The sequence below is a fragment of the Lissotriton vulgaris genome, unplaced genomic scaffold (genome assembly GCF_964263255.1).
Source record: "Lissotriton vulgaris unplaced genomic scaffold, aLisVul1.2 SCAFFOLD_959, whole genome shotgun sequence".
NCBI classification, from domain to species: domain Eukaryota; kingdom Metazoa; phylum Chordata; class Amphibia; order Caudata; family Salamandridae; genus Lissotriton; species Lissotriton vulgaris.
In genome coordinates, this window is record NW_028250762.1 from 386349 (window position 1) to 508832 (window position 122484).

Sequence of the window (122484 nt, forward strand, 5' to 3'; positions counted from 1 at the left end):
AAAGTGAGAGAGGAGTACAAGGAGCCTCAAAATCAACAGAGATGCTTTGACACTCAATATTCGGCCCATGTAGTGGTATTGTGGGTAATATGGGGTTAAAAATACCTGCTGGTATAAACCAGGCGCTTTTCTGGTAATGTTACACAAAAGGATAACCTTACAATGTACCACTCTACTCAAAGCACGCAAACGGAAAAACAAAAATGTTAATTCTTTTTATTTCTTGGGTTTACTATAGTACAATGAATTATTTTTTTTTATAATATTAAGTACACTGTAAAAAACAATCATTAGAAACGATTTTGCTGGGGTCCAAAATGTCCAGCTATCTTCACTTTTTGTGATACAGGATTCCACATGGAGGGCAAATTTCCCTAGTAAAAATTCAAGAAGAAACTCATAATTCCTCAGAGGTTATTCTGAATCAGTCGCCTCCTCCACCAGCTCAACCAATGGAGCATGCCTGTTTGCTTGAAAGCCTTCTTTGTAGTGCACTTTCTTTATGATGCCTGCCTTCGGAGCCCGTATGGTGTGCTGTGAAGAAAGCATACCTGTGGTTAATATTTGATTGAGAAATTATTAAGGCATTTCATCAAAGTATATATACACACACAGAAAACAAAACACTCAAATTAAGTAAATTATGAATTGTTGAAAAAAGGTAAAGAGTATATTTTGTATTATTCTCGAGATCTCAGATTACAAAGTGCATAGATCCAAGCAAATCGACATTTTAATCATATACATTAACTCCTTCACGAGTACCAAGAGATGCGATACATTCCAAGAACATGTTCTATTATACACAAGTGCATTTTCACCTCATACACACTTTTTCAGAATTTCAAACAATATATTTTCATACACACTAGTGCTCACGATTAATGAATTTATGTGCACCTATTGATCATTTAAACAGAATACCTCTAAAAAAATAACAAGATTGTGTTACACCCTTACTAGCAACATTGCACTGAAAAATAGTTTTTATTATAACTGACTCAAATAAGATGCACATTTGGATTCTTGTGGACTTATTTTTACAAGGGGTAAAATGAATGAATGCTAGTCTTCTTTTCATGAACATCATGCGAGAGATGATTAGACAGTTTATCATGTTTTGAGTTGTTGTACATGCATGCACCGGAATGATAAAACAACTTCATTTTCAAAATATAAGGCACATCGTGTACAGAGCCTACATCTGTAATTTTATAAGGCAACAATGTACTATCAAAGCATACACACAAACTTTCTTTAACTTCAGGGATGCCAGTAAGTAATTTTAAGGTACGCTGACTGCCTACAATCAAACTAGTTTTTTTTTGTTTGCTAGCTTAATTGCCACATTTTTTTGTAATTAAAATGTAAAATTGTGAATGCAATTAAAGGACAATTATCCTGTACTCAAACACTTGGCACTATCTACAATGACGTGCAGTTTCAAGGCAGTTCTTGTCAAAGTAATTTTTTATGCACCTTCAAGGCATTCAGATATCAAGGGCCAACAGGATATGTCAAATATTAATGGTTTGAAGATCCTTCCAACCTCAATGGTAACACACTGTGCAAGCCATCGAATCCGTGGCAATAAAAAAATGTCAACTGTTCCAATATGGTTTTCAGATTGAATCTTTGACCCAAAGTGTCAATACACCCAGAAAGCATAGTAATGTCATATGTTCCGAATAATTTATGTCCTGTGAATTCAGTATAATAATAATAATAACCTTGAATTTGTAAGCGCACAGCTACCTCCGAAGTGGTTTCCCGGCACTGGGAGCCCTTGGGAAGACTAAGCGAGCTATTGCCCAGAGACACATGGTGCTAGGCTGACCTGCTGCGAGCGATCGAACCATGAACCTCGTGGTCAAGAGTCAGGCACCCTGGCCGCTGCGCTACACTTCTTCCACCAGGATAGATTGAGCTTTAATACTCACCAAACCGCTATCTGCAAAGACATTTTCCATACCCTGTTGACCAGAGCACATTTAATACTTTTCCTATATTGCTGATGTATGGAAATGTACTGAGATTTAGTGCTAGTGACCTAGGGAATTCCTTCACGATATTCTCCCAGTATTGAAAAGAGGGGAAACTTGTTAAATGTGGTTTTCAGATAAAGCTTAAGTCAAAATTCCATAAGCGTGACACTCAAAGGAGTGATTGACCTATAACCAGAATACCAATTTCTGTAAAATTACAATATTCGGATATCAGGGTACGATTCATTCACATACTTTTAGTTGAAATCGCCTTACAATCATTTCAGAGTGTCTGATTGCATTGTATATGAACACAACACATAAAAAGAAGTAAATAAAATGTAGATACTCAAAAATGTTTTAGGCAATGTCTATTTTGTTTATTCGAGGAGGATTAAGCCAATGGATGTAATTGGTATGAATCTTGTGACCAACTGGTAGCATTAGTTAATGAAGGATGCCGTACAGTTCAACTCGCTCATGATGCTCCCAGATAAGCTGGTACGACAAACATAGGATCTTACGGTTCAGGAGTCAAAAGTAAATGCAGGCAGCATGTTCCACAGTTTTTGTGTAAATATTTTGAACCCAAACCCAAAGAACTTTAAATCTAACAGAAAATAACATCTATCGGGTCTGTGATCACAAACCACTTTTAATAACTGTTAACCTGTTAAAGTATTTCAAAGTCCACTCCGTTACTGGATTTATCTGCGGTGGGAGCACCATTTAAGCTACAAAACGTTTACCTTTGTCATTACATCTTTAAGCTTCTCACTGGAAAATTTATAGAAGCCTCAAGACATATCATGGGGGTAGTCTTTTTGTGCATCTTTTTAAACTCCTGTGCATGTAATAAGGTGGCCAGCACCTGGGATGTGTTTTGTACGTGTACTGTACAAAGGTTACTGAGCGAAGGACATGATGACCAGACTACTCAGTTACCCACGTTTTGGCTTTCATTTTCAAAGTGTCGTTTTGGCTCAGTTGAAGTGCATCATTTGGACAAACTCACTGATAACCTGAATTAAAAAAAAAAAAGAAATCCCAAGACTGGACAAGTAGTGTTCAAGTGGCAAGGAGAGAGCTGACCTGCCTAGTAATGAACAATTTTGGTATTAAATCCCCTGCCTAAGAGTCTCTGAAGCAAATAATCTTTGAGGAATTAATGGAAGTTACCATTCATAATTAAAGAGGACTTGAATGTTTATGAGTGAGAAGAAATCCAAGTTACTCAATTCGCAAGCATGTGACTGGCTACAAGACAGAATTCGATTTCTCGTTCAAACAGCAGCTCATAATTTGAAAGGATACTGCTTGTACATATGCATACTTGGAATCGTTTTTGCAACTATCAGGTAAGGACACAAGAAAGCTGCACCCCACAAAGACCAATCCAAGCGGATTACCCCTCATCACTCCTCCGCCACCACTCAAATCACCCCACCAGCATTACAACTCTCTCAGATAGGATAACATCACAACTTAACCATCTCCCCGGTGATCTGTCTCCCACTTCCCCCAGAACACCCACAGAGGCTCAACAATTCCAACTCCTTTACCTCACCTTAATGTCTCCACAGCCTACTTCACCTGTCCCTCCCATTCACAGTCTGTCCAACACATCCTGCTGCAGAACCTTACCCTTCTATATGAGCTAAACAAGGCTCGCCTTACAAGACCCCCAACTCACCCACTCTATAATGCTAGCTATATACATTCCTTCCTAACCTCTGCAATTATAAAAAGCACTTAAAATCCTATTATCTCAGTGCATATATACACTGACTTGGAGACCTTGTACTCAAAACTAGACATGATACTACAAGAGATAAGCTGCCTCTCTATCGAACTAAGCAGTATCAAATTATCACTATCATCTCTCATAAGTAACATCTACCGCCTTAGAATGTTCTTTAAATTTACCATTATGATCACATCTCCACTCCAAGGTTCAACAAAAACCCACAAACCCATGGAACCCAAGCTCAATGAAAGTCAGAAATCAAGGATTTCCTTGACCACTGTTAACGTAAACCCACAAACTGTCTCCCCACAACTGATATCTGAAATCCCCATTATTTTGCGAAAGAGGACGTGTTAACAGAATGGAAACAATGAGATGCAACCCAAACATTATCATTGAAATCCAGTCACGACACCTACAAACAACCCAGTTAAGTCCTCTTTGAAGTGTCTCCTTCATAATTGCAGATCCAAAGCAAAACACAAATTAGAGCTCTCTAATATGATCACCAACAATGATGCAGATGTTCTATTTCTAATGAAGAGCTGCTTCCATGACACCCTGCAGCCAGTTTCAGACTGACTTCTTCCTTTTAAAAATTAAATTATACATAAAACCTCCAATGAATGCAAAGAAATGAAAACAAGAGCTTATTGTCCTTCTCTTGGGATAAACTGAAACCAGATGACCCAATCCCCTCTATGTTCTACCCTATATATCACCAACCTAATCTGTTTAACGGATCATTGACTTTTATTATGAAAAAACCAACCATCTACATCCAATCACATCTTTAAAAATGACTTCAATTTACACTGGAAGGCCAAAAGTTACTTCTACACCTCAGAATCATCTGCCTTCTTACTCTGTGGTAACCAAACACACTGCCAGACTTACCCACAAAAGGGGTGTAATAGTCGCCCGAATAATTGCCAGTGAATTTAGCCATTAACCCTATTCCAGTCAAGGAGTCCGATAACTTCCCAATACCATTCTCCCTCACCATGTAGTGAAGAAAAATCAAGGATCAACAGAAGAAACCGAAACAATGGGTAAAAGAATATAAAGACATCAAGCTTGACTCATGCTCTGGTAGAATAACTGCATACCTGCAAAGCATCCCAACAAGCTCAGGATTCGCTAAAATAACTAATCTATACACAAACAACCCATCAATACAATCACTGATGGCCTACTCCTAAAACTCAAAAGGTAGAAATCCAAACGTTTATCACACTGATTCACAAAGCAACTAAACTTGGGTAGCAAAGCCCGCAGAATGGTAGAACGATTACGGTGTTCCAATCCCTTTTTAGAGAATCTTGAAAAACTTTACACCGAGAAAGAAATGCGAAACAAAAGCCTTGTGAGTTTTTTACTGGTGTAGGAAATAGCCACTGATGTGCAGATAGGAGGTGGATGGATGTGCTTAAAAGGTGAATTGTTTGTTTTGATTCATCTGTTGGTACTCCACACACACTACAATTTGTATAACAACTTGATTGCATATAATTTTAAACAGTAAATATAATGAGAAAAATAATCAAGGAAACATTGGTTTAAGACATGGATGCCTGCACATTTCTTGTCCTAAAGATGCGGTTACTTATACAGTCTAGTTTGCATAGAATTTAAAATCAACTTTTGATCAATTCTACAGTTTAAAAAGACATACATCTTTATCCTTTTAATCATGTGGTGAAGCCTGTCCATGGAATGTTTTCCAGAAAGATTTTCTCAAATGTTGAAACTTAAAAGTAACAGCTATGTATAGGCTTAAACAGTGGTCTAAAAGGTAACATAGCAGAATGGTTTCCTCTCACTGAACTGGAGTATAAAGAACTGAAGAGCACCAAAATTACAAAAAGTGACAAAAGAGTTATACACACACCAACAGCCAAACCACCAAACACGCAAGCAACAACTGCCAGGGGACAGAGCCTCTTTTTTTTTTAATAGGTATTTTTATTTTGCATCATAAACAAGGAAAAAAACTGCACAGTCAACAGGTGTATGTCCACAATATAATCAAAATATTAACACTGAACATCCACCTGTACCCGCCCCACTTACCTGCCCCTTACCAGACCTCACTCAGCCGATACATTCTTAACACCTTGCGTGCTGCCGTCAGCTGTTGGCCGACGGGAGCACTACCTCGCTAGTGCTGCCGTCGGCCAACAGCGGACGCAGCCCCGCCCACCTAATAGAACGCCCGCACCACGGCAGAAAAACCGCCGCGGTTAAGGCGTTAAAAAGGAAAGAAAACAGTCAACAGCAGCCGTTCATAGGCAAGTATCACATAAATACATAGTACGACACCCGTGGTTGGGTGGTCGCGGTTTCCTGGGTCTGTCCCACACCGTCTCCTATTATGTCCAGTGAATAGTATCAATCAATCAAAGACATTTATAGAGCGCACTACATACCCGTAGGGTCTCAAGGCGCTGGGGGAGGGGGGGGGGGCCGCTACTGCTCGAACAGTAGCGGCACCCCTTGTGGTACTTTCAGGGGCAACCCCTACTGGCATATGTGACAGTTTCTGCCGCCATTTACATATCAATGCCACGTCTCCACTCCTGCATCGTCGGCCTTTCAAACGACACACGGAAACGGGCTATGTCCCCATACGCTACCACACAGCCTAGCCCACAAAGTAGTACCTTGGCTTATGGCAGGTCGATGTCGTTGGGGACCCCCAAAAGGGTGAATTTTTATTCTAATGGGATACATTTTTCAAGGACTTTACTGAGTTCCCCAGTGATGGCCACCCAGTATTCTTGGATTAATTGGCATCCCCAGTAAGGATCCGTCCCCCCAATGCATTGCAAGCAGTTCGGGTCTTGTGCCCTCTAAAAAATATGTAGTCTCCGTCTATCGTAATAGACTCTGTGGAAATGTTAAATTGGATCAATTGTGACCTTGATTTTATTGCCACCACTCGGGTGCTTCAGGGCAGCCTCCCAATCGATTTCTTACATGTCTCCTACATCACACACCCATTTCTTTCGCAGCCCGTTTAGGCTGTTGGGCAAGTTGTTATTCAATGTTTTGCAGTTTCGGGCGACCGCTCCCTTTCCCAGGTCCTCGGTCAACAACCGCTCTTCCAATGGAGCTTACTCTGCGATGCCCTGTCCAGGTAGCCGCTCGGCCTGCCAAGAATGCCTTATTTGTGCATACTTCAGGAATTGGTTGGCGTTCATCCCATACTCATGTTGCAGCGAGGAGAACAGCAAAATAACCCAATTCTCAAGCAAACCCCTATCTTAGAGATCCCAGGCTTCAAATCCCTGTAATATCTGCATCTCCATGAGCCAGTTCCCCTCCCATAAGGGCGTTTCCAGTGTGGGTCTACAGTAAGAGCCCAGACATGTTGTGGCTTTTCCCTATGCTTCTATGGCTACCTGGGTGGCTGGGAGAAGATGTTGCGCCCCTTTACCCCATATAAGTAGTGTATACATGACTATTTTCTCCTTTTCGCCCGTAGACTAAAAGTGGAGTGATCTATTCGGGCAAATAGCCAGTCATTAATATTAATTAGCTGGCTGCCCAGTAGTAAGCTGAAAGGTCGGGTAAAGCTATTACCCGTTGTATGGGTTATGTTGTAGTGTCTTTAGGGCAATTCTGGGGTGTCCCCTCTTCTGCAGCGGGGTTTGCATGTCACCCTCCAACTTGACAAAGACATCCCTAGGAATCCAGTAAAATGTGTTCTGCAGAAGATATAGCAGCTTATGGAGAAAAATCTTTTTAGGTCGAGCCTTTACCATTCCGCAGGAATGGGAAATGGGGAGAATTCAAGTCGGCTATTTTCTCTTCAAACCAAAGGGCTTTTAGCCGCGGTTTTCTTGCAGTGCCCGTGAACCACGTGATAACATGCACGCGCATTCAGGGCCAGCCAGCCCAGCACATCAAAGGGCTTCTCCTCCCCTAATTATTCATGGCCGGCCGCAGGCCGGCCGTACTTTCAGTTTCCCCAGAACGGCTAATTAGGGGAGGAGAAGCCCTTTGATGTGCTTCACACCAATGCGCCTCAGTCATTCCTCTTCTTTGTATTTGCTTCCAGACTCCGATCTGCTCATGTGCACAAGACGCTTTACACATTACACTCATCTGCCTGAAGTGGGAGTTTTAAACAAGCAAAGCTGGTCCTTCTGTACTTGCAGTTTCACTTCTAATGTGTGTTGTTATTTATCATGATTTTTAGCTGAGGTGTATCACGCTTGTTCATGAGTTTGATCTCTTCATACTGTCAAATGTTTTCTAAGTTGTTTTTGATTGTCTTACCACTGGAGGTCTCCCTGTGCTACATTTAGCCTCTGACACATGCAACGCCACTCAACCACGCAACGCCACTCAACCACGCAACACCACTCAACCACGCAACACCACTCAACCACGCAACACCACTCAACCACGCAACGCCACTCAACCACGCAACGCCACGCAACTACGCAACGCCACGCAACTACGCAACGCCACGCAACTACGCAACGCCACGCAACTACGCAACGCCACTCAACTACGCAACGCCACTCAACTACGCAACGCCACTCAACTACGCAACGCCGCTCAACTACGCAACACCGCGCAACTACGCAACGCCGCAATGCCACGCAACTACGCAACGCCACTCACACATGCAACGCCACGCAACTACGCAACGCCACGCAACTACGCAACGCCACGCAACTACGCAACGCCACGCAACTACGCAACGCCACGCAACTACGCAACGCCACGCAACTACGCAACGCCACGCAACTACGCAACGCCACTCACACATGCAACGCCACGCAACTACGCAACGCCACGCAACTACGCAACGCCACGCAACTACGCAACGCCACGCAACTACGCCACGCAACAACGCAACGCCACGCAACAACGCAACGCCACTCAACTACGCAACGCCACTCAACTACGCAACGCCACTCAACTACGCAACGCCACTCAACTACGCAACGCCACTCAACTACGCCACGCAACTACGCCACGCCACGCAACTACGCAACGCCGCAATGCCACGCAACTACGCAACGCCACGCAACAACGCAACACCACTCAACAACGCAACGCCACTCAACTACGCAACGCCACTCAACTACGCAACGCCACTCAACTACGCAACGCCACTCAACTACGCAACGCCACTCAACTACGCAACGCCACTCAACTACGCACACATGCAACGCCACTCACACATGCAACGCCACTCACACATGCAACGCCACACTACGCAACGCCACTCAACTACGCAACGCCACTCAACTACGCAACGCTGCGCAACTACGCAACGCCGCAACGCCACGCAACTACGCAACGCCACGCAACTACGCAACGCCACGCCACGCAACTACGCAACGCCACTCACACATGCAACGCCACGCAACTACGCAACGCCACGCAACTACGCAACGCCACGCAACTACGCAACGTCACGCAACTACGCAACGCCACGCAACAACGCAACGCCACGCAACAACGCAACGCCACTCAACTACGCAACGCCACTCAACTACGCAACGCCACTCAACTACGCAACGCCAATCAACTACGCCACGCCGCGCAACTACGCAACGCCGCGCAACTACGCAACGCCACGCAACTACGCAACGCCACGCAACAACGCAACGCCACTCACACATGCAACACCACTCAACTACGCAACGCCACTCAACTACGCAACGCCGCTCAACTACGCAACGCCGCTCAACTACGCAACGCCGCTCAACTACGCAACGCCGCTCAACTACGCAACGCCGCTCAACTACGCAACGCCGCTCAACTACGCAACGCCGCTCAACTACGCAACGCCGCTCAACTACGCAACGCCGCGCAACTACGCAACGCCGCTCAACTACGCAACGCCGCGCAACTACGCAACGCCGCAATGCCACGCAACTACGCAACGCCACGCAACAACGCAACGCCACTCACACATGCAACGCCACTCACACATGCAACGCCACTCACACATGCAACGCCACTCACACATGCAACGCCACTCACACATGCAACGCCACTCACACATGCAACGCCACTCAACTACGCAACGCCGCTCAACTACGCAACGCCGCTCAACTACGCAACGCCGCTCAACTACGCAACGCCGCTCAACTACGCAACGCCGCTCAACTACGCAACGCCGCTCAACTACGCAACGCCGCTCAACTACGCAACGCCGCGCAACTACGCAACGCCGCGCAACTACGCAACGCCGCAATGCCACGCAACTACGCAACGCCACGCAACAACGCAACGCCACTCACACATGCAACGCCACTCACACATGCAACGCCACTCACACATGCAACGCCACTCACACATGCAACGCCACTCAACTACGCAACGCCACTCAACTACGCAACGCCACTCAACTACGCACACATGCAACGCCACGCACACATGCAACGCCACTCACACACGCAACGCCACTCACACACGCAACGCCACTCACACACGCAACGCCACTCACACACGCAGCGCCACTCACACACGCAGCGCCACTCACACACGCAGCGCCACTCACACACGCAGCGCCACTCACACACGCAACGCCACTCACACACGCAACGCCACTCACACACACAACGCCACTCACACACACAACGCCACTCACACACGAAAAACCACTCACGTTGCCAATAGGTCTCGCAGTACGACAGTTGGAGCCATTACAATTGCAAATAACAATGCCTTTCACTTTGGTTATCATTTTAAATACATAAAGGGCTTTGTCATTTACAAAACCAATAGCTCCAACTTTCCTACTGCGAGACCTATTGGCAACGCCAGTGCTTGTTTGACATAGCTGCTCACCCCGGCAACCTAAGGGGCAACCCTCTCCACGAGGACAGAACCTCTTAAGCATAACATTGCTCATTGACAACTCAGATGGGAGTACCAGCATGCAGGCTGGTAATTTAAAAAACACAAATCTTGCAAGATCTTCAATGAAATACAATGCAATCCAAAACCAAAAGAATAAGATGGCGCTCTAAATGTATGACGCACTGTACATTTCAAGGACTATGGCTGGATGGGAACTGTAGAAAATGGATTAAAGCAAACAGAAAAACAACATAAATTCGAATTTTCTCTTCTATAAGCTTGTGGGTTTTCTTGTTGTTTTTTAAAATTTAGAAAACAGTTAAAAAACTAAACACGTCTTAGGCTTATGCTTGCATGTTTTTCCAGCCCGTTCAAGAATCATGCAGGTTTTTATAAAATCATGATCCCCCAACAATGACAAGATATGCTTTCTATGAATTAAAATAGCTCCCAAAACCAAGTAGGCTTGCCTGAATCAAAGAAAATGTAGGTTTAGTCTATTGTGTAGCAGTACATGGCTAATTGAAGCATCACAGAGAAAGCCCAAGCATAAAATGTGAGATCATACCTTTGCTCCGACCTCTTAGGCATAGGGTTTGCAGCACATTCAAAACACCATCATTCAGGTTAGGCAAACAGTTCTGTGCTTGCAATGAATATCCAATGTTAATATACAATTCACCCTTAGTGTGTGATCTGCCCATCTTAAAATACATCAGCAAAAGTGCATTCTGAGTAAATAATCTGCATACCTTCTCTCAAAGCTAAATGTACGAGGAAGAGGACATTTGTAGAAAAAGAATGCCATTATGTCCATATCTTGCTAGTTCAAAGTCTGCATTAAATGAATTGCACATTTACCATTGTTGTCAAACTATTTCACTTAAAATAGGGGTATGCGTAAACTTACTAAAACATTTTCTAGGAGAAATCAAAACATTGTGTGCATACAGTTTAATGTATATCATAGGTAACCTACAGCAAGAATAATAAATTATTCCTCGACTAAGAATGTGTGTATTAAAAATTGCTTCTTTTTATTACAACCTTTAAATATTTCCACTCTTTTCAGCAAAACAGTTAAATTAAACTTCAACAACTCAGCCAACGATGTTTGTTCCACATACAGAACTTCTTCAGGGCTATTGGCTCATTGTTTTCGTAAAGTTCATAAGCTTGAGATGGGATTAATGTTACCAATATTAGTGAAAGATTTAACTGGTTTGGGGAAAATAGTAATAGACAGCGTACACAACAAGGCTCTGGTAAGACCATGTAACGAAAAAGCTTGTATGTTTTACATCTATTCCTATAAAAAATAAGGGGACAACAGAAATATTGAAGAACTGTTAGCAAATTTGTTCTAGAACTGTTCCATAATACTGAATCGTGAATGGGTACTATAATTTTAACGGCTTATTAGATTTATTTTTGAAAACAGACTTTATTGAGCTTTTATCAAACAGTTGTGTAAGTTTCACCAAGGAACAGCAATGCTTTGAGCTATATCAGAATCAGTCCATTGAGTTCTCTACTTTTAACCCTCAACATTGGTAATAGTCAGTGCTCAACACTGAAAACAGCCCCCAACTGGTGGATCCTCTCCTACTTCATTCTCCGGGTTCAACAATTCAACTAACGCTGTCCATGCCCTAGCTGTCTCTAGTGTCTTCTGGCTCCTGTTTTTTTTGGCTATTTGCAACCTGACTGCCCCCTCACAGTCTGCCCATTTTATGAATTATGTTTGTATGGTAGGGCCCCCTCTTAATTTCCAGTCGCTGGTGAGGTCTCTTTTTGCTAGCACCATGCCAAGTTCCCGGAAACTACTCATCACTTTATTTTTAGCCATATGGGGGAACCAGTGTAGCAGGCAATACCCAGGCATTGCTGCTATTTCTCTTCCGGTCACGTCTGCTAAGGTTGTGGCTACCTCTTCTCAATGGTTCTCTGCACTCGCAGAGTCAAAAGGGACAGGCAGCGCAGGCGGTACTCTGACTGGGTCTACGGCCTCTCCGTGTCTCACTAGGCTGCTTCCTGTGCTGTCCTTTGGCGTGCGGCTAAGTGCAGATCCGCGGCCCACTACAGCAGGTCAGGTCAGTCTTATTGCGCAAAGGGTTTCTGGCCTATGCGATCAGTTGCTCTTCAATGGCTGCCTCACTTGTGCACTTCTGCTGACTTCCTTTGAACTGAGCTATCTGCGCTGTCTTCTCTTGACTGCAACCACCCCAGCATCTCTCACCTCAGGCATTGTAGGATCCTAGGGGTGCTCCCTCCAGTCCTCTCTCGTGCCGCCACCAAACCTCTGGTGGTCGTGCCCGCTGCAATGTCATTGGCCCGGCCAAGTTTGCGCCGGGCCAATGCCTCGCTTCCCCCAGCTCGACACTAGGCCCAGGGTTACTATGCCCCATCGGAGACCTCAATCTGTGTGGCCGCATCCTCCACTCATGCCTCTCCACCTGTGATAGCAGCTGGTATGGGGTTGCTAGGGGTGCAGCACCGATGTTCCCAGGGAGCCCGCTTAGTCGAGAGTGACCCCGCTGATGTGACGACCCTAGGGCAGGCTTCTCCACTTCGCAGCATCATTCACGGGTCTTCCCCATGCCCTGTAGGGAATCGCCCGGCATTGTGCTTCGTCTCATTGGCATTTGGGGCGCTTCCCTGCAGTCTTGCAGGATCACGCTTCTTGCCGCTCGTTCCGGGCCTGTTGCACTTTGCCGGAGGCCCCACCAATGCAGTCACTACCCCCACTCGCTCAGTCCCACCGTCAGTAGCAGCACAAGGGTTACCAGGCTCCCAGCATCAATGCCCACAGGGTGCCCGCCTATGTGAAAGCAACCTCCGCTGGTGCACCGTCGCTGTAACAGGATTCTACGCCTCACGGCGGCACTCACAGGCTTTATCGGAGCTCCACAGCGAGTCGCCCGATGACGCACTGTGGTCTGCCGGAAGTCACTTCTTGAGGCTTGCCTCTGCTGCCTCCGAGGCACAACCTCGTCCTTCCGACACAGATGCCAGCCGCCTCAGCTCCTCTCCCCGATCTTCAGAGCTTTCCGCCCCCCTGCATTGCAGCCGCCATCTTGATTCTCTCGGCGTGTATCCCGCCGGCCAAAAATCTGGCAATTTTACCACTTTGCAGGACCACTGTTCTGGGTTATGCTGAAGCAGCTTGCCCCTGGGGGCTTTCAGCCTCGACTCAGGATAGTTCTAATCGGGGGATATGCCGTCCAGAGCTCCGCAGACCGCTCCCGAATACATTGGCACCAGGCCACGCCCCTTCTTTAACAGCTAATTAGATAAACTTTTTTTTCTCTTTTTTTAAACTGCATGCACCACAAATGCTAAAACCATATTGCAGTTAAAGAGAGGGGGCATTAGCGCCCACAATACAGTTCAACATTAAAGCAAGACTTACCTCCATTTTCATAGCGATCATAACCATAAGAGGATCTCCAATCTGCACTCTATCACCTTCTTTCACAAATACCTGGTGTTTAGGACAGATGAACGACTTAGTGAAAACATGGACATTAACTTGTGGTTCAAAGTCACATTTACAGATTTGTGGCTCTCTAGTAGCTCATCTTTGTGGTGCCGCAATTTGAATGCCTCCTGACAATACCAGGCTACTTAAAGCATGTGACTTCTTTGTATAGAAATGAATTCCAAACAATGGTGGCTGGGTAATTTGGTGCATACATACTCAGTGTAAAATATCAGACAAAACAATACAGCCGATTAATCACAATATATCACAGATGCTCGAAGATGAAGAAAAGCCACCAAGTCTTCTTCAATAGGAACAATGTCCATAGCATAAAAAAAGATCTCAAGCACTCCAAAATGATCGATAACAAGTTCCTTCAAGTTCAGTCTTCTGATGTCCTTTATTTGCATACAATAGTTAGTAGTTCTTTGAAGTTTTCTCCACTCACTAGCCAACACGTGTTTTGTCTTAGGTTAATACACCAACAGACTTCTTCAGGGCTAGAACAAGTAATAAATGGTTCCATATGAGAAACATTTAGTATACATTGAACCGTGATCCAGGTCAGTCTGACCAGAATCACCACAAAAGTGCAAAAAACAAAATGAAAATAAAGGGATAATATTATGCCACATATTCCCGGACGTCATAGTACTGAAACTGCAAACCAAGCGTAGGACACATAAATATGTAAAAAATAAATAGTAAAAGTGTAAACCGTGTTTATAATACCGTAGTTCGATAATTGAGTGATACACCGCTAACGATTGGCACCCGTCAAAAGGATCAGGAATGGAAAAATCAGAAAACAAAAGAAACCTTCCAACTAACAAATGTGTTCAAAAGGAAATTAATATATTGCAGGCTCACCTAACATCATATAAGCACCTCAAATCAAAAATCAAAGTTCAATTATGTGTACTTATATATATAGAATTCTGAAAGAGAATAACTAGGAATCTATTGTAAAATAATTCGCTCATCCACAGAGCAGCAGGATGACAATTTAAAAAAACCCAAAACAGGGTTCTTAGTTATAGCACGGTATCGAACTCTGAATATATAAAATAACCATCATGTCACATAATCTACTCATAGCCCACATAACACTCATATAATTTGGACTGATAGGCACTCATTAGTGATGACGCAAATTAGTCAGCCCCCACAGAACCCGCAAACAAATACAATAAACCACCAGGTAATCTTTACATTAGCTGGGCATGCAGCTTGTGGGATTTCAACTCTTAACCAATCACTGGTGTAAGCGTACATTAGTCAATCCACACAGGACTCCACAAATAACCATTCAAGGATACAAGCACCCTTTGATCAGCCTACACTGGACTAAGGATCTTAGCCATTTGGAGAGTATTCCCGTCTCAAGTCACGAGGACTTCATCGGTGTTCTGTTGCTGCTCCATCTTGAAGTAGTATTTATACTTATTAGAGAAAGGGCTACTCACAAGTTAAATGGGCATGGTAAAGTCACACTATATTTAAGGGAGAAATACTACAATCAAAACAAACTCAGTAAACCACAAATCATATCAAGGTAAAGCTAACAGGCGCATATCGAATGTATTAAACAGGTTATAAAATTTATAAAGTCTGGTCCACTACTTAATTTTTTTTTTTAGACAATGTAGTAGAAAACGAGCCGTTAGTCAAAGTTTAAAATACAAATACTAACAAGAATATGGGGACATGTATTGACTATAACTACCTACTTCTGACAACATATATAAACACACACACACACACAATTGAACTTCGATTCTTGATTTGGGATGCTTATATGATAGGTGAGCCCACAATATGTTAATTACCTTTTGAGCATGTATGGTAGTTGAATCGTTTCTTCTTTTGCTGATTATCCATTCCTTATTCTTTTGATAGGAGTCAATTGTTAGCTGTGTATCACTCAATTATCTAACTATGATATTATAAACATGGTTTACACTTTTGCTTTTTATTATGACTTATTTATGAGTCATACACTTGGTTTACAGTTTCAGTACTATGACGCCTGGGAATATGTGGAGTATTAATATCCTCTTATTTTCATTTTCTACTTTGTGGTGATTCTGGTCAGACTGACCTGGGTGACTGTTCAAGGTATACAAAGTGTTTCCCTTATTGAACATTTATTAATTGTTATTCTAGTCCTGATGAAGTCAGTTAGTGCATTAACCTAAGACAAAACACGTGTTGGCTAGTGTGTGCAGAAAACGTCAAAGGACTACCGACTATTGTATGCATATAAAGGACATCAGAAGACTGAACTGAAGGAAAGTTATCAATTATTTTACAGAACTTGAGATTTTTCGCTTTCTATGTATAGTCACAGCGGAGAAACACAGTCAAAGAAAATGTATTAACTCTAGATATTCAATAGTGTTATGTTTTTTATTAACAACTATTGTAGATGGGGCAGTTCTAAGCAAGTGTGTTGCAAAGAGACTTACCTGAAGTAATACCTGAAGTAATACATTTCACACACTATTGGTAAAGCAGACTAAATATTTGTTCTCTTCCTCTACCATGAAGAGCAATATTAAAAAAATAAAAAATAAAAATTCTCTTTTTACATATCGCAACAATCTTTTTTTTCCTACTAAAATGATGTACTGCGCTTTCAACTGTGAAACTAAGTTGGCAATGGTAACTAACAGGTGCACACTAGGGAGAGCAGGTGTAGACAGATACAGTTGTGCTGCTGGACTGTTACCTTCAGAGAATGATACAACACATACAGTACCAAAGCTTTATCCATAATCAATGGTAAGGCTAGGGTAGAATGATGTCAAGCAAAGCAGAGAACCACGTTCAGGGCTTTGATAAAGGGTGTGCTGCATCCCAAATATGCTGTATCCAAAGTTGCCCCAGAGAAAAGACTACAATAGGCTCTTTGAACAAACAGTCAGAACAAAAATAATTACAAGATCAGTTTGATAGCTGGAAGCACAAGACAGTGGCAGTTCAAGTAGAGAGAAGACAATTAAACTGGTCCGGCTCCGAGGGGATGACACGTTTTTATAAAATATGGCACTGAAAACAATATTTCTAATCTACAAATATAGCAAAAACACATTCTGGGGAAGACATTTACACATTAATCATGAGGCAAATGCTTTGTTGTTGAGCCTAAAATCTTTTTGACGGCTTATAGCCATTACTTGGTTTTCTTTCTAATAGTGACTGGTCACATATGCGTTAGCCAATGCGGACTGCTGCAGAATATCTTTGACATGAAGGTTGAAAATGTACTATTTGCCATGTTAAAGTTATCCTTTGAAAAGTAATTGTTTTTTAAATCCCTCCAATTTACCTTTTCAATGGTCCCAGTCATCGGTGCAACTGCCCCAGCTTGTGTTGTTGTGGTAGTAACTTCAGATAGGTACTTGGGTACGGGGATACTAATCTGAGCGCTGCCTTCCTTTACGAATTGAAGAATAAACATAAGAATTAAAAAGGGATGAACACAAACTCTTTCTCCTACAGACCATGAAGGTGTGTATAAAATATTAAACAAAAGTTAAAATTCAATTGCTCCCACAACCAAAAATTAGCAAACAAACCCCATAGTAAATAAAGCAAGACGTGCTGTAAGACATTAAACAGCATTTAAGGTCACAGTTGAAAACGTATACTGCATTGAAACACTTCCAGTATTATGTGCATTATGTTTTAACATAGTAATAATAAAGACTTGAATACTATTAGTCTCCCTTGGATGAGTCAGACCTTCATATCACCTGAAGAACTTAGCTGCATGTACACCAACGCTGAGGGGCAACACAAGTGCTTACAGAATTGAAAGCTGAAAACAGCATAATTTATACTTTTTCACACCTTCACTTATTCCATAACAACCACCATCAGGACAGCTGAACCTCTACCTACACAATTATCCCAAGGTTGACAACCACTCATCAGAAGAAAACCCTCAACTTTGTGCCACCAGTAATACCCATTTTACTAGGCTTCCGCAGCCTCGTCCTTGTGTATTCACTAACCCAATTACTGCACATGTGCACTAGAAAGAGGTTTGTAGTAGATTAAGTCTACATGTAAGAAGACATAAAAAGTCCAAAACAAATAAAAGCATAGCACCAAAGACTGATCCGCAAGCCACATTGTCCTAGAATATTGGTGAATATGAAGCTTACTTGTAATAGTCATTAGGTCAGGATTTAATTTTATGCTTACCCAAATTAGTACAGTACATTTTTAGATTTATGTTCTCCTGTCACTCTTAACTCAAATTATTTAGTATAAAGTGATTTGCAGGCTGTATTCCAACCATTTTCTAAACTCTAACCAGCTGCGATTGTGTGCCGATGAAGTTTCAAAAAGTGTTGCAGCAACCCTTTGGTGGTGGGGGGTCAGAGGAGGTAGGCAACTTAAAAAACAACAACAATTTATCATATTTAAATAAATTAAAGATTAAAACCTCATACCTGTTACTCTATTTGCTAAAAACAAGCACCATCTCTAAACCTATGGGGCAATCTGCCAACTGGTTGCAACCAAACTGAAACCTCTTTGCTTGTTGATCTCCTTGATAGCAAGAATTACTTTGCCAAGACACCTTTTAAAGACTAAGAAAATATTAATGACAAGGGATGGGCTCGCTCCAGACACTAGTTAACGAGCGCTTTCCATCAAAACCTACAACTTGACTGAATCCGCAGGTTGAGTCTCTCTTGAAATTCAGAAACTAGTTTTTGAAAATGGTGCCTGTTTATTTTTTTAAAGGTTTTTATTGAACCAAACATTCACATTGGCAGTTATGACATGAATCACACATTGATGTTACGATCATTGAAATAAATAGGATCAAATATGCATTTCTTATAGAGGCAGTAATACATCCCTTTCACCGTCAGTTTACAATTCCACTAAAGTACCCTATCTTAATCCCCTTCTCCCTCACTAGCTGAACTATTTATGTCCTCCTCCGGCAGCGGTTCGCATATTTCCCCTCGGAAACCATTCCAGGGAGTCCAGATTTTATTCCACTTGCGTGGGCTCCCCCTGTTTGCGTATACTGTGCGTTCTGTAATCATTACCAGGTCAATGTTTTTACACCACGTTGCCAACGTGGGCAGATCTGCTGCGCCCCATTTCTGCGCAATATCTCTCTTTGCAATCATAATGCCTATCGTTCCCCAAGTCGGTCAGTGTCGAGTGAGGTCATTAGGGTCCCATATATTCAGAATACATTTTCGTGGTTCAGGTAGAAGGGATATTTCTAGTGTTTGTGATATGGTGCGCATCACCTGTCGACTGTTGTCTTTTTGGAACCTTAGTCGCTTTAAGAGAGGGTGTGAAAATGTGCCAGCTCATGTGTTGGGCTAGGATATAGGTGTTTCTGTCCTACTTTTCAAAGTCTGGCCATCAGCTGCTTCTAGCGCTCACTAGGTGCTGAGAGGAATCAGTTAGAAACATCCACTGTTGTCGCTAACACAACTTCAGTTTCTAAATGTGTTACGGGTGGAAATTTTCTTTCAATGATTGGGTGGCCGTGCTCATGGCATACAGCCATGTGTATCATGAGGCCATGAGGCACAAAAAAGCAGAGATCTTGTCCAGTGCCTTTTGAAAGACAAGTGATGCGATATAATGAGATAATGAGATAAAATGTGACTTCCGCCGATTTACAGATCTTTCGCATGCTGAAAAAATGTAGAACAACATTTCTATGCAAAAATATAGGTTCCACAAACCATCTGTTCTCTGAAACCATGCTTTCATTTTCAAAAACTACTGCCTGAAGCATTTTCACCACTCTCAACTAAGAGCAATCACCGATTGGAAGATGTCAAAGTAACTTTAAGTAGAACCACATGCCAGCAAAATAACCACCAAGGTTAGCTCAGTCCCAAAATTTTGTCCCACTAGACTCCCATCCAGGAAGTAAAACTCTGGCGTCGAAAGAAAAGAGAAAGCCACCATCACCACAACATGCTTCCTTGGCTTTTCCCTGTTCTTTATGGGTTACCATCCTTTCAATGAAACTTACACTGCATTTGCACAATGTTAGGATTCCACTAGCTTCACGCGGATTGTTCTCAATATTGCATTCTTTTTCAAAGGAGCCGGGCTCAAATTGGGTTCAAGGAAGGCTTTCCTTTAGGGAAGGCACGCATGGGTGAGGTGCGAAGCATTACTCAGAACAAGAGGAAGTAGAAAGAAAGTACAACTCTATTTTGCTCACCTTTAGGTTTATTTGTCAGATAGCCACTAAGTAGGTGGTTATAGGAAATGTATACTGGACAATGCTGTGGTTTTGACAATTCATTCTCTCAACACTCATGTAACCACTGTGCACCCACTATAGCAACCTCATATTTTGATGTCCTTTACTTTCTCACCTCCGCTGCCTAATCTTTTTGTCCTTGCACTCTCCAAAGCCATGCCTTTCTTTCTATCCTACGCACCATTCTAATCATCTGCCATGCCAAGCAAACACTGACATGCAAGCAGGGCAGTTCAAATAATTTAATTTATATTCAGTGCAAAGGGAAGCACAGTAGCAGTTCCTAGGTCATGAAGAACACCACATGCCACATAATTCAAGATGAGATAATTCCCATCAAGCTGACATTGCTGGGCTCGACTCAACACCAATGGGATCAAATGTGCATTACTTAATTGTGGCTGAATGAAGATTACAAAATAAACAAATAAGTATAAAAAGAAGGTACCTTCTGTCTATGCGTGACTTGAGGGCAGCCGGACCATCATAGTGGGCAGAAAATTGTCACATGACGAATATGCCAAAAACACTAGATCACGTAAAATATATTGCCTCTTTGGAAAGGTGAGGCTTAGAGGACCTCTTTCCGCAACGTGAACCGGAGAGCATCAAGAATAAAGTGTCAAGTGCTAAAATCAAACATGCACACTTACAACAAGCACACACTAAGAGGTTGATTCAGTCATTACATTAATTTTCTTACCATATGTACTTCTAGTTAATACATTCTTGTTATTTTTTAAAGTTACTTTGCCTGGAAATTATGTTAAATATCTCTTGAACTGTTTTGTTATTTTTTAAGCAGTGTGTGAGGTGAAAGAGATCTGCCTTGGCATTAAAGAACAACAAATAAGCCAGTAAGTAATCTCATTATCTTGCTTAGCTCTCCTCAAAGACAAAGAAAATACAACAACATACTCCAGAATTGAATGCAGAAGATGAAAAACTAGTAAAGAGTCTCTCTAGAAGAGACAGATGGCATTTAGGATTAGTTCAGGGACTAGTTGAGCAGGAAAATGCTGCTATAAACTTTAAACTCCTTTCATTGAACATAGCAGGAATCCGTTCCAAACTAGGGAACGAGGATTGGTTAGGTTTCATCAAAGGCTTTGATCTCTTATACTTACAAGAAACCTGGTCTTTAGATGACATATTTATTGACGGTTACATCTCTTTCTGTTCCTTCAACTCCATCCCCAACAGGGAGAGCTAAGGGTGATGTGGTGGTACTTACTGCGGTAAAATATGGACCTATAGTAGCCAAATGTAAATGTAGTGTTGCTTGTATAGCACACGTATCACCCCAGACGTGGCATCAAGGCGCTGTAAGCATACCGCTGAGGAACCCTTCCTGGCCTCTACCTGTGAATTGCCCACTCCTGGGCACCCCCAGGGTGAAGCCAGGCATCCCAGCGCTGTTGGGGCCGTTATGGAGATTAAGCAAGCTATTGCCCAGAGTTCCAGCGTGGGGCTCATGATTAAATTAGGCACCAAGGCGAGAATTATCAGGTCCGAGGAAATTGAGCCCAAGACCCGCAGAGGCGGGAATTGAACCCTGGTCCCGGGCCAGACCTCTGCATCAGGGTCTGCCACTCTAACCATTGAGTAACACTTCTCCACTGTATAAAATGTATAAGTGTGTCCCCTTGGTTCCAATTGATAAGGACCCCGTGTCTGGCTAAACTGTCAAGGAATAGAGTCTCTGCAAATGGAAATTACCCAAGCCACTATGAAATGGCAACTACTATGTATTTCATGGGTTGGGAATTTTAATTGTACAATTTGTGAGTTCAGCTCTCATCGGGTGTGCGGGCTGGAGGACAACAAGGGTCAGCTCCTGGCTCATTTCATTCACTCTCCTCAGGGTGAAGCTTTAAACTCCATTCTTGTAGCAAATGATTTAAGTTTCTTAAACAATTAGGATTGTAACTCTCTCACGCAGTACCCAACGTTTACTGGGGGTGGGAGGGCTAGGTCCAGTTTACCGCTCTTGTTCAGGATTTCAAGGTCAAACCAAATTGTGCAAGTGAACATCATCCTCTTATTGCCACTTTTAACTTCAAACCAAAAATGAGGCATAGCGATGAACGCCCTATCCATTTTAACCCTAACAAAGGAATTAGACTTAATTGGGGACAGGTAAACCTGTTGAAATTTGAGAAAATTATTATAAGCAACTATAACTTAATAAATGTATGCTTGCCATCTGATTCCTCCTCCGTAGAGCTGGTTCGGGCCTTCAAGCTACTGTGCTGTGATGTAACCCAAAGATTGACCAGGAAGGCCACTCAAAAGCAACCGCCAGAGGCGTGATGGTTCAATTCTGAATGCTCCAAGGCCCATAAGGTATTAAAAGAAGCTTTACCCTCTACCCCCGTGATGGAAAGCTAATTAAAATCACGAGGAACAAATATAAAAAGGTGATTGAAGATAGAAGGATCTGAGGAGGAGGGCGTGGGTGGACCTGGAAAAAGCAGGCTCTTTAAAAGATTCCAAAACATTCTGGGAAATCATAAATCGCCCATTGTTTACTGAAAAAGTGAGTCAGATGGGCTCTTTGATCCTAGGTGAGACATGGGAAGCCCATTTTTTACGTATTTTTTAATCCCTTACACAAGGTGCTAGTGGAAGAAACAGGGGTAATACCCATTGACCTAACCTTAGCCACACAACTTAGTTTATCAATCACAGTTGAGGAGGTGGAGGTGCCTTGAATACAGGGCATATGCCTGAAAACCCCTGGAACAGATCGGGTGCTCCTCAACCTTTTTAAAAGTAATCCTAAATTGTGGGCAAAGTTGCCAACAAATGTTTTTATAAAGCAGCCATTATTGGCCCATTGCCAGCGTCGTGGAAGGAGGCAATCGTGGTCCTAGTCTTCAAAAAAGGCGATAGAAGTGACCCGGCATGCGATAGGTCCATCTCATTGATGGACGCAAAAGTAAAAGTTTTGGGCAGGGTCCTTCTTGCACGCCCAGAAGACTGGGCAACAACTAAGGGGATTATGTCCAATATACAGTAGGATTTTAGGAGGGAATGCAGAACTGAGCAGTGCCTTAATCCTTAATAGGCACGTTGGGTCCATGAAGAGCTCTATTCATATGGCCTTCATGGACTTATCTGGCACCTTCAATACTATCAACCAAGATAAACTATGGGCCATGATGGGAGGCATGGGTGCTGAAAAAGCCTTAGCAACCCTTCTCTGTGGGCTTCTTCCAACACAACAGTCACTGTAAGATATGGTAGTTAAGGGGCGAAAACTCAACCAATCATTTCAACTGAGGGAGTTAGGCAAGGATGTAGTTTAGCCACTTTTTTATTTTAAATTTACAAAAATGGTCTGGAGGGTTTCTTATTAAATAGGGAACTTAATTTCCCCAAAATAGGCAACACTTCTGCTCTTCTCTTATATTATGCAGAAGATACAGTTTTATTAGCAAAGACAGCCATGAGCTTGCAGAGAACTCAATGCTTTAACTGACTTTATGACCTTTCTCAAGTTACTAGTTAATTTTGATCAAATCATACATAATGGTATGTGGTCGTAAAACCACTAAATCTAAAACGTTTAGTGTCCAGGGTAAGGAGATATTGTTAACTTGGTCTATCTCATACCTGGCCAATCTGTTTAAAATTGGTTCCAATTTCAGGAAATTAGTAATCACCTGAGCGTAGCAGACAAGTAGGGCTGTAGATGCATTATTTTGTTTTGCCAGCAAACCAGGGCACAAGCCTGTGAAGGAAATAATGACCCTTCACAGAGCTAAATGGCTGCCTATTGCCACGTATGGGGCGGGGGGTTGGGGCCATCATAAAAACCATCAGCTCCTAGTAATTGAAAATAAATTTATTAAAAGATTATTGATGCTACCGAAAAGTGCTCCTACCCTATTTTGCCATACAGAATTTGAATTAGAGTTCATTGAAGACCGTATAGGCAGTACCCCTTTGCTTTTATGGGTTAAGATTTGGCTCTCAGATGATTTAATGTTTTCAAGAGATAGCAGCAGAGACTGCTTAAAACCAGAAATTTTTTTAAATGTTTCCTGGTTCGATTATCTGAGGAGAAAACATCAGGAGATCGGTTTTGAACACCTTTTTGAAAACCCTGAAAGTATTCCTCCAAATGCCAAGATAATTATTAAAGAGGTATCACACTAGGGGTAACATGCGTGATTGTCAGCATCATGGCAATATGGGAGAGCCTCGCCTGTTACCCGCCCCTCTACAATTTTCTTTAACTTTTTCCATCAACTTTCAGTTACGATTTTATTTAGCAAAGGTTTTGTTTATGCACAGCACTTTCTGCTGGCATTTCCACACCATGGAGGGTGGTCAGACAGGCTTACGTCTTGTCCTTGTGATAATTCCTCAAGTCAAAGCACTATGCACTTTGTATTATTTTGCACATTGTATAAATCGGTGAGAATTAGATTAGTATTGCCATTATTAAGGAACATTCGCCCTTGTTCGTATATTGATGGTTTTAATTTTTTACAGTCATTAGTAGCTGCTGAAATATGCTCTGCAGTAGTTATTTATATAAGGGGGTTCTATTGAGATTAGGAAACACTATGAGTACAATTGTATGAAGACCATTAAGATAACAGTTTGCACCTCAACTGACTTTTTATGAAAAGAATGACCTGATATAGCTGGAATTTTATGATTAGTTTTAGATTTCAATGTGGTTTTTTGATGTATTTTTTCTTGTGATGCTGTTAATCTTTTTATGGTTTTCACAACCGAAATAAAGTTATTTTGACTTGACATGAAGTCCTACACCATTTTCCTCTGATGATGCCTAACATGTAAACCACACTTAACCATCTTGTGTATTTGTTTGCTTGTATATGTCATTTTCACGTGCAGTGTTTTCCTTCCAATTGTTCCATTAGTATGGATAAATAAAGCAATACAGAATTTGCAAATCAGAGACAAAAAGCGTCGCTGAGCGAGTGCCGCCTTGGAAACTCCAACACGCAGAACTGCTGCCACTGGGCATTCTCTTCGGTGGCAAATAGATCTAACCAAGGCTCTCCCCACTGCTGAAATAGGCCTTGCACCACCTCCGAGTGAAGACGCCATTCATGATCCATCATGCACAGGCGGCTGAGTTCGTCCTCCCTGGCGTTCAGGGAACCTGCCAGGTGTTGATACACCAGAGATATACCCTTGACATAGGTTTCACAACCCCACCTCGCCCTGTTTGTTGCAGTACCACATGGCGGTGGTGTTGTCCGCTGGCTGGCGCGGAAAATAAATAACTGACGTCAGCGCGCAGGGGCGGCGTCTAAGTAAACACCGTGACGTCATTCCGGCGACCACAAGGACGGACACAGAGTCTACTGACGCCACCTACCGATGCGCAGGGGTATTGCCAAGAAAGAATTTCTCCGGATCCAGTCTGACTCCGGGGGGCAATTCTAAGGTAAGCAATCTATTACTACAGTCTCTTTCAGATATGAATATCCTTTAAGTGTAAAATGTTTTTAAGTTTTGATTTTCCCTAACTGAGAATATTTGGGGGGAAATCTACAACCTTTGTGGGAACTTAAATACACTCTCTAGACTCTTCAGAAAATTTGCTATTTCAAAATATTCGCTGTTTTATATAGGTTGGCTAGTTCAAAGCTCAAATCCTAAATAACAATTGGCTTATTTTCCATTTTATCATCCATCTCTTAGAGCTTCGCTGAGTACCACACTTGGTTATCCTAAACAAATGTATGGAGAGCCACTAAGGTATACATCTAAACAAACCAGTTGTTGAAAGTCCTTTATTTTCCTACATTAAAACATCATCTGCTTTTTCCTCTGCTTGAAAACATCCAGGAACAAACTGTGTAACACATTGTAAATTAGTCATGCATGAGGTAGAAAGGTTTCTAGAAAACGAATCATTGAACAAGACAAATATGATAGGGGCATTGTGCAGAAGGGACCTCTGGTGCAATCGTAATCGTCCAATCACTTAATTATCCTTTGGTCCACATGTTCATGAAGCCCACATAGGCCTGATAATAATTTCAGAACAGATATTGATTTTAGGTGAGAAGCCATAGGACGTTTTTCAAACTACACATTTTCTAAATTCTCACCCTGCTGAGAATTAACACAGGATGTTTCCAGGTGTTGCAAACTTAGGGCGATAACTTCAAACAAAATAAAAGCAGATTTACCTGTGGCACAAGATCGGTTGGTTGGTTATCTTTTTAATATAAATACATTATTCAGAGAATATCACATTTTAGAACTTTAGAATGTTGGGCGCTCCAATTAAAAACGATGGATTTGGGCCCAGATCTTTGGACTGGGGTGAATGTGCGACATTGATCCACATTCGGTCCATCACCTGTTTTGTTTGCAAATTCCGCCCTAAGTGCGCTGGGGATGCTCAGACGTGGGTCCCAGGCATTCCACACCACAGGATTCAAGCTAGCCGGGCTGATGAGAGGTGTTCCCTCGAAACCGGTCCGGTCCTCGGATGCTTGATTCGGTTCTGGGAAGGACATGGTTTTTGTAGTTCGGACTGGACTGTTCCCATGGGGCACAGGGTCAGAGCTGATTTGCATATCGCCATTGTCTAACCCAGGGTGGTGTGGAGTGCAAAAAAACGATGGATTTGGGCCCAGATCTTTGGACTGGGGTGAATGTGTGACATTGATCCACATTCGGTCCATCACCTGTTTTGTTTGCCAATTAACCCGTTCAGCGCGGCGCAAATTCCTGCGCGGTGGTGAACGTTCCATTGGGCCTATGGGACCATGACGGAACGGTTCCGTCAAGAGCACAGGCCAACCGACGCTCATGACGGAACCGTTCCGCCATGAGCATGGACGGGGTTAAAACAATGGAGTGCTCCGGGCTTCTAATGGCCGGTAGCAGCCCGGAGCACCAACATTCTAATATTCGACTTCACAGCTGTGGCTCCCTGAAGCCTTTGTTTTATTTGTTAAAACATTCTGCCCTCTAGCGGCAGAATGTTCTAATAGCCGTTATAACCCAACTATGAAGGGCTATAAGGCTATTACAGTTCCGCTCCCTTGTTTAAGGCCCTCGCCTTTGGCTCGGGCCTTTAACGCTGGAGGGGGCCTTTGATAGCCGGTATAGCCCGCTACGGCAGGCTATAAGGCTATAGTACTTCTGTTTTAAAACTCATTGGCAAAGAGCTGGTAAGTAACAAATTTCAAGTAAGCAGGACTGGTGAAATTTCATGTATTTTTCAGTGTTGCTAACTTCACCAGAAAGCTTTCAATGAAAGTTTAAAAAAAGGTATGTGTGACGTCTCCATACAAAAAAAACCATAAATAAACCTATACATGCCACATAATGGTAGACAAGAAGACTTGTGGTTAACGCATGACTCAATGCTCAGTGAAATTGTCCCTGGTTATGCAATTGAATTTCGCCCCACAAAATATGAAACACAGAAAATAAATTCAACTTTACCATTGAGAAAAGGTGAACGGTGTCATCCAGAATAACAAGCTTAGATTTAGATAGGGTTCCATTTACTGCACATTTCAGGTATGTTAAATCACCCTCCTTTTCAAGGTCTCCAAAAATGTGTATAATTTCATCGCCGACCTGCAACCAAGATGCAGCACAAACACAATAGTGTCACATTTATGGGAATTCAGATACTATCCACCAGTACCTCTGACGCAGTAGGATTAAAGCATTATATGCAAGAAGAGACATTTACTCAAATGATAATATCTCACTTACCCAGAAACATCACCCTATGAGTAGCTCCCACTTACCAGTCTGAAGCCCCAAGACATCTTTACAAGCATATACTACACAAAAACCACCATAGATCATTAAGCAATCTTTTGCCACACTGCACTTATTAGCCACGGCCTTTTATAAAGGGCAACAAGGCAATCACAATCCTAGAACCGAGATTGATGATTGGTCTCGGTCCATTACTACCATCATGGTCCCACTAATCTGGTGATAAACCTGTAAAGCATCAAACTGAAAAGGATATTAAAAATTAATGCTACTGTTTTGTTCTATTGTAATAACCTACAAGTCTCGTGAACACAATCCTACCTCATTGACACCATTTACCCAGAGAGATCCTTCTCAAGTGAACTAGTTAACCACATATTACAGAATTCAATGTCTTTGTATTTCGTTCATTGTTACCAACACTGTGTGTCACCAACTATCTGTGAGAAGTACTATGGAATGATTACTGTCTCAAATAGGCGATGCTGCACTTATTTGTGGCCTGATATATATTGCAGAGTTCTTGATTATTTTCTTTGTATTGAAACTCTGATGCTTACTAAGAACTTGGCTAATTATTTTCCTACCCTTTATTCTACTCAACTGATCCATTCGGTAAAAGCAGAAGAGGTGAAATGGCTCCAATATATTTGCAGCTCTTTCAAGATTTCTCATTTATTGACCTTTATTTCTTTTATTTTTCACCTTTTGTGACAAAAAATTTACAATTACACCGCAAAGATTAAAATCTTCAATGTGTTTTGCTCACACCAAGTAGGATAACGTAATTAATATGATGTACTTACTTTATGTACCTAGTTGACTTTCCCAATTTTAAATTAACATGAGGTTGTCTAATGTGGGCAAACAGGGAGTTATACCATGTCCTAAAGTGACGCAAGTTTTACACGCTGGAGAAATAGAAAGACACATCAACATTTTCATATATTTTTGCACTGAAAGGATATTATACAACAAAGTAAAATGTGCTCCAGTTCTATAACTATTGCACTGAGAGGCCTGAACTAAGCAATACTGTATAGTACAGTGTGTTACAATAGAGATTGATAAACAAAATGTACAGTTCATGAACTTTTATAAACTTCATCAGTTCAAAGACAGTCAGATAAGATGAAAGTAAGTCCTAATTTACCTGCATAGTGTAAGACCCATCTTGATTGTAAGCAATCCCAATTTCCACTTCTATTTAACAGAAAATAGATCAGTAAGAATACATTGAAGAAGATGGTTCTAAATCACACTCACCAATGGTAATCTAAGATCCGCTTTCGGAAGCAGCCAAATTACTATTTTTCTTTATGAATAGGTGTGCTAAAGCAATATTTTGTAGGCTTACGTTAAACAGGTTCACAATTAACTAAAAGATTTCTACAAAAGTGATGCGAGGAGATTTAATTTTAGGCCTACTCTGAAGGTACAACAGAATTTGTCAAGACCATGTTTGTTGTGAATAGAACATAGTTTTGATGCCACTTTTTCAATGCAGAAATTAATATGTATATATTTTAAGCAAAATCCTCAACCAGGAAGGAGGGTTTCCATGAGTATAGTTTAATTCCTCCGGCCCATAAGAGGCAAAGTTGAACTATAATCTCATTTAATTGGAAAGGCTATTGTATGTAATACCATAAGGTGCTCTACTGATTACGTTTTTTTTACTATAGCATCCCCTAAGCAGCCTAATTATTTGACTTATGAGTGTAAAATGAATTACCATCAGCAAAGTTTGGATTGACTGTGGTTTCATTTAAGTTTGAAGTGGGTGGTTGTCCACCACACCACAAATCATCTCTACATGACAGTTGCCACGACCTATCAGAATGTATTCCCGCACTTCTTAGAGGAGAACCTGGTGTCCAGGCGGCAAAAGCTTCACCTCCTCTACAGGGCTTGATTTGAATGGGTCTTGAACCACAATATTTCATCACCTTTAACGTCAATGAGGAGTTAGCCATTGACAGTATGTGATAGCAACACATTACCAACAGTTACGTATTTAAGAGATTTTATACTACAGCACCACATACCAACAGTGGCAGCTTTGTAGCAACCACAAGGGATCATTCAAAATGGCACCCAAAAGATGAAGAACATTTTGAAGTTTGAAAGGAAAGAAGCTCAAGTCTCTGGGCCCCAGCAGAATTTCCGAAGAAATTCATTCATTACTGCAAATGGAAATTGGACAATGTGCTGAAAAGTGCATGTCACTAGACTGAAGACTTCTGCCCTTGCTTCTGTTTTTACAAAGAAAGGGACTGACTACAGCATACGAGTTGCAGTTCAACACTTACTATTTTCACCATCTAGAAGAGTCATATTTCTAGTGTAGCAGACATTCAGTCTTCTCCCACTACTGGATGCAAATGGTGAAAACTGATCTGTAAAATATAAAACAGAACACTATATTAGCCAACGGCTGGGTTACACCCACAGCGATGTAGCTATAATCATGAAATCCGAGTTGAATGGCAAGCTCTTCTGCTTTGCTTGGAGTGCAGGTGTAAGAGGAAAGCAACCAATAGGCATTACCTAGTTTGTTACCAGGCCTCCACCCCGCCAAAACCAACAATCAGTTATCCTTCTAAGCTTCTAGGTGTCAGGAAGAACTCTTTGCGCTCATGGAGGTATTGTGTCAGGAGTACAGAAGCAAATATCTCCCATCTTTCATTCCTTTCTGAAAGTTTTCTGTGTTGAGACAATTTCTGTCAACCACTGCTCAAACTGCAGCTCCCTTATTCTCAATGAAGTCTGCTCGGGGACCCAATTATTCTCTTGCCACCCTTATTCAACTATGCGGTTGCAATTACAACCTTTCAATTTGATTACGGCCACTACAAATCCATGTAATATGAGAATGTCTAACAACAATACAGTCAGCAGTTCCAAAACAAAGACCAGCACAGCTCTGCCACTACCGGAGAGCAGCAGTCTACCTTTTCCAAGTCTGAAAACCATGGACAGCCCTATAAATGCACCCAATTCTCTCAAGATGCACCCTGGCCTTTTCTAGTACTAAGACATATCTAATGGTCCGTGCATGTAAGTTGTAAAGAGCACCCAATTACCTTTCGTTCTAGAATTTGCACACAAATTTCCTAACATAATTTAACTAATGCATGCTCTCAACTGTCTCTCCCATCTTTAGCTCTAACAAGAAATAAAAAGTGCTTTGGTGTGCAATGTGTTAGATTAAGGACACCCTCCTGGCAGGCAGTCTCGGTGCATTGAGCGCCAAATGATTGTGACTTGAAAGTTTATGATGAAGGGCAGTGAAACCTATAGAATCTCTGACTTGGAAAACCACATGTAGGGCCTCAAGAGATGGAAGTAAGCATTGATTGTTGCTAATTTAGATAGGTCTAAACTTCATGGTGAGAGGGAGGTTAGAAAGCATTAACTCCAAACTACGTCCCAGTCATTCACGCGCACTAAACAAGGAAGAACAGTTCAAGGGAAAGAAGTGCACAAAGTAAGGTCACCTGCCTCATTTGAGAATAATAAAGATATTCTTCCATCCAACAATTTTTGTTCTGTGGGTAAGGTTTTATTTCTTTACCATGTAGAAGGTGGGAATGTGCTTTTACTAATCTTACCCAACTGGGTTCAGTCACAATTAATATTTGTTATAAATTCATCAGAAGACCATATAATGGCTTTAGGAAGTTCAAATAAATTACTCTAAACCTCTACAATGTCTGGCCCTTTGGAAGCCATGTTAAAATTAAATGGGCATGCTTCAGCTAAAAAGCTCTCATTTAGAAGCAACTAGTTTATCTGGAATCATTAGTAGTTTGTGCATAATTCAGAGTATGAAGCTTTAGCGCCTTAAGATTCCCTGAAACAGCAAAGCCTATTCTAATAATTGGGCTTTGCCAGTATGCACCCCTTGTTTTCTAAACTTCCATGTCTGAAGTCTCTGCCATGCCCTCACCTTAATATTGTTTCAGGAAAGAATTCAAAACTTGCCTTATTAGATCTGTGAGAGTTTGTATAATAATCAATTACGTCTACTTCATTGGCAAGGAACAATGTAGTGAATGATTATTGTACTTTGTAGAAAATTGTAGGAGTGGAGTTCACTAATCTTGTTATTTTGTAAAGATTTTTACAATATCTTTTTATTGTGTTCTATCACCAAGAACAGATTTTTAAATTCCACTTTCAAACAAATGAAAAAAAACACAACTGCTTTGCTAACAAGTTATCAAATAGACATATTGGGGGGCAGTTCCCTAAACGGACAAAACAGTGAGTTTCTGTTACTAGTTTAGTGTTACTTAATTAACTCCATCATTGTGTATCACTATCTGGAATATTCCTCAAGAACAGTTCTAATAAGAATAATTAACATTCTCTGGGTTTGGACATTTTTAAACAAAGTTAAATGGAGATGCACTTAAAGACTGAATCAACATCTGCTGTGATATCAAAATACAAACAATATCTTTGTGGAGGTGTGAAGAGAAGCCAATGTGGCAGGATTGCAAGTCTCTAGGAATTATTCTGATTGACTAAAAGGAGACTCGGTCTACTAGGAAAAACTCTCAGCAATCACACAGTAGAGGACAATGTAGTGTACTAGGTACCTGGAAAGTGGTATTCTTGTAACCTCGTTGGCAATAATGTTGTAACAAAGCACAGTTGATGTGATGCTATCAAAATCTGGGTAGTTTTTAGTTCAAAGTGCAAATTGTGTAAATGCAGGTAATCACTGTTCTTGAATATATAAATGAGGCCTGGGAAAATGAAAACGGGGATTCACAGATATTTGTAAACTGCAAATACATCAATATCATAATCACAAAATAATAAAATGAGAAAAATCCCATTGTAACATTTTTCTGAAGATAAACAGGACTGACAGAAACACCAATGTATGATATAATAATATTTCGGTCTCCTGACGAAATATTGTGCAAAAACTGTTTTGAAAGTAGGAAACAGTACATGTCTGTCAATGGGCTTAACTAGAGGTCATGTTAATAAGAGGAAACAAATGTTTCATACTTTTCATATATTCTTCACAAATTCACAAGCTATGCAGATACCAAATCATAAGCAACTAACACATTCTTTTAACTTTTCAAACAGGAAGCACAAACTTAATTTGGATGCATTTCAAAATAATGAACATTAATAATTACAATTGTTAGGGTGAAGGAAGAAACTATGAACCTAAACTAACATGTTAGAAAAAAATGATCTGACGCTCTGGGCTTCATCAACAACTAATAAAAAAAAGTCCTTACCACTGGTCTTTGTTTTAAAGTCTTGTGTCCTCAATCTCTCTTGAAGTATGATCCCAAGAGCAGCTCGGCAGACAATCTCAGCGGAATTTGGCTTTTTGGGTGGAAAGAGCTCATCGTAGTGTTGAGGGATGAAATTTGTATGGACATTCCCAGATTCGAACTCTGGATGACTAGCCAAACTCAGCAAAAAATCTATATTGGTGTTCAGACCGACGATCTATGCAGAAAAAACAGAATTCAAACTTTGAATGTAAGCGTTAAGTTTAATTTACGCTTCATTATGCAATTAAATGTGTCCTTGGTGTTCGCTTCCATCACCTACATTGTACTGACGTAAGCAGTACTTCAACTTCATTAGTGCAGCTTGACGATCTTCTGCCCACACAACCAACTTAGCAATCATGGGATCATAATGCACAGACACCTCGTCACCTGCAAGTTCAACAGAAAGGGAATTATTTTGCTTAGGTCAAAGAAAGTCAATAAAACAGAAGAGAAAGGGTGTTATTAACATCTTCCCTTATACGTGGGATTAGTAGAATGCCAGCTAGGAAAGACGACACTGGATAGAAACAACACTTCTATACCCTAATCAGACACATTTGACATGTAAAATACTACAAAACACAGCTATGGCACCTCTTTGGTATAAACCTTTGGCTTATTAGTAGATTGACTATCAGGCCTTGAGCTGGCCAAGGGACAAAAACTGTTGCTTGACCTGATGTTTAAATTGCTAGGTATCAATATCAATTGAGGCACTGGCATCCATGACCTACTTCACTTGTCCTCAGCTACCGCAATAACTAGGCAGATCACAAGTTACAAATTATTGAATGTTGCTGTTGCTCAAGGACCCAAACGTAATGCCGGAGTCATTTCATGGTTAAGGTGGGTGAGGAATACACTTAGTGAGATGGGTAGGAGTAGGTTATGGACCAACCCAGGGGACATTGCTTTTCCATCAAAGGCAGAGTTTAAGGCTGCATATTGTATAATATGGTTATAACCAGGGGCTATGCGGCCCTTACTGCGCCTTCTCTGTCTAGAGCTTTTCTTGACCTAAAACATGATGCCAAGTATGAAGGCTATTGGGATTTAATTACCACCCCCAGAGAAAGAAAATTATACTACCAGTTTAGGGTGGGTTCTCTCCCGGGAACCCACAAAGGTATTTACATCAAAATGGAACACTATGAATACTAGTGTCGGTCCCCATTGTCTAGATGTGGCAGAGACAGTGATCCACATTCTAATTGCTTGTCCAGCCTACTTTAAACCTAGGCATAGATGGTTGAAATCTATGTGTCAGAACATGGGAACTAGGTCGAGCAATGAGGCTGTTAGGATTTTATCTACATCACTGGAACAGCCGGTAGTTGTTGCTGTCGCTTCTTGGCATGGGTGTGGGTTATTCGCTCAAAATCTATTAGCCCATGACAGATGCTAAGATTGTTTTGTACCGGTTCCTTGCACTATGCACTTTATATTATTTGCACTGTGCTCTTTAAATGTAGTACTGGTAGTATTTCTGGATCATCGCATGCTGAAGCTAAACATCTTAAACGGTTTATATTTCGAGGTTCTTGCTCGCTTTTATATGGTTGTAATGTGTTATTTGTATATTTATACCCATTTTGATTAATTGTTTAATTTGTAGAAATTGATGAATAATTGTATGAATTGAATTTTTAGAATTTTTTTTAATCTCACCGCTCATGTGTTAGCCATCAACTTTTGTGATTTTTAATCAAAATACAGTTTTTGAACTGAACTGAATTAAGGAACCTCTGCTCAAGCATTTTCACATCACCTTAATTTTGCCTGTTAAGTCTCCCCAAGTAGAAGAGAGTAGTCCAAATATGGATCCATTGCTTGATGCGGCTTGAAACACAAGCTGCACTTCACTAACTTAGGCATTAACTTGGTTGGGCATGCTTGTTATCGTGTCATAGTTAGTTTAGCCTATGTAGTTCAGACTGTACAGTTCCACTGAGGGTCAGGTCTAGTCTGATCTGGTTTAGGTTGGTACTTTCGTGTAATAGCACACACAAGTCAAAACAAATTATGGACTACTGTGCCAGATTGTTAGGTGTGCCTGAAAACAATCTAGGAAAGACATTACTCAATGCAGGTGATGGAGCAAGGATTCGCACGTAAAGCGACTTGCTCGTACTCATGAGCCTCAAATAAAACTAACTCTGTAATCAACATGTTTGTCTTACTAATTTCTCCCTTATTCTTTCCCCATTTGGGTGTCCGAGTGACGCTTGCTTATGTGTTTTCTAATCCTAATACGCTTGCATATAAAATGGCTGCTGCTACGCGGGAATTTCTACTGCGCATGCGTCTGTCATACCCACGTGACATGACATACTCGTAGTTCTGGAGGGAACCTTTTCACATCTGCGCACTAGTGCTAAAATGGCTGTTATATGTCCTCATATGCGAGAAGCTTGCATTGCTGCTTTCGCTAAACTGTTCGTTTTGCTTAATCCTAATGCTGTAGTTTCTATTGAAGTAATGGGTATAGTATAGAGATTCATGGCATACAGTGTAATCATTTATCACTGTATTCTAAATTGTTTCCTTTTACTTTTTATGTATCATACTCTTTGGGCCTGGGAGGTGCTTACTACTCCATTTTGGAAGTCCCTACTACGCATGACAGAAAAGGACGGAAAATGAACTTTGCAGCATTGGAACCCAGCCAGATGGCAGCAACAGACAAGATGTGCCTGGGAACCCGAACTGTGACCCAGCTAGAAGAAGCTGAACTGTACTAAAATTGCTACAATTGTATTCAATGTTATATTCACCATTGTTAACCAAAGGCATATGTCATGAGAACCTGGAATTTAAGGGGCTTGAACGGAATCTGAATAAACAGCCTGAGAAAGTCTAGAAAATAGGTGGAATGATGACCTGTCCTCCTCCTTTGTCCAATCAAAATTGGGGATCCTTACATTTGCAACATTGGGGGGTGGAACACTAACCTGAAAAATAGTATAATTAGCTTAGGTTTAGCTAGAGAAATTGTCCGACTTGTCCGATTAGCTGACCTGTCATTGACCCAACGCACTCAATAGGTGACTGAAAGCAGAGAGCTGCGGAGCACTCTGTTGGGAGGTTCGAGAACCCAATCGGGGTTTTTTGGGAAGTGAAAGTGCTGGAGAAGCACTTTGCTGATAACATTTATAACCCAGTCGGGGTTTTGGCAGATTCCTTGCAGAGAGGGAGTAGCGCAGGCGTTGCCACCGAAGCTGCGGGTGTTGGTCTTAACCTTTGATGAACCAGTCCTGATACAAATCCTGGGGTTATCCTGTCCTGATTGTCCATGAGATGCACCTTCTCGCCTACTGGCACTGAAGTCCTTGGGGTTCCTCCTATCTTTTCTATCTGACCCGTGGTCAGGGTTGGTCTTCACTCTATCTTAGGTAAATATAAGTCTGTGTGGGTGTTTGTAGATACATTTGCATTCCCTTTTTCCCATCCTGAATTTGCAAAGTTTGATTGCATATGTTCCTTTTCTTTCCCGTCCCTTGGTAAATGAGATATTCGTGTATTACTAACTATTAGTATGTCCAACTTTTTAACCCACCTTTAGTCAATACTAAATCATTTCTATATAGTATATGTTCCTTTTTCTTACCCTCCCTTTAGGAAATAAGTTGAATCTATAGAATGTTCCAACTCTTCCCTTCCCTATAGTTTAATTGTGCTGAAACCAAATTCATTTCTCCTTTTTTCAAACTGTTAAGTGTATTGCGAAAGTCTTTGGGTCTAGTATGTTCCTTTCTTTAATCAAGATATGAAAGATTGTTTTTCTAAAATTAGCATGTTCCTTGTTTTACCTTCTCTTTACTTTAAGTTCTAAATGTTTAGCATACTCTATCTTATTCATAGCTATACGCTATTCCTGATTTTAGTTATTGATAGTCTTATCGCCTTCAACTTTTTGCTCATGACATATGATGATGATGATGAGATAAAGAGTTTGAACCTACCCGACTCTGTGGTTATTATCATTGCAAATGTTATGATATTTGATTGCCTTACTTTGACTCAACTCCCTGATCCATTGTGCAAAAGTATCTAGTGTCAAAAGATTTGTAAGATACTGGTATAGGAATCAGTAATAGAAATCATAATATACTGGTAGTAGATCGTGAGTTACCCAAACAAAGGTTATATGATTTTGAAAATTATGGGCCCAGGTGAATATTCGTATAAATTCTAGTTGGGTGACCTGCGCGCTCTATCACAGGCAACAGTGCAAGCTACAAGGCCATTAGTGCCCAAAGTAACATTAAAAAAAGCCTTTGCATAATCTTGCAACAGATGAAAGTATTGACTCAGCAAAGTAGGTAATGGTCTATTGATTAGTAAACATAAAAAGATGACCCTGCTGACAAAAACACGAAAGGTGGTCTCCAACCATACATAGAACAATATGTGGTTCACGGATAAACATTTCATAGAACACAAAAAATATAGACTTAAGCACTAAGATATCACACACCTCACTCAACTATAATAAAAAATTAGTCTTTTAAATTTTTTTCGGCCTCACCCTTTCCTGCTTACCACACTGCACCCCCTTATTGTGCTACATCTTTTTCAATCCTTGCAGCTCTGCAACTAAGTGCCTAGACCCCTCTTCGTATTCCAAACTCTCCATTTGGCGGGCCTGACAGCCTTGGAGAATTTTGACTTCATTTCAATTGATTATGAGAATGTGCTTTCTCCCTTACTTAAAAACCCTGGCACTCCCTGCTTTACTTACAAAGTCTGGGAGTTTAATAGATATCCATTAACTCATATTGACACTCACATCCTTCACCTCTCATGTTAACTCTGACTGTTAAACCGTTCTAAAACGGTGACATTCCCAAAAATAGGTGTGAATATAAATGGATCACACAGAGACTTCATAACTCCATTGTAGAGTGGCGTAATGGAACCATGGTACAGTTTATACTGTTTGCGATTCCTTAATATTCCTTGATTGCGAATCGCAAATTGAGATTCGCAATCAAGGAATACCATACCATTCATTCCTATGGGCCAAGAGGTCCATAGGAATTAATAGGATTTGCACCCACAATTTGCGAGTAACCAAGAGGCATTCGCAAATTCCGGGCGGAATTTCAAGGGTTCCAAAAGGACATCCTGTTGCACCCCTGAAATGTGCATGTGTGCACATGTGGAGCACATACATGCCCTAAGGGCATGAATGTGCCACATGGCACTTTTAAAAAAGCAAAAGAGTGCTTTTTTAAAGGAAATCGCTAATTACCACCAACTTGAAGTTGGTGGTAATTAGCGATTCCTTAAGGCTAAAGTGCACTTTATTTTGTGCTACTTACAGTGCATTTAAGGAATCTCAATTTGCGATTCCTTTAATGCCATCGCAAAATAAGAAATCTCAATTTTTGTGATTCCTTATTTTGCTAGTAGGTTCAATCTTACCTACACTGCTCAAAGCCAAATTGAGATCGCAAAGGCTGAAATTATGCAAATTTCGGCGTTTGCGGTCGCTTTCTGGCCTCCTACATCTGGCCCTATGGCGACTAAGCCAAGCTATGCTCAGGCGTGACAAGAGCACTATTATTTATAATAGGAGATGATAGGCCTTGTAAAAAGCTGTACCATGACAACTAAAATCTAGAGGGGGTAGGGCTGACAAAGTAATGTAGCCAATTACCTAAATCATTAGTAACACATATGCTTCCCATATGAAAAGTAGCCTTCAGCCAAATAGATCTGCTTCTACATGAGGTGTTACTAGCCCAACTGTTGTTTAAGCTCATGCAGGATAAATACAGATTTACTTTGTTTCATTTAAACAAATAACTTTTCGGGATATGCCAGATACACTTTAAGAGAGAGGAATACCCCATATACTTTCTAGGGTTGCATATGATATAGGGCCACTAATTCCCCAATGGGCATCTATAAATTGCTTTTAGGAAGGCTGGGGTTTCGGCTGTCGCCCTTCAGGTTATCACTGAAAAGGGCCAAATAAGAAATTCTCTTATAGCGCTTAAGAAAATATCACTTCAAATATCTCTTAACCACTGAATTAACAAAAGTTTAAAAAAACTATAGGCAACAACATCTTTACAGTGGCTGTCCTCACATTCGAGGAAACAACATTTTGTTGTGCTGATTTCAAGCCACACTTCTGACAGATGCCTTATGTCAGGATAACTGGCCCATACAGTCTCCAAGCCTCTGGCCAAAACAACGCTGTACAGCTCGCCTATCGACACTTAAGTTCTCACAATTTTCTCTCTCACACAGCATTAGGGTCTCGCTCTTTTTGTCGATCACAACACGATAATAAATTAGGGATCATGGCAAGCTTAAGAAAAACAGGAAACCCACATCAGAGAATTCAGTTACAGCAGAAAATGTCCATAGCAGAAACTGATGAAATACTTCGATTTTCTTCAATATTTGACTTCACCTTGCCGGACTCCTGTTTCAATTCGAGTGAAGACGTCTGGGGGTGGTGTAGAAAGGTGCAGCAATGGGCCAGCCCCAGGCATAAAATTGTTATCAGGATCTTCTGCATATATTCTGGCTTCAAAAGCATGACCCCGGAGGGAGATTTCTTCTTGAGTCATTGGGAGCTTCTCTCCTGCAGCAACCTACAGAGCAGAAGCAAAGTCACTTCTACTTTGAAACATTCTGCAGACAACACAATCAATCAATTCCTCTTTCTAATTTCCCCACTGACCTTGTGCAGCCGTTCAATCACGTTTGAGCTATATAACATTTTTCAAATAAATACTATTAACAAGAGTCCTTCACCTTCCTTACAGCATCCTGACAATGGCAACTAATGATTACAATAAAATCCTGCAGAGCACAGAACAGTCAATTATGTTACTACATCATAAGGTACAGCAAAGAAGGACAGCGGAAATGTGTTACCTTCTTGTTGCAGTAGCCTTTGTACTTCTTTAGTTCAAGGCTACTTCCTTTCACTACATGTGAGGCCAGCACCACCTGCACCAGGCGGGCAACTAGAGGCAAATTTTGGGGGGGCTGATTCTTCCAGCCATAGGCAGAGTGGCTCTAAGTAGGGGTGAACACACAACAAAAGCCTCATTAACAAGTAAATGGTCTTTTAAAGACCTGTGAAGTACTTGGGTACAGCTGCAATTAGACGGACACCAGCCCGCTAAGCTGTCTCAGCCTGGGGTGACACACACGACGGGGAAGGTGGGGGGGGGAGGGGGATGAAGCCCGGTGAGCCCAATGGGTGTTGCTCGCCTGACCTGCACTAACTCAATGATAACTGTGCTAAATGTATATAAAGAATGAACACAAATAAGTATGTCTCCTACTTGGCACCGGTAGATTTATTACCTATTCCTTGTGCTGTCCACCCTAATCCTGAAATCATGAACAAAATAGTCCTGAAATATGGCAACTCTGGGTAGACAGGAGGGTTATTGAGAATAGAGACAATGAACAGGGCATGCAAAAACTCATCTATAAAAAAAGTACTGTAACCTAACAAGAAGGGGTCTTGAGACTTAGGGTATAGAAGGTTTTATAAGAGTTGAGTAAACAAATATTTCTCTTAAGACCACTCCCACCATGGTCCTAGCAGTATAGTATTACAACAGAGTAGTATGTGACCGGCTGATTCCTAGTAGAGGCAGCCAGTGAGCATCATGAAAATACCTGCAGAGTTCTGCGACCAAACTGTGCATCTACAATGGGCCTGATGCCAAAACATAATAATTACAAGGAATATATGGGGTTGGCGATTGTTCAGCAATTTACGTCAAAAAGAAATGCTGGATATTCCAGACAACATGCTTTGCTCTGGGTTCCCAATGTATGGACCTCAGATGTTTCCTCGGAGTCTACAATGCCCTCATTCTGATTCATTTCTCCGTAAGTAGCTTTTATGATATGATCTCTTCTGTTACTGTGAATTTGTATCGATATTATTGTAGACTAATAGGTATATTCATACTGTCTTTGGTGAAACTTTGCGGTTATCAAAAATATAAAAAATTTAAACTGAAGTTTGGGCATAAAAAGGACATTTTCATACTGCACTAGTGCTCAAAATGCACAGAAGCATGGTTTTAAAAAAAGGTCTTCCGCTTCAGAAGAGGAAGTAAGTGCAGAACATTGTGTTCAGTTATTAATAAATTCCTAAGGGTGGATCCATATAAAATAAAGACAGTTCACAATTGAAAGGCTAGGTGGTAAAAGATGAAACAATTTCATCATTCATTTTACACAGTGTGTAAAACACATTTAAAAATTGGGCAAAATGGCGACACCTGCGTAAAGTTGAAATATTAGACACTTAGGGGTGATTATGATGGCGGGCGGATCGCCACCGTCGGGCCGGCGGTGGCGAGCCACCCGCCATCTCCACCGGATTTACTCCCCACCATATTATGGCGGGGGTATCACGGCGGACGGAAATTCTGTCCGCTGCTTTTCCGCCGGTTGGCAAACGTTATGATTGCCAGCCAGGCTGGGGCATAATATGGTGGTGGTGCCTGGAAGGCGCAGCCATCCATATTATGATGCCTGTTTGTAAAGGCCTTTCCAAGGGGGCATCGCCGCCATGGAAAGGCTGACAAGTATGTGCTTTGGGGGCCTGTTGTTGGCCCCCAGGAGGGTTGGGGGGTGCACTTTGGGGTACCCATGGTACCCCCCTGCATTCCCATGCATAAGGTGCATAATGCACAACGTGCCTTTTCACCATTGCGGGGGGTACTGCGGTTAGCAGCAGCAGCCGCAATGTTGAAAATGCGACCGCCAGTGTGGCATTCGCATTCTAATCAGTGGGGCGGGACCGCCACATGTCTGGCGGCTGGTCCCAGCACCGCTAGGGTGGCAGGCGGATGAAAGTCCGCCCGTCATCCTAATCAGCCCCTTAGACATTATTAAAGCCATCCTACCAGTGCAAAAGGGCTTATGAATTTAGAATGAAAAGAGGCATAAGATTCACAGGATCTGTGAGGAACGTGGACCTCCCTACTCACTCACCACCAGGCACTCACCCACCACAATGCATCAATCATGCCCGTCTAGGTGTCCGTGCCTTTCACACAGTGAGGCATGTACTTACCTTTAATTGCCACTCTACCAAGTCGGTGCCTGTGACCATCTCAGTCACGGGGTGCTCCACTTGCAGCCTGGTGTTCATCTCCATGAAGTAGAAATTGTGCTGAGAATCCATAATAAATTCAACAGTTCCTAAAACATCCAAAGTCCACAGCGAAAAGGGATTACTTTGCGGTTACAAAGGCTCACTTCATCATTTCATTCAGAGTCACCTTAAGAACCTCACTTATTGGATTTCCAAAGAAAACGCACTATTAGCACAAAAATACTATTATTGTCAATTATTCAATTATTGGATTTATAATTTTTGGGCAGAGCGACCTTGCCTCAAAAGGTACAAAATGCCTCAATGTGTGGAAAAACTGAAAATCAGAGGCTGCCGTGAGATTGTTTCCTAGTGCACTCTGATAGGAAGAGCAAGGAAGTGCTTCTAAATCATTTAATTCACACCATAGCTTGGGGGACCCATATGAAACAGGAGGTCCAACAAGGCTGCAATAGAGTCATTTCCTGACCAGTCATTCTAGCACTATAGGTATCAAGTGCTTTCAATGTCTCGACCAGCCAGAATCACAACTGCCATCTGCTGCCGCGTGCATAAGCAGTATCCATCGCTAAAGAAAGTCTCATGCTGCATGACTAATCGCTTCAATGGAAACCTGAAGCTCACTGGCAGAATACGATAATACTAGCACAACCCCAACCCATGATATGTACGCTTAGCGGATGCTGTCCAAACAACAAGTCACAAGTAGTAACTCCCAACAGTGAAGCTGGACATACCTGCTCCAACGTAATTCACAGCCTTTGCAGCCTTGACAGCAGCTTCTCCAAGTCTTTTCCTCACATCCGGACTGATACCTGGCTAGTATATTAATTACAATATTAAAGCCACGGTGAACATTACCAACATATGCTAGACAGCTTAATTTCATGCCTTGAAAGCTACCAAAACGTCTTATGAAGTCTCCTTCACCACATGAGGTGTCAAAACACACAGGGTAAACAGGAAAGCGCCAAAATCTGCAGTAGGCAATCTGCTATAAAATCTTGATATAGCCACGCCTAGGAAAACAATTAAAATCATACAAATACTGTGCGACTAATCTAAAATTGTAGGCAGTCCAGTCAAACTAATATATTTGCCTTTAGAGACTAAGGGCCGGATGTACTGACATTAGGAATACTGATTTCCTAATTGCGGTTCTCCACGAATCGCAGTTAGGAAACTGGTATTCCTAATGTATGAAACAGACCTACCTCATGCATAATAATGAGGTAGGTCGCGATTTGCGACCCATTAGGAATCTCAGTCACAGGGATGGTGGGCTGCTGAGGTCATGTATGTGACTGCTTTTTCATTAAGCAATTTGTTTTGTGGGTGTAAAGGCAGCCTGTTTTGCTCAGAAAAAACGGGATGAATTTAAAAAGAAAAAATGAAACGTTGCGGATTCAGTTTTTTAAGAGTAGGCAGTAGACCATTGCCTGTTCTTAAAATATTTGTTTTCCATTCTCGAAGGGGTGTTATGGGGACCCTTCCCATTTGCGAATGAGTTAACACCTCTTTCAAGAGTCTGTAAAATATGAATGTTTAGCAACCATAATTCAGTTGCACAACATTCATACATCCCATTCAGATTCGGTATTTGGAAGGATAGCCCTAACAGGTATTCCAAATACTGAATCACAAACACAAATTGCAGTTTGCGTTTCGTACACATGTAAAAGCATTTTTGCTTCGTACTTGTGACACTAAATTCCTTAAAGACTGGTAAAATAACATTTTCCTTGTAAAACCAATTCTCGGAGTGAAAGCCTCTCTTCCATTTTCTATCATCCTTTAGTACAAAGCCCTTCAATTTTGCCAAGAGAATCCTAGTTTTTCAAACTTGATCCCTAAAATGCTGAACCATCCGTGGAATATTGCACGTTGCAACAGTAACGAGTCCCCAAGGCTTTTAAAAACCAGTCGTCCTCCAAGAGCGAGGTTTGCGGCTCCCTACAAAATATAATTTCATTCTCTATGATGAAAATGGATGGTAGGTTATGGTGAATTAAACATCAATAAGACCTCCATGCCTTCCTATATGGATAAGCTCCCACTGCAAGCTCTACCCTAGCATCTTCCATTACCACTTGCGACTGACACTTACCCCTGGAGCTTCTTCAATGATTTTCTGATGTCTTCTCTGAACGCTGCAGTCCCGTTCAAACAAATACACCGCGTTGCCATGCTGGTCCCCAAACACCTGGACTTCCACATGCCTAATGTGCAGAGAAAGGCAGAGAGTCTGACAGCAGCCTGACACCTCCTTTGAAGTGACACTGAATAACTAGGTATGGGGTTCTTCCAAAGCAAGTTACCTCAAAACAAGATTTGATTTACCACATGCCTCGAATCACACTCTATAAAAGGTTTGAGCTTCATCCAAAACCAGGCAATTTACCAATAAGGGGAAAGCATTACAATGAAGCCAACTAGCACAAGGTCAAATCAAAATCCTCCCACCTTGTGTGCTAAAATATTCTTCAGTGTTTAACCTCTTGGATGCTGATGACGGAACGGTTCCGTCATCAGCGTCGGTTGAGCTGTGCTGATGACGGAACCGTTCCGTCATGACTCCGCCCGCGCAAGGCAGAGTCAGCATGGGCGGGGAATTCGCGCCGCACGGAAGCGGTTAAATACAACTATGGACACAGGGGAATGTCAACAGTGCAAGGAAAAGCAGAAACTTCTCTATAAGACAGGCAGGCCAGGAGGGGGAACCGTAGCCCCACTTTCAAATATTTATTCTTTTTGGATTAAAAGTGCAACAAAATAGTCTCTTACCGAGGATTGTCCACAAACTTCTCTATCAGCATGGCATCATCGTTAAAGGACTTCTTGGCCTCCCGCCTGGCAGACTCTAGCTGCTCCAAAAACTCCATCTCGCTCTGTGCAATGCGCATGCCCTAAGGTGAAACACATGCAGAATGAGCACGAGGGCACCCGTAACCAAAAGGAAATCTAGCACTATGGCGGGTGTTTATTCATCTTATTTCGCTAGTATTATTTGACACCGTGTAAGCTTCATCTTATTCATTGACATTTTAGTTCATACATGTCCTATAGAAACAACATCTTTAAAGCATAAAATGGGAGTAGGGAAAAGTGGTTGAAAATTTGGACTGGCAAAAAGGGAAGCAGACAGAGACTATGTCCTAAAAACATCGAGGAACATTATAAAATATCTGTACTTATTTCCTCCCCCCATCCAAAAGATAAATATATGGCACTCAGGTTTGCAAAACCTGATGAAATCTGTTGCAGCAGCACTGAGAGAGATGGGACTGGAGCAATATGGAGATCAGAGAAGATCTGGTCATCATGTATGCATCAGTGGTCTGACACACAGAGCCAACAATTCCTTGTGCTGCTGGCCACCATTCCTCTGATTTCTCAGATGCCAAATGGGCATCTGTAGGAGGGTCCTTTACAAGCCAAGTCTACAACTGTGCTGCTGTTTCGGTAGCACTTGTACTAAAGTTCTCTGCAGTCCTGAAAGCATGTGTGGTGTGCACTGGAATGAACTATTCAAAATAAAACAGCTTTATCCGGGCGCAGCCCATCGCCTGGATACCCTCACGGATGATAAGCCACGAAATACAACTACCTGATTGTTACTCAGACCACAAGCATGCATAGGGGGCGGGATCTCCAAACCTTCCCCTCTCAGTGCCCTCTATAGCTTGTTACCAGCAACAGACACCATGACACTCGGAAATGACCCATGAATGTAGAGCCTTGGACATTACCCATGAATGGAGAAAGACTGGCAGATTGGATTTGGTTTATGGTAGTAGTACAATTAAAGAATGGCACGTAAGTTGGCATTCCAACACCCCAACACAAAATGGTGATTTTAATCTCTTGCACATTGCACAGGGTTTTACTAAAGTACTGTTATTTTACTAGGACTCCTACGCATTGTAATGATTTTAATTATAGCTAACAATAAAGACTATTATTATTAATAAAACAGAGTACAAACAATTGTAAACCAAAAATCGAGAAGATTTTTGTTCCCGTCAGCTCACGATTCTCAGGTCTACCCCTACAACATGCTGCCTTGAACAGCCCCCTTGCCAGGGCTGGGTATTCAAGTAAAACTGCATCAGGCAGCCCCCAGGGGGTTCCAAGGAAGGGCTACTGGGTCAACAAATCCAGGTAACCCAAGTATGGCTGATAATTATGGAACAAGTTAATGTAGAATTTAATCACCCATAGTGCCAAGCATATGCAGCGTCCAGTCACTAGGGAGCAGTTAACACAAGAGGATTATTGGCACGCTAAAAGGTGGTTAAAATTTAAAAATAATTTTAATTGGCATTTAGTATTTTCAGATTTCTGAACAGTAAACTTTTCACTGCCAGCAGAGAACATCGTTTAACCTCCCCTTCAACGAAATACTTTGTGAACACCCAATGTTAATGATGTGTCTATTCATATAGTACAAATTTTTATTCAATTTAATGTACTTCGAAACTCATCCTTGCTCTGATGTACAGTTAGGACATGACTACTAAAGACAAATGAAGAAATATGTAGAAAATTAAATGAGAGTGCAAGACAATCTGATGAAAATCTATGCATTGAATGAGGCGATCTGAAGAGGAATCTAATTTCGAAACACTGCCCTAAATTCTTAAAAACAGAAGTCAAATCAAATTTGCATAAAATAAACAAAAAAATAAGGACTTACTTTTCCCCCGCCGCCGCGAACGGCTTTGATCATTACTGGATAACCTATTCTAGCAGCTTGCTCCTTCAGATACTGGTCAGACTGTTCTTCCCCATGATAGCCTTCCACAACAGGGACTCCAGCAGCAGACATGATGTACTTGGAGGTGCTTGAAAGGCGATAATGATGAACATTAGGCCAACTTCCTATCCAAGATCACGTTAACTATACAGTATCTTGGGTGTAATAACGGTACACGATACCCTCCTATCAAAAATGTAGATTCACTTCTATGTAAGCTAAAATGCTGATATAAGAGGAATACCAACACTTTTTTTGCCACTGAAACAGACTTTGCCACCATGGGCTGATGCCTTCCTCTGCCCTGTGGCACCCTTGCCATGGTATGTTTCAGAGGGCCTTGCTTGGCTTGTGTTGGGGCAGAGTTTCTGCACATAGTCTGTGCCCTTGTTTTACTTGGGACTTGCGTTGGTTGGGAGGGGGTGTTGTTGGTTGTGGTGGGTGAGATGGGGGTCAGGTTCCTGTCTTCGCCAGTCTGTGGGAAGGGTTTAGAGGTGGGTGGTCCTTCGAGCTGGGTGACCCTTCTAGCTGGATGTGGCAGGCCGTGGTCAAGGGGTTCCACTGGAATTAAGATTCTGGTGTATCCAGCTACCATTAGCAGGCAGTTGTTTTGTCTCCACCATGAAGCTGGTGGCAGAAATCACATGGATAGGGACTTTATTTACTCTGCAGCTATGGCGGGGGGAGCCCCCAGGGGCGCATTGTTCTTAGCTGGGTCCTAGCACTTTTTTGAGAGTTGGGTGTCTGAACTGGAACCGTGAGAGGTCAGACTATTGAGGTGTTCTGATTCTTGGGGAACATAACTTACTTGTTTAAAAACTCACCCGTGGCAGGTCTGAACAGGCTGGCCAGTTACTAGTCAGATTTTAAACTTACATCTTCCTGGCAGGATCACTGAAGAAGTGCCCATACACCAAGTCCAGTCTTTTGTGCCCAAACACCAAGTCCAGTCTTTTGTGGGCGACCCTCCCCTAAACCTTTAGCAACGTCAATTAGAATTGAAAAAACCTTCTCATTTATCTATACGAATCCTGTAGAAGATGGCTCTCTATATAGTGGATCAAAATGAGGTACACTGTGTAGAAAGTCCATCGAATCCAAGTTCCTGGTGTTGGGGATGCCACTTACATACTCAATTAAGGGGTGTTAAGGGGAATGACCGGTAGTAGCCAATGACTTCACCCTCTATAGGACCGCATCCTGTGGGAAATGGGCATAACACTGTCCCAGAGAACCTAATTCCACCGAAACAGGATGATGGAATTAGCCTGGTAGTGGACACACCTCCTGACGCAAAATGGGCCCAGGGCAAAGGAGTTGGCATCGGTACTATAAGGAGAAAACGGGGTCACATAAAGGCAGCAAAGCCTTTTGAAGCCTCCTGCTTTTCTATGCAAATCCTGCTTGGAGGAGGTGTGAAGCACCTCCTCCCAGAGCAAGCATTGCTTCTGACCTCTAGGAGTCAGAAACTCTTCTGTGGTGCCAGGCTGGTCATGACCAGTCAGTCAACACGCTAGTACTCTGGGTGCATTTTATTAATATATCCATCACTAGAATCAGTGCAGGCTTATTAATATGAGATGTTTGGTACCAACGTTAGTTTCAGTGAAGCCATCATTTAGCTGAGGAACTCGTAATTACCAGTGTTCAGCACATGTACTTAAAATGGCTTACCTGATCACTTGTAATATCTAAAATAGGACTTGGATATCACAGGGGCACATCTGCTCATGCAGATATATCCACACATGGAGTATAGTGCACCCTGCCTTAGGGCTGTAAGGCATGTTCTGGGGTAACTTACCTATACTGCATGCAGTGTCTGCAGGGATGGCACACACTGGTGCCATGTCGACTCTTCACTTGGTCTGCAACAAGACACACATCAGCAATTGGCAGTTTGCATGAGATTGTTGGCACAATACATGCTGCAGCCCTTGGGGACCTTTCTTAGTACCCATGCCCTAGGTACCTGGGGTGCCATTTACTATGGACTTCTAGGGGTGCTAAAGGTATTGCCAATTGGTAACAACTGTACAGTTTAAGTGAACAAACACTGACACTGGGCACCTGGTTAGCAGGAACACAGTGCACGTCAGTCAAAGTTGCATCAGATACCAGGAAAAAAGTGGGGGTGACCATGTCAAAAAGGGGACATTTCCTATAAATCCTCCTCTCCATGCTGTTCAAACCATATATAAAGGAACTTGCACATCTTATCACCTGCCATAATCTACAAATGTCCCACCTGACACACAAATCCCTAGTTGGTCAGAGAACACCCCAGAACAATGACACAATTTTAGGATGCCTCAATTATCTTTTCCTGTGATTCAATGAGCCACAAACAGATCACAGCCACTTTACAAATCCAATGGCAGATTTCATTTCATTTGATTTCAAGCACTGGGGTAGTATCAAGGAAAATCCATCACCTTGGCAGGCAGTTTAATGGCAGGCTGTACTTGTCCAGCTCCTCACTACAGTTGTGGAAAGCACAAAATTGAATGTGATGCTGTTAGGGAAGGTGTTGCTATTTTTGCATAAGGTGTCCCAACTGGACCACACCAGAGAATGAACTCTATGCTGGAAAAACTACAGTAACAAACAATATTGGTGGTTCGAAGACAGCTTAAAAATTGCAGAGAACCCAGAATCAGGCCACGTGACATTATTCCAGGTGAATAGCTCTATTGTCATCAGTCAGGCTCTTACAAATGTCCACAGTCTCCCAGGGAAGCAAAAAAAACAAATTCACAACCCAATGAACCCTAGAAAACTTATATGAATTATATTAATAACGATGGGATGCAGTTTGACAAGCTAAGAAGCCTACCTCAATGAAATCTATCATGCAAATCGAGCTATTTATTTAAGTGGCCCTCACTTAAAACAGTCTCCGAAACTGCATTTCTGTGAACTGTACTACCATTAAATGTAATAGATTAATTTAATTACTTAAAACGTATGTACTTCTACCTTTTTAAAAGTAAAACAATTAAAGTTAGTGCAAGTACAAGCGAATTGCCTGTTCTGGGTTGATACACCCCTGCACGCATTTTGTCACTCTTCTATTCCACGAGGATTGGTAAGTGATATGCAATCAAACAAAGGGTGAGGAGGGGCATCTGGAGAGTAGAGGATAAATCATGGTGATAAGTGCAGAAGCTAAACTAGGGACTGAAGGAGGCAAGTACCAGGTGTTTTTTGTGAATCCTGCACAGGGCAGATGATGATATTTTTTGGCCCCTTCAGAAATATTTACACGCCACCTGAGCCCCTAATTTTTGGAACTTTGATGTTTGGTGGCTGGATGCACCGCTTATGGACCTGGATTCTTGTCATGTATTTTCTTCCTAACGCTCATCAGACTGCCAGGTCTGTTGGGGGTCACCTGGTCAGTTGTGATTGTCCAATAACATGACCAGTCTGAAATGTCTCCAGAGTAAGGGGGGTATGTGGGCTCTGGTTCAACTGGCCCAGTGGTGCTCTTATGGACACAATGCAGCCCTCAAAGTGAAATGATTTGCCAACTCTCCATACCAGATCTGCTCAACCTTACAATCATTTTCACAACAACCCAGTATCATTAAATTGAGCATAATAAGCCACTGCCTCACATTGAAAACAAGCCCTTACATGAGATTGCCCTTCGAAACAACTTCCCTACTGCCCAATTCCTTTAGTTAATGAAGGAGACAAATACCTTTTAATGCCCATGTCTCTAATTGCGGAGGAAGGTGGGCCTATGAAGATAATTCCTTCCTGTTTGCACATTTCAGCAAACTCTGTATTTTCGGAGAGGAATCCATAGCCTGGATGAATTGCCTAAAAGGAGAAGAAGCTCTGTACTGAAATAAGCATGAAACTTAAGAGAACATTTATGAAATCAGAAAACAAGGACAGCCTAGTGTGACATCCACACAAAGACATAACACCATTGTGACCTGAAACATTTATATAATTTCTGCAGTAATATTATGAAGGGAATTATTTGTGATGAGCAGTTGGGGCTAGTAGAGAAATTTCCCCAAAAACATATGATCTGCAAACAACTGTAAGTGGATAAGTGAACCTGTAATTTTACACTAGACTCTAAACCCATTTTTTGATAAAAAAAAATGTGCTGGTTCTGATTCTGGAAATAACAGATATTTTCCAAAGAAGCAGGAAAGCAAATAGTAATCTGCACACCCGTACCCTTAATTTTGTGGTGGATCAGGACTCCATACACTAACCAAGAAAGAGACCAAGATTACTAGGAAAGATATCCGAGGCCACGTTATAACCACTGCATGCATAAATAATGCTACAAGCACATAAATTACAAATTTCAATCTGACAAGGCATAATGAAAACATTTACAACTAAAATGCAGGAAGGAACATTTTTGTTGGTAAAGAGAATACATGACTCATAACTGGATGCTAAAAAGGTCTGCTCAAAGACGAAGACAATTTGAATAAGTGTATACAGTAATGTGATAAACAGAGATGAGAATGAGCATGAAGAAATCTGAAATCTAATGGACCACTTATAGCTGTGCCCTGGAGAAGTTCTTGGTGAACAAATCGTATTGGCGAAAGGCTACAATTTGTATAGCTAGATTAATGAAGAAATAAAGAGAGTATACTTGTACCTGGGCAGCAGACATCTTTGCTACTTGCATTATTTTATCCATGTTCAGATAGCTTTGCTGTGAGGCTGCTGGACCAATTAAATATGCTTCATCTGCCTGAAATTCAAGGAAGAGAATAGATTTAGGAAAGAAACTTCAAAAGTAGGGCAAAGAATAAAACATTAAATACTAAGCCCTATATGATTAAATAAACCATTTGGACCAAGTTTCTCTTTTTTCCGGAAGATACCTTCTCTTGAATAAGCCCATTTATAGACAAGGCACCCCCCAACAGAAGACGAAAGTAAATGGCAAAATTATGCTGCACAATTGTCACTACATGTTGCCCAAAGGGAAACAAAAAAAGCACAGAAAGCCAGTGAGTGTACATACATAAAATGGACCCTTTTTGGTTTAGTTTTGACTTCCTGGATTCTAAACGGCCTACAATGCTTTAGTAGATCAGGTTGCATTAAAATATGTGCTTTTGACATCAATTAAGCTTATATCAATAGTCACAATAGTCGGATGTACTGGATTTTAGACACAAGCTACTGAAATAAATTTAGATCTGGCTTAATGTGCTGTCTCTAGACCTTATGTGATCAAAAAGGTATTTTCAGGAGGTACTGTGGCTCTGCCCAGATGTTGATACATCTGGGCATAGCTTTTGACTTATCAAAAACTCTGTGCTTCCAAAGAACGAGCGCTCACCCTCCAACCAGCTGTGATCATTTGTGTATCCAGCTGCTTCAGCCAGGCTCTTTATTGAGCAAAGCTATGGTGTTTGATAATTCGGTCACACATATGCCACTGCCATGAATGAACTTGGCCTTCAAGGTCAGACAGAAGCCACTGTGATTCTATTAAACAACTTTACCTAGAAAATTAGATAAGTATAGTATTTGCTCTTGGCTGGTCCCCATGGGTAAACGCTTCGGCTTTCTACAGCAATGCGTTGTTGGCGATAATGGCAAGCTAATGGCTGAAGCTATAATATGAGCTAGATCTGTTTATTAAAAAAAGTTCTGATTAATACAGTGGGACTAACTTATTTAATTGGAAAAGAGCATATTAAAGTCAATAGGCATTTATGGGTGAATGGTGATTGTTATTACTCTATTAAAATTTGATGAGAGGTATTTTGAGACTCAGAATCTCACAGTTTATCGTAGTAGGCAAGGGGTTTAGTGTTGTGTTGTGAGACCCTCGTTGAGACCACTTTGGAGAGACAGCATTTTGCTTGGACAACTGTAAATCAGTTTATGTTTCCAATTATGTGACTGCATGCTCAGGGTTCCCTTATTGAAAAGCCTGCATTCAATACAGAACCACACCAATGATAAAGGGTACAGGCCTGATAGGTTCACTGGAAAAGGCATGAAAACATATGAAGCCATATGTCTGACATTTCTATTATAAAACGTTATGACAAAGGCAGTTTCCTTGGCTTATTCATTGTCAAAAGCATTTGTCAAAACCAGTATGCCCTTAATGGTGGATTGTTATCACGCTGTGCTAAAGCCTGTAGGCAGGTATTTTGTTACAAGTAATGTCACATATTACCATGGTAGGCAAAGGTTTTGGTTTTCACCAACCCTTGTGATAAACCTTGGAGGAAGATTTTCATTGTGTGAATCCTTGTTAGGACCTTTGGAGGGTGGTATTGCCAACTATAATTTTCTATATATTTTTTGTGGAGTTTTATATAGCGCAAACTAGACCTTAAGGTATTCAAGCTCTTTACATGAGCACCAGTTACGTTACAGACGGACACATACATTTTTTTGTTAGGCAAGGGGAGATTAAAAGATTTGCCCAGAATCACGGAATGTTGAGCGTCCCTGCAGAGACACAAACCTGGTTACCAAGCTCCCTGGTCGACCGCCCTACCTGTTAGTCCACATTCTCGCCCCAATAAAAAACATATTACTATTTGTAATTTTAAAACTGTACGAGTCATAGTTGCACACTTCAGTAGGCACGTGTTGCTTATGATGCCATGCCAAAGGTAAAGGCTACAGGCCATATTGGTTCATTGGGAAAAAGTTGTGTCAGATTTCATAGGTTTGATCTGTTCACTGTGAAAAGTTATGAGAAAGCCAATAGGCCTGGCTTACTTATTGTGACAAGCAAGCGTTAAAGTCAATATACTTTTAACAGGTTTTTTTTTATCACACTGTACTCCAAGCCGGTAGGAGGAACTTTATTAAATGGAATCTCCCAGATTACCTAAGAAAGAAAGGGTTTGGTGTTGGTGGCTTACTCGAACAAACAAGGAAGATAGATCTGCATTGTGATCATCCTTATTTGTCCCTCTAATGAGGGATTTTAAATGGTTTTGGCATGTGTAATGCCGTACATATTTGTAATTTTTCATAACTGTGTACCATGATAGTTGGCTTGTGGGAAAGCATATGCTCAACGCAGGTGAGCATATGCCCAATTTGGTCAATTTGCTCCAATGAGGGAGACACTCCCGTAGAGGTAAGCACTCTGATTGGCTGCTTGCAACATGAAGAAAAAAAATTATCGGCACCGATTAAAGGACTCTGGAATTTAGTCCTCTGACCTGCGTCCGATTTAAATAAAAAAAACAACAACAAAAAAAAACTTGAGAGCATGGTAGAGATATCCTGCACCCCCTAGGTACCGTGGTCCCAGAGGGACCACCGGGGCCAAAATAATTATCATTGCGACCAAAAACCACACCTATCTGCGTTTATATTCAAGTAAATATGATCCCGGGTGGGCCACGGCCCTGGATTTTTACTGATATATTTTGGGGGACGGAGCGTTCATAGGGATTTAAATTTGAATTTTGAATTTGAATTTTTAGCTATTTGTAGAGCGCACATTCACTAGGCAGTTTCTTGGCGCTATAGGATTTCAAACTGAAGGGGAAAGACGGGGGCTATGGACTAAAAGCTTGCTGGAACAGAAAGGTCTTAAGAGCTCTCGGAAACTCCATGTAGGAGGGGGAGGATCTGAGAGGGGGGGGGGGGGGGGGAAGGGAATTCCAGAAAGTAGGTGCGAGTACCGAAAATTTCTGGCCACCGGATCGTTTTTTCTTGAACCGGGGGATGACTAAAGAAGGACTTGAAGAAAAAGTAAAAGTCTCTGGCAGGGCTGTAATTGATAATGGCGGAATTGATAAACGCGGGGGCAGTGCCCGCCCGGGCTTGGAAGGTGAGGCAGCCAAGTTTGAAGAGGGCTCTTTGTTTAATTGGAAGCCAATGGAGGGCCGTGAGAAGAGGGGAGGAGTGATGGTATTTCGATAGGCCATGCACCAGGCGAGCTGCCTGGTTCTGCACCATCTGGAGGCGTTGAAGTGCGTAGGCGGGAGCACCATTGTAAATGATGTTCCCGTAATCGATCTTAGATAAGACCATGGCCATGACAATCAATTTAAGTGCGGAAGGAGAGAAGAACCGGGATATTTTCTAATGATACGTAAAGTAAAAAAACTGGAAGAGACATCAGAACTTATATGGGTGTGAAGTGTCAGGTGGTGATTGAGCGTAATACCAAGGGTCTTGACAGAGTAAGAAGGAGAGGGAGGGGGGCCAAAAGAGGAGGGCCAAAAGGAAGGCGACCAGGGGTTGCCGCTGCCTCCAGTCAGGATCAACTCTGTTTTATCCGGGTTGAGTTTAAGATGGTTTGCATTCATCCAAGCCCGGATAAACAGTAAGACGGACTGGAAGCTGGAGGCGCCTGATGAAGGGGAAGAAAAATTAAAAATAAGTTGGAGGTCATCAGCATAGTTGTAGACTGTGACCTCCATTTGATGGAGTGCAAAAATAAGAGGAAAGATGTAAAGGTTAAATAAAAGGGGGGGAAAGAGAAAAGCCCTGGGGAACCCCGCATTTCACCCTGCTAGGTGGGGCCGAAAATTCGGCAAGATGGACCGCCTGTGTGCGCCCTTCCAGGAAGGATCCTATCCAGGCGAGAGCCTGTTCCCCTATACCCGCCGCCTTGACACGGGACAGAAGGATGGAATGGTCTACCGTGTCAAAAGCGGCGGACAGGTCGAGGAGGACCAAAGCCTGAGGGGTGTTGGTATCGAGTCCTTCCCTGAGTTGGTCCATAACTGAAATGACCAACTTCTCAGTGGAATGCCGGGGGCGGAAGCCCGCCTGGCAGGGTGCAAGGTAGTTGCTGCTCTCTATGAAGGTACTAGGAGGAGGGGGTCCCAGTGAGGAAAAGGAACAATTTACACACTTCAATGAATTAATCAAAGAACAATTATTAGATCCACAGAGTTTTATTCACTGAGGGATCAAGTATAATGAATACATGTAGCAAACAATCAACTGTATTGAAGGTCATACAGTGCCCCGGGAAGGAGGAGGGAAGTGATAGTGGTGGGGATAAGGGAGTGGTAGGATTATGTGACAGTAAAATCAAACATTTGAGAAAAACTTTATAGCTATAATTTAAATAGCAGCACTGCCATAAAAAATGGCGACCATAGTTTTAAGAAGGCATACATCACAAAGTACAATACAGCTACATAATATTGGCATGAGGTTGCCACAAATGGAATAACAGTCGACGTTTCGACCCTCTGAACAGTGCAGGAAATATTATCCTTGCTGCGGGGTCTTCATCAGGACCAAAGGATTGGGGCAGGTAACCTAATGAAAATGAGTGTAATAAACTAAGGTTAGAGGGGTACTATTCCAGCCTCTTGTATTTATCACAGCGGTAGTTTAAGCATTAATCAACATCCTAGTTAGAGGTAATAACTAAGTAATTTATAAAATTGGGAGTATATGACAGTGCCTAGATAATTTATAAAATTGGGAGTATAAATCAGTGCAATTCATAAGTGAAAAGTACCGTGGTGCAGACATGTCCATAGCATAAGAAGCGGTGGTACATGGTATGCAAATAGGTGGAAGGGAGGGCCCGAGCGTCCGGGTCAGAGAATTGGCGCGTGGGTAGGCAACAGAGCGACTCACAAACAAGGCAAAATATAATTGAGTTACCTGAAATAGATTGGGCATAGACTAGAGTTCAGTCCAAGACTTTCGTAGGAGAGCCTGAAATATTGAATGAGACTATCACAGGCTTATTCTAATGCATGAAAATTGTTGGGGTGGATAGTTGTAATCCGAATATTGGTATTGATAGCTTGGACCAGCTGAGTCTTGTTCTCCCTCGGAGCTATAGGATGAATCGGAAAAAGTTTGAAAATTCCGTCTGCCCCGGTAGGTTCCACGACCTCTGTTGGTGAAACGACCCTGGGTGTCTTGCCGATAATAATCCTCTTGTAAGTATGGGTATGTCTTTTTCTTGTCGTATAAACGAATATCACGGGCTAACTTTTCAAGTTTACGGGTTTGGGTGGTTAGGTCAAAATCTTTGAGTGTGGCTTCCAAATTGGTTAGAGTATCCTTAGCACAGGCGAAGTTGGTGTCAGCAGCAATCTCGGCTTTCAATGCCTTAATTTCAGCGGTAATTTGTTGTACTTGTTCCGCAGCCGTTTCAATGCCCAGCACCATCCAATTTTTATCAAACAACATTGGTCCCCAACATTGGAAAATTTCAGCACAAAATGAAATATAGACAGAGTCAATCTATATTTTAGAGAGACATGTCCAGCCGGACAGTGGTCTTTCAGAGATTTTACTCAAAATTCATGTATTCAAATCACACGAAGTACCTTCCAACAATCAACCAATGTGGACCACAAGCCTGTGTCCAGCACTAACAGAGCAGGTACATAGGGTTGATGTAGACAGCAAAGAAGGGCTTTATAAGGCAAAGCAAGTTACTCTACCAACAATACAATTGTACAGAGTATTACAACTAAGCACTTAACATCTAATAGTAATCACAGTTTGGTTTCAGTGCTTATAAGGTCGACGGCGTTTCGGACCCTTAGTAAATCACAGGGTCCATCATCAGGACAGTTACAATGAAAAGCCTTAAAGTTATTTAGCCTCTAAATGCCGGAATGCCTCGGAGGGTAGGGGCAGGTTACGCGGGTAACGGATGCAAACACGTCCACCCACAATCGGGCGGCGGGAGCCGCGGTAGTCTGTGGTGTTCGTCGGCTGCCAGGGGACCGGATTAGTCTGTAAAGAATCTCGCTTCCTGGCGTGCTCCCATCCAATGGCGCGAGCAGTTGTTCGAGATGTGGCTAAATCCTTCTCTGAATTTGGGGACTTCGATGAAGATATCCGGTTCAATCTATGAAGTAGCTGAGCACCTGGGTGACGTGGGACTCTGCTACTTTTCCCAAATAAGGGAGAAGGGATATAGGGCGGTAGTTTGCAGGGGAAGAAGGGTCGGCTCCTGGTTTTTTTAATATAGGAAAAATTATGGCAGTCTTCAAGGAGGCCGGAACAAAGCCAGAGGTAAAACAGTTGTTCAGGAGGGCAAGGGCGGGAGATGGACACGCCGAGAAAAACTGGCTGAGAATGCGTGCCGGGCCAATGTCAGCTGGAAAGCCCGACTTGACACGGCTAAGCAGAGAGGACAAGGATTCTCTAGTGAGTGGAGGAATAATGGTGAAGGAGCGGTTATTGTCAGGGGGTTGAGGGGGAGTGAAAGTGAGGGGAGGGGGGGGATGTTGGCTTTGATGAGGGCTATCTGGTCAATAAAAAACTCATTAAGCGAGTCGCATAAGGCCTGAGAGGGGGGGATCTTGGGTAGAGTTCTATCCGAGGATGCCAGCTCATGGACGGTGGAAAATATCTCACGAGATTGGCATTCTGCCGCTAACATGCGCCCAGAGAAGTACTCGGTCTTGGCTGTCAAAATGACTACTTTGTATTTGTTAAGCACGGTAACAAAATGTTGTCTGCGGGTGGGGCAGTATGCTCGTCTCCGGGCTCGTTCAGCCTGCCTTAGCTCTAATTTCTTAGCTTTGAGAGCAGGGCTGAACCATTTGTTGGCATTATGAGAGCGGTTGATGGTAGTCTGCTTCAAGCGGGCCACAGGATCGCAGGCACTAGTGAGCCACCGATCAAGTGTGGCAGCCTGGGAATGAGGGTCCGAGCCCGAAAGATCTGGACAGGTAGCAGCTAACGAATAGCAAAGAGAAAGGATCCCTTCCGAAGCCAGTGAGGATCCCGGAAACCCTATACTCTGGGGCCAAATACACAATTTTGAGGAGTGTGGGCATGTAGTTCCCCTCCCAATGCCTTATCAAGGACCCGGGATCCCATACTCTAGTGGCAAATGAAGTAGAAAAATGTGGGAGTGAGTGGCCCCTCCTCCCAGAGTCTGAATAGGACCTGGGGACCTATCCCCTAGGACTGAAAAATGAATTGGGGAGGCGTGCGTGCAGCCCACCTTCCCAAGCCACATATGGGCCCCGTGGCCATCTCATATACTATGTCCCAGGAAGCCCACGCCAGGACACAGTAGTGCCCTTTGGTAACTATAACTTGCTCCCTTGCCATGCGCAGCTACTTACCCTATATATTACATCATTCATAACATGTTCTATAATATAATTAATAACATCTCTGCAACATCTGGAAGGACATCATTGATGACAAGACTGTGCATAGAGAGGGCGCAAGTAGTAGTTACCCAAGGGCATGAGTTATGGTTATTACAGATAACTATAGCCTGTAAAATTCAGTGGATTTTTTAGTTTAAAACTGAAAATTTCACTCAACTATAACGTCACCATGATGGCTTCAACACATCTCCAATGATGCCAGTGTTAGATTTATAACCAGTGTTAGATTTATAACACCATGTACTCACAGGGTAACTCAGAGGTGCCCCCTGAAAAACTACCAGCCCTGGTGTGGTCACTGACTGGCTGGCCACACACAGACATGTTTCTGGACCCCTGGGTAGAGCGCCCCCGCTCTCTGGTACCAGGAACAATACACATCCTGGGCAGAAGTGTCACACCTCCTCCCCCAGGATGGGCCAGTGCTGGAATGGGAAGATTCAAAGCCCTGCTGCTTTTGTAATGCGACCCCCAGACTCTGCTGCTAGCAGCAGATGGCAGCCCCCGGTCTACATCCACACATTGGGTGGAAAAACCGGCAGGAAAACCTAGAAGAATAGGAGGTGTGCCCACCTTTGCCAACTCAACCCCCTAAGGGGGGGGAGACAACTTTCAGTCCTGCCATCTTGGGGATGGGGTGAACCCTCCTTCGGGGATAGCTCTATGCCCCCCCACCATTCCCCTCCTAAAGGAGGTTAGCATGATTGAGGGTGTAGAGACCCCAGGTAAGGTGCCCATTGGCCCTACCAGCTACTCCCCTAAATTTAGTATTTAGGTGGCTCCCCCAGACATGAAAACTAGATCTGCGACGACCCAAGAAGAAAGAAGACATCGCTGAAGCTGACCCTGCAGAGAAGCCAGAAGACAACGACTGCCTTGGCACCATCTCTATCTGCAACATAAAGGCGACCTGTTTTGCAGCCGGTGATCTCTGACAACCCTGGGAGGTCTGCTGCCTTTGAAAAAGTCTCCAATCTCCCAGCTGACCGGTCCAGAAGAAATCAAGTTCAAGGACTCCTGTGCCATCTGGAACCAAGAGTAATGACCACTCTGCACCCGACGCCCACAGCCCGTGTTCAGCTAGCCCACTAGGCGAGAGAAGGGCCACCAGCGATCCTGACCGCTAATCCAGGGGAGGTTGACCTTCCCAACCTCCATGCCGATGCCTGCAGTGTGAATCTGAAGGGTCCCCCCCAACCACGACCGGCCCAGTAAGAAGAAACCTGACGTCCAAAGGCACCCCTTCACCTACAGCGCCTGGGCTTTGGGGGGCTTGACCAGCAGAGCTCCTATGACCCCCAACATCCCAACTTACGAGTGCTGTCACTGGTTTTCTGCCTGAACCCTCCGGTTCTGCTGTCGGCTGTTTCCAAAAAGAAGAATCTCCATTTAAACGCACTGGGTGCCAGATGGTGAAATTGCACCCTGCACCCAGCCGCCCCTGTGCTGCTGCTCGTGCTGGTGTATGCTTGGTGTTGCTTCTGTTTCCATCATTTGTCTCACCCAACTCTTCTATTTCTATTGCTTGTGTTTTCAGACTTTTCTATTTCTTTCATAGAAAGTATGAATAGATAAGACATGCACAGATGGTTACATCTCGTCCACTTACTGTCTAGGATGCCATGTTTTTATTATGAATAGTCCTGTAGATATTTAATCCATATGATGATCGAGCAGGGACATTTGAAGCTGTGATTCTTTTGTCTTATTGGTGCATTGGTGTCGGCGCCCTATATGTGTCGTCATGCTCCTAGCCCTAGAATAGTTTTCAAAATATACGATAACATTGAAAATAAGGTCCTATAAAAGCCGGACCTATTGGGCTATAATTAGGAGAGGACTTCATGTGGACAATCGAGATCAGGATGGGCACAGCTCCAGCTTCCACCTTAACTGAAGAAGGATCCAGAAATGATCAGGCTAAACTCTTAGCCTTCACTAACTGGTGCCAGGGCGGTGTTTGATCTCGAATAGACACTATTGTCCTTGCCCTTGAGCCGTGAATGGCAGGCATGCAGAACCAATCTTGTCCCAAATCAGGTATGCACACCACCTCAAACTCTAGGAATCAGATTATTAGTTACTGATTCGGGTAGAACGAGCATAGTGCCTAGCTCCAGCACAGTGAGGGTGTTTGGACTATAAAATTCATTAAGTGTGTTACATTTTTACCTAGTATTTTAACTACACATGAATTCGCTAATCTCATTTTTTATGTTCTGTGATGTTACCTTTCATATTGTGTGGACTTGATTAGGAATTTAAAATAAGTATTTTAAAATGCATATGGTTTCTGGTGATCCTTATGACTCTGGTATGTTTAGGGTATTTATAGGCCTTAGACAGGTTATGGGCTCCTGAAAGGAGGTGCCACATGCACCGCACGGGCTGTAGAGGCCGCCATTATGCCGCTGTGTATCTCAGGTTTTGGCTGTTTAGTGTATCATTCCGCTATCTATGGAGTGTTTGCATTGCAATGCACGAGGGACAATTTTACATCTAAAAAGTATTCTGAATCACACATTGCATTTTATTAATGTGCATTTCTACAAAAAGTTTTAAACAGTTCTCCTTTGCTTAAGAATATGGAAACTAACACTTCTTCTTCCTTTCAAGATGGATCTGTGCAAGGTCATCTGCCCTTGTAGCTGGATTTATAATGTATACACCATTTCTGAAAAGATGGAGTTTCTAAACTGAAAACATAGTGATTGGCCACACAGTTGTTAGCAGTGCCATTCAGCAAGTCTTCTTTTTTAAGCCTGTACCTATAACAAGCACCCTCTGTTATTAAATGCACTCAGGGTCGCAAGAAGTCAGACCGCCAGGGTCTCAAGTTCCACTGTTGTCTCTGAACAGATCTTAAAGGGGCTGATCATTACTAGTAAAAACTTCCTATGCAAGACTGCTCATTATGTTGTGTCTGGGTTGCAGTCCAACTGGATTCATAATTCGTATTGGCACATGGACTAAGTCCTTGTAAGAGGGGTAGGAATCAGACCAGTGTGACCCTGTAGGGGTATCCTCAGAGTACGCATCACTATCACTGACTGAGGATGCACTTTAATTTAAAAGCCAGGCCTACTGGCATTTATTTATTTGAAAGTTTTATATAGTGCAAACAAGACCCTTGCGGGTATCAGAGCGCTTTGCAAGGTAAGTGTCTTAGATACATAGGTACATGGTAAATAACAAAGTTCCATGGTAGTCAATGATAGTGTAAACACCCTATTGTAGATACATAGGTATATGGTGCATAACAAAACGTTCCATTTAGATCAAGCATAATATAGATACAATATCTAGGATACATGGATGGACAGTAAACACTATATAGTTCCATGTAGAACATCTGTTGGATCGCATAATAACAGTAGTCCATGCTCAAGTGAATTTAGCCATGCGAAGCGATTTCACTTCTTTTTTGAAAGATGCAGTAGAGGGATTAAGTCTAGTGTCTGGGGGCAGAGCATTCCAAATTCTGGGGGCAGAGCATTCCAAATTCTGGGCGCCATCCCTGAAGAATTGCCAGGGCTTGCTTGAGGTATGCCTTTTGTAAGAGAAGGGTTCTTGATGGAGCGATAATCTCACAGACTATAACTATGGTCTAAACGTTTGCCTGAATACTTCAATCCTCAGTCCATTTGTGACAGCTGAAAAGTTATTTTGACGTTTTAATGGCTCTAGGGCATTCGCACTTTACCGACTTTGTCTTAATGCCAGTTCATTTGGTACTTGTGGTGTACAATCAATACGTGAATCTCAGATTTTGCGATAATGTGCAATGAAGATCCAGCGTTTATGAGGACATACTGGAAGTGTGACCTGGTCAATTTCTTTAAATTCCAAGACACTCTTCGTGCTTCGCTCTAGGCACACTGTAATTTTGACAAATGATCTTGGAAACAGAGTTTTGCAACTATCTTGACATTGAAATGCAACTAGGTTTGGTCTAATGTGACTCTGAAATAAAGTAAAATTAATGTTTATTGATTGAGCCCCATCAGGAAATGGCACATGCCCAACTGTGCTGCAGAGTGGGGCAGTTTTTGTGCTTTCGTCTCCAAAGGTTTACAAACAGGAACTACGATATCAGAAAAGAAGGATGTTAATCTATTCTTTGGAACTTTGTGGCTCTCTTTTAACATGCAAACAGGGAGTCTTTTTTTACTTTATTTTGTATGATTGCTTTCTATTTAGATAGTGTCCTGGTGGTTTACTGACTATCCTGCATGCTTTGGTAAAATGGAATATCTGCCTTTGCTACTGTATGTGCAATGGAATTTACATGAAATATTTTTAATTGATGTTTGATTATGGGTTTCCAAAATGAATTAATTTGTTATTAATTGATTGTGAGGGTTTTGGTAGTCACGTAGACACATGTGGTGGCTGAAAAACATTAAGACGGCACTAGGAGCAGTGGTTTCTTCTCCGTACGTTACATCATTCAAAGGTAGATATGGAAGTTTAAGGAGAACACAGTGCATATTCAATATGTTTTTTCCATGTGACTATATAGTGTTATGCCTGCAGTTAATATATCTACATGCAAACATTGACAGCCAAAAATGTGTTAATTTTGAGGCGTAAAAACTATTAATAAGATTTTTTGTGCAGCATTTCTCTGAGTTTTGTGGCTACTGGCAAAGAAGCCATATCGCTAACCAAAGGCAGGAAGGATACAACACTTTACTTCCTGAATGGAGAGAAAGATGGGAGAGCTGAGCACCCATACTTCTTTAAGAGAGACAGGAATCCCATTTTCTCAAGTGTTTATCCCACATTACCAAGCAATAGTCCATCTTTGTGGTACATGAACTTAAAGCTCTTCATGGTCAGTGAAGATAACTACTTTAAACCCGGCTCCACATACAAAGATCTTGGACAATTATATTCTGAGCCCTACTGATGGCTGACATGCGTACCCTCAACAGAGCTTCCCAATGGTGCAAGAGAGATCTACCAAACATGCTCACTACGCTTCACTCACAGTACATGACCTACCATTGCTGCGTGCATGGAGTGTTTGTCTGCATCACTGTAAACCGCTACCGACTGTACGCCCATCTTCTTGGCTGTCCTCATCACTCGGCAGGCAATTTCCCCTCTGTTTGCAATGAGGACCTTTTCGATTTTGCTTCTTCCTATTTTAAGAGTAAGTCATAAAAACATCAGTTTGAATAAAATGTGATTTTAAATTTGTCCAGCTTCAGGTCAATACCTCACTTACATATAATCAGTTTTCAGTTTCAGTTTTTAACGTCTTAATTTCGAAGTTTTCTTCATAAAAGACAAGCAAATAAAATATATACAGAAGTACAACACATAAGTACAGATCTTTAAAAATACAATATAGATATTCACATATCCATTTAAAAAATCGATTAAATAACATAGAAAGACGTTTTTCCCTGTTAATGGAAATATAAAAAGATCATTCAGTTAGTTCTAAGTTTTAGTATTTCTCGTTTATCATTTGTCACCTTGTAAACACCTGGCTCTGATGGTCCAAGCCCATCCAAGATATTTTGCCATACCTATGGCCAACCATTCTGCTGTATTAAATCTAAGGATTGTCAAAGCTTCTTCACACAGTCGTGTGTTGACCCTTCTGCATATGGGTTTTAGCCATTTACGGCGCGGTGCGCAATATGCTGGGCAAGCAAAAAGAAAATGGCCTAGAGATTCCCTCTGCTCTCTACACCAGGGACAGTACAAAGACGGTAAGTTGTGCCACTTATTTGTAAATTCCCTTAATGGCAATGTCCCAACTCGAAATTGATGGTACAATTTCCTATCAGTACTTTTTGTAATGGTGTCCCAATAGGTCTCAATGTGTGAAACCACTTTGTAAATCAGGAAAGTACCTGTCAAATTAGGTTTCTGTGAGAGTGAGACCAAATCTTCTTTTACTGTGGCCCAGAATAAAAGTTTAAATTCTTTTTTGGACGGGAAAATATAATTTCCCGGCTCTGTCCACTGCATGTGGAGACCCATTCTAAAAAGTGTAGTTTTATAGATTTGAACCAGGATATATTTCCTGCCCCTTGTATTGATCTTACATCTAGAATCTCGTTGGCAAACATAGATAGTTCCGGAGTGGACCACATACGTCTCCATAAAGCAACCATCCTATATTGGGCATGATGTTTAATAGATTGACAGTCCATATCTAGCGCAAGGGGAAGTGATGGTGTCGATAGCGGGAGATTAACCAAACTACGAAGAAACTTATTCTGGATTTTATCCAGAACATCTAGATCTACGTTACCCCATATGTCTGAACCATAGAGTATGGCAGAGCTAATTTTTGCATTATAGATTTTTAGCGCCGGCAAAACTCTTTTTGTCTGGGAGCAACGCTGTTCTTTCACAAGACACCCCGATAAACTTGCAAATTTCAGACAGAGTGCTTCGATCTGTTCCTTCCAACGTAGCCTATAGTCAATTACTACCCCTAAGTACGTCATTACCTCTACTTGTTCCAAAGTAGCCCCATTCATGGTTACATGACCCCTCAATGGTTTGTTCTTGGTCAGAACCATAAATTTTGTTTTAGAAACGTTAATTTCGAGGTCATTTAGACTACAAAAGTCCACAAACTTATTTATTGCTGTCTGGAGACCCACCTGCGTTTTTGCCAAGATTAAGGTGTCATCAGCAAAAATTAAAAGGGGAAATCTAGTCCCACCCAAGACTGGCGCATCTGTCGGTGTAGCTGAGAGAAACTGGACTACTTGATTAATGAAGAGTAAGAATAGGGTTAGTGCCAGGACACACCCCTGCCTCACTCCTCTGGTCACTGGGAAGGATTCTGTCACCTGACCATGGCTGCCCCATCTTACTCTGGCAAAGTTTTGTTCATGTAGCCTGATGGTAAACTCGAGTAGGTCAGATGGTATTCCCATTCTCCTTAGCGCTGCCCACATTTTTACTCTCGGGACCATGTCGAACGCAGATTTGAGATCCACGAACGCTGCGTATATTGTGCCTCCGCCTAAAAACACAGTCTTCCAATAGATCATAACAAATCTGAGCACTTGGTCGACTGTGCTTATATTAGCCCTAAAGCCAGCCTGCAGTGGGGACAGGATATTTTCTTCAGTCATCCATGACTGAATTCTGCCCAACAACATTCTTGCAATTACCTTCTGCAGAGCGTCAATAAGGCTAATAGGGCGGTAATTTCCCGCATTAGTCTTGTCACCTTTTTTATACACAGGTAGGATCTCGGCCCCTTTCCAAGAATCTGGAATTCTAGCGCCTTTAGCAATAGCATTAACTAGAATGATGAGCTTTATTCCCCTTATCCCCATTACTCGGATGGTTTTTCTGGGAGTATGTCGGATCTAACCCCGTGGGGCAGTAGATGATTTAGTCTTTTTTGTTGTGGCTATATTTTCTCTTATTAGAGAATCCAAGATATCCATCTTATCATTTAATAGCCTAGTCCGTTCAAATAGGGGCAGGAGAAGAGGTTTAATCAATAGTTCTATTTTATCCAAGAGAATGTCTTCTACATCGTTTCATATACTTTTATTTTTTACTGGGGGATTGTGTTGGGCTGAAGAAGTAGTCAGCAAAGGAGAAGTATTATTGTTTCTCAGAACCTTTTTATTGCCCCCCTTCTGAGTCGAGTCTACCCTTTTCCTTTTGCTAGGTTTGTGTGCAGCGCGTGCACTCTAGATTTGGAGATAGTGTATTTTGCTCGGGGCTTGGAATAATATTGGGGGAGTCTGAAAGTCTAGTTTCAATGTTAAGTAGATTATGGTATAAGGAACTGCCTTCCGAAATAGAATCTTGGGCAATATCAATAACATCCCCCTCTAGCTCCAAATTTTGGCTGGTGGGTACGATTTCTACTTCTATGTCATTGTTAGCGTTGGTAGAAATGCCAGTCAGTTGTGTTAGGGGAACCGGGGCAACAACCTCACAGATTTTTTCCTAATAAAGAACGCTTACCCGTGACCAGGTCAAGTGATAAGCGTTTTTCTACAAGTGCAATTTCTTTTTCCAAAATCACAGTGGTACGTTTAAAAAATTGGTCAATAGTACCTGTAAATACTCCATTAGTAGTGGATACTTGAACCTGCCATTCCTTGCCTGAACGTAAGGGCATTTTGGTAAAATATTCTAAACTACCCTTCTAGCAAACCTGAGTTAAAAGGACAACAAACAGAATATAAACAACAATCAACCTAAACCTAATACCAGTAACATAAATATACATACAGTATAAGGATACTAAATGAAGGGGGGGGTGGCCCGACCCGACCTCTGCCGGCCCCGGACGGCCACAGACGGCCCCGCCCTTGTCCCGGGCTTCTCCCGGTCGCTCCCGCGCTGCGGGACTGGGGTAATACAATTATAGGTTCTAAGAAGGTTGGGGAGGAGCAGGCAGGGAGAGCGGCCCAGGTGCTGTTAATCCTGGCTGGCGGGCACTCCTGGGACTCGTAGTCCACACCCGCTACACGCTCGCAGCCCTGTCAGCTTCCTATGTCACCCACAAACCAGGTCTCGGGCAAAGTCTGTATAAAGCACACAATACCCCCCACGAAGCGGTACCCGCGAAGCGGGTTCCGCGAGGGGTTGATGCAGCACAAGTTTGGCTCAAGTGAAGGTCACGGGCACAGGGATCCAGCGGTGATTTCTCAAGTTGTCAGCAAAGCGTCCCAAGTATTTGCTGGAGGCTGGCGCTTACATCCACGAAGGGCGGGAGGAGCAGGCAGGGAGAGCGGCCCAGGTGCTGTTAATCCTGGCTGGCGGGCGCTCCTGGGACTCGTAGTCCACACCCGCTACACGCTCGCAGCCCTGTCAGCTTCCTATGTCACCCACAAACCAGGTCTCGGGCAAAGTCTGTATAAAGCACACAATACCCCCCACGAAGCGGTACCCGCGAGGGGTTGATGCAGCACAAGTTTGGCTCAAGTGAAGGTCACGGGCACAGGGATCCAGCGGTGATTTCTCAAGTTGTCAGCAAAGCGTCCCCACTGACATATAATCTAAACTTTAGATGTAAAGAGTCTTAACAACATATACTTTGGCTGAAAGGTTTACCAATGCAATCTATATAAACATGAGGACAGCACAAGATGAAATACACGAGTAAGTGCTCAGTACCTGTGGTCGATGCGTAGCTCACCGATTTCTTTCCCCAAATACATTTCCTAAAATAGATAATTGAAAACATCACATATTTCTTAAACATATGAACAGCAACCAAAATCACATCACATAGATCCAGGATTCAAAGCAGTGCAATAGCATTTGAGCTTTTAATTGGTAAAAAAACTAGAAAAAGAAGCAAATCACTCTACCACTAAACATTTTGTACATTCATAAAGTTTCAAAGTATTTTGGGTCTCAGATATAAAAAGTTTCAGCAGCTTGTTGACCAGACCTATTGTTTCCAATATACATAAGGACGGCTTTGCTTACCTTTGCTCATGCCTGGTTGGCTTTGATGTCTATCTCAGTTTTTCCCCTCCTGGTTTGATGGCTTTCTACCCTATTGCACTTGTCCAATTAGGACATTTAGGTCTCACAGTGTTCTAGTTGGTTAACTTGTATCCTTCCTCTGCTGATATTGTTCGTATTCAGGGAGCTTCTTTTTTATTTTACTTTAAGTGCTCCATGTGAGTGCATGTGATTTCTTGATCGCTCTCTCTCTCTCTCTGTGCTGCTCAACCCTTCACTCTGGCCCTGTCCCCCTCACTCTCTGTGTTGCCCCCACACCTCTCCCCAGATAGTCTTCTTTTTCCATGTTGTTTCTCACGCCACACCTACAGCTTGCATTTTCCTCCAATCTCCCAGGGCTTGAAAGCAACAGGTGCCTATATTATCATTACACAAGCCTATTCATTGTCAATCCAAGGAAAGGCAGCAGTGTCTATTATGAAACAAGCATTTGCAATGCAATAGGTCTCGCATTTACGCAAGTTGCGCTATTGGCATTGTAAATGACAATGCCTTTTATTTAGGTTTTGGATTTTAAAACATAAATAAAAGGCATCGTCATTTATGATGCCAATAGCTTAAACTTGCGTAAACTCGAGACCTACGGCCAAATAAGACCGCAGGAGGACGCACGGAACACACAAACAGGAAAACGGAAAGACACATGCACGCAATAATGACAACAAGTACATGCTCAGAAGGGCACAGGCACAGATAAGCACAAAATCTGTCACAGCCATCGATAGTCACAGGCGCGCACACAAACACACATGAAGTCAATAACTAATCAATAATTTGTCAATAATAAATACTGAGCGCCGACAAGGACCAGCACACAAACACAGTCATAGTCACAGACGCACACACAAATACAAGGGACGTCAATAATGACAAATACTGCGGCTCCACAAGTACACACAAACACCTAGCCATGATAATATAGACCCACACACACAAAGTTAATAATAACAAATACTATGCACTGACAAGGACACACACAAACACAGTCATAGGCACCCATAGTCACAGACGCATACACAAACACACACAAAGTCAATAATGACAAATACTACACCCCCACAAGGGCACACAGAAACACACATGAAGTCAACAATGACAAATCCTATGCGCCCACTAGGACACACAGAAAAACAGACATACATGAATTCAATAATGACAAATTCTACGCGCCCATAAGGACATACAAACACAGCCATGGTAATCATATACGCATACACAAATACAAACCTACAAGATGTAATTAATGACAAATACTACACGCTCACATGGGCATGCACAAACACAAACTAAGTCAATAACGGCAAATACTATGAGCTCACAAGTGCACACACAAACACAGCCACTTAGTTCCCGATAGTCACAGACGCACACGTGACGTCAATAATGACAAATGCTGCGGGTCGACAAGGGAACACATAAACAGACATCAAAAAAGAGAAGGTCAGCGAAGCACTCCCCAATTCAAACTATGATAGTTCTTGACAATCACAAAAGTATGCAATCAACTGTCTATTATTCCATCAATCAAATTAAAACGACTAGGCGGGCGCAGGTTTGCCTATTTGGCCCCCAGGCTCTGGAACTCATTCCCACTCTCAATCAGGAACTGTGACAGTCTTATGGGATTCAGAAAGGTCTTAAAAACCTGGCTTTTTGGACAAACTGTTTAAACCGGATCCTTGTAGCGGCTAATGTAGTAACAGCGCCAAGAGACCTATGGTGTAAGTGAGCTTAATAAATCCATCTTAACATAACATAACTATGTTATACATATGCAAAAAAGCAATCAAAGACATAAAACAATCCCAAATTTCATCAGGGCAAGATTGGCAAATCACGATGTTATGGATATGTAATTTTCTTTATTCTTTGTTAATAATAGACGTGAAAATGCAGCCAACACGTGTTTCGTCCGTTTACAATTAGTACTATGGACTTTCTCAAGGCAATAAGGCCGTCCAAAATATCATCAAAGGTCACGTAATGGTAGGAACTCCTAAGCGCAGTGTGTTAGGAACTAAATCTTGAAAAAGTATATTTAGAGCTGAGGTAATCGAGCCCTCTGCACAAATAAATCGATGGTTATACACAATCCATATTAACATGGCCCCCAATGACAAGCAAAATTGTTTTGTAGCGTGACCCGTGCAGTAGAAGTTACTTAATCACGGTCAGAATACGATCCATAACAAACAGACATGAAGTCAATAAAGAACAAGCATTTACAATGCAATAGGTCTCGCAGCATTAAAGTTTGAGTTATTGGCATTGTGTATGACAATGCGTTGCATAACTTTCTTAGCAAACTTTGAATTGGTGAGCAGTCAGAGTGTGTGCAAGAGTATGCTGTTCTTGAAAGCAGTATGCTACAGAGTGCAGGAATTTGGATGACCTGAGCAATGTGGATGATGCACCTCACGCACGGGGCTGGTGCAGTTATTATTCACACAGCTCTGATGATGCACCTCACGCACAGGCTCACAGTTGTTATTCACACAGCTCTGATGATGCACCTCATGCACGGGGCTGACACAGTTTTTATTTACACAGCTCTGATGATGCACCTCAGGCACGGGCTCACAGCTGTTATTATTCACACAGCTCAGATGATGCACCTCAGGCACGGGCTTACAGTTATTATTCACACAGCTCTGATGATGCACCTCATGCACGGGGCTCAGCTGTTATTATTCACACAGCTCTGATGATGCACCTCACGCACGGGACTGACGCAGTTATTATTCACACAGCTCTGATGATGCACCTCAGGCACGTGTTTATAGCTGTTATTATTCACACTGCTCTGATGATGCACCTCACACACGGGGCTGACGGAGTTATTATTCACACAGCTCTGATGATGCACCTCAGGCACGGGTTCATAGCTGTTATTATTCACACAGCTCTGATGATGCACCTCCGGCACGGGTTCACAGCTGCTATTATTCACACAGCTCTGATGATGCACCTCACGCACGGGCTCACAGCTGCTATTATTCACACAGCTCTGATGATGCACCTCACGCACGGGCTCACAGCTGTTATTATTCACACAGCTCTGATGATGCACCTCCTGCACGGGCACACCATTCAAAAGTTTTGAAAACAAACCAAACATGCATTAAAGCCATCCTTTAAAACAATGTTAATCAAAGCAATGCCACCTTTAAGATTAATTCAGGAACTCCTGTCATTGGAAATCATGTCTCTAATCTCAGAGGGACATCCTACACTTGGTTTCTGAATAAAATGTCACTTTCTGCATTCAGTATTTGCTTTCCAAATAAAATGCTTACAAAGGCAGAGGCATAATATTTAACTTAAATCCCTGTGTGTTGCGATCCGACAATCAGTGTGGAGGTCCCCTGACATATACATATAATCTGCTGAACTTTACTTTACCGTGATAAGATACGAAAGCAGAGCGACAGAGCTGCTGAACAGGAGAGCGAGCCCTTCTTAAAATGGCCAATGACTGCAATATGTGCGCGCGCACTCGAAAACGAAACCTAGCGTGGGGGCGGGACTTCCGTCTTGTGCGCGAAGCCGCGCCCACGGAGTTCCTGGTCCGAGGATCAGTGGTGACGCGGGGCTCCCATGCCTGAGGGAGAGCCCCGCGGAGGCGACAGAACACCGGATTGGCGGTATGTGGGCCTTGGGGGGCGCTCGTGTGTGTGTGCGCGCGCGCGTGTTTGTGTGTATGTGTGTGACGGCGGGGGTGTCTCTGTATGTGTGCGTGTATGTGCGCTCCAGTGTGTGTGTCTCTGTGTGCGACGGCGGGGGGGGGGGGGAATGTCCTGTGTGTGTCTGTGTGCGACGGCGGGGGGCGACAAGGGGGGGGGGGGGGGGGAGTGTCTCTGTGTGCGTGCGTGTATGTGCGCTCGTGTGCGCATGCGTGCAGGGAGGTGCACGTGCCAGTTTGAAATCGCCTCCAAGGCGATGCGCGCGGCCAGGATTGTCTCCTGGAAAGCAGACACGGCAACAATAGGTTCTCGGCGAGAACGCGCTTCCGCGCGCTTAGCCGAGACCTAAAAAATGCGTGTCCACAAGGGAACACACAAACAAAGTCAATAACGACAGGTGCTACAGGGTCACAGACACATAGGCATAGCCAACGATAATCATAGACGTACACACAAACAGAAACACGCATGCAGTCAATAATGACAAATACTACGGGCCCACAAGGGCACACACAGCCACATACACACATTAATGACAAATTCAATGCGTTCACATGGGTATAAAGGGACAGGAACACACAACACAAAAATCCATAGTCATCGATAATCAGCCGCACACTCGGTAATAGATAAATGCACACTCAAAAGTACATAGACACAGAACGCTGCTCTCACAAACACACAAAGGGGCACAGAACCTGAACACATGCCACTATTGCACTCACATGAACACTCTTACCCCATACATGCATATCATCATAGTAATGTACCCATTGCAGAATCTCGAACCCCATCAGAAAACAAAGACATACAATAGAAACAAAGAACAAACATACATATAAACGTCCACACATGCCTACACACCTATGGCGATGCACGCAACCCACAGAATTATGAAACCATGCGTGTACACGTACAAACGGAAAAAAGGGCACAAACACTTGTGCACATACATGCCAGCTAAACTCACAAATCGCAGGCGCCCGCACACATGGTGATGGAGGGGTAAACAAATATTGGCTCACCCAAACACACGTACACAGGCATTATCACACACAAACACGGATACAGAGCCATGCTCACGCTCAAACACGGATACACAGGCAAGCTCACGCACAAACATGGATATACACTCATGACCACAAATGTACGGATTCACTAGCATACTCGCGCACAAACATGGTCACAGGCATGCTCACGAGTAAACACGAATATGTAGGCATGATCGCAATCAAACACGGGTACGCAGGCAAGCTCAAGCACGCCTTTCATAGGCAGACAGCAACCCGTTTAATGTCACACACAGGCATTTCGATTAATGACTGATTTCCTAAGATTGGCCTTGCCTTTGCAAACATTTGAAGGTGCGAGAGTTATCATCAATACATGAAAAACGCTGTGAATTGAAGGCAAGCAAAAGTACCTTAAAAATCTGCATAACGAAAACTATATAAACTCCACACATATTTAATGAATGAAAATGAAGTGCTGCAGTTTGGGAAAGTGAAAGCGGTAAGAAGATTTAAAAGGTTGCAAAAAAAAAAAAAAAGTTAGTGGCCGTGACGTATAAAAAAGGAAACACCATGAAAATTGAAGAAGCCACGTACAATAGAACACTAGGCAGAACTGTAGCATGAGTCGACCGGATACAATGCCTGGTGTTGGGAAAGCGAAAGCGCTCTAAAGATCTAAAAGGCATAAACCCAAAATGAAGTGTAGCAGCTCGGAAAGTAAAATATAAATAAAGTGAGAGCGGTGTCCCTAGCGGGTGCCGCGCTCATTAAAGTAATTAAAAAGCATACAATTTAGAAATACAAGCTGTCGCCATTGCTCGAATAAAGAAACAAAAAAAGTGCTCACCGAGTAAAGTAGGAGACCGTGTCATTGAACATTGCCCCAAAACGTATGTGGCTGTGAATGCAGGTCCGCGGACAGCTGAGCGCACCTAGTGGGCCGTGACACGGGAATACGTTGAGGTGGAAGCGCTGCTCCAGGACATCGGCAGCTGACCTGCTGCACTGCCAGAAAACTTGGCTGCACACGCAGGACACAGCAGTGAGTGTGCGGCAGCCTGGGCAGGCTGTGGGCATGAGGGTGGACCGTGTTACGAGACTGCCTGAATATCCTGTGTTGCGCTGATGCCATGCGCGAACAGAATCTCCAGTCAGGGTGGGCGGGGCCTAAAGGAGACAGGGTGGACACAAACCCCGCTGGACACAAACCCCGCTTCCAAAGAACACAGACAGAAAATCAAGGACTATAGACCTCGCCAAGGCGAGCAGCGCATGCGCTGCAATGCAGGCGAGACCTAAAAAGCACTCCCTTCCCGTTGCTGCCTCAAACCAATGTTAACGAGAATACAATCAGTTGTATGTTTACGTGAGCATTCAACAAGATGTGTACTACTGGTGGCCTCTAGCAGCATATTCTCAGGGACAACAGTGGTCTTAGCTCAATACTATTTAGGATGACACACACAAAACGTAAGTGTGGGTTTTAATTAAAGAACAGTTTCGCATGGGGCATTGGAAGCACACTTTATTAGGATTACTAAGAGATGGAAACAGGGACTGTGGATGACTACATACTTTTTTTAAGCATTTGATATTTTGGTGTAGCAGGGGTCTACCACCTCATAGGACCAGCCAAGTTTTTTAATAGAGACAGTTGGATGCAGTGAACAGAATGTCATCTGATCAGCATTTCCAAGGCCCGTTCCTATCATTTGTATGATGTGGGGTCTGGGGGTGACAGCACCATAGAATCTAGGACGTAACAGGTAGGAGAGATGGAAACATGTCATGGTGAAGGCCCGAAAAAGCACAAAGCATAGTGTTTTTTTTTGTTGCATGTTTACATCACACATTTACATTTTGAGGAACATTAGAGCGACTTTCCCAAAGTCACATGGGTGGCTGGTTAGGCTTATTGTGTCTCCTGGACAAACTGAAATACCTGCCCCGTTGCCTTTTCAAATAGGAGTCCCTTGCATTCTTTTTTTGCGCTTCCTACTGACTTTTTATACATTACTGTTTACAGTAAACTGAGAATTGTCGCCATGGGTCATGATGCATTCACTTGCACATGTTCACGAGTACAGATGCACCACAACGAACTGCAACCATCCCCGAATTAGATTTCTCTAGGAAACACATTGCGATATTGCCAGCCATGCATGAATGAGTTGTCATGTATGTGTTTACAGGAGTTCTGCAAAAAGCATTGACAAAACCAATAGCTCTGGATTTTAAATCAGAGCTCTATTGGCATAGCCAATGCTTGATAATTTTATAATTTGTTTTAAAAAACCAAACAAAAGTCCTTGAAATGTCTCGATTGCAGATAGTTCTTCTTGCCTTTATCCTACAAACTAAACAATCATTAGCATAGCCAAAAGGTCCGGCCTTTTGGGATCTTATAAGTGTTTAGCCATGCAGCACATTATCCTGGGTGCTGCGCCACCAGGGATTGAAGGGCTATAAAAATTGTATATTGCATAATATATTTATTTAAGGTATTTAAAAAAAATAGGAAAATTGTGCCAAAATATTGCATAATCCAGCCCACATTTCCAAAAGTAGGTGTACATCAAAAAATGTAAATGTAAATGTAAATGTGTAGGCATTTATATAGCGCACTGCTACCCGTAGGCGTCCTGGCGCTTCGACCGCTGCGAAACCCTTCCTGGCTTCCCTGAGAGATGGTCCCTTAATGGGTATCTCCAGGGTGAGACCAGGCATCCCCGGCGGTCTGGGGGGCCGTTAGTGAAGATTAGGCAAGCTAATGCCCAGAGTTGCCGAGTGTGATCGCTGATCAAAGTGGGCACCGAGGCGAGAGAATTATCGAGTCCGCTGACCCTGGTCCAGAAACCTGCCGCACCGGGAATCGAACCCTGGTCCCGGGCCGTCCTCTGCTCTCGGGTCTGCCGCCTCTAACCAGTGAGCCACACTACTTCACTTCTTACTAACACTTAATAACACTTCTTGAAACCCTGGTGGAAAAAAACAGTAAACAATCTTTAGTTTGCTGAATTCTGCTCTGTCAGTTTGGGGAGTCCTGGTTGTAGCCTTTACTGTGACATGTAGAAGTTTGGATTTCCCCTTATGCTGATGGTGTCTGTACAAACACTGCAGGGCTACCTGCAGTACCAATTTTAAAGAGCATGTGGCGTTAAGAGCGCCTTTTTTTAGCGATTTCGCAAAATTCCTTATTTGCAAATTGCGAATTCGCAAATAAGGAATAATTTCCTATTCATTTCTATGGGCCAGGAGGCCCATAGGAATGAATGTGAAGTTATTCTCAATTTGCGATTCGCAATTTGCTAATCACAAATTGAGAATTATTTCAAGGGTGCAAGGGTGTCTTAAGGACACCCTGCTGCACCCCTGAAATTTACATGTGTGCGCACATACATGCCCTAAGGGCATGTATGAGCGCCACATGGCACCTTCACAAATGCCAAAAAGTGCATTTGTAAAAGAAATCGTAAGTTGGTGGTAATTTGCGACTTCTTAGTGTAAATTCGCGAAACCTGAATGCTTCATGCATAGCATTTAAGGAATCGCAATTTGCGATTCCTTAAATGCTGATGCAAAATTAAGGAATCGCAAATTTTGCGATTCCTTAAGTTTGCGATACGATTTCAATGATACATCGCATTTTACGATTTTTTTGTTGCAAACGCTGCTATTTTGCGATTCGCAGTGTTTGCAACAAAAAAAAGGTTTGATACATCTGCTCCCAAATGCGGATTTTGTGCACGATTGTCCGCAGACGCCCAACAATCGGGGCTGCTTGGTTTGTTTTAATTACCAGCACAGAATGCCACCAATCAGCAGCAGGGACGTGGTCGGACAGGGGTGCCCTCGCAGTAGTGTAAACACTGCTGTACGTAGTTGCCTGATGGTGGCTCAGACTCGCAGCTAGTTGCAGAGTTTTCCCCAGAGCTTTAAGTGGGATGAAAAAACTGGGGAGGGTCTCTCAAAGGTGCGTGGTCAATGTAATTAAGGGCGTGGCTTTAAAACAGTAAACTAAAAATCTGTGCTGAGCATAGTGTGCCGCCAGACTTGTATTTTGCGGTTTCTGTCATTGTATCCAGATATATGATACAACAAGTAACATCATCTCTACAATAAGTCAGGACTATTGGCTTTGTCAATAGTTGTTAGTTTCATAAGATAAATATGCAGCAATTGTGCCTTGTATATAATATTGAAAAAGCTTCCACTTAAAGCCCTGGTGACACCACAACAATGTTGCTGCTCCTGAGTTTCAAAAAGTGAAGGGAAATCCAGAGAGAAAATTGCTCTCTTTAACCGCATCGCTGCTGCGGTGATTTTTCCCCTGTGCGGCATTTTTTAAAATACCGCGTTACATGACTAGCTCAGCTCGTCATCAGCACACGCCACCCGTGGCTGATGACGAGCTGAGCTCGTCATCAGCATCAAAGGGGTTAAAGGATTCACCTTCCCCTACAATGCTCCCCTGGCATGAAGTCATGCCATAACTTCTCCACTAGTGAGAAGTGAGCAGTGGGAGCAGCGCACACCCATGTGCCTGCGGTCACTGCAATCTGGAAAAAAATGGATGCCTGTGCCAGGCCACAAAACAGAGCCCGATAGAGACCAGTTTCGAACCCTCCTTTAAAAAACTGCCGTTGCTCTTACCCGGTGAGACTCGGCCCACTTAAAGCCCTGGTATTCCCTCTTTTCAGACTGTTTCCTGCCTCTGGTGCTGCTGAAGCTTCCGAATTCTTTCCCTGGGTTGCGAACTCCCATGAACCGGAAGGTGGGAAGTTGTATTCTCTGACGATATGATGAGGTTGATAAACTTTTTTCGTGGAATTGAAAGGCATCTGGGTATTTTTAGAGCGCCTGGTTGCTGCTACCACACAGTTTTGCAGGCAGACTTTGCGCGCGCTGTGCATTTCTTGTCAGGAAAGCTGCCCATTGAAATGAAGAGGGCCTTGTGTGAGTTTACGCGTTCAGGAAGCCCAGGATGGGGAGCTGGGGGCTACCTTTGATCTCTTGGAAATGCATCCGAGTACGTTTACAGCGCCACGGCTGCTGCTGTCACACAGCGTTGCAGGCAGGCTTGGAGCTCACTGTCCCCTGGCGGGCCGCCTTTGATCTCTTGGTAATGAAATGAAGATCTAAGCTGCCATCACCACTAGAGACACTAAATAAACAAGCAAAGCAAATGAAGCGGCCACAAACCTTTTATCAAGCCAGCGCACAAAGTAAACAAAATACGAACACTGCTCACTACAGAGGCAGGCAACCAATAAAAAGAGTGCTCACAGAGTATAAATAACAGAAAGAGTAAGAGGACATGTAACAGGGGCAGTCCTCATGGGAGGTTCCAAAAGTCCAAAAGTAGGGACTATTAACCCATTTCATTCTGAGCACGAACGTTTCCGTTCTCAGCCACAGTGGTAGTGTGCTGAGGACGAAACAATTCAGCCCTCTGCACACAATTAGGAAATCTCTCTGCTAATTACAGTAGATAAGTTTACTTTTTTCAGCCTTGGGAGCTGGGGAAGAGCTTCCAGCCGCCTAACTGTATCAAACTGTAGTTACTAGAGTTGGCCAGTCAATCGTCTGGCTTACAGACTTGCCGGTACCAAGAAACACTGCAAGCCGCTTTATACCTTACCGAGCTCGAGGTAAGCCACATAGCACCACTGTCACTTCCACGGCCATACCCACAGCTTGCCGGCAGGGGCGCTGTGGGACTGACGCTCTCTCCTCTCTGCCCGCTTCCGACTCTATGGTGAAGGAAGAGTGACTGACAGCACGCGCGGGAAAACTGCGAGCAGTCAAACTCTACACTCAGCGCCCCAGCCTCCACCACTAGCACTTTCCAGCGGTGCCCTACCTCTCTGGCAAGTAAGTGGTGAACCGATCGCTGACGTTCCGGATAGGCATCCAGCGCCTGCGGGGAATCTCGGGTACTGGCTGCACGGGGCTGATGAAGCGAATAACTCAAGTGATGATCCGCCTGACCCCCCGGCACTGCAGGGTCAGCCGACCACAGCAGTGTTTCCGGCGTACACCAGAGGGTTGATGACCCACCACCATGAGCCTGGGATGTGAAACACTCTACACCCCAGCTGGGGGAAACATCGCTATAAAAGTTGAGCCCCCGGTTTGAAACCTAATTCTAGTAAGAGATCTCTGAAGTACCCAAAGAGCTTCTCCCCAGATAAGTTGTTTCCTTATGGAGGATGCCACCAGCTCTAAGACTGCATTCTCAATGCTATATTCGCCTGTACTGTAAACCCCCGGAAAGGCACAGGGTACCAAACTCTGCTCACTGGTACTTCAGCGTGACTGCCCCATTCAACAACATGCGCGCGCGTCTATCTCGAAAAATAATAAAAAGTGTTGTTAAAAGTGAAAGCGTTTCCCTTGCTGGAGCGAGCAGCACCAGGAGCGATAACTGCTAACACATGGCACCAAAGCTCGCTCCCGCAAGGGAATCGCCAAACGTGCACGCGTTGCCATTGAAAGCAATGCAACGCGTGCACGTTTTTGGTGCGAAAAGTGATTCAATTCCAAAAGGTCTTTTTCCTATGCAGGGCAGGTGCACTGCGTAGGCGAGACCTAAAAATGGACCACCTGTGCCAGGCAACAAAACAGAGCCGGAGAAAGACCCGTTTCGAGGCCTCCTTTAAAAAACTGCAGGCACTCAGACCCAGCCCACTTAAAGCCCTGGTTAAACCTCTGCGTACTTCTCTAAAAGCCAATGACATCATCCAAAAAATGGCCTGCATCGCTCACAAGGCACATCACAAATTCACTCCCCAGTACCTGTTTGCAAAAATTAAGTTATCTGGTGGGTCTAACCCATTATGGGACGATGAACCTCTGGATCCTCTGACATTTAGAAATGAACGATTATAGCTCAATCCTTCTCAGGGTATACAACCCGAGTCTGGAACTCTTTATCTCAGGACTAACGTACAACTACCTCACTGGCAAACTTTATATCCGAGCCAAAAGACTTTCTTTTTGAACAACATTGTATTTAATTTCTCCTCTATTTAAGCTGGTATACATAGAATTTGCAATAACTTCTGCCTTGAAGATTATCTCTCAACCATTTAATATTGCAGATCACGTTCCTGAGCATGGTATATCCTGCATTGCCACTCTTATTTAAGACTTTACTTATTTTTTCCTCTTAAGTAATGTTCTATATCTCATGTACGAGAAAGTTAGCACTTGTCCGCACTATAGAAAACTGAATAAAAATAAACGTGTGTTCCAGCACAAGTGGTAAAGCAGAGCAGTGTGTCACAAATACGTACAGCCAGGGTCAACCACAGTGACTGCCAGTCACAGGATTCCCGGCAGTCGAGCGCACGTACGCCAGAGCTGCTATGCTGGACTACCCTCCCGAAGCCACAAGCACCATGCCCCGGTCTTGGAAGTCACTTACTGATGCTGCTGTAGCCATGCTGTCAGGTTTTGACACTTGCCCCCTTTAAACAGAACGTTGGCGGTCATCTTTATCTGCCATTCAAGCGCAGTCACGTGACTACACCTCCCACAAGGTAATGATAGCCCAGTTCATTTGCAGCCGGCCTTTGTAGGAGTGAATCTGGCGGCCATCTTGTAAAAGAAACATAAACTCTATTTGCACGGCATTTGAGTTTGTGTGATTTAATTTGCCCAATGTTTTGGAATAGTAGCTGTTAAGTAAGTACAAATTTACAGTTTTTACAGATTTTTTTAACATTCAGTTTACAGACATTTAGATCGTATGTTACGAACCTAATCATGTATCTTAATTATTAGGCATAATCGTGATTGATTAAACATATGTGTTTGGCACACGCAGATAGGCTTTTGTTTCACTATCACCACGCTCATATATGTTTGGCACACGCAGATAGGCTTTTGTTTCACTATCACCACGCTTACTTATACTTAATGAAGGGCTGCACTTGTCCTCCGATTTCAAACTAGAGTGTAACATTCCTGTAAATGGTAAGGAAAACAGAGGGGACCATAAGCGCCACGTTGCTAGAATATTTTTTTACAGCATTTGAGATTGAAGCAGGGGTGGAGCAAAACAAGGGGTTTATTTAAGAGTTTTGTTTAGGCAACATTTGATTCAATTTTTTGAGGAAACGTATGTGTTTTAGATAAATGATGGCGTCGTATAGACTGATTCAATGTTTCGTTTTTCTCGGTGATATGCTAGGCAATGACACTAAGGGGCGCCAAAGCGCTGTAGAACAGAGAGGCCAAACGACGAAAGAGAACAGCGGCAATGATAGTAGGTCTGAAAGAAAGGGAAAGGGCGTTGAAGTGGGGGTGCTGTAGTGCTGTAGCCCTCGATTTTGTTACATATTTGTTTAAATAGTAAATACTGCTTCTAGTGCTTAATCCTCGGCTTCGGCGAATTTTGGCTTCAATTAAGGACACACTCATTTAGAAGGCAGGCGATTTCCACCAATAATAACAGGATTTGGAGCCACACAGAGATTTAACGTGTGCCTTACATTTTATTAACGTGTGAAAAATTAAAATGCACCTCTGAAGTGTATTTACTGTAGAAACTTGAGAGTTATACATGTGTGTGCATTAATGCTTAGTTTAAACATGAATCATGTATACTTTATTACATTTTACACTTACACTCCAATTTATATTGCATATGTAAACATGTTTTCTTTTGCTCACGTTTTTCAGTTACTTTAAAATTACATGTGTGTATGTATATACATGTACCTGAAATGCACATCAAATCCTCATTTAAGTTAGCTTGACTGCAGGCCTCAGTTTAAATGGTTTTTGCTTCACCATGAGGTTTTTTTCCCCTTTTTCCCTTGCAGGACCATTATCATGATTTACATTAGCTAGTGAAAAGTTTTTAGTCTGTATTAGACAGCTGATAGAGAGGCCTGGGAGAGACTTATCAGTGAACGTGGAGAAACAATGGTCAAAATAAGCTTTCTGTTCACCGTGTACCAGAATGACAGGATGTTTAAGGCTGAGAATGGCAGAGTTAGTCTGATGCAGAAACACACAAATAGTGCTCTGATTGGTTATTGGGCATGTCAACAAAGGATAACATGTTTGAATCTCATGTTTCTTATATATGGTGTTCTCACAGCTTTTCGTTAGGTAGGTTAGAGTTAGGTTTTAGGAGAGATCCCTTCTAGACTTTGGGAGGTACAGACCTCTCTCCTTTTCCAAGTGTGAAACTTTTACCTAAACACACACTTCCTTTTCAACTTCTACTGAAGTCTGATCATGCTGATACCTACCAATTATATTACTCCTGAATTAGAAACCTTCAATAGATGATCTTATGTTTTACCCATGTTAGAGTAGAGAAGGGTAATTTCTTTATGAAACACATGTTCACTTTTAACTGCTATTATATGCTTGGGACTGTCACAAATCTGTATCTCATGTTATTGCGTTGCAACCAACTGAGCTATTTTACTTTGCCTATCATAATAATGTACTTATTGAATCTATATATGGCTTGCATATTGATTGCATTGATTCCTAGTCCTCATTGTGGAGTCACCTAGGCTTCACAAGTTAAATTGCATTATTGTTGTTTTCTCCCTTTCAATGCCTCATGATGCTACAAAGGTCCATCAAATTTATTGAATACAATCATTTACAACTTGATTGAAAGATCTTTTTTGTAAGACCCAGGTTGTTCCAGCACATTTCAATTAACTTATTCTTGACTTTTATATTTTACATGTTGATTTGAAAGAGCGAATGATGCCAGATTTTGCTTATTTTCCCAAAATTATAATTAGCCATGATGTATCAGTACAGGCCATGTCGCAAGAATATTTGCCAGTTTGCCCCCTAATGAGTGGGTACTGCTCTGGTTAAACATTCCACAAGCTTGCCCAGCTTCCTCACTCTCAAGACATTGACAACCAGCTGCTTTCTTTCTTTATTCTTGCACAGAGACTGGACTTTGAGATAAACCCAGAGAGTGCATAAAGGTGAAAATAGACTAAAACACTTGTTAAAATCACTCACAATCATGTAAGGTACAATGGTTAAAACAATGTAGACGATATGCAACATTCAGCTGGGTACAGTATTTTTTATACGGTTAATTTCTCTTGATGTGCCATGCTTCTTTTGTTGCACAATGTTTCTGTTTTAAACATTCTGCCAGTTATTATCGTGCTATTGTGAATCAAGGGTTTCTAAAGGCACAGAAAGTGATTATTTATCAAATACATAATTGTTTTTTAAAAACTTTATTTACCAGTTTCTTGATGTAAAACAATATAGTTTACCAGCTCCAGTGCAATTCAAGATATTACAGTACAAATTTGTTACGCAATTTGTTCAATGCATGACAATCATCTCCACTTATTGATAGATATTCAGTTTCCTTAGATTAACCTTTACATATTATAGGTTCTCATAAACCACAGTGTACAGTGCCTTTTATCCGTGACTCGTCAGTTCGCAATACGCAAATAATTCCTATTCATACTCGACATATCCCCGGTCTGTATGTATCATGCAGGTATCAGTAGATCAGCATATACCCGCAGGTACCAGCCCTTCTTCCAGCCGAGTCTGGTTGTGAGTGTGCAATTGTAGTGAATTGTTTAAGAGGGCCCCAAATGTCTTGTGGACGGGATGTACTAGGCACAGTGGAGGCGTACAAATTATAGTTGAGGTTGCAGTATGCCAAACTTTTTAGCCAATCCCTGCGCTTTACGGCACAGCCTTCCACCTCCACTTTAGCGCTATTTCCCTTTTGGCCAGTAGTAAACTCAGGGCTGTAAATTTCCTGACTGACCTTGGAATGTTTGTCATGTACCCTAATAAGGTCACTTCCAGAGTGGGAATGAGGTCTAGGCCTATCATTTCCCCTAGTGGTTGGTGTATTTTGGTCTAATACATGCTGATTTTGCTGCAGGTCCAGGCGAGGTGCGCAAAATCTGCATATGGGGATTTACATTTTAGGCAACAGTGGGGTCTGTCTGGGTCTATTTTGTGTGTTTTTTCAGGTGTAATGTAAATTCTATGGAGGAACTTAAAGTGGATGAGTTGATGGCAGCTATTCAGGGAGACCGCCCTAATTTGTTGGCTACACGCTTCCCATTGGTCATCAGTGATTGGGTGACTTAAATCTGACTCCGAGGCAGCCCGTATGGTAGCATCGTTAATTGGTATTATCTCTGTACATGACCTGTATAATTGTGAAATCAGATGGGTCCCTGTGACGCTATCTATTACTGTGGCCAAGGGAGGGAACGGGCAAGGTTCTACGGGAAAGCCAGGGATCTTGGCTCGCAAGGTGGCTCGAAGTCGGGTAAGCACAAATTTGTCCATGAATGATGCTTCGCTGAACTTTTTCCATCGGAAAGTGAAAAGGCGTGGCCATCAATGTAAAGGTCTCCTATAGTGGTCATATCAAACCAAGAGAGGGTGCGTTGGACTATCCTCTCCCCGGTAATGGGAATCCAGGATACTCTGTAGTAGCAGAGCGCGTAATAAAATATTTTATACATACATACATACATACATACATTTGGTAGCGGAAGGCTTGGGGACTACAGAAGTGGCGATCCTAATATCCTGACCAATTTTAGCCAGGCCCAGCTGGTAGTTAAGAATGTCTGAATGTCTCGAGGGTGGCCCGGGGCAAAACTGTGTTCAATGTGTCCGGCAGGACTAAGTCAGCGTCTGGTTGAGAATAGGGGATCCTAGCATCAGGGTGGAACCAGGAGTGAGCATAGCTACACTGAGCAACCAAATAATATAACTGAAAATTAGGAACACCCAAGCCACCCCTGTGGTATGGCCTCCCATCGGACCCTGTGGCGCTTTCTCCCCCAAGTCAGAGGAATAAGGTGGGGGTCTATGGATTTGAAGAATCGGTTCGGTAACGGGATAGGAATATTATTAAATAAATATAGGAATTTGGGCAAGACAGCCATTTTAATCAACGCGATGCGCCCAGTAATTGAGATTGGGAGTCTGAGCCACCTTTCCACCTGTTTTTCTAGCGAGTGCATTGCCGTACCATGGTTCGAAAGCATGATTTCTGAGGTGTCTAAGTGTAGATTGATCCCCAAATATTTGACCCAGTCCAAACACCAGGTCAATGGGAATTCACACTCCCATCTAACTGTACCAGTAGGGAGGCGGAATATCACAGACTTGTGCCAATTTATCCCAAGGCCAGAGAAGCAATCAAATCTAATGATTTCTCGAATGATTGGGTCCAAATTGTTTTGGGGGTCCCGAACATATAAAATATTATCATCCCCGTATAAAGACACCAATAATGGCCATGTATTAAATTGGATTCCTCCGTGTAGATGGCGCTCCTGGAAGTGACGAACGAGTGGGTCCATTGCGAGGATGAAAAGCAGAGAGGACAGGGGGCAGCCCCGTCTGGTACCTCGGTACAATGTGAAGGAATGGGAGAGCATGCCATTTAAGTGCAGTCTGGCAGTAGGGGCCGAGTACAGCAGCGCCGTGAGCTTGATAAACCCAGAGGGCATGCCCAGCTTATGCATAACTGTGCATAAAAACAGCCACTCCAGGGAGTCAAATGCTTCTACCAAATCCAGCATGACTGTTGCGGCCAGGATATCAGGGTTGGTTCTGTGCAGGACCGCGAAGAGAGTATCCAGGTTTAGGGATGTAGACCTGTGAGGTCACAGACCTGGACTGGGCAGGGGAAATTATTTTGTCCAACAGCAGTGCGAGATGCACCGAGATCGTTTTCGCTAATATTATGTCATCAAAATTTAATAGTGATAATGGTCTATACGACCGCAGTGCAAAGGATCCTTACAGGATTTTGGTAATAAGATGATCACTGCTTCTCTCAGCGTAGGCGGTAACTGGTTCCGTTCTAAAGAATCATGGTAGACTTCTATGAGCTTCGGGGCCAAGATGTCTTTGTAGCATTTATAAAAGTCGCCTGTAAATCCATCGAGGCCGGGTGCGGTAGAACCATTTAACACGTCTATTGCGTCGATTATTTCATCTTTTGGAAAAGGCTCTTTGACGAACTCCTGCATGTATTTATCAATGTACAGCAGCGCGATCTCAGCGAAATAATTGTCTCACTCTGCCATGGTGCGCTCTAAGTTGGAGGTAAAAAGTAGTTCATAATATGCCAAGAATGTGTTCCGGATATCTGATGTGTCTGTTAAAGTGGCCCCGGATTCAGATCGGATCTCTGTGATGTATGATGCGGAATACAGAGATCTAATTAGTTGTGCTAACGTGCGCCCTGGCCTTTCGCCCTCACCATACCTGCATGCCACCGCATGTTTGCTGAGGAAGCGTGTTTCTCTCTCTGCAGCTTCCCGAAATTCTGACAATAACGCCAGCCGGCGCCACTCCTCTTCGGAGGTGTCAGAGGAGCACTGTATCGAGGCATCTACAGCAATTAGTTACTGCTCAATGTTGGCTACAGTTTTCCTCAGGTCTTTCATGACCCCAGCATGTTTGGCTATGACTATGCCCCTGATGTATGCCTTGAAGGCTTCCCAGAGCTTTGCCCATGTGTCTACTGACCCCGTGTTGAGTTCAAAATAGTCCTCAATGGCTTCTCTAATTTCTGAGTCAAATAGGTCATCATTTAGTGCCCTGCTCGGGAATCTCCATCGATGTTCCTGCCCCTCAGGCCTGGGAATGCGAAGCTTATTCAGGACAGGGGCGTGGTCAGAGTAGGACTTAGGGAGAATCGCAGTTGTAGTGTGCCATGTGATGGGATTTGGGGAGAGCAGCCAAAAATCCAGTCTGGTCCAGGTGTTGTGCTGGTCAGAGTAATGCGTGTATCCTGGGTTTGTCGGATTGCAGATTCTCCAAGCATTCACGAGCCGGGGTGTGTCACATGTGTCTAACAATATCTGCCTAGCCCAGAGCTTGGATTCCGCCGCGCTGGAGGAACCATCAATGTTACAGTCAAGAAGCAAATTGAAATCCCCACCCAATATCAAACTGCCAGATCCCATGCATATGAGTTTGGCGTCTAGCTCTGTGGCAAAAGTCAGGGCTGTCAACGTTTGGGGCGTTAACACACACCAGGGTAACTGTTTGGCCAATCAGTCTGCCCACGACTTTGGTATATCTCCCCTCTTGGTCCATGTGGAAGCAAGTCAAGGAGAATGGGAGTCGTTTGTTGATTAGAATCGCGCTGCCTCGGGCATAGGTGCTATAATTAGAGAAGTAGCGGTGTGCCCCCCAACCTGCCGCAAAGCGTGTGGGGTCGGACCTGGGCAAATTAGTCTCCTGCAAAAAGGCTATGTCGGCGTTATGCAGCTGTATGTAATGTAGCACGTGCTTACGTTTTTTTAGGTTTATTAAGACCTTTTACATTCCAGGTCATAAGAACGAGATTCGAATGGTCAACTAGGTCAGGAATCCCGGTCGTTTGTGCCATGTGGTAGTATAATGTAAATGTGGAAATTGGCGAGTGTTGGTCGAGTGTCATGCGTGGAGTTGGTATTGTAATAACATCTAACGATTCAAAGCCCTTTCCTTCCCCTACCCCCTACCAACCTCTCTGCCCAATTCACAACGTGAACAAACAAATAACCATGAATCCAATGCATCATGTAAACATCCTATTTGGAAATACAAAGCCATAGTCTGATGCATTGTAATCTGCCAGTACAACGATGTGCTACGCACCTAGTGGAGAGGCAACGCTCTGACGGCGGGCAGCATATTCAGAACAGTATAATAAAACAATTCTCATCCTGTCTCAATTATTACAGATTTGAAAAAACTAGAGAGTTAGGCCCTTCAGGAATGTGGTCTAGGCTGGGCCATATAATCATTAATAAACAACAAAATTGCCTGTACCACTACTATTTTAAGCTCACATTATTCTCGCTTATTGCTCAAACACAACTGATTCTTGTTTGCACTGGTATTTTATTTATACCTTTTTGATTTGAATTTAAAAAATTTGTGTATTTGCCAAACTTTATATATGAAAAGAAGAAAAAAGATCTATTTTGTGCAACATTTACAAACACATATACAATTATTTACAACACTAATTCAAGTCCACATTATTACACAGGAAAAGACATTAATGATTATCACTGAATAAATCAAATCCATATTACAACAAAAACGTATGTAATGTAACGGAGCAATTTGACCAAAAAGTCTCAAATTTTCTCGAAGCAAGAAATTATCTTCCTTATGCTATTATGCTCCTTTGTTGTGCCGACGCGTTTCGAATCTAGGGAACTGAATACCCAGATTCTCATCAGGGCTTCCTTGGTTTTCTGTACAAAAATGTAAAAGACAGAAAGGTATTTACATGTTTGGACAGCTGCCTCTCTTTCAATACATCACACAATCACTTTATTAACCTTAATAATTATACCTGGGTGTAGTGCAAACAAATCTTCTTTTATTTGAACTTGCTTGGAAATTCCAGGCTCTACTCGGGTTATCTCTAGCCTCTCTGATTTATTTGCAATGCTAGGTTTGCATCAAGATGTTGGGGGCGCCTTGTATAATCCTACAAGAGATACAAATTCGTATTTATCGGCACCTTTATGGATTTTACATGGTCATACTAACCAAATTGTTGGAAGGAACGCCTACCTCAGTTCTGTTTTTATTTTTATTTATTTTGAAAGTTTTATATAGCGCGAACAAGATCTTTACAGATATCGGAGCGCTTTACAAGGACACTGGGGTGATAGAGTAATACAATGTAATAGTTGAGGTAGTTAGGTACAAGGTGCGTAGTTACATAGGTAGGTCAAAAACAAGAGGTAGGTCACAGGTGAGGTAGTGGCGGTACAAGGTGCATAGTCAAACAGTTGCGCCAATAATATAAAGTACAAAAATAAGGAGCATATACTTGTTTAAGCGTGCTTAAAATGTTTTTGGAGATAGCATAAAGGTAGGCATAGTTGAGGTGGGTGAGTGCAGGATGTATAGTTGCACAGGAGCATTAGTAGTACAAGAGTAGGGAGCGTTGAGGTGGTGTAGGTACAGTGTGCAAAGTCAGACAGGTGCGTCAGCAATATAACAATATACAGACAAGTGCGTCAGCAATATAACAATATACAAAGAGGGAACGTATACAATCAAGTAAGTCGATAATACAAGTAATACAAATAGACCAAGGGGGTCAGGCAGGTCTTACAGAGCAGATTCATGAAAAATACAGAATAATAGATCATGTGTATTTAGCCATGAGGATCGCTTTTACTTCTTTCTTAAAAAGTTTATCTTCTTTATTGAGCTTTAAATCACCGCTTTATTTTTCAAGTACAGAGCTGTACTTGATGTCAAACAGCAGAGGAGAGATGGGACAACCCTGTCTTGTTCCTCTTTGGATGTTGAAACTGGAGGTCACCAGGCCATTTAACAAGATCTTTGCGGATGCTCCCTGATAACAATTTTTCATGGTCTGGATAAAAATTCGACCAAACCCCATTTACCTTAGAACTTCCCAGAGGTATACCCAACACACTCTGTCGAAAACCTTAGCCGCATCAAGAGCTACCACGGCCAGAGGATCCGATCTAGCCATAGCCAAGTTGATATTACCTATTAGCTGGTGCGTCTGCTCCTGAATAAATCTCCCGGGTATAAACCCTTTTTGATCTGCGTTAATCAATTTGGGGACTAACATGACCAATCTCCCTCCCAGAATACCCGTAAAGATCTTATAATCAGCATTCAGCAGGGAGATCGGTCGGTAGGAGTCCGCCTTTAGAGGGATCTTCCCAGGTTTCAGAATGAGGACTATGGTTGCTTCCTTCCAGGACCTAGGTACCTGTCCTGTCGAGCTATATACTGAATTAAATAAAACACCCAATATCGGAACCAGCTCATCCGAAAGGAGTCTATAGACCTCACTTGGGAGCACATCTGTGCCCGCAGCTTTGTTATTTTTACATTTTTTAATCTGATCTTAAATCTCTCTCTCTCTGTAATTGGGGCATCTAAGCATTCTCGGCTATCAACCGCCAAGGTCGCAGCGCTTTATCTCTCAACCAAGCTTATAGGGCTTCAGAAGTGGGCATTGTTTCTTCTTTATAAAGCTCGGAGAATAAGGAGAGAAGGCAGGCTTGCATATTCTCGATACTACTGGACTTCTTTCCATTTTCATTTATAATCAATTCATTGATACTATTCTTGGCACTATCCACTCTTCCCTTCCATGCTAGCAGTGCCCCTGCCTTTTCACCATACTCAAAGTTCTGCATATTTTTAGTTAACCATTGGGCTCTACACTTCTTATCCAGTTTTCCCCTATATTCCTGCCGAGCACCTTCCAAATCCCTCTGAACTTGTGCCAACTTTTCAGGGCTCCCTTGTCTAAGCCGGTCAACCCAAGGGAAACCCTCCCTTCTATTAGACAGATCCTTTTTTGCCTCAACCCCCTCAGACTTTTAAAACAGAAATTACATTAACATTTAGGTCTAAGTCATACTGGCTAGGAACTCTCCTTAACAGCCTACCCATCTTTATACTCCAACCCTGTTCTTAATCTTGACGATGAGAGTGTCTACCTCCTCCATCATGCGGACCTGATACATATGGTTTTCCACATTATACTCAATGATGCAGGAAACCTCAGTTGGGCCTTAGCCCCCAGGCTATTCAATTCTTCCAATCTCTTCCCCATCTCCCACTGCCATGTTGCCGTTTTGTGGGATATATCTGATCTTATAGAGAAGGAGAAGGGCTGAAGCATGATTTAGACATTATAGTACCTTCTCTGAGGGCTGAGGTTAAAATTTCCTCTTTAACAGTATAGGTCAAAAAGTTAATCAAGATCTTCCTGGGTTTCTGCTTGGCCAGATTTCTCTTAAACGGGTCACGATGCACCCGCTGTATCTCCTGTACAAGGTCGATACCGGGGGAGTTCTTCAGCACTGTTTCTTTCTGCAGAGATATTACAAACCCTTTAATGTTAGTTCCCTCAAGTGCTTCAGGTACGTTAATAAGCCTCGAGTTGTTCTTCCTCGAGTGATTTTCCAGATGTTCGAGGTCGTCTTCGAGGAAATACAATATACAATCGATGAAATGTTAGCATAAAAATTCTTCTACTACGGTTAGATTCCTTGCTAAGCATGTGAACAGGGATTGCAGTAGATACACTATTTTGCCCCCATTAAGCAACATTTTGAGAGACCTGGAACACAACAACATATCTCTGGTCAGGAATAAAGCAAGAGGTAAACATGGGGGTCAGAAGTTGATAACCTGAATGATTGTCAGTAATTGTAGCTGTGTGATTGGCCTTGGTCCACTGGGCAGGAGACTGATGGAAATACGTTTCTTAAGCTCCAGAGAATGACTCTAAGGAGTACTATTTAAAAAAATATATCTTTATTGATGACAAAGGGGACACTCATTAAGCCGTTAATATTTACAATAAAGCATATTCAACAAACAGTTAGCAATTTGTAACCAAAAGTTATTAATTAATAATAAGTAAACCTAACAAAGGTTTATAGCTGTTCTTGACATATAAACAAAAAAAAACAAAAAAAGAGATCGCTGTGAAGAACTGGTTGCTACTTTGTAGCCCAACATAATCTCTTTAATAGTCAAGGAATATTCTAGACCAAGGCGGATCCTAGAGATATACCTGATTTCTCTCCAAAATATCTCCAGCATTGGGCAAGTAACAAACATATGTACAATATCTGCAGTGATCAAGCCGCACTTTGGGCATTTGCCCCAATTGCGCTCATGGCTACCCTCTTTCTGTCTCTAGCTGGCTATCTTTTCTAGAGTGTAGTATAGTATACATATCATCTGGAATTGTTGCAGCTTTAAGTTAATCGAGTGGACAGATCTGTCCAAAGTTGCTAGAGCGTTGCTACCTGCTTTTGGAGTAATGTCTTCCCTTAGTGTCCTGCTCCATTTTATTGCCAGTTTTACTCACAAGTAATCTCCAAGCTGACTAAAACATTGAAATAGAGGACTGATTGTTGGTTTCACACCTATATCATGCAAGCATGACAACATCTCAAATATCTCCACAGCTTTAATCTTTTGTTGTCTCAAGAAGTAGTCCCTAAGCTGCAGATATTTGAAAAATGACTGATGTGGGAGTAAGAAGGAGGCTTGTAAATTTTGAAAGGCCAAAAGTCGTTATGGTCATAGAGATGTCCCAGTCGAACCACTCTGTGATCAGCCCAAGTATTATAATGAAATATCTCTGTTAGAATCAGGTTGTCCCATAAGGGAAAACTGTCACGGAATACTGGCATGGAGCATTTAGCTAATATTTCATCCATATGTACACTATATCTCTGAAAGTCTTAAAGCGGACTCTCTTAAAGTAATTCGGGTCATTAGTCCTGGAGAGAAACCGACTACTGTCATGCCCAAGAGACAGACAATGGCTAAACACCTGGTTCTCGGCTAATAGAAGGTTCTGCAGGTGACCTGCAAACGCTGCCCAATAGTAAAATTTTAAGTCTGGAAGGTATACCTTCCCCCCCCCATGATTGTATGGAAGTTTAATACATTTTATTTCGTGGCGTTCTTGTTTATATCCCCAGATAAAACTACTTATCTCGCCATCCAGTTTAAAAAAAAAAGAATTAGGAATACGCAAGTGAAAAGTACAGAATAAGTAAAAACATTTTGGAAGTATTTTAATTTTAATTATATTACATCTCCCAATTGCAATGATTGGCAGTTGATGCCAGCTTCTCAGCTTCTTATTTACAGATTGGAACAAGAAATCATAATTACATTTTATTATTTGATCAATCCGTGGGAAAATACGAATACCCAGGTAAGTAACAAAATTGGCCTAACCGGTTTAAAATTAGAAAGGATCTGTGTCTTATTAGAGTTTAGTTTATATCCCAAAAAGGAATCAAAGAAATCTGCTTCATGTTTAATAAAATCTACAGAGGCCACAGGGTCAGATGTAAAAACAGCAATATCGTCCACATAGACATTGACCTTCAGCTCAGAGGATCCTGATCGGAAAGGTTGTATGTTTGTATTCCTGTGTAGTGCTTATTAGGACGGGTCAATGTATAGCACAAATAATAACAGTGAAAGGGGGCATCCCTGATGAATACTAAATGGAGTAGACTTTAGGCTGGCATAAAGCAGTTTGGCCTGTGGTTTGTTGTATAAAGCCCGTATCGAAGTGATATACCACCCTCGCAGGCCAAATGATGAGAGTGTTGCCAACAAACACCCCCAAACCACACAGTCAAAAGCCTTTTCGGCATCTAGCAATATCATCCCTAGTCTGTTGGCAGTTTCCCTTGCTAAGCCAAGGGCAATGATTGCTGTACTGACATGGGCCGTAGTGTCCCTGCCTGTAATAATCCCATGCAGTTGTTTGAGGATTACTTTCAGAGAAGTGAAGAGCTCTCCTTGGGGCATCCACATCCCACAGATTATCTCTATGGGGTAATAATTTATGCTTTGATATGAAGGCAGATGCGAGAATAAAAGATTTCCTTTTGGGAAGGTTAGGCTCCTTCCACAGAGAATGGACCTTACTCTGGAAGACTCCTGGAATGGGCAGTTTGGCCCTAGGCCAGATCTAATCAATGTGTGCACATATTCTTCTGGGACACCCATGTCACACCCTGAGACTTAAACATCCCCAAAGACTCTCATCTATGGTGTCACATAAAATGATGGACCCCTCCAGAATGTGATGCAGAGTTCCTAAGGCACTCATGTCTCAGAGAAAAGCCTAGCCCTTAGATTGAATGGAGGCCCCTGGAGAGTGGGAGCCTCCCTCTGCCATTGGAGCTGCATGTGCCTGTGTTACACCCCTGCATTTATCCTGCATTCTGCTCTACATACCAGCATTGGGCTTTCGTGGCTTAATCTTTAATTCTTCTGTGTCTTAAGCAGCAGTGGCCGATGCAGTATTGTGATGATGTAAGTTTTAGATTTTATTGTATTCAGTGTAGTAATAAGTACTGGGTCAAGGGAAAGAGACACATGGGGTTTGGCCGGATTACTTACCAAAGTAAAAATTACAACTACTTAGGCTCTTATCTCATGCACTGCATTTTCATCCTCTCCTTAAGATTTGGTAGGAATCCGATCTGTAAAGCAACTTGTGGATTACACAAACTGGAAGTGTGTGGATCCTTTCCAGGACATGTTAGTGAACCTATAATTGATTCATTAATTCGTATGTAACTATGGGGTAGATGTATCAAGCTTTTTTTTTGTCGCAAACGCTGCGATTCGCAAAATAGCAGTGTTTGCGACAAGAAAAACGGGAAATGAGATATATCATGCAAAAAGTTAGCAATATTAAGGAATCGCAAATTTTGCGATTCCTTAACATTGCGCAAGCATTTAAGAAATCGCAAATTGCGATTTCTTAAATGTTATGTATGAAACATTTCATTTTAGCGAATTTTGGCTAAGAAATCGCAAATTACCACCAACTTGTAGGTGGTGGTAATTTGCTAATTCTTTTACAAATGCACTTTATTAAATTTGTAAAGGTGCCATGTGACGCTCATACATGCCCTTAGGGCTTGTATGTGCGCCATATGCGCACACATGTCATTTTCAGGGGTGCAGCAGGGTGTCCTTGAGACACCCCTGCACCCTTGTAATTATTCTCAATTTGCGATTAGCAAATTGCGAATCGCAAATTGAGAATAATTTCACATTCATTCCTATGGGCCTCCTGGCCCATAGAAATGAATGGGAAATTATTCCTTATTTGCGATTAGCAATTTGCTAATCGCAAATAAGGAATATTAAGAAATCGCTAAAAAATAGCGGATTTCTACATACATGCCATTTTCCAATTCCCAAATAGCGATTCCTTAAAAATCGCTATTTGGAAATCGCAAAAAGGTATGTTGATACATCTAGCCCTAAAGCGCTCTTAGTATACACACTCTACACATTAATCAGTTTTTCCTAAACAATCAGCAAATTGGTTGGTTTTTCTGGATGCAGCATTGCTCAGTTTGCTATTAAACTGGCATTGCATAAGCGAAACAAAACGTAATGTTGACAAAAAGCCAAAGTAGTACCTTGACATTTTATTGAAAAAAGTAAATATACTGAAAAATAGGGATAACTGAATATATACTGATAGAGTTCCCACATTTAATTGAGAAACATACCAGCTATTTGGTTATGTTTACAGATTCTGGAGAGCCAGGAGGTGCTACTTGAATATGATTTGGAGTAAAATACTATTTGTTATTTTTAAAACCTGACAGTTTTGCTTTTGTGTACTTTAATAGGAGTTCACTAGTAGCTGAGGCTGCTCTAAAGTATTTTTAAGTGATTTTTCCACAGATATTTACGCTATTTCATGTTTATGTTTCAAAGGAGAAATATTCCGGCTATTACTGTCGCCGCATGGATGCATGAAAACAAACTCAAGTTGAACGGGGGAAAACAGAGCTTCTTCTGTTTGGTAAGAACACTAATCTGTGGGGGCCCCAACACTGGCCCTCTCAAATGGGTACCCTCCCCGTTCCTTCAAAAAAAGCACGCAATCTTGGCATCATTTTTGATGACCAACTTTCCATGAAGCAAGACGTGGTCAAAACCGCTTCCACTTGTATTACCATCATTAAGTGGCTCCGTAAGATCATTTGGATGCTCTCTCAGGAGACACAAAAAAACGTAGTCCAGGCCTTAATCACCTCTAGACTGGACTACGGCAATATCCTTCTCCTGGGGACGTGCAAAGACGTGTCCCGCAAACTACAGACAATTCAAAACATGGCAGCTCGGCTGCTCTGTAAACTTCCCAACTCTTCCTCTACTTCTAATTCCCTTCGGAATTTACATTGGCTACGCATTGAAAGCCGCATGAAATTTAAGGCTCTTTGCTTCATGCACAGAATCAATGCAGGTTTGGCTCCACTCTACCTCAGGACCTTGGTTCACCGGTATTGCCCTGCTCGCACTCTCCGTTCATCTTATAAGTATAGGTTTCAAGTTCCTAAAGTTAGGAGAGCCAGAATGGGTGGTCGTTCTTTTTCTATTCTGGCTCCCCTCCTCTGGAACTCTCTTCCACTCTCCCTGCGCACTGAATCTTGTTACCTCAAGTTTCGCAGAGAAGCTAAAACTTGGTTATTCAACCAATAATCTGCCTCTTCTTTTTCAGTTTGCTCTCCACCTTAATTTGGTTCCTAGCGCCGGGAAACCTCCGGGTAGCTGCGCGCTTTATAAGCTTAAATATAATAATAATAATAATAATAATTACTAATGTTTACAATATTTTTATCGGCTTAGGCTTGAAAATAGTGGCCATGCCAGTAAAATACTAGCGGAGTGGCAACCCTCTACATGGGAGAAGGCAACTACATCTGCATGATTTAGTACATTCAGAAGATTAAAAGCAAAGATGTACAAACAAATATTAAAGGGATCATCTGGTGAATGATATCACAATATATCTCAAAACTCCAGCTGACATTATCAATCAAAGAACATTCTGGAGTGCCCGTTAGTGATGGTTAGAGGTGCAGGACTGGGTAAAGAGAGCAGTTTTTGATCCACAATGGAGGGCCCTTTGAGAGCTCAAGCATGAGTGTATGTCCCCATAATTTCCTGCAATCTACCTTTTTATACTGTATTTGCTGCATGGCAAATAGACCTAATGCCTAGCAACAGTTTATGATACTCTTTAAATACAGTAACAGATGAACCAGGGCATTAAGTACCATATTTAATGACATCCTTTTTTATTGTTTGTTTGAACAGTTTTTCAAATGAAAGATGAGGCAGCTTGTCTTTGTTCTATTTTGGGCCAAAGGGCAGCAACACAGACTATATACTCACTCTATTGTGTGAAAAAGGCTGCTTTATTGAAGACAAGTGCACATCACAGCGATAAACCTAGGCCTTCTCATTACAAAGCTAAACCTCATTATACATTTAGTCACCTACATTCACTTACCCCATCCCTACCATTCCGAACCCGCTTACATCCTTTCCTTGCAACTGTGTAATTCCTACTCTGGGGCTGATTTACAAGCCCCTTGCAACACTTTTGCACCACCGTTGCATCACTTTATGTGATGCAGCGGCGGCGTAAAAAATGTGGCCAATTTACAACGTGACGCATCTAGGGAGATGCGTCACGTTGTAAAGCCCTGCGTCACATGATACCTGCGTCAGGTATAATGTATACAGGGTGGGCGTTCCCATGCAGGAAGGCCTCGTAAAAGTGACGCAGTGAAATCTACAAGATTTCACTGCATCGATTCTAGGACGCCACGGCGTCAAAACCTTACGCCTGCTTCAATCAGGCATAAGGAGTGACGCAATGTGGTGGGATAGGCCTCAAAATGCATTGCTGGAGTTGCGTCGTTCTTGTGACACGACTCCAGCAATGCGTGACTGATGCATCTGCCAATCCTTTCGCCATGGTGCACCATATTGTAAATACAGCGCTTTCGTGGTGGCGCAAGGGTTTCCCAGGGTGGCACAGGGAAAGTGATGCATCTCTACAGATGTGTCACTTTCTTGTAAATCTGCCATTCTGCATTTAGCTGTTGACCTTTAACTCCCTTAACCTCTACCCTACATCTATTAAGATCTAACTATGTAAGTATCCTAAATCTTAACTTTGAATTTGTTGCTTCCTGCTGGTTTAACTGCCCTGACAGCCCCCATTGCTGTGATTCACCTCTGTTCACAAACCTGATCTTAACCTGTGACCATGTCAAAAGTAACTGCCAACCGCCACTCAGAAGAGGATCTCCCCTGCTCCCTGGCTTTTCTCCCCCCCCCCCCGCCCAGGAAAAGCTATTGTACCTTTTAATGTTCGATGTCTTGTACAGTGCTTACTTCAACTGAGTCAAATAGAGCTCCATTCCGTAGTGAGACAAGTAAACCCCATCTCCCCATAAGAAATCCACAGCTTTGTATTTCAATTCCGGATGTTCAACCCGACCAAAATCTTCATCCCTACACTAAACTCCCCTAGCTCTGTCTGCTAAGTGTACGACTGGCATTGTCAGCGGCAGTGGCCTTTGTGGCCCCCCTCCACTGCCGCCTCCGCGGGATAAGTTTCGTCCACAGGGCGAAGTATACAGACCGCAGCCACCTGATTTCCATCATGTCCCTCTTCATTTCTTTTAACAACACTAATCCTTTACATACCACTAAATAATTTTCCCCTAAGTGAAGAACTAGCACATCTAGGCAATTATGCTGCTACAACAATTGTTTAAACATTGCAACAACTCTCGCCATCTCATACCACCTCTTCCGTGCTGTTTTCACTTTAAACAAACGGTCATCAAGCCTGTGATTCCCACTTGCCCTTTATAAATGTCATACCTTTCGGCCCATTTTATACACAAATGTCCTATGACCCAAATAGATTATTCGACCACTTCCAGACCTGTAACTGCACCTGAAAAGAACAACATATGTCAAAGAAAACCATATTAATGTCCTCCTAAATACCCTTGTTTCCACAGCCGTACGTATAGGCGGAAGCCCTCAGATGACCAACTGCATGATCCTGCCCCTAAGCCAACCCTGCTGGGCTGCCTCTTTTGCCACCCCAACCCTGAACGAGTGGGTCCCGTAGTCCCCCGGGTTATCCCCCAGTTGCGCCAGCACCTTTTGCATTACCCACAGCAACTGAAAAGACGTCACATTTTTTCCATTATTGTGACAAAAAAGCACTGTGCTTGGCACCACTTATCACCGTCAGCTTAGCTCCCCACTGAACTAGGCTAGGCCAGCAGAGGGAAAAGTCCATACAACCACTGTCTTCCCCTTGATTGTTAATCTGTTTTAGAATGAAGAAGGAGCAACTCTATACTGCCACAACGACCAACTGTAGCATCCTTTCTCATCATTCCACATGTCCGCCAACGCAGGTGTCTTCATCATGTCTGCCTCTGTGGGCAGCCCATTGAACATCTCTCACTGTGAATGAGGCAAAGCATCCGCAATGTCATTGTCCATCCCTGGCACATGTCTCGCCTTGAATGCTATATCATGTCTCAAATAGCCCATGACGAACCCACGCAGCAGCTTAAGCACCTGTGCATCCCTCTCAGATGATTTGTTCTCCACATGCACCACAGCCATATTGTCGATTCCAAACAACACTTTCTTTTACACCAGATCCTGCCCCTAGAGTCTCACTGCTACCACTAGAGGGAAAAATTCTAGGAAGGCAATGCTCCTGCCTCATGCTTCCACTTCACTTGCCACTCTTCTGCAATCCACCTGCCCTGCCAGTCTTCTCCACCCTACAAGCAAAGTTCATGTGACTTAACAGAACCTGTACTTCTTTAACGTCACTTTAGGCTTTGCCAACATACTGTCCAGCAACATTTGCATGTGTATTTTCTTGTCTACCGGGAGGCACGCCTCCATGGATAATGAATCAAGTTCAATACCAAGAAATAAAAGAAATGTGCTTGGCCCTTGTGTCTTTTCTGGTGTGAGTGGCATTCCTAGATCACCCATGATCTCAGGTACACTTGCCAACTACTGTTGACAGTCCATTGGTCCAGGTTGACCCACCAGGAAGAAATCATCAAGGTAATTTGCCACAATCTCCTTGCCCTCCTGCCATGTGAACACCCACTGTAACAATGAGCTGAAACTCTCAAAGAGAGCACAAGAGATGGAACACCCCATGGGCAATGCTTTGTCGATGTACCACTGCCCGTCAAACTGTATTCCCAACAACTGAAAGTCCTCCGGGTGTACTGATAACAACGTCAAAGCCGATTGAATGTTGCACTTTGCTATCTGTGCCCCTTACCCCATGTGTTCTACCAACACCCTGGCCGTGCCACTGATGAATAGGATACTAAAGTTGATGAACTTACTGACGGAAGTCCCCTCCGACCAAGACAAGTGATCTATGAGGCGAAATTGTCCCTTCTCCTTTTTTGGAACTACTATAATGGATGACATGATCAAATCTGGCATTGCCCTTGTATTGAATGGCCCTGCCATTCTGCCCTCCGGGCCTTCCTTTAATAGTTTCCCTTGCACCACCTTTTTATGTGAGTGCACTGACCTTAAATTCTCTGTCCATCTATAGGACCTCAGAACGTCATACCCTAACCGCAAATCCTCCCGAAAACCGTTGCTTAAGAATTTTGCATCCTCCTTGTTGGGGTAGTGAGCCAACCAATTATCCAAATACTGTACATTAATTGGCGTATGAGCTTTTTCCTATATTCCGATGTGCTCCGAGTCCTCCCCTGCCACCTGTTGCCTCATTCCCTGGATGCCTGCTATAACCACCATTGTGTAATTCGATTGCCCTGTCTGCTGCCCTTACCCACGGGCCCCAGCCCCAAAGCACTGCACGAAGGGGCGTCTGCCCATGCAATTGGAGCACTCATGCTGGAATCTACAATATTCTGTTGTACAGAGGCCTTTATTAAAGTCCCAGCATGTCCCCTACACTCCACCCTGATTCTTTGGCCCCCATCCCCACCACCTCCCAGGTGGGACGGGATTGAAAGGGCTAATACACCAAAGGAAAGCTACTTGCTGTAAATGTTGTCTTTACAAGCTTAACCAAACCTATTGTTTGTTGATATAAGTCCATATCAATTTCCCCCCATTTTGCCTCTGGATCCCATGCTAAGTGCACACAAAATTCCTCATCGTAGTATGACCAAGCATTACCCTCATACTTGATCTGAGCTCTTCTAAATGGTATATTTGAATAATGACAAGCCCCTCTCTTGGTATTTTTCACAGTATATACTAGCGAAAAGGAAGCCACTGTCCAGTTCCCTGTGGTCGTTGACACTTTAGGCCGCTTTGACAGTCCAAATTCTTCTTCCTTTGACCCTTCTTTCACCCGCAGCTCTCGATGTAGCAATTTCACCATCTAGACATGTTCTCCCTTCCTTATCTACTCCTTTGTTGTCAACATTAAGTGTGCTCTCAAGGGCTTCATCACTCCCATATAGGGCAATTTTAAAATGTTAAGTTCCTTACTTCCCTTTCGCCCTTGTGTTTGCACTGTCCACATGCGATGTCCATCCCTCTACTCCCTCTGCTTGCAACTGCCCAATCCCAATTTCCTTTATGGCTGTCTGCCCCTCCATACCCACCCCTGCATCTTTTACCTACAAACCCTTCCTTAGTTGTATTTCTCCATTGCCGGCATTTCCCCCCCAAGTTCACCCCTGACACCTTCTGTGTGTCACTTCCCTCCACCCCAGAACACCTAGTGCCCTTACCTGGCGTCAAGGTAAGCATCCACTCCGGATCCAGCTGCCTAACCAGTTGTGAAGTGGCTCCAACCACCGCTGCCTGGGAACACGACCCTCCACCAACCTGGTGATCCTGCAACATTCTAGGCACAACCATATTATTCAACCCCTCTACACATGCACCGCTTTGCTACCACCTGTGTTCCTCTTCCACAGGTGCACCACCATCCACTATTTCACCTTCTCCATGCTCCATTTGTTGTAATACAGATGTGTATTATTATTCATCATCGGGGTCTTACCGCCCCGCTGCGGGACGGGGCGTGCTACGACTAGCGACTACGCTGGAGCACTTAGATATTGTAAGTGCTATGTGAGGTGTATTTGAGTGAGTGTAAGTAGGGTCAGGAGTGATTTGGAAAAGTGAGATTAAAAGAATACCTGGCCTTCTGAAAACAAAAAAATCTTTATTGGTCATAGGCTGGTATCGTTAAAAATTTGTGTAGCGGAGAAACTCAAGCTTGACAATGAGATAGTTCTCCTAGTGATGTCAACATGTTTCGAGGCTGACTGTCTCTTCGTCAGGACGGGGTCAGATCTCTCTGTCACTCACTAACATTGCCATCAATGTGTGCTATGTGTATATACAAGTGAAACGATGTAAAGTATAATACCTATGTGGTATGGGATTCAAATTACAGTTACAGCCCTATCAGTATTTCTGAATCGTGAGCTGGAATCTGTAGTGAAATTATGTTGGTAAGGAGGGTGCCTTGGGTGGGTAGGACCCCAAAAAACATTAGCGGTGACTGTGTTTTGATACATTTCAGGGACTCAAGGACAGTCTCACATATTTGTAACTGGCCAACTATCAACCCTGAGACGTCAATTTGAGCTCTGTCACTATCTGTTTTGTATCCCTCCGATATATTGTGTCCCAGAGGGGGCCGTGATGAGGGTTGGACTGCAGTAGCCCCCAGGGGGCAGAACAGGGGGGATTGGAATAATCATCAGAACTCCCACTGACCTACCCAATTTCTGCATTACAATAGGTACAGCTGCTTGGACTCGGTTGATTGACAGCAATCAGAGCCGGGGTGGCAAGGACATGTCAGGCAAGTAGTGGACAAACCGGGAATTCATTAATCGGCAGGGGGAGTACTTGTCCTCTGGGGGAAGCAGGGTCTCAGGAAACGAACCCAGAGGAGTGGAATCAGCTAAGGTCTCCTGATTGCTCAATTGGCACAAGGGATGGTGACACCCTACCTGTAGGCTCAAAGAAATTAAACATTTCTACCTTGAGCCCTACGATAGGAGATAAGAGGAGGCCTTTACATAAGAACACTGTTAGTCCGGAAGATCCGGGTTCCCGGTCTATCCTCTCCTGGAATGTCGCCGGTTTATGTAACAAAACGCCATGTCCAGATTGGGGTTTGTTTATAGATAAAAGAGATGTGAGCCTGTTTCAGGAAACTTGGGCCAGGGAGGATGTACTACGCAGTGGATTTGCCTCATACTCTGTCCCTGCCAAATGGGGGGGGGGGGGGGGGGACGCCCATCTGGGGGCTTAACCATCTGGGCGGGTTCCGACTTAGGATGTACGGCTAGATCATTGACTGCGTTATCTGAGGACATACAGTGTGTGCTTCTCGAGTGGCCGAATTCTGCTAAACTAGCTTTAGTCAACGTGTATTCCAGACCTGTGAATCCAGCTAATGAGTCCCAAACCATTGACAAGCTCTACTCATTTCTAAGCACCATTCCGCAGGGTATCCTTTTTATTGTTGGGGGAAATCTAAATTCCCATTTTGAGCCATTGGCAACGCTGACGGATGGAGCATCCATGGTTGAAGACGACCAGTGGGGATTTCCATCAGTAGCGGGCCCTCCTGCGAGGGCCTGGACCCCTCTGGCGGTCCAAATCATTGCTCTGACTCTTAACATCTCTATCAGGGCTTGCAACGGACACACCAAATCAGACCTCCCCCCTAAGGCCACATTTAACAGATTAGGGCAGGAGTCGCGTCTGGATTACATCTTTGAGACTCGAGCCTGGGACAAGGTCATCGATTTTATGGTTGTGGCAAGAGCTGAGAGCGACCATAACGCGCTGATCTTGGAATTTGCCAAGCCATGTGTGTTTAATACCGACCAGACCCAAAACAACCCCTCTGATTCCAGGGCCCTTCTATCTAACTATAGACGTAGGGTCAGATGGGCTAAATTAGCGGGAAATACCGATGACATGTCCAAGCTTTTCGCCCAGATAGTTCCGGTACTCCAAGCCACATGCAGTCTTATTGCCCAAACCAACCCCCCTCACACCTATAAGGAACTTGGGGACCTCTATTCTGAATTGACAAACAAATTGGCGGAGTTGCTAAACCCGATAGTGCCAAAACGGAGATTCAATGGGAATAGAGCGTCATGGTTTATCCGGCTTGCAGAAAGGCAAAGTCAGAGCTCCTGGCGGCCATAAAATAACATAGTAATAGGGCCCAAATAAAAGCCATCAGAACTGAGTATAAACGTTTAACTCAGCATGCCAAGGTTGAATGGGATGGAAACAACTGGGCTAATATGATGAAGGCCTTAAAAACCAGAGACCCACGGAAATTCTGGATGATTGTAAAAACGGGGTCAGGGGAACCAGCACAGGCAGTAGAAGCAAACATTGCTGCAACCGTGTGGGAGGATCATTTTCGCGCTCTCGACAAAAGAGCCAATATCGATCAAGAAGAGGGCACAGAGGGCGCCTCTTCTCATCCCACTTCCCACAATAAATGGGACGTCTTCACGGAGGAGGAGGTTAGCCTTGTAATTTCGAAATTAGCAGCGGAAAAGGCTCCAGGGTTGGATAAGCTTCCGGGGGACCTTTTCAAGCATGAACCTAAGATATGGGCACCTTATTTAACGGTCATCTTCAATGCAATCCTGGGGAGGATGGCGGTGCCCGGCACTTGGCTTGGGGCAGAGATTGTCCCCATTTACAAAAAGGGCTCTCCCCTGCTCCCAGCCAACTACCGGCCCATCAGTCTTATTGCTGTGCCCCAAAAGATTTTTGCAAGGCTGATTTTAAATCGCCAGCTGGATTGGATGGAAGAGCACTCAGTTTTGAGCCCGTATCAGGCAGGTTTCAGGAAAAATACCTCAAGCACGGACCAAATTTGCCGTTTGACCTTGTTATATTGGAAAACTGTGAAGAGCGAAGGAGGCAGTCTTTACACTGTTTTTGTAGACCTCCGGGCGGCCTTCGATTTAGTCCCTCGGGGAAACTATGATCTGTACTGACCGATCTGGGCATCCCTTCCCACCTCTTGGATATGATCAGGCAACTACATACCGGGAAATTTGCCCAGGTGTGTTGCGGCAGGAATGGGTCATTCTCAAACATATTCCCCGTTGACAGGGGGGTGAGACAGGGTTGTGTCCTGGAACTGACTTTGTTTTGCCTCTATGTCAACGGGGTAATCGGCCACCTGAAAGAGGCGGAATACAGTGATGCCCCCAGGCTTGCGGGCAGCAGGGTGCCGGCGATTATGTTCGCAGATGACACCCTGCTGCTATCTAAATCCCCTATGGGTATTCAACGCGTGCTCAATGGCTTCGAGTCATTTTGCCATGAGCACGGTCTGGAGATTAATGCCTTAAAGACCAAGTTTTTCAACCCGCCATCCACAACACCCCCAAACCCTAGTATAGGCACAACCAGATTGGAAAGGGTTCATACCTTTGAATATCTGGGGGTGACTATTAATGAAAACATGACTTGGACCCATCATCTAATAAAATCTCAATTTAAACTGGCCCATATAGCGGGGGCATAACAAGGCTGGTAAAGGAGAATAAATCTACAGTTATACCGATTGCCACCCCATTAGAAATCTATAGATTGCAGGCCAGGGGTGCGGTAACATATGGTGGCGAGCTCTGGGGTCATATGAGTAGACACAAGTTGGTTGTTACTGAGGACAAATTTCTCAGGCAGCTTCTAGCTCTACCCGTAAGCACTCCCCTCCTGCCACTAAGGCTCGACCTTGGTCTCAGACCTCTTGATGAGGACCTGGGCCTCAAACCTTTGGCTTACTGGCAGAGGCTCTGGGCCACTCTGGAGCTTAGTAACTACAGATTGGAGTTACGGGAAATTCTGAGTCTCCCAAATGTGGGGAAAATCCCGTGGCTCATCTATGTGAAAAATTAACTTGGGAAATTGGGGCTTTATCAATTATGGTCCGACCCAGAGGTTGCCTGTTCCAGGGTTGCACGTAAGACCTTGGCTACACTGTATCATGAACGGAAACTTGCGGACTCTATTCAGAATATGCAAATAGGCACCCTGTCAGAAACATTTTTAAGGTCCAAAGATGTTTATCGATTCGAGCATGTTTTAGATGACATGTTTCCCAGTGCTACTAGGAAACTGTTCTTACAATGGAGGTATGGCACACTGCCAATCAGGAGCTTCACCAGTAAATGGAGCGCTTCTACTCCTAAAAATTGTCCAGGATGTGACAGCGAACTGGAAAGCGACTTGCACATATTGTTTTTCTGTCCAGCTTACCTGAGATATAGGAGATATTGGATCATACCACACTGTAGAAACATGGGTTTTAAACATTGTATGCAGGCGTACAGAATTTTTAAATCAGACTTAGCGAGTGCAACTGTCTTTGCTGTTGCTAAATTTCTGGAAGGCATGTGGCATAAACGAAGGATTCTCATCCAATTGGAATGACAATCCATCCAAGTATTTCCATAGAGATCCTGCTACTTGATTAAGAGATATCCCACACTTCGATCAACATGCATACTATCAAATAATCAAATCAAATAAAACTTTATTCGGATAAGAGAACTTATCCATAAAAGTGCAAACAAGTCAAAACAATTGTACAGAATAAAAAGCCATTTTTTTTTCCTTTTTTTAAAAAGACAACAAATTCCTAAGATTAGTACAGATAAATCGAAATAAAATAAGCACTAAATTAATACATTAAAGAAAGAAATCTATCCTTAAAACACAAAGAAGAAAGTATACTAAACACAATATAATTTCTAAAACTTATTACACAATAGCGTAATCAATACTTTAAATATAACAATTAATCATAATCTTTTCGGAATTTAATGCATGATTTTAAAAAACAAAGTATAGGGACAATTGAGAACTCAGTGTCCAAACATTGTAGGGCTTGGAGCGCCGGGCGGCATTGGCGCAATCCCATGTATTTTACTAGTGGTAAAATCCAATTTCTCCGTGGGTGGTCATAGAGGCTGCAAAAGAACATTACATGGAGAAGTGATTGCTCTGACTGCCATTCACAAGGACAAGTGGAGAGTTTTGCGGACCAATCATTGGTCTTGGGGAAAGTCACTAAGCGGTGGAAAATACTGAAACAAAACTGGATCAGCAAGAATTTGTCATAATGTGTTAATGTTGTTAGCAGTAAATAAGGCTGAATCCCCCATGAGCTTTGTACTGCTAAGAGATGAACGTTTGTCGGCTTTGAAGTCTCTCTTGCCATTCTATGCTCACGCAGATGGGATAAACATACGTTTTTCAGGGTGGCTCGTGATATGCTCACGATAGTTTCGGGATGGGTAAAATAGGACTCTAAATTTAGATCAGTAAAGAAATTTGAAACATAATCCAACCATGTAATGCTCTTCCATCTTTCTAGGGCGAGGCCGTCGATAATCAGAGAGCGAGTAAGCTTACATTCATCTGTATGCCATATGCGCTGCCAGAGTAGGATCGGTTGGATGGCAATGATGTTGGATATATAGTCCATACCTAATTCCAAATTGCAGCCGTAGATTGGGGAGCTTTTGGGGACCGCTAGAAGATACCTTAGAAAACCATTTTCCACCGTTTGGATGCATGCGGTGGCAGAAAAAACCCATATTCCTGCTCCATATAGCTACTGTAGAGCATTTAGCGTGGTAAATCTGGAGCAGTTCGCGTGCCGGACGCTGGCCTAGGTTCCGGGCAAACGTTGACAGGGCCTTTACTGTTCTAAGGAATGACAGTTTCCTGGTTTGAATTGCTGGTCGCCAGTTTTGTTTATTATCGATCAGAATTCCCAGGTAGGGGTATGTTTTTGTGCAGTCTAACTTGGTGTTGTTTATATATATACCCTTTGTATGACTAGTGGCTTTCCCAACATGCATAATGAAGGTTTTCTTATTGTTAACCTTTAGATCCAGGCTTTCCATGAATAGGCAATATCTATTGACCTGCAATTGTAGTTGGCAGGGAGTCTGCGCCATTATGACCGCGTCATCTGCATAAAGCAGAGCTGGAATAGGACGACGGCCCATCATGGGGAGATCCTGACTGCCCTCTAGCATTGCCACCTCCAGGCCATTTGTGTACAGGTTAAAAAGGAAGGGAGCCAGCACGCAGCCCTGTCTGACTCCCTTCACCACATCAAAAGACCTGGTCAGCTCCCCCCCCATACCATAGCGAACTTTGGCTGATGCCCCTGAGTAAAGGTCTTGCATGAAGCGGATTAAAGGGGGGTCTACGCCTATTTTAATGAGGATATTCCACAGCTTGCAATGAGACACACAGTCGAACGCTGCTGACAGGTCGACGTAAGCCAGATGGAGTTTACCCCTCTTCGCCCCCACATATTTACCCGCTAATAGGAACAAATTTAGTGCTTGTTCTACCGTCCCCATTCCCTCACGAAATCCATACTGTAGATCAGACAGTATTTGATTATCAGCTGCCCAGCTACGAAGTTTTTGGAGGACTAACCGCCCTGCATCCTTACCAGTTGCATCTAATAAAGAAATGGGTCGATAACAAACTGGATCGTTTCGATCCCCTTTCTTGAAAATTGGGAGGAGGATTGAGGATTTCCATGAGGTAATTGGGCCTGTTTCTTTAACTGCATCAAAGACCCTAGTGAGGATAGGGGACCACAAATCCAAATTATGTCTATATATATCGAGAGGAACCCCATCAGGGCCAGGGGCTTTCCCACATTTCGATAACTTTAATGCGGTGACTACCTCCTCATGGGAGAAGCTGAGGTTGCTACCATCTCGAGGTACCTGTATGGGTGCAGCTGTTCCCCCAAAAATGGCTGAAAAGTGGGTGACCCACACATACTCATCCACTACCACCTCGATTCTCGGGTTCAAATTTGAATTTGTTAAGAAGGGAGTTTTAACTGTACGCCAAAATGTGGTTGAGTCCCTTACAAGACAGCTTTTGTGCAGTGTCTCCCATAGGGTTTTTTAATCTCTAGCTTACACCGCTTTAAGGACTGAGTATACTCCCTTCTAAGACGGACAATTTCTGATTTATTTCTGATGCTGCAACGGAGTGCTTTCTTCAGAGGCGAATAGGCTCTCCTAGTGTCAGCATTGAACCAGCCCTTTTTTTGTTTCTTGTTTCCCTTTGATTTACTTATTAATTCATCATTAATTGTTTTAGTAATGATCCGGAAACTATCTATTATTTTATCAGGGGGAGAGTCAGCATTGAGGCAAGTTTCTATTTGTGGTACAGTGCGACTAAGAACTCTACCTGTGAGTGCATCGGGATCCACGGTTTCCCACTTTACGGTGTAACCATTTAATTTACCCATGCTCAGTGTATCTTGAGTTAGTAGGGAGGGTGAGTTAACCAGTTTACAGTAGTCAGGCACTATGATAGTCATAGAGTTTGGAAAATGATCACTGTTTGGGTTTGTGCCCGTCAGAAAGCAACCTATTTGGTCTGTGAGGACTTGAGAAACTAGGATAAAGTCAATCAAGGAGGAATGGCCTCTTCCACTAAATTTTGGAGAAAATGCTACTGGGGGAACAACGAGCTCATTTGCAAACCCGAGTTCTAATGTCACTAGGATTTCCATTAAACGGAGGCCTAAACTGGAATGCGAAAAATGAGTTAGATTTAAACCCCCCTCATCCACCCAGCCACATTTTCTGGAGCCACTATCCTTGCAGAGACTAACTACTATGCATTGTATAGTATCTATGCCTTGTTTAACTGGAACACTGTCATCCTACTTGTTGTATTTATTGTATGATTACACATATTTAACCGGTTATGTCTCTTAACATTCTTGTATAATTTTATGATCTTTTATGGCGAATCTCGCTGAAATAAAGAAAGAAATGGAATGGAAAAGTAGCACAGTGGGTGAATATCGATGAGTTAGAATGCTACCTAGAGTGATTGCCAGTGGTTGGAGCTTTAGAGTTGCTAAATCTAACAGTGGATTACCCAGGGCTATTGCCTGATAGGTGACCATTAAATCTGATAAAACTGTGTTGCCTTACAAGTGATAGCCCCTGAGCGGATCTACCACTATTTTCGCCCCCATCCATAATCACAAAAGATACGTCGTTTAATAAGTCAGAAGAATCGGCATCAGACTGATGAAGTGGCATATTAAAATTAAAATTGCCTGCCAAGATAAACATTGAATCTGGAAAGAGGCATCATAGCATGTACAAACCATAGTCAAAATTCTTCAAGTTATCAACAAAAGATACTACTCTGGGTGGGATATAAATATTTGAACAGATCAGGGACCCAGAAAAAGTATCTTGATTCGAGGGAACAATGATGCACACCAACAGACAGGTACAGGTTATGTCCAGGTTTTGGACCCGCATCTCGCGGAGAACGGACACCAGTTTTTAGACCACCAGAATTATGACCTGGCTTGGTTAGAATTGCATTTTTTACATAAATCACATAACCATCACAAGATGGGCTCTCCAGCAACCACATCTCCTGATGTAGTATTGAATATTTCTCTGCTGTTGAATTACGTAGGAGGTTTGACAAGTTCTTAGAACCATGAATGTTCCAAATTGGGACCAAAAGTGGTGTGGGATGCCATTTAGTCGATTAATAACTACTTGTGCCCCTTCCTCCATGTGCAAAATCTAAGGATGTTTGGCATGCAACAGGAATATAGAGTAATAGTTGGGACCATTGTCATATAAATCGCTTTGGTCTGAGATTGGTGTTATTCTAACTAAATAATCAGGAAACCCATTATCGACGTACTTATCCAGCTAAGAGATAGGTCGAGCCAGGTGGAAAGATTTGACTTGAGTTGCAGTCAGACCCCGATCCTTTGTTAGGAATGGGGATTGTAAACTGTTGGACAAATGTGGATGGGCAGCTTCTGCGAGACCCCTGCAAATTTCGACAATTGATTTGATTTTTTTTATTTATAAAGCGCGACAAATGCCTATAGGCATTAAGGCGCTATAGTTACAGCAGCCCGCACAATTCAGCGGTAATCAAACAGACACGAGGCCAACAAAATAAATAGCCTATACAGTGTATAGTCAGGTCTTTAATATCTTTCTGAAAGGTAAATGCCCTTTGATTGTCAAAGACTGGGTGAGCGAGTTCCAGAGTGTGGCAGCAGCAAGTGAGAAAGCTCTGCCCCATCTCATTTTACAAACTCTGGGCAAAGTGACATGATTGCGATGGGCTGATCGCAGATCTCTACCTGGAATGTACCAATGGAACACCTCCCTTATCCCAGCAGGACTTGTTTGATGAAGAGCCTTATGTACCATACAGATAGTCTTAAGTTTAATTTGCTTTTGGATAGGGAGCAAGAGAAGCTCACACAACCCTGCAAAAGCATATTGACGCTTGGGAATATTAAGAATAGCCCTGGCAAGAGCGGTCTGTGCTACATGCAGTTTTGCTTGGGTACTGATGTTAGAATCCAGACAAAGAGTGTTGCAGTAATCAATTCTGGACATAACCAATGCCAGAGCAACCTGCTCCTGCGCTGAGAGGTGCTTGAAGGGAAAGATTTTTTAAATTCTTCTTATAAGCCAGAAGCATGTTGCAACTGGACAATTGGCCCATCCATCAAGCGAAAGCTCAGTTCCTAGAATCACTCCAAGATTTTTAATCTTATCAGCTGGGACAGGCAAAGTGCCAAGGTAGTCCTGCCACACGGTATCATTCCAGATTGAGGTATGCGTTTCAAAAAACAGCACCTCAAATTTCTCGCCATTGACTTTAAGGACGTTTCTTCCCAACCATTCTGCTACCGCAGACATACAGTGTGAGAAATTAACTGCAATGGTTGCAGAATTCCTAAGAATCGAAACAATGATTTGGGTGTCGTCAGCATATGATATCACATGTAGCCCATAGTAATGGATAATGGTGGCAAGGTAGGGAGAAGACATCAGAATGGTGATGCTTCAGCATGACCCTTTGAGAGAGATCTTTATGGAATGAGGACAACAGTGCCCTATCTGTAATGCCCATCTTTTGTAGGAGTTCAATTAGTAGAGGAGGAGAGATGGCATCGAAGGCCGTGGATAGATCCAATAGGATTAAGTTCACACCATGCTCTTCATTCACTAACTGCCTAATATAATCTGTGGCCGACACTAATGCAGATTCAGGGGGATAGGTACAAGGAAGTGATGGAGCACAGCGTTAGCCTTCTTGGCTTAACGCTGGGCTCTGCCACTTCTGACATGCAAGGCTGCACCGTATTTACAACAATACGGCGCAACCCTGTGTTTCACCCTGCGCTGGCACTAAATTTAGTTGTCTAGCGCTAATGCAGGCACTGTTGAACCATTGTGCAAGGGTGCCTGCATTGCAGGGTAAGATTGTTTATGCGCAGGAAGGTGTCCTTTCCTGCACATACACAATCAATTATGGCGTTTAGTAACTTCTATGTGTGTAGCAGAATGGAGCACACATAGAAGTTGCACCTCATCATTTTCTTTAATGATTGTTTATGTGCAGGAAGGAAACACAAGGAGATGGTGGACAGAGTGCTGAAACTTTTTTAATCACCCCCATTCACTGATCTGGGTTGAATCCATCATCATTCTTTAGCTCACTTCGCCATCCCAGTTCTGACCCAGCCATATGCAAATCAGTTGCGACCCTATTCCTCATGGGAACAGTCCAGCCCGAACCGCCAAGCCTTGTCTTCCCTGGACCAGAAAAAAGCATCCTGGGACCGGTTTCAGGGTAAAATTCCTCATCAGCCAGGATAGCTTGAATCCAGTGGCAAAGTGAGCAAGGGACCCACATCTGGGCATACCCTGCCAACTTAGGGCAAACAAAGCAAACACAAGATGATGGACGGAGTGCTGAAACTTTTGAGACACTCGCACCCAGTCACAGATCTGGGTTGAATCCATCATCGTTCTTTAGCTCACTTCGCCACCCCAGTTCAGACCAAGCCATATGTAAATCAATCTTGACCCTGTTCATCATGGGAGCAGTCCAGCCTGAACTGCCAAGCCAGGTCGTCCCTGGACCAGAAACAAGCATTCTGGGACTTGTTTCAGGGTAACAGGCTAGCCTGAATCTAGTGACAAAGTGAGAAAGGGACCAACTTTGGGCGAACAAAGCAAACACAAGGACTGGGGTTGAGTGTCTAGAAAGCTTCAGTGCTCTGCCCATCATCTCCTTGTGTTTGCTTTGTTCGCTATACATTGGCAGGGTATGCCCCTAAATTGGTCCCTTGGGGGGAAGTCAACAGATGATGAAATAGGGAAAATAAATAAATAAAAACGTATCTTGATCTCGCCGCATCACCGACCGATGCGGCGAGCGCAAGGTAAGTGGTTTTCTTTCTTTTTTATTTTTCCTATTCTGTCGTCTGTTGATTTAAGCCCGTTCACCCCACCCCACCACTCTTACCAGCACCAGCCACACCTGTACAGAAGTCTTGCGACCCTTCAGCCCTCTGATTGACAAGGGTGAGGAGAGCTGTTGCACCACCCGAAAAAGCTCTTTAGAGGATGGTGCTGAATTAATTTTGTTGGTGCAGTATAATGATGTTTCCTCTTTAAGAGCTATTTTGTATTTCCAAATCCTACTCCTGTGAATGACTTTTTCTTGCTCCTTGTAGATCTTCCTCCGTACTCACTCCTGGCTGTGACAGGCCTGTCTAAGAGCTCTCAACCTCCTGTTAAACCACGGGGCAGAGGGAGAGTTACTCTTCAGCCTAATCTCCCAAATAGGGGCTACCATATCAACAGCCATTCCCTGCCAGGATGCAAAGGCCTCTGCACTCTTATCTACATTATCATGTATCTCCATGGGCAAGTTATCTAGATCATTAGACAAGGTTTCTATAGGTACGTCCTTCCAATTTTTCCTACCCACCTTGGCATTAGATTAAAAAAGAATCACATGCAAATGGAGGAGTGTTTGTGAAAATAACACAACACCATGGTCTGACCAACTGAGAGGGGATGCAAACTGGAATGTTACCTGAGGATCATTCGTAAATATACCAACCTTGGTATGTCCTGGCTCATGGGTAGGAACATTAATCAACTGGGACATCACCAAACCACTAAAGGTCTCCTTCAGTGCCACAGAGTCTTTATTAGCATTCTCTTCAAGGTGGAAATTAAAGTCACCCAAAATGGTCATCCCACTCTTTACCAGATAAGGTTCTATAGGATTCAAACTTTCATTTAAAAAAAGTGGTTCTAGGACAAGGATACCTATAAACCAGCATCCCAGCAAATGAGCTAGTATCAGATAGTTTAAGCTTAAAATTAAAGGCTTCACAAGAGACAGTGCTTAGGTTAGATTCAATGTAGCACTGATAAAAAGCTTTAAAAACAACTGCCAGACCCCTTCCTGACCTACCTACTCTATCTAGTCCGAGGATGGAGCAGTGCGGCTGGATAGCATCAATCAGGTCAGGACCAGAGGCTTCACTGGTCCATGCGTCTGTAACAAAAACCCAATCTGTATCACGTGATACAAGGAAATCAACAACCTCCACTTTGTGTTTAATCAACCATCTCGCATTAATGAGAAACCCTTCAAATGTAATCCCTACCACGTGTGATGAACTCAGGTGCGCCTGCCTGGATTACAGAGGCAGAGCATTATGGTCTGAGAGTGTCTTACCGTGGCCCTCTGTATGTCCAATACAAACAGGCATGCATTTGGTGCAGAGGAACAGGTCAAATCTGCTGCCTGAATCATAGGCGTGTGTATGGTAAAAATATTCCTGGATAGGGGGATCGCACTCCATGAATTCCTATGAAATTTGATGACCATGTTCTTTTTGCCGCAATGAGTAACACATCAGGTTGTTTCACCACGGATTTACACTGTTGAGCTGGCATTCCAAACAAAGGTACTGTTTTGCTGCCCCGCTGAGAAAGAACAACTTCATTCTTATTTGAGAGTACTGTTCATGTTTGTATGACAAATTTGCTAACATACAGGCACCTTTAAGAAATCTTCTAACAAAAGATTCCTTATTTCGAGTTTTATGGAACCAAAAGGGCATAACTAGTTGCAGGCAGGCTGTGATGATGTGCTTTAATCCTGAAGAGATTCAGTTAAATTGCAGACTAACAAAATACTTTGATATAGTGGCTAGAAGACTCACGAGATAGCCACATTGCTCATCTAAAGCAACAGCACCTCAATCGAACAGCCCGCCTAGACACTTGCCAAGTTACAACCACGCCAGGAAAAACGAGGCACATTGACCTTGTGTGATGAAACAGTAGCATTTGCCTGACTGAAGAACTTTGACTCCGTGCCACTTTTGATCCGGAGGGTCGAACATGCTCATACACAATTCAACATTTTAAAACCCCTTGATGGGAAAAAATGCCACTAGAACTGAACGCAAAACCTAGCTTTCTCTTCTCAGTGGTGATAGCGCTGGTAAATCATATTCATAATTATTTCTAAATTATATGACTATAATTTGTAATCAATTTTTCCTGGGTCATGTAAATTGGCTGCTTATTGATTATCTAGATTACCTGATATTCCAAATAACAATAAAAGTTGTGTAAGATTGTGTTATTACTTTTAAGTATATTTTAGAAAAATATGATTTCAAGTTTAATAAGAAAAAGTGGTGGGTTGCAACTGAGGATGAGAGCCTGCTCCGAAAGTTCAAATAATTCAGTTGCCATGGTTGATCTAGACAACACATTTTGTCAAGTGATTTGCAAGTGCTTTGGAAAGTTAAGGAGCACATTTATATAGGGGACTACTTAGTGCTTATGGAATGGTATAGTATTCTCCTACTGGAGATGCACTTCTACATCTTGTTAGATGCCTATGCTGGTCATTTGGGAGAAACTCTCATGAAAAGAAGAATCAAAAAATATTATTGGTAGTCTTGTATGGTTAAAAGAAAATGCTGATTATGTGAGGAGATGTGGTATGTATTCCATTTCAATCAAAGGTTAAAACTGGTATACTGGGAATTCGGATTTTCCCAAGAGACACTAACAAAATTGCCCATTGATTAATTAGGACCAGATTTCAATAGGACATCCAGGAGCATCTATGCATTAGTTGTGATGGATTACCTTTCCAAGTGGGCAGAGATTAGATGGGTTGGTCATCCCAACACTGATGCACAGTCACAATTGCTTATATTAACATTAGTTGCACAGAGAGAAATATTCTTGAGAATGGTGTCCAACCTGCCTCCGACAGGCTCCGAATGGCTCAAGTCTGCTCAGAGATTTGTTAAACTGGATTGTATGAATGGGTCTAATAAATGAATCAAAATATGGGAACCATTCCAGGCAAAATTCAAACACTAATTTACAGGTCTAATGATTAAAGACAGAAAACAACATGGGAGGAGGGCCGAGTGGGGTTGTGGAATTCCCAATACATGTTGAATGAAGTCCTACCCAGAAATCAGTGACCCTAGGCTAAAGGGGCTACACCTGAAGATCACTAAACACTCCTTACTTTCTGCCTTATACGCGGACAAAACCTTTTAAAAAAGAAACTCTGCCAAATTCAGTAATTGCTCATGGTGAAGTTTGAGTAAGATTGTGTGGCATCTGCTTGTGACTGTAACATCTCATTGCATTAATGCCATGTTTGCTAGGGAATGGATGTCCTAATACCCTGAGCCTTGTGTGACAAGTGTATTACTATTAGTTGGAATGTTATCTTTTGAAATGTAACATGAGATAGAGCTGATGCACCTTTGCCCTGCCTGGATAGGATCTTCTTCCTTTGGAATAAACCTGCAACTTCTACCTTCAATCCGTCTTGCGTGATCATTTGCCTGGTACCTGCGACTCTTACAAATTGTCACGGTGACTGAACCTGATAATCTGAAAAGTGATTATGACATTCTTCTTTGACTGAAAATGTGGATCCAGTATCTCCATCTACTTCCTATTTTGCAGTGCCAAGCCATAATTCACAAGACTCTGACATTTCTAAAGGTGAGTCTGCTTTGAATTGTTCTTCTGGAGGAATGCGTTTGCAGGGAGAGTCTTCTAGCAGTGAACAGCTTAGGTGAGAAGCAGATCTTTAACTATGAAGCTCAGTTTCAACCTAATATTGAATTCAATGATTCTGCTTTGGATCGTGGTAAAATCAGACGTGCAAGGTAAACAGGAATTACCTAAAAAAATGAGGAATATTGTTTAGATTAGTTTCTTCCTCATTCACGTGTTCATACTGACCTTCCTCTTGCTTGTTGTAGAGGAGAGTGTGATGTAATGTTCCATTTGATATTTGTTTAGGACTTCTAGTTTTATTACAGGTTGCTCACTATCAGTTGTTCTTATCACCAGTGTTTGCTTGCAAGTTATTTCCCTCAAACACCAGCATGGCCCTGTTGCTTTGGAACCACAACTGACTCTCTCCCTCCTGTTTCTCCTTGTTAACTTTCCTTTTTATTATTCTTTACTCACTGTTCTAGATTGTTTTCTTTTGCCTCCATGCAGTGCTCGCCGCTGCTTGTATTCTATGTACACCATTTTCCTGCCGCCTGCTTCAGTTCGCTCTTGCTATCCCTACTTATCACATCACTGCAGAGTAACTGCTTATTCTACACAATTTTCCTGCTGCTGAAACCATGAGGTCATTTCTATATCCAGTCCTCTCTCAAGCGCCTCAACTTTTTTTATAAACGCATTTTTATTATTATTTCTCAACAAAGTACGTATAATACAGGTTCAAGCCCCTCAAATTATTTCTGGTTCTGCTCACTGCTGTATTCAGGATTGGTTAACAGGTCCAGCCCAGAGATTAACTTATTACACAATTGAAATCACTCTCCATGATAATCGGTAAAAGTGCCACCAACACCAACTACTGTGACAATTGGTCTAGAAATTTAGCGTACACTAAGTTGTTTTCTGGTGTAAATGTAAATTGATACTTGTATAGCGCACTACTCACCCGCAAGGGTCTCAAGGCGCTTGTACGAATACCGCTGTGAAACCCATCCTGGCTTTCCCTGTGAGGCGTCCACTCCTGGGCACCCCCAAGGTGAAGCCAGGCATCCTTATCGTTGTGGGGGCCGTTGTGGAGATTAAGCAAGCTATTGCCCAGAGTTTCAGAATGGGACCCATGATTGGAATAGGCACCGAGGCGAGAATTATCAGGTCCGTGGAATTTTTGAGCCCAAGACCCGCCGAGGCGGGGAATTGAACCCTGGTCCCGGGCTAGACCTCTGCATCAAGGTCTGCCACTCTAACCATTGAGCCACACTTCTCCACGAACCCTGGTGGGTACGAAGGGTACTCCTGGTTTAATCCACACTAAGGTGACTCTTGCAAATGCTGAATAAGAGCATAGTTTTCTTGCCCTCTCCGCTACCTTCACAAATCCCCTCCCTCTGAACTCATACGGTGTGCCTAATGTAACAAGGCAAAGTCTACCCTTCTCGTCCTCAATTAGGTGTAGACCCTATGGGGCAGATTTACCACTTTTTTCAAGCAGCGCATTCGAGCAGTTGCAAATGCTATGGTGCGTGAAAAGGAGAGGAGGAGAGCGCCAAATTTACTGAAATATGGCACTCTCCTCCCCCTTCCCTAGAGCTGTTGCCAAAATCATCTGCTGTGTTCTTCAGACACACTTCATGGCCATGGTGCAAGGGTGTCTCCCTGAGTCTAGCGTAGGAATTGTCCTGGAAGGGTACCCTTCTAGTTCAAAATATTATGCATAGACTGGCTTTAACCCTTTTCCCTCTTTGTATTTGTGCTGTTAAGTGCAGCACACATGAAAAGTCGGAAAAGTAAGGAGAACTTCTCCTTCCTTGCATCTACTTCAAAGGGCACAGTTTTCTGACGCTAAACCCTGTCTACTTTATTTAGAAAATTGGGTTTACCGTCAGGAACCTTCGGTGGTTTCATAGGAACACCCATGATCCACCCAAGGTACGCTCCCTTGGTGCTAAGTAATGCAAAGAAGCGCTAGGCAGTGCTTTGCGTTACTTTCACATTATTTAGCGCAGGAAAGTACATTGGAAAAAAAATATTTTGTGACGCAAATACGGCGTAAAATCTTAGTAAATCTCCCCCTATGTCTCTTGGATAATCTTCCCATGCCTCTAGCAATCCATATTAGAAATGTGTAACTAGTTGATGTTTCTAAACCCACCTCTCTTCCCTCTCTGCATACCACTTACTGAATCAATCGTTCCTATAGGGGTTGATGGAATAGCTTACGTTTGAGAACTCTGTCACTGGCCGCTCTCCCCTGCTACTACACGAAAGGTATTCCCTCCAAGAAACCAGTTATCGCAATGTCATCATGGAAAATAAAATTTGTAGAGTGTGGGGTTGATGTAACCTTCCAGCATGATACGCTATGCTGTTATTACATCGCATAATTTGGGTGCGAAGAGTGGGAGCCACCAGCTCTCCAAACCTGTTTTCCAGAGTCTCCGTCAGCATCTGATCCCTTTGCGTCAGTGTCAGTTAAAGCAGCACTTGGTCAACTGTGTTCATTTCATTTTTGGTAGACCTCTAAAGGTTTCTGGTCAATTTCTGCAGTTCCTTTTTCTTGTAATAGAGCTGAAAGTCTGAATTGCAGTTCTTTCTGTTTGTAGACCCCCCTCAACTCATTAAGCACCCCCGGATGAATTGGTGAAAATGCATGATTTCTTGTCATCCAGGACTTTTAGTATGGTGGTGAAAAGGAGCATACAGCTAAGGAGATTTAGGAAGTTTTGCTCTGACTTCAAAGAAGGGGTTACTTTGTTGGTGCCCCTTTGCAGTGTAGTCTGGGAATAAGAAAGCCTAGTGTCCTCCACGTCAAAGGGCGGGGCTTTACCTAGCTCGCTGAAGCAACAACTCTTAGTCCCTGGAATTGAGCAGATGTGCCACCACCATTTGGGGGGCATCTCAGTTGCTGCCAGAACCGAAGGTACCCTGTTGGCACACTCAACGGTGAGGTAGTTAAATAAGCCTTTGGGAACCACTGCCTTGGTACTCTTTCTAAACAGAAATAGATCCATCTCTTGGCCTTCCACTTTTTCAGACAGGACTATTGGTCTTATATTCTGCGATAGTAGCCTTCTGAATCTTCTGATCAATTCTAAGAAGCAAATTCTATTTTCCAGTTTTGCCACCTGTGTTTGAAGACCCTCAACATTCAGCTCAAGTGTCACCAACATATCTTTGTTTTCAATTATTGTTTCATCTAGCTTTTCTGATCAGCCCTTAGAAGTCCGGTCCAAGGCCACTGAATCGACCTGTTTTTCGAGAGCCTTCTGTGCATCATATATGGTGCTACAAACTGTATGGAGTTTATTCGGTGTATAAGAATAGCATCTGTCTTCAAGGATGCTGACAATAGCTTTGATTTGTGAAGTTGTGTAGTAATGGGCTGCAAATTGGTCACTGCTGGTTTTGGTGTTATTTACAACGGTTTCAGTTTACCCATCGTGCCGCAGGACAAAACCGATTGATAAATAAACATTGACGGGAACACCAAAGGCACCCTCCTACTTCCGGATTACATTGTCTCTGATTAATGCATTTTAATATGCAGTGCATACACAACGTGAGAACAGATACAAGTTTTTACACATCCACCTTGCACAGATGGAAAGGATTTGTGTTCTTTGTATGCTGTAGATGTCTGTAAAAATGCACCTGGAGGTACTTGTTAAAAGTTTTTCTCAGTCAAGTGCTTTGTTTAATGCAGTGGTTCCCAAACTTTTTTGACCCGGGGCTCCCTTGACCCATTGGCCATTGCCGTGGCTCCCCACTGTTACTTTTTATGGAGGGTGGTTGGATGTAAGTCCGGCCTCTGGAAGGATTGTATTTTTTTCCCTGAAAATAATTGGGAAGAAGCTGATGAAGGTTCTATAATGATATGCGCAGGGTGTTTCATGTTACTAAGGCGGCGCCTCTAATAAAATATTCCTAGTTACACTTCTTTGCCCTTGCCTTTTTTAGAGTACCCTCTCAAACTTTTTCATCCCACTTACAGTGCTAGATAGCATCCCTATGCATGAAGGCACCATTGCTAAAATGTTTCTGCGCTTGCAGAATATTTGCAAGCACTTCCATTTCTACCCATGTCATACGTGGCCACACACCTCTCAGCAGGGTGACTCATGATTTTTTAAACCACATACAGCTTTATTTTTGCTGCCTCCTCCCTAAAATTGCCTTCAAATCAATGCAAGTAAAATAAATGTATCTGATTTTTATTTTTTTTAAACGTCCTTCTTTCTTGCTTCCACATGTTGGCATTATGCCGTATATGGTATTTTACTTGCTTAAGCTCAGAAGAGAGCAGGCTTGTCTGGAAATGTGTGTATACTAAAAGAAATGTGTACTGGAAGTACCTATGGTTCAAGTACAAATGTCAATATTTAATAATACTAAGTGTGTTTAATAGACAGGACAACTGGACTTTCCTGATAACTTGCATTAATGTAAAATGCATTTGGAAAAAAATGAGTTACCGAGTCTAACAAAATAAATCAGGCATCTTCCACTAACTTTGAGAGCATTGGAACATTGGGATCCAGTGAAATATGGAGGCCATCTCCCTCAACATGCCATCAATTAAGTACTAGGGGGCAGATTTACTACTTCTGGCGCATCTCTACTAATCAGCAGGGATGCGCCAGAAGAGCTGCGATGCATCTGCCCACCCGTGCTCCACCACTGATGCGCCGCATTTACAATGTGGCTCACCGTGGCGCACAGAGGGGCAGATGCGTGTCGCATCCCCCGTTGGAAAGGCGGCGTATTGCTGGAGTTGCGTCGCACGCGCGACGCAGCTCCAGCAAGTCTCGGGGGTGCCATATCCCTAACATGCTGCGTCAATCCTTACGCCTGCTTCAAGCAGGCGCAGGTTTTTGACGCAGCATTGCCTTAAAAGTGATTGAGTGAAATCTTGTAGATTTCACTCAGCCACTTTTAGGAGGCGTCCCTGCGCCGGAACGCCTACATGTGGCGCAGGGCTTTACAAAGTGACACATCTCCCAGATGTGTCACGTTGTAAATGCCCCACAGCATGGTGCTTGCTTTGCGCCCTGCTGCGTCACAAAAGTGACGCAACGGCGGCATAAAAGAGGCGCAAGGGGCTTGTAAATCTGCCCCTAGGTTTCTAGCTTTAGGCAGGTCAGTTACAAATCATCAACATCATGCGTTTAAGTCTAAATAGTTGTAACTGAAGCCAAAAGATACTTCAACATTAAATGCATTAAAGTGCTTGCGCGGCTCCCCAGGCTAGGTTGGACAGCTCCCCAGGGAGCCACGGCGCACAGTTTGGGAACCACTGGTTTAATGTGATGGAAGCTGCTTTGCAGAGGTGGTGGAGGAAGTATTGGTCGACTGGGTAGTCAAGAGAACCAACTGACCACCCACACAATTGTGCCCCAAGCCCCCCAAGGTGAAATTCCATTCTCATCTAAAAGGACCAGGAACCAGCATCGCTAACATCTCATGCCTCGCCTGCTAGAGGTGCTCGATTCACGGCAAGAGGCTTCACTGCAGAGTAACTTATCACTGCAGGCTCAGCTCCTCCAGGCATGGGAATACGGATTCCCAGTTAGCCACCAAGTTTGCGGCAGTCTGTCGGCAG

General features: G+C 43.0%; 1 protein-coding gene across 2 annotated transcripts; it reads right to left on the minus strand.

Annotated features, from left to right (window-relative positions):
* Window positions 1-202: 202 nt before the first annotated feature.
* Window positions 203-81067, minus strand: MCCC1 (methylcrotonyl-CoA carboxylase subunit 1). 2 transcript variants are annotated; one of them, XM_086950649.1, is made up of 19 exons: window positions 80942-81067; window positions 68460-68506; window positions 64344-64483; window positions 51878-51973; window positions 50945-51066; window positions 47179-47326; window positions 45267-45388; window positions 44590-44701; window positions 43220-43301; window positions 42441-42568; window positions 39798-39981; window positions 33648-33757; window positions 33326-33542; window positions 30368-30454; window positions 29209-29258; window positions 27768-27905; window positions 17379-17486; window positions 13976-14047; window positions 203-534 (listed from the first exon to the last, which is right to left on the minus strand). In XM_086950649.1, the coding sequence occupies exons 1-19, from the start codon at window positions 81007-81009 to the stop codon at window positions 415-417; spliced, it is 2151 nt and encodes a 716-aa protein (XP_086806775.1). In that variant the 5' UTR covers window positions 81010-81067; the 3' UTR covers window positions 203-414. The 2 variants fall into 2 exon arrangements, with proteins under 2 accessions (XP_086806775.1, XP_086806776.1); XM_086950650.1 differs by having other exon boundaries at window positions 80811-81038.
* Between the last annotated feature and the right edge of the window lie 41417 nt (window positions 81068-122484).

What these genes read in the sequence shown, in the direction of transcription:
- MCCC1 (XM_086950649.1), bottom strand. Translation starts at nt 81,009, where the DNA reads ATGACCGCCAACGTTCTGTTTAAAGGGGGCAAGTGTCAAAACCTGACA. An exon ending in TTCGCGGCGGCGGGGGAAAA is followed by an intron (nt 45,389 to 47,178) that starts GTAAGTCCTTAT and finishes GTTTCACCTTAG; the next exon opens with GGCATGCGCATTGCACAGAG. An exon ending in TGGTAGAGTGGCAATTAAAG is followed by an intron (nt 39,982 to 42,440) that starts GTAAGTACATGC and finishes TCTGCTCTGTAG; the next exon opens with GTTGCTGCAGGAGAGAAGCT.